At 28.0% G+C, this 144179-nt stretch overlaps 15 protein-coding genes and 1 non-coding gene across 56 annotated transcripts in view; 11 read left to right on the top strand and 5 right to left on the bottom strand.

Moving 5' to 3' along the window:
• Positions 1-12065: 12065 nt before the first annotated feature.
• Positions 12066-18132, top strand: LOC122715056 (circadian locomoter output cycles protein kaput). 3 transcript variants are annotated; one of them, XM_043936975.1, is made up of 13 exons: positions 12066-12145; positions 12217-12488; positions 13833-13877; positions 13951-14099; positions 14347-14438; positions 14897-15101; positions 15164-15259; positions 15331-15406; positions 15699-15937; positions 16005-16246; positions 16359-16766; positions 16922-17083; positions 17376-18132. In XM_043936975.1, exons 2-13 carry the CDS (start codon positions 12448-12450, stop codon positions 17793-17795), a joined length of 2175 nt encoding a protein of 724 aa, XP_043792910.1. In that variant the 5' UTR covers positions 12066-12145; positions 12217-12447; the 3' UTR covers positions 17796-18132. The 3 variants fall into 3 exon arrangements, with proteins under 3 accessions (XP_043792910.1, XP_043792919.1, XP_043792902.1); XM_043936984.1 differs by lacking the exon at positions 12066-12145 and having other exon boundaries at positions 12164-12488; positions 17376-17589; positions 17718-18132; XM_043936967.1 differs by lacking the exon at positions 12066-12145 and having other exon boundaries at positions 12164-12488.
• Positions 18133-20450: 2318 nt separating this feature from the next.
• LOC122715246 (protein henna) lies at positions 20451-27350 on the bottom strand. 2 transcript variants are annotated; one of them, XM_043937284.1, is made up of 8 exons: positions 27197-27350; positions 23952-24080; positions 23428-23582; positions 23157-23339; positions 22812-23008; positions 22399-22661; positions 21822-22051; positions 20451-20852 (listed from the first exon to the last, which is right to left on the bottom strand). In XM_043937284.1, exons 1-8 carry the CDS (start codon positions 27266-27268, stop codon positions 20690-20692), a joined length of 1392 nt encoding a protein of 463 aa, XP_043793219.1. In that variant the 5' UTR covers positions 27269-27350; the 3' UTR covers positions 20451-20689. The 2 variants fall into 2 exon arrangements, with proteins under 2 accessions (XP_043793219.1, XP_043793228.1); XM_043937293.1 differs by lacking the exon at positions 27197-27350 and adding an exon at positions 25030-25158.
• Positions 27351-28764: 1414 nt separating this feature from the next.
• Positions 28765-32492, top strand: LOC122712103 (mitochondrial basic amino acids transporter-like). Of its 5 annotated transcripts, none has more exons than XR_006346264.1 (5): positions 28765-28982; positions 29477-29692; positions 30324-30451; positions 30952-32131; positions 32215-32492. XR_006346264.1 is itself a non-coding variant. In XM_043931484.1 (5 exons), exons 2-5 carry the CDS (start codon positions 29659-29661, stop codon positions 32265-32267), a joined length of 903 nt encoding a protein of 300 aa, XP_043787419.1. In that variant the 5' UTR covers positions 28765-28982; positions 29477-29658; the 3' UTR covers positions 32268-32492. The 5 variants fall into 5 exon arrangements, 4 of the variants coding, with proteins under 4 accessions (XP_043787419.1, XP_043787410.1, XP_043787428.1 ...); XM_043931484.1 differs by having other exon boundaries at positions 30952-31639; XM_043931475.1 differs by having other exon boundaries at positions 30952-31810.
• Positions 32493-33832: 1340 nt separating this feature from the next.
• LOC122712131 (kelch-like protein 10) lies at positions 33833-39271 on the top strand. The gene is made up of 8 exons (XM_043931530.1): positions 33833-34228; positions 34751-35066; positions 35663-36115; positions 36579-36748; positions 37001-37170; positions 37281-37439; positions 37527-37731; positions 38101-39271. Exons 1-8 carry the CDS (start codon positions 34002-34004, stop codon positions 38384-38386), a joined length of 1986 nt encoding a protein of 661 aa, XP_043787465.1. The 5' UTR covers positions 33833-34001; the 3' UTR covers positions 38387-39271.
• An 878-nt stretch (positions 39272-40149) lies between these two features.
• LOC122712366 (vacuolar protein sorting-associated protein 54) lies at positions 40150-44448 on the top strand. Its single transcript, XM_043931946.1, has 13 exons — positions 40150-40355; positions 40614-40992; positions 41095-41197; positions 41270-41433; positions 41511-41710; positions 41798-41983; positions 42062-42188; positions 42295-42549; positions 42675-43100; positions 43206-43486; positions 43570-43787; positions 43904-44117; positions 44187-44448. The coding sequence occupies exons 1-13, from the start codon at positions 40258-40260 to the stop codon at positions 44446-44448; spliced, it is 2913 nt and encodes a 970-aa protein (XP_043787881.1). The 5' UTR covers positions 40150-40257.
• LOC122712371 (cytoplasmic dynein 2 light intermediate chain 1) lies at positions 44368-49035 on the top strand. 9 transcript variants are annotated; one of them, XM_043931979.1, is made up of 8 exons: positions 44368-44504; positions 46682-46758; positions 46841-46937; positions 47533-47859; positions 47962-48119; positions 48241-48484; positions 48743-48852; positions 48981-49035. In XM_043931979.1, the coding sequence occupies exons 2-7, from the start codon at positions 46712-46714 to the stop codon at positions 48812-48814; spliced, it is 945 nt and encodes a 314-aa protein (XP_043787914.1). In that variant the 5' UTR covers positions 44368-44504; positions 46682-46711; the 3' UTR covers positions 48815-48852; positions 48981-49035. The 9 variants fall into 9 exon arrangements, 8 of the variants coding, with proteins under 8 accessions (XP_043787914.1, XP_043787924.1, XP_043787893.1 ...); XM_043931989.1 differs by having other exon boundaries at positions 44391-44504; positions 46641-46758; XM_043931958.1 differs by having other exon boundaries at positions 44391-44504; positions 46641-46758; positions 46841-46942.
• A 224-nt stretch (positions 49036-49259) lies between these two features.
• LOC122714645 (protein numb) lies at positions 49260-109582 on the top strand. Of its 8 annotated transcripts, XM_043936165.1 has the most exons (11): positions 81879-82112; positions 82164-82603; positions 83285-83584; positions 101332-101496; positions 102238-102309; positions 102499-102717; positions 103010-103196; positions 103626-103883; positions 105326-105511; positions 105738-106258; positions 106659-109582. In XM_043936165.1, the coding sequence occupies exons 3-11, from the start codon at positions 83510-83512 to the stop codon at positions 106965-106967; spliced, it is 1992 nt and encodes a 663-aa protein (XP_043792100.1). In that variant the 5' UTR covers positions 81879-82112; positions 82164-82603; positions 83285-83509; the 3' UTR covers positions 106968-109582. The 8 variants fall into 8 exon arrangements, with proteins under 8 accessions (XP_043792144.1, XP_043792134.1, XP_043792153.1 ...); XM_043936199.1 differs by lacking the exons at positions 81879-82112; positions 82164-82603; positions 83285-83584 and adding exons at positions 49261-50156; positions 73746-73786; XM_043936182.1 differs by having other exon boundaries at positions 81879-82551.
• Positions 62398-62561, top strand: LOC122715752. The gene has a single exon (XR_006346900.1). It is a non-coding gene; the product is annotated as a U1 spliceosomal RNA (small nuclear RNA).
• LOC122714627 (flocculation protein FLO11) lies at positions 64008-69671 on the bottom strand. 3 transcript variants are annotated; one of them, XM_043936134.1, is made up of 5 exons: positions 69518-69671; positions 68673-68891; positions 67965-68237; positions 65429-67160; positions 64008-65380 (listed from the first exon to the last, which is right to left on the bottom strand). In XM_043936134.1, exons 1-5 carry the CDS (start codon positions 69563-69565, stop codon positions 65292-65294), a joined length of 2361 nt encoding a protein of 786 aa, XP_043792069.1. In that variant the 5' UTR covers positions 69566-69671; the 3' UTR covers positions 64008-65291. The 3 variants fall into 3 exon arrangements, with proteins under 3 accessions (XP_043792069.1, XP_043792077.1, XP_043792060.1); XM_043936142.1 differs by having other exon boundaries at positions 64008-66417; positions 66706-67160; XM_043936125.1 differs by having other exon boundaries at positions 64008-67160.
• A 4706-nt stretch (positions 109583-114288) lies between the features above and the next one.
• On the top strand, positions 114289-114784 carry LOC122714619 (small proline-rich protein 2D-like). The gene is made up of 2 exons (XM_043936112.1): positions 114289-114444; positions 114572-114784. Exons 1-2 carry the CDS (start codon positions 114289-114291, stop codon positions 114782-114784), a joined length of 369 nt encoding a protein of 122 aa, XP_043792047.1.
• A 368-nt stretch (positions 114785-115152) lies between these two features.
• LOC122714027 (radial spoke head 1 homolog) lies at positions 115153-118261 on the top strand. The gene is made up of 6 exons (XM_043935014.1): positions 115153-115212; positions 115467-115696; positions 116403-116643; positions 116729-116833; positions 116983-117198; positions 118033-118261. Exons 1-6 carry the CDS (start codon positions 115153-115155, stop codon positions 118177-118179), a joined length of 999 nt encoding a protein of 332 aa, XP_043790949.1. The 3' UTR covers positions 118180-118261.
• Positions 118262-118550: 289 nt separating this feature from the next.
• Positions 118551-122104, bottom strand: LOC122712280. Its single transcript, XM_043931804.1, has 4 exons — positions 121272-122104; positions 121052-121162; positions 120716-120979; positions 118551-120635 (listed from the first exon to the last, which is right to left on the bottom strand). The coding sequence occupies exons 1-4, from the start codon at positions 121501-121503 to the stop codon at positions 120439-120441; spliced, it is 804 nt and encodes a 267-aa protein (XP_043787739.1). The 5' UTR covers positions 121504-122104; the 3' UTR covers positions 118551-120438.
• A 911-nt stretch (positions 122105-123015) lies between these two features.
• Positions 123016-125147, top strand: LOC122713963. Its single transcript, XM_043934840.1, has 4 exons — positions 123016-123162; positions 123630-123770; positions 124070-124213; positions 124481-125147. Exons 1-4 carry the CDS (start codon positions 123016-123018, stop codon positions 124622-124624), a joined length of 576 nt encoding a protein of 191 aa, XP_043790775.1. The 3' UTR covers positions 124625-125147.
• Positions 125148-127190: 2043 nt separating this feature from the next.
• LOC122712619 (etoposide-induced protein 2.4) lies at positions 127191-129670 on the top strand. 2 transcript variants are annotated; one of them, XM_043932421.1, is made up of 7 exons: positions 127191-127554; positions 127697-127772; positions 128010-128188; positions 128291-128546; positions 128636-128979; positions 129049-129123; positions 129188-129670. In XM_043932421.1, the coding sequence occupies exons 2-7, from the start codon at positions 127758-127760 to the stop codon at positions 129273-129275; spliced, it is 957 nt and encodes a 318-aa protein (XP_043788356.1). In that variant the 5' UTR covers positions 127191-127554; positions 127697-127757; the 3' UTR covers positions 129276-129670. The 2 variants fall into 2 exon arrangements, with proteins under 2 accessions (XP_043788356.1, XP_043788347.1); XM_043932412.1 differs by lacking the exon at positions 127191-127554 and having other exon boundaries at positions 127564-127772; positions 129188-129668.
• Positions 129671-130438: 768 nt separating this feature from the next.
• On the bottom strand, positions 130439-132141 carry LOC122713873 (transforming growth factor beta regulator 1). The gene is made up of 5 exons (XM_043934685.1): positions 131986-132141; positions 131607-131835; positions 131252-131528; positions 130954-131173; positions 130439-130862 (listed from the first exon to the last, which is right to left on the bottom strand). The coding sequence occupies exons 1-5, from the start codon at positions 132103-132105 to the stop codon at positions 130689-130691; spliced, it is 1020 nt and encodes a 339-aa protein (XP_043790620.1). The 5' UTR covers positions 132106-132141; the 3' UTR covers positions 130439-130688.
• Positions 132142-142603: 10462 nt separating this feature from the next.
• Positions 142604-144179, bottom strand: part of LOC122714451 (CUGBP Elav-like family member 2) — a 506303-nt gene continuing 504727 nt past the window's right edge. For all 16 annotated transcript variants that reach the window (XM_043935847.1, XM_043935864.1, XM_043935839.1 and 13 more), the window contains one exon: positions 142604-144179. This exon is cut by the window's right edge. The gene's annotated coding sequence lies outside the window, so the exon portion shown is untranslated.

Here is a 144179-nt window from a genome sequence, read left to right as displayed (position 1 = left end):
AGAGAGAGAGAGAGAGAAACAGACAGAGAGAAAGAGATGTATGGATTGGGTCGATAGAGCGTGTGCACATGTCGGATATATCGAATGAACAGAGAGAGAGAGAAAGAGAAAGAAAAGGTATAAAATCAGATAAGTAAAGAGAGAGAGAGAAAGAGAGTAAACAAACGATATACATACCGAAAATATAATACATACTACAGACCGTCCACATCAAGGACAAGCTTGTCCGTTAATAGACGAGAGTGAAGGAAGGATGGCGCAACACTCGAGAGGAATTTTGTTCTAACCGTTAATACACGAATATAAGGTGACATCGCATGACAGGCTTTAGTTCTACGTGGATTCGAACGTGCATATAGAAGGTGCGCGTTCAATCCATGATTGATACGAGAGAGGAATAAAAATGGCGTCGCGCGTACACGCTTCTCGAGTACATTAGAGTAAATTAAATATAGATGGTAGATTACAGAACGAAGAATATATATATATATACATATATATACATATAATGATGATATATTTTTGACTTTTATTCTATACGGTAAGCGGGCTAATTACGAAATACGTAAATTAACTTATCCCTAGGGAGACATAACCGGAAGGACAGGTGAAAAAGTCTCTGGATGAAAAAGTCGCAGTTTTTTTTTTTTTTTTTAGCAAAGTTTCGATCCATGATATTTGATGACCGTTGACGCGAAAAGGGAAAGGGAGGAAAGAGAAACGTTGAGTTGCAAAAAAAAAAAGAAAAAAGAAAAGAAAACGACTGTTGTTGGAAAAGGAGGAGGGAAAAATAGTGGAGAGAGGAAATGAAGTACTTATGCTCGACATAAATGGGTGTTTGTTTTACTCGACGGGGAATGGAAAACGATGAAATCCATATTTCTCTGCAGAGGTGAAAGATGTTGTTTCTTCAATGTGTAACGTTGTCGTTTGCGCGGATTGTTTCCCGGGAGGATAGATGGAAAGATCCAGACGAATGGAATGGAAGAGAAGAAGAGAACGTACGGTGTTGAACGCGATTCAAGAAACGTACCTAGGATGGAAATAAACCTGGATTTTTACAAATTATACACTTGTAAAATATACATATTACAAATATACAAACACGTGCATACACATTCGAACAGTCACATCTCGTGTCTACACGCGATAAAAATATATGTCAATGCAAGATTCTTCGACTTCGAATTCAAGTTGTTTTTTTGTTTAGAATATCTGTTTATCCTGCGAAAAAAAAATGAACGACTTTCCTCTCAGATTGTTTAAAAAAAGAAAAAGAAAAAAATGAAAAAGATGAGATTGCTTACTGAAAAGATACCTGTTTGATTTTTAATAATGTAGCAGAGAGAAGATTGTTCAAAACATATATACATATACACACACACATACACATATGCCGTGTTTTCAAACCTGGAACTTTTAGATAAACGAGCAACTAGCAGAACAAAACGGAATAATAGGAATAATAAAAAAAAAAAAAAGAATAAAACGATAAAACGCGTTCGACATTGATAGCCTCGACGTTTAAACAAACAGATAGAATGAGAGTGGATGAGAAGAAGATGAAGAAAAAGAAAAAGAAGAAGAATACGAAGAAAAAAAGTGAAAAAAAAACACGTAACGACGAAATAATTAACTAACTTTTTCTCGAGAACTAAGCTAACGAATGAATTAAATAGTATTTTTCGAGTTTAGAATTATATTAAACGGGAAACGATTAAATAATTAAATAAATAAAATCGTAGTGGTTAAAAAACATCGTAGATTACACAGATTCTTAGCTGGTAGTGGACGAAGCGAAAAAAAAAAAAAAGAAACTTTTACCGGTTCGACTAATTGCATGTTAGTTGTATTCCAGCCTAAACGCCCTAGTAATGCTTCTCATTAGTGTGTCGATTTTAGAAAATGAAAGACTTTTTGAAATCCGTCGCGGCCGCCCGCCGTTTCTCCTTTACGAACACGGACGACGAGCAAAACATAAGATAAACATAAGAGGAAATGAGATTAATTAGGGAAATACGTCGTGTAGAAATTCGTCTATCCTTTTGATTGACCGACAATTCTGTCCATTTTTTCTATTGTACAACGAAACGGGAAATCCTTCAATCGCATACAAACAATCTCCGCCAAGGTAGACGACGAACCCTCTTACGTCCGCTTTCGTTCTTTCACTTCTTTCCGCCATTTTCTTCTTTCCTCCGAATCTTCTCTCCCCCCCTCTCTCTTTGCTTCCTCCTTAACCAAACCCCCCTACCTCCTCGCTCACACTACTTCGGTTACACCACTCCTTCACGTCCTTCAATTTTCTTTGAATGAAAAAAACCGCGACGAGAGCGGAGACGATATTCGATCTCGCGCCCAAGTAACCGCTTAGTGTCTAAATATAAAAAGTAAAAAAACTATTAACAAGAAAAAAACGTTACTCTCTAAATAACGAGCGAGCAAACAAAATAAAAAAAAAGAAGTAAATAAATAAATAAATAAATAAATAAACGCTAAATAATTACATTTACTTAAAGGTAAAACACGATTTTAGATGACGTAGACGTATTTAAAAGAGGAATAAATGAAATAAATCGAAGGAAAAAAAAAATAAAATAAAATGAAATAAACGATGGAAAAACGAGATTAGAAGAAGAAGAAGAAAAAAAGAAGAACGCTTCCTTTAACATAGTTTCCTCGTCAACAGACCAGAGGGCCAGAGGCACGCGCGCGCGCGCACCGCGAGAATACAGCCATCTTCCATCCTTTGCTCTCCGGTGCAGGATCTTCTACAGACGAATATACATACGTATATATATATATATATATATAGTTTGCCTTGAACGAGAAAAAGTGAAAAAAAAAAAACAACAAGAAACAAAGAGAGAAGAAACAGTAAAAAAAAACACACACACACAATTGTGCCGTTTTTTCAACAAAAAGATTGCAAAAAGAGACGTCCATTTGAGGAATATTTCGAAGAGCGATACAAAGAAAATAAAAATAAAAAAATACGGATATCCTCTCGTACATCTGGTCCCCATCACACCCCACCCCTTGCCCAGAAACACACATTCTTGATCTTCGTTACGACTAAAAGGAAAAAAAAGGAAAAAGGAAAAGAAGCAAAAAAAAAGAAAAAGAAAAGAAGAATATCGAACCCTCGTTCGTCGAAGTGAATGCAAACTATTAAAGTTCTAACCCCCCGCTTCTTCTGTGCTAGCGACTTAGACAAAGAGGACGTTGAATAATTATCATTTAATAATTAATCACCCGTGAATCTTATTCGAGGGAAATGAGGAAAAAACGAGAAAGAGAAACTGGTATTCAAGTTATTCAAGTGGAAATCTTGTAAACCTTATTACATCGAGCCTTGTACATCGTCCATTTGAAACGCCGTGTCGAAAGGAGGCTTGGAATCGCTCGCTCCACTCTTTCGGCGGGAAATTTTAAAAACGATCACGACGCGCTGCTCTTCTTCGAGTTCGCAGTTCCTTCGACTCGGTGAAAGCGTTTCAAGCGATTACGTGTTTTCATGTTTGACGCGACGCTTCGTGGATATAGGATGGCCAACTCTAGGATAGATAGATAGAACACGTGTCATCGCAACAATACAGATCGTCTAATCGATTATAATCCTGAACGAATTATGTGAACGAACGCGCACAACGATTTATTCGAAGAAAACGTCAAAACGAGTGCTCGTGTTTTCCCTTGCTTCACGTGTGAGCTTCTGCGCCTATTGCGAAAACGCTTTACTAGACCCTTTTCTGATCCGAATACATAGAGGGACACACACATATATATATATAAATATATACACACACACATACACACAATAATACACGGTATTACACATACACATATGTATTATTACACGTTTAAATACACAGATACGCGAGTTATTATATCGTGGTAGAAATGTGTTAGTTAGGTGTTCTTGGTCATTTATACGTATGCAAACGCGCACGCCTGAGCTACGCTACAATTAGAGGATGGTCATTATTAATATATCTATATCTATATGTAGTGTGTAATATTAATCGCCCAGAATGTTTATATACTATTAGAGATAGATAGCCGCTTAGGAAGTTGCACGGTGTCACTTTTTGCTGATCGCTAGTTTCGAATGCCCTCCCCCCCCCGTTCCGCGTCGAGGCCCCACTTTATCGTTGCTGTCTTAAAAAACACGTTCTTCTATGATATCGATATCTCCCCAAATTAATCGAAATTCGCTTTAGAAAGTTCGAAATATCGGCTAGTACTTCGTCGTAGGGATTTTTAACACGTTGACTCGAGATTATTCGCGAGGTTATTCGGTGTTTGTGATAATTACAGTGATAATTAGATGATTCGGTGGATCGTTCAACGTTAGAACTATCAAACTTATCGAAATTGGCGGATGATCTATAAAGATGTGTAGATACTTTTAACAAAATTAATTTTAATTTTTTTAATTTACTTCTCGAAAAAGATATCGAAAAATTTTTTTCTCACGAACCTTTCAATTATATTTAAGCCGTGGATTCTAAATTAGTTCTAAAAAATTTAATAAATAAATAAGTAAAGCGAGAGGAAATATTTTCACGCTATCGCGAAGAAAATATTAAATCGTCCTAGTGGCTTTGATTTGACTACAGAGTCAACAGAGTTAAAAAAATTATTAATACGATCAGTAAAAGTTTTTCTTTTATCCTTGATAGACAATGATAGATCGCATCGATAGTTCCAGATACACAGTTCTAGTTATTAAGCGTTGTCCTTTTAAAATAAAACTAAAAACACACGACTACGCAGACGCTCGCAGCGCAATCTGACGAATAGGTTCCTAGTTGGTAAAGTGTTCCTCGTGCGAAAAATTCAAAAATTCAAATTCAATTCAATAGGCCACAGCTTTTCTTTTTTCTTTATAAACAGATCGATTTTATTTAGATTCCGATTCGAAGATATTTCGATTTCAGTTCAATTCCGGTCATCGATCAGGCGATGGAAAAATACGGTGGAATCAGAAAAAGATTACGCCGATATATTCTGAACGTTTTTAACTCGACAACGATGCTCGATGGGTGCTCGACTCGCATCACTTAATAAAAATAAAAAAAAAAAGGACTTTCGTTCGAACACTTTTTCTCCGAGTGTTCCAGTGTCGGCCATATTGAACGTGTTAGTGTTCCATTCATTTTTCGCGATGTCTACGGCAAAAAAAGAAAAAAAAAGAAAAACTATAAAACGATAACAAAATGCCTGTATAGCCTCGAATGAAACAGAATTAATCCGGTGTTACTTATACCTCTACTTGTTGTAATATCTCGAGACAATTGCTTGATTTCCTCTCTGTCCTTTCCCCCCCCTCCCCCCCGAAACCTCTGTCACGTCCTTCCGATGTAATTAAGAAACACGGTCGCCCCCCTTGACTACAAGTTTTCTAAAAAAAAAAAAGTAAGAAAAAAATACGAATAAAAAAATAAGAAAATGGAAAATAGAAAAGAGTGAAAGGATAGAAAAAAAAAGTTTTTCGATAGTGGAAGGATGAATAAATAGAAGGTGGAAAATTGATGAACGTAAAAAAAAAAAAATTCAAAATTTCGAAATCGATTCTATTAGGCATCCGCGACGATTCTATCGATAAAAAAGAGAAGAAGAAAAAAACGAGCAATGCGAAAGGAAGAAAATGAAAAACAAAACGAAACGAAGATTATTACGTAATATAATATATATAAATATATATACTTTTAAGGTAATGAATTTATAAAGGTATTTACAGTTTACGAGTAAACGAAAACGAAAAAAAAAAAATAAAAGGAGAATCTTCTGTGGCAGCATAATAAAACGGAAAATAAAAAAAATTTACTAGTTCGACAACTTAAAACTAACCGTACGTTGGAGACGAGACCGAAGGATTCTTCGTCGAACGGTTCCATGATATTTCGTGGAGAATCCTTCGGAGCTGCGCGTCTATTGACAGTGATGTAACTATTAACATGTAATCCCTTAACGTTATATTTTTCCGGTGGTAGCTTAAGAATTCGTGTCAAAAAACGTTTATTCGAGAGAAAACAAAAAAATATATAATCAAAACTTCCAAAAAAAGTATTCGTTCCATCCTTAAAAAAAAAAAAAATCGATTTCATTCATTTAACGAAATAACGAAACAAAAAAACACAAATGATACGAATGTTTGCTTCGTATTCGACGGTCATTTTTGACCTAATTAATTTCGTGATCGCTAATAATACTGATTAGATAAACGAAAATTAGATAAAATTTGGATCTACTGGCGTAGGTCACTTTTGACCCAATCATCGTGTATCGTGGTCCATATACCAAGAATTAACGAAAAAAGCAAAATAAACGGTTTTGACACGAGCTCGATAGCTGCACTAACCACCGGCAGTTTGTGATATATTTAGTAAAACAAATTTAAAAAAAAAAATGGTTGTTATTCAAATTAAAAATGAAAAAAGAAAAAAAAAGCGAGGAGAAATGAGAGAAAAGAGAAAAGCGCCTAGCGGTTTTACATCCACACAACACACACCAAATGGATTTAGTAACGTGACACGCGCGTACTGCTGAGAGAAGCAAGACACAAATGGTTCCACGGTGAAGATGAATCTTCTAGGGCATTCCGTGATAGCGAACGGCCAGAACGATCGAGATTCGATAACTCGACGGCCGTGTTGGGGGACCGTATTGGCTCGAATCGATCGTTCCCGTCCTGTTCCACTGTGATTCGTTGATTCACGCGAAACGAATTTTTCTAAACGAAAAATATTCAAGCGCCGTTTGTATCGTATCGAGACTTAGCCATGAAAAATAATAATAATAATAATTTTATACGACCGTATACATGCATATATACACATACAGAGAACACACATGTACACACGTCACCGGAGACACGTTAAATATGCAACTCTGGGGAAACGAATAAGCGAGATTTCTCTCTATTTTGCCCTCTCAGCAGCATCGTCGTCGTCTTCGGATTATGATCTAATTGTAAATTTTAGGTATTACCGCGCATAATAATAGAAGAAAGAGAGAAAAAAAAGAGAGAAAACGAAAATGATTTGCGCGAAAGCGAACGAGCGTGAGAGAGAGAGAAAGAGAGAACGAGAGAACGAGAGAAAGAGCGAACGAGAGAAAGCGAGCGAGAGAGACAGAGCGCAAGCGAGAGAGCGAGAGAGAGATAAAAATGCGATAGGTAAGAAAAAAGCGAGGCGTTACTATCGTGGAGGAGAGGAGGAATAAGAAGAGTAACAAAACAACAAAAAAAAATATTAATATGATAATACACATAACAACATACACTATATATTGTAATATTATTTTTCGAACATAGTAATGTAATGTAGAATATAATATATATATTATATTATATATTATATATATTATATATATAATATGATATTGTAACTGATCATTTCGTATAGCGCCAACGGCCGAACGAAGTGTTTGGAGTTTAAGACAGGTGAAACAAAAAACCTTAAAAAAAAAACGAAAAAAAAAAGAAATTAATTAAGGTGGGCCAGAAGCGTCGGCGAGCCGAGTGGCGCGGGGTCACGGCACATATTTTTACCAAGGTTTTTCGAATATATTCAGTCCCCCTTCGATTCCTAATATAAACGAGAACTTTAAAAATAAAAAAAATAATAAAAAAAGAATGGTCACGTACCCGTGCGCCACTATCGCTTCCGTGCCGATTTTCTTAGCTTGCAGCCGTCGATCGGTCGTCGAACAGTTTATATTCGCGTCACGATCTCGTTGTGTTCAAGAATGTATAATGTCTTCAGGAAAAAAGATGATAAATGAAAGAGATGGAAACAAGAGAGTGAAACGAAGGCATCGCAAAAAGATAACAAGTGAATTAATGAATTGTAAAATTAGTAACGCGACGAATATAAAAGTAATCGCGTGGTGAACGATATTTCGGAAGTTCGATCCTCGCGCGTTATTTCATGTCGCTGAGATTTTGAATGTTGTTAATCGCCTAAATAGAGAAAGAAAAAGAGAGAAAATATTTGTAAGTAGAACGGTTAAAAGAGAGAAAAAGAGACAGAGAAAGAGAGAGAGAGAGAGAGAGAAAGAAAAAGAATGAGAAAGAGTGATGAGAGAAGGACAATCCTCGTTGTTCCAAATCGCGAACGTTCGGCGACCGAGCTACGACATATTTTCAATTGGTCGAATCGGAGAATAAAACGAAGGAGTGACGTAGATGATGCTGTAATGATATTAATGTCGACTATCGTCGATCGGTAATGAAGGAATCTAAGATATTCCATATACGGCTATCGTCCCCTTCGAATTTCATTCTTCGACCTCGACACTTGCGTATCCTAATTTTTCAATGTCCACGAGAGGACGAAGAGTCGAGCAGAAGCGTGTACAGTGGGGGTGGTTGGTTACTATAATATGAATAAAAAAAGAAAGAGAAAAGGAAAGTCAGTTTCCTGATCCCAAACTTCCTTACCGCTCTCCTTGAGAGAAAAAAAAAGAGTGAGACAGTAAAAAATCCTTCGATTCTAATATCCTCTCCTTCCTATTTTTAATGCTCACTCACTCACATACTTTTAAAATATCGACATAAAATGGGAACAGTCGACAAAAAGAAAAAGAAATAAAGAGAATACAAAAGAAGAATAAAGTAAAAGAGTTTTAAAAAAAGTGAGAGAGAAAGAGATAGAGAGTGAAAGTGAACGAAAGAGAGAAAGAGAGAGAGAGAAGATAAAAAATAATACCAAAAAAAAAACGATGCGTTTTTTTCTAATCTTCGCATCAAATTGTTTCATATTCAACGATAACTTTTGTAATACATGAAATTATTAATGCTAAATTGTATTTTAATCAAATGCACTTATGTTTCAAATATACAATATATATGTATATATATGTATATATATATACATATATATATATATATATATATATATATTATATTATTATTGGCCATCAAACACAAATCGAACGAGCGAACGAGCGAGCGAGAGAGATAGATAGAATGATTAGAAAGAAAGAGTAAGAAAGAGAGAGAGAGCGAGAGAAAATTCCATCTCGTCGAATAAAGTTTTTTTGCGATAAAATATAAATTACTAATACAAAATAATAGATCATTTTTAATATTATGTGTTTCTTTTTCATTTTTTTTTCTTTTTTCGTTTTGTTTTTTCTATACAATTGTTACATATATATGTATATATGTTTTGTTATACGAATATACTAGCATGTTGAACTTGTGGTTGAAGAATCAAGAACTAGATTAATTATCTATTTTTTGCGAGGCACAATCTGCTCGTGACGGATTTGTAGCGAGATATCTTTCATTCTCGAGTTAATTTCTTACGTGATAATCTATTATTGTTTTATTGTTTTAAAAATGAATGATAAATAAGATAAATTGACACAATGGAAGAATGAAACGAAAGAAAGAAGAGAAATTTATTATTCATTTTGTTTCATTAATTTTTAATATTGTATTCAACGAGAATAAAAATAAAATTGAAAGAAGAAAAGAAGAGTAAAAAAGAAACAAAGAAGAAAATGAAATGTTCTGCATGTGGCGCTACTGAAATCAATAAAAATGTTAGGTCTCAGCGTTACAATTCTCATGAAGAGACAAAACGGATACGAGTTTGCGCGTTACTTTTAATAGAAAAAGAAGAAAATTAAGAAAGAAAAAATGAAAGAGAAAACTGTACGGACTAGAGGAAAAAAAATTAACATTGTGATGTTTATTAATCAAATATGTCAAAAGAGAAAAAAATGAAAAAAGAAAAAAAAAGAGAGAAGGCCCACTGGTTGAGGCCCGACATTTCTGAGTACACTACATAAATAATAAACATTATGTAAAATTTATAAGATGCTCTTTCTTTTTCCTTATATATAATAATTATCTAGCAGATTATTAAATAATATTGAAAAATAAAATTCTGAAAAAATAAAATTTTTTTCTATTTTTAATTTATTTTCTAAATATATATATTATATTTATGTAAGTTGTCATCTTAGAAATATATTTTGAAACCGAGAATATAATATTTAAATTTTTTAGATTAAGAATTAGTACATAATGAGGAAAAAAAATGATGAAAGTAGATACAATTCATCCACATCTATGATTAAGCTAAGAGAAAGGATAGACAAGAAGAATAAATATTGGAAAAGGATAGAGATAGGATAAAAATTCGGGAATCAGCACCATCTTTAGAGTGCCACAAATGAAACACAGTGAACAAGGATAGCAAATAATAGAAAAAGGATAGATATAGAGTAAGAATTGATAGTCAGTGCCATCTCTTGAATATTTACTTTATTTTGTTTTTGAAAAAATATATTTAGTACTCAAGAGATGGCGCTAGCAATTAATTCTTACTATATCTATCCTTTCTTTGCTCTCTTTATCTATATTTATGTTTTATTTGCGGCACTCTAGAGATGGTGCTGATTGTACAATTTTTACTCTATCTCTGTCCTTTTTCCATTATTTACTCTTCTTGTTTATCTTTGCTCTGCAAACTTTATGCATTTAAAAGATGCATAAATTTTCAATATTTAATTATTTTATCATCTTTTTTACCAAATCTATTGATTAAAAATCTTAATAGAACTTATTTATTTTATATTTCTATATATAACATAGGATATAAAATTTTAATTAAATTTTATTTCTATTTTGTCTACTTCGTCTAGTTAATATGTCTGATCAATAGAACTATTCTACTTATTATTAGAATTGTCGTAATATTACTTTCAAATATCTTATTAAAGAATATATAAATCAATTGATTTCATTAATTTCAAGTTTCATATATTTTTACTTATTTTTTATTTATTGAAATACTAAAAAAAAATTTAATATAAAAATAAATATTTTTTATTTAATAATTAAAATTATTTTAAAATTAATTTATTTTAATTAATAATCTATTAAGTATATTGAAATTTAATTAGAAATATTAAAACTTTTTCTTATTTAATTAAGATTATTATTTATTATTTTAAAATAACAATTAACATTAACAACAAATAATTTTTATATACTTTTCTCGATTATTGCATTTTAATTAAACGAAAAAAAATATTATTTATTTATAGAAATATTTTATTTTTCTAGTATTTGTTTTAACTTCAAATTTTTCTCACCTTTGATTTTAAGTTTCCCGAAATTTGCATTTTCAACAATGAGAACATATTATTGTTGATAAGATAGATATATTAATCGCATTTCCCAGCAAATTCTAGCGCACTGCATCTATGAACTATGTATGCAACAGTCACGATTGGTGCAACAATCGAAGTGCACATGCTTTGACCAATCGGATATGATTTTGCTCGTGGATGAGACTACGATCCGTTCCAATGCTGTTCACCTCATGCACGCGATTTCATGGCGGTAATGCATTGATAAGATGCGATTGCGCATTGCCGGAAGCTATTTGGCATCCATCATGTTTCCATGGGTATTTCGCATGAAGTTAGCCTCAGTTTTGACCGCCTATCAAAGTTAGTAATTCATTTAACTTAAATTACTAAGAAAAATTTTTGAATAAGATTAAAAATATTTCAAATATTTTATGTATATTACATATAATGTAAATAATAAATATTATTTAATATATTAGTTTATCTTTAAATAATAAATATCTTTAAATAAAATTTATTTATGAAAATATTTAAGATTTATGATATATTTATTTCAAATTTTTGTTAGTTCTGCATGAAATTAAAGCTGAAAAAAATGAGATAGATAAAAATAAAATGGAAATTTAATAAAATCTAAATCATAAGATTCATATATTCATCATTAGAATATTTTTATCGATAATGACTTCTTAATTGATTTATACTATTAAATATTTTCTATAAAGTTGATTATAAGTGCATTTTTTAAAGTTCATTTAAATGTTTAATAAAAACAATTTAATAAAAAAAGAATAGTAAATAATTTTTAAAAATTTCAAAGATAATTGAAAAATCTGAACAAATTGTACTATCTAGTAAATAACTAGATAGTACTTCATATATATGTTTCCATTTTCGAATTTGGATATGCGTTCTTAAATTCGTAACCGTGTTCTCGCAACTATAGTAATATAGGCGTACTGCGAATTAATCCGCGTGCAACTTCAAGCCTATGCAGCCTGCGAGATCTTCCATAATGAAGATATACGTAAGCAATATACATACGTATGTGCATTGTAAGCCGTGTTAACTATTAGAAGATACATCGACGAATTTCAGCTGGCGCGCGAACTGATCTGGACCTGTCTCTGGATCTGTGTAGTGCAAAAAAAAATGTGTCGTTGCTCGCCGCGCAAGTGGCATTCGAATTCAGTGTATTCGACGTGGTCGACGATCACTTGTCATCAGGGAAAACCTCGAAAGGACGAAGTCGGCAAGATTTGAGGCCGCTGATCGAAGTATCTGATACGTATACACAACGATCGTGACAGCATACATAGACGAGGTTACATGGCGAGTTATTCACGAGGGCGATCCTCTCGACAATCCGAGTGAGTGATACAATTATTCCTTTGGTAGAATAAATCTTCCTCTGATAGAATGATTCAATTTGACATACCTTTTTTGTCATCCATTCTTGATTTTAAATTTTTTTTATTTTTACAAATTGATTTAAAATTTACATATTTTTCTTCTTTTCTTGAATTTGATTATAATTTGTCACTATATAATTTTGTTGTTGTATAAATTTAATATATATAGATAGTTTGATTTTTTCGGTTGTTACGTGAAAATTGATCATTCGATCGAGGCTATCACAATCCACTGTGATGATAGAAAGTTACGTCAATCGATATTTACAATCGTTGATGCATCTCCGTGTCACGATCAACAATCGCTTTCAATCGATGCTTTTACTAGTTGATTATCGAAGATTATGATTCATATAATCGATGAGATTGCAATCGTTTGTGCTGTATGATCGGAACATTGGTAGACATTAAATCGATAAGCGCGTAAATGTGCAATCGAAACAAAATTTATACAATTTTTATTTATTTGATATTTAATTTTTATTTGTTAGATAATTTTTTTCAAATTATTTTATACGAAATATTATTTTTAATTTGTTATGTTGATTAGAATAATTTTTTTTTCTTATAATAATTGATTTATTATATATATTATATTATATATAATAATATATATATTATTATATATATTATATATATAGATTAAGTTTATATTAATTTTAATTTTTTTTAATAATGTTTAAGTCATATTATAATTATTTCAATTGATTATATTAATATTTTGTTATTGAGATTAATTGAGTCTTTTTTTAACATCTGTTGAAAACATATTTTGTTTTTAATTTAATTATATTAAATGTAGAACTTAAATATAGGAAATATTTTATGAAGTAGTAGTTTTAAAATATTAATCAAATAATTTAAAATAAAAAAAATGAATATTTCGAAATATTTCTGATAACATTCTTTAACCAATATTGATTTCCAAACCTGTTACACAATAGGCGGTCTCTGATATTGATCTGATTGTATCGCACGTGTTTTCCTGTGTAATCGAGAAAATCATGAGCAGATATATTTCTAATTATCATTAATAATTTCATAATATACATTAAAATATATCTAATAAAACATTATATATTTTGGTAAGAAAAAAAAATAAAAAAAAATTTTTTTAATTTAATGAACGTTAAATAAATATTTGAAAAATAATATTTCCTTCTCTTACGACTATAATCTGTATAAAATTAATTAAATTTATTCCTTAAATATTTAAATAATTAAATATATTATTTAATAGTTTAAATTTTAGAATATTATCTTCCCTTTTCTTATCTTTCCTTTTTTTTATTTTATGTATAGTGACACAATGGACGATGATATTGATGACAAAGATGATTCCAAACGGTAAGCATTCAATTATCAAAAATCAAAATATTAAATTAAATGTGAAATATCTTTTTCCTTTTTTTTTTTTCAGCAAATCACGTAATCTGAGCGAGAAGAAACGAAGAGATCAATTTAACATGCTCGTAAATGAGCTTGGTAGTATGGTCAGTTCGAATACGAGAAAAATGGACAAATCGACGGTGTTAAAGTCGACAATATTGTTTTTAAAAAATCATAATGGTATGTTTTAATTAATTTTATTTTACCGAAATTTTTAACTATAAGTGAAAGAGATTATATTCAATATTAATCCGATTGATCACGATTATATCTAATTAATTTTGAAAAAAAGATTTCTGGAAAGAAATTTCAATTTCAATTTTGAAAATTTGTTTTTCTTATAATTTATTATAGTATATTATATTATTATAATTATATTAATTTTTTTGATTAATTATTATTAATTCTGAAGTTTAAAATGATACAGAGATAGCTGTTAGATCAAGAGTACATGAAATTCAAGAAGATTGGAAACCATCTTTTCTATCAAATGAAGAATTTACACATTTAATACTAGAGGTATGTTTATCACATTAATTAATTATTAAATTAATTATATTAAATTCGATTATTATATGCAAAATTGCATTCAATTTAAAATGTTATGTTTATTATAAACTTGAAATTGTATTTTTAATTATTGTGGTTTAGAAACATTACAAGTAACACATCATTAAAATTTTAACAATTAATAATATGTTGATAAATAATTTATCAATTGATTGATTTAAACATTTATTTTTTTGAAAGTGACTGTTAATAAATATTATATTAATCAAAATAATATATTAATGAAATAAATAGAAATTCATGTTTTGATTTGATTCAAAATGATCTCAAGCTTAAATAAAAATTTCTAGAATTAATATCACTGATCAGTATCACAGTATCATTGATCAATATGGAACGAATCTCAATGTTACATTGATTCAAGGTTTTTTATTATTAAAAACATAAATAACATTTCTTGAATGTAGGCTCTGGACGGTTTTATAATGGTATTTTCTTCAAGCGGGCGCATTTATTATGTGTCTGAAAGCGTCACATCTCTTCTTGGATATCTTCCAAACGAGTTGGAAAATACGACCGTTTACGATATCACGTATCAAGAAGACCAATCTCCTCTTTATAATGTACTATTAAATCCTGCCATTACAAAAGATCGACGGAATATCAGAGAAGGTAAATCTTTGAAAATAGAAAAATAATTATGTTATAAATATTATTTATATTTATATTTATAGAGGACAAAATATCTTTTTCGTGTCACATTAAAAGAGGAGGTCAAAATATTGAAGAAAATCCAATATACGAGCTTGTGCAATTTGTCGGATATTTTCGTATGTAATTGACAATTGTTTATGCAATTTTTCCATTAATATTGATATTATTATCTAATATTTAATTATAGGTTCTGATGTCGATACAGAAGTGGATAATCTGCTTCCTAATACAAAATTCGGAAATACTACTGGAAAAGATACAAAGTAATTTGTTTATATTATATTATATAATAAAATATATGACAAAATTATATCAAAAATTATGATGTAAGATAAAAAGAAATAATTCATTTTTTTATATCACAATTTCGATTTGTATTACAATTTTTAAATCTAATCTGTATTTATGAAGGAATAAGTACTACTAATTATATTTAAAAATTTAATAATTAGTTTATTTTAATAATCATTATTTTTAATATTACTAACGATTTATCAATAAAACTTATGTTATTAATCGAATCGTGTTGCAATAAATTCATTTGTGTTTTCTTAGATTGGTTTTCGTGGGTACAGGACGCCTCCAGACGCCTCAATTGATTCGCGAATTATCTGTGATGGACAATACGAAATCGGAATTCACTTCACGTCATAGCCTCGAATGGAAATTCTTGTTTCTGGATCATCGAGCACCACCCATTATCGGTTACCTACCATTTGAGGTATTGGGTACCTCTGGATATGATTATTATCACGTAGACGATTTGGACAAAGTAGTTACATGTCATGAATCACGTATGTATTAAGACAAAAGTAAAAAAAAAATTGCTGATGCATCGAAATAACAAAAAATTATTTATAGTAATGCAAAAGGGTGAGGGAACTTCCTGTTACTACAGATTCCTTACGAAGGGACAACAATGGATATGGTTACAGACTAGATTTTATATTACGTATAATCAGTGGAACTCAAAGCCTGAATTTATCGTATGCACGCATTATGTCATCAGTTATATCGATGTGATCAAAGAATTGCGCAAGGAATCGCAAAGTTTTAATAAAGAACAGACTCAAGACGTTATGATGTCAGTAAAACAAGAACAGGTAAATCTAGAAATGAAAAATTAATTATACAAATTAAAACAAGCATCAGTCATTAATTGCATATTATCGAATTTTATATAACATTCATTAATTCAAATACGTTAATGTTCAGGTAACGACATCATGTCCAGTTCCTCCAACACAGTGGTCAACAAAATCATCCAAGACATCGAAATCGATACCTTCGAATACTCGACCGAGACATCATGTCGAAAGCTCTGACAGTTCGTCAATATCAGCCTCTATGCAAAGTTCACCTCATTCGCAGATAACGCATATTTCACGTTCAAAAGGTACATCTGCAAACAATTCCGTTGCATCGAAGACTCAAATGCTTCAAATAGATACTAGGCATCAGCAGCAACAACAACAGCAATCTCAACAATCTTTGTTGGAAGTGGATCAAAGTTGTATTAATTTCATGGAACATTCACAGTATGCTGGAGTTAATTTGCAATCCGTCAATACAGATTTTGAGACTCCTTCCGTGCCGATTATATCTTCATTACCAACGCAAGAGGTAATAGCATATTTTATGATATTTCTGGAATAGAATTTTTTTTTTCTATAAATGTTTTTAATTTTAAATTTTTTATTGGAGTATATAATTGGATCTTAGAAATAATACGTTACATTTTTCTCTTTTGTTTCAAGAGTACGTACGTGTAATTTCAGATGTTACATCAGCAAAATATCGTAATGACACCAGCGCAGAATCAAATTCAAGACGAACTGCAACGAAAACATGAAGAACTGCAACAATTAATAATGCATCAGCAAGAAGAACTGAGAAAAGTATCGGAACAGTTGCTTAAATATGGAATTTTATCACTTAATGTGAGTTTAATTAATTTATTCATCAATTTATTCAATAATTACAAACTTAACAAATTTCAATTAATAATTTCATAATTCTAATTCTATATAAAATATATAATAATATAAATATATAATAATTCTATTATAAAAACCTAATTCTCATCCTAACTTATTACTTTATTACATAATTATTACATAATTTTATTACAAAAATTTTTCAGATTTATTATCCAATTCACATGATGTTTCTTACATTATACTTCCATTATAAAAGTACAATCCATTTGATAAATCAACAAAATTTTTTTAGACGGGAATGCCATACAATGCCACCAACACGTGTCAACAGATGAACAGATGCAATACAACCAATTCGAACGTTCAATTACCAACATCAAGTAGTGTACATGGAGTGAACGTTCTTCCTCTTCCCATCACCGTTCCAATGCCTATAGTGCCTATAGAATTCTTTTCGCATTCGTTAGCAGTGAGTCCAGTGCCAACAATGTCTGGTTCAGCTCAAGGTAACGTAGACGCGATGATTCAGCCTCAACAACAGTCACATCAACAACTGCAGCATCAGCAGCAACAATCCCAACAACAAGGACCAACTCAACAAAATGGTAACCAGCCTGATCTCGTGCCTTTTCAGATGTGTCCGCATCAAGCGGACATGTTGTATAACGAGATGGAATCAGCCTCGAATCAACAGAGATCATCACAGAATTAAATAAATTGAATATATATTCGTGTTGAAATTTATTTATCATGGAAGTTGGACTTTGAAGAGATATTCGGTAGAAGAAAAGGATATCAAGGGACCTAAATATTTAATAATCGTTGTGAAAACGATATAATTTTGTAATTTCGCTTGTAATTGCAATGGACACGAAGGATTTCATATTTTTATACAAGTGAGTTGTACAAAAAATATTCCGTCTAGGGAGCAGTGTTATAGTTAGAACGCGAATTGGACGGATTTTGTAAGTAATCTTTCTTTTTTTATTTGATATTATTTTATGATGATTTATTTTATTTTATAAAAAGATTAAAACTTTTAAAATTTATTTTTCAAATTTATATTATTTTTTTTCCTTCCATTGTAAATGAATCTAGATTTGATAATTGAATTAAACATTTTCATTACAATATATCAAATTTATATAATTTTAAACTTTTATCATTGAAAATTTTTTTAAATAATTAATTTTTTTAATTAAATATATTAGAAAAATATAAATGTAATTAACTATTAATTTAATAACATAATTATAAGTTTGTTTAAAAAAATATCATTTATATTTGAGACAAGAAAAAATTCAATTCTTCTGTAATATTCATTTTGCAATATTATTTTATATTATAATAATATAAAAATTTTCTTATGTTGTATTTTCATAACATATCCGTCCAGTTTATATCGAAAATATCATAATAACGAATCACTACTTCCGTTATTTATTTGTAATCAATATTTTTATTTTCTACTCTTCGAAATATTGATATTTATATCTTGCAAAGGGCCATTTTATGTCTCCCATATCATATATACATATGTAAAAATTTTGTATAAAGTCTATCCACTCATCGTTTAAATTTGAAATGGACGTGATAAGAGACGATAGCTGTTTAATATGATTTACAAAAGTACAAAACATATTTGTAATTGACTAGTTTAATAGAAAAAGTGCTATATCGCAATATAAATAAATTTATAATAATTTATACTTTTCAAGTTCTGGAAGAAAAATTCAAAAAATTCAAAAAATTTGAAATATTAAAAAAATTCATAATGAATAACATGAATCCAAGAATACAAACAATTAATTAATTAATAGAAGAGAATCAATATTTAATAAAGTGTTTTAAATGTTAGTTTATTTGATAATGATATAAAAATTCAGAAATTAATGCAAATATATTTTTTTGATATATATTTTTTTTTCCTTTGAGTTTTTCAATTAAAATTTTTGATTAAATGCATTTTATATTCCAAATATATGCCTCAAATGATCAAGAATCAACAAAGGAAGTTACAGATAATAAATTAATTTCAAATGAATAAATTATATTTTCATTTACGTTTATTTAAATCTTAGAATCTCAGTCAACTTAAAATAAATAAGTGCTAAAAATCATAAAAATTATAAAAATCTAGAAATAACAACAATGACTTCCTAAAAATATTTTACATTACTGAAATAAATTATATTATAATTTTTAAAATCGTTACTCTTTAAAACTATTTATCATCAATGTAACTTTCATTATCAGAATTATTTTTTAATCCCAGCATTTTTATGGAGAATAGAAATTTTTTAAAAACAGGGTATATTTACATACGTATATATATGTATGTATAGTTAACGAAATGAAAAAGTAATATATTTTGTTGTAAATGTATCATGAATATTTGTATGTGTCTATAGAGGAAAGATGTGTGTTATATCCGTGAATGTCGCATCAAAATCAATATATTTTATGATCGTTGTTAAATGGATATACATTAAGATAGAATGAAAATTATATGCTTATTTTCTAATAGTGAAAAAAAACTTTTAATTTTCCAAATTTCATATATATATAGTTTAAAATTAATTTTTGAAATGTCATAAGAATTTTGAAATTTTTTTTCAATTATTTTACTATAATATATTTACCAATTATAATATTTTTTTCTTAATTTTAGATTATAAATTATGAAAATTTTTATTCACTATTAGAAATGAATAGCAAAAAAGAATTTTATTTCATTCTATCTTATTATACATATACAATAGAACAATATACAATATAGTATATTGAGGAATTCATATACGTTTCTATTAACTGGACATGTCATAATGAATGTGTCTGGCTATGACTATTACATATTAAGACAATAAATTTTTCCCCAAAAATGATTGTATATGATAATATAAAAATTTTAAAAATATATACATATCTAAAAATATATACATATAACGTGCAAATAAAAATTATGAAAAATAAGTGAAATTATTACAGTAAAATTCATCTTGAAATTATTATTTATTCTCATTCATTTTATAATTTTTTTTTTACATTAAATATTTTTTTTACATTAAATATTTCATTAAATATAAGTATTGCTTATATAATCTTAAAAAAGAAATGAAAGTAATGTAAGCACAAAGAATTTTTTAAAAATCAAGATAAAATTTTTATACTATATTATTTTTCATTTTTATCATTTATTTGTAAGGAAATCTTTATTTTATTTTATTTTATCGAATTTCGTATATTTTTATATTTTTCTTCATCTTTATTTCCACTTCAATTTGCTATAAAATTTGCTATTAAATTTTATCAATCGGTTAAATCAATTTTATATAATTTTTTATAATTAATTTCTATTAATCTTAAGAATTAATCAATTATATAAATCACAAATATAATATAGAAATTAATCATGAAAACTAATTTATTATTTATTATTTAACATATAAAAACATTTCTTTTCTTATTGTTTCTTTTAAAAATTGTTAAGTACTTATTATACTCATTAAACAACTTCTAACTCAACTTCTTCTAAGTTATGTTATAATAATATCCTACGTAATACATTAATATGACGTGAATAATCGATAAAATAACATATAAAAATTATTGCTTAAATTTTCTCAAAGCATCCATCAAAATTTGTACTTCTTGATTCACGTTGTACACGAGGCTCTCAATTTGATTTTTGCTATCGATTATATTAATGCTTTGAGTGTACGAGTCATATCTTACCGCAAATGATTTTGGTATAGTCTCAGTGAATTTTCTGGAATCAAAAATAAAAATTGTAAATCAAAAGAAAAGTATTATTTTTCATTTAATAAGTTTGAAAAAAGAATGTTATTTAATAAGTTGTAATAAAATTTCTAAAACAGACCAATCTTTATAAAAAATAAATCTCAACCAATGTTTCAGTTGATTATATAATAATATTCTAATTAAGAAGAAAAGAAATACATAAACATTTTCTAAAAAAAAAATTATAATTATAAATAAAAAAAATTTTTATTTCGTTTAATATTCCATGAAGGATGGATAAAATATTGTTTTATCATTATTAACAAAATTATCGATTGAATTGAAATATTACAATTTAACATAATATTTATATTTGTGATGAAATACGTAGAATAATTATATGTAAAAATTATATTGAATTAAGAAAGTATATAAGCAATTGAATCTTATTTGAATGTATTTTAAGACTGATTAAAATTTTTATTATAGTTTGATCAATAAAACACATTGTCTATAATATAATATATTTGAATGAAAATTATATAACTCATATAGTATTGCATTATTGCATAATTAGTCATCAGTATCAAAAAATTGATATATCTGATAAAATAAAAATAAAAATTTAAATTTTTCTTAAATGATGTTGCAAATTTCTTTCGTTATCAAAATGCAAATAATAATAAATTAATGTTTTTACTTAATACTTGAACATTTATTAATTATTTATTTATATTATTTATTTATCATAATTCTTATCTATTTATGTTATGATACATTACACATGATTATATTCTATGAAACTTATTTGAAATAATTAAAATTATACGATTAGAATAATATAATAATCTGACATATTAATTTGCAATTACAAATTTAAGTACAGAATTTATTAATAGTAACATCGTTTTATCGTATCACTTAACACAAACACTCATAAACGATAAAATAATCATTATAGCTGAAAAATTAGATCGTTTTAATTTTATGTACTTACATCATTTTCTGTTTAGCATCTTCGAAATTTTCAGCGACGAAATAGACAGGTTGATATTCGGTTATTGGATATTTTTGCAAAGCTGTGTTCGCCGGCTCGAATGGTCGTAATTCTGGTTTACCGCTCAAACAATACTCGAGTTCACCAAAAGACGAAAGTAATCCAGCACCATATGCTTTCAATTCACCATTTTGCCGGCATAGACCGTATTCCACCGTGAACCAGAAGCACTGAAAATAAATTTTTTCTTCCTATAATTCCTATGATGTGCTATTGTAAAATACAAAATATTGAGGAAAATTAAAGATAGAAGTGTAAATTTAACGAAGACAAATATATGTCTAACTTTGAAAAATATTTAAATATAAAAATAACGTGAGATAAATACTAAAGAAACTTTTTTTAATGTCAAATTTTTCAACAAGAAAATCTGAATCCCGACCAATACTTTCTTTAATAAGTTTGACGAATAAAATATAATTAATAAATAGGGTGCAATTAAAAAGAAAAATTAATCAGTATCAATTAATATACAAAATTTATCCAAATTTCAAAATGAATTAATTGTCATTATCACCGTGGCTAATTTTTCGATGTATTCATCAGGAGCACCGAGAGAAGCCAATCCAACCACTTGACAAAATTGCGCAAACGATGGATCGGCAAAGAGAGGCACGTGACCTAATACTTCGTGGCATATATCTGGTTCAGGTGTGTATAATGGCTTACTGCTGTGCCTAATGTATTGCGTGGAATGAAATACTCGAAAAGCCAGACCAGCAAGAAAATCTCGCGAAGAAAGGAGACCAGCAACTGGTCTGAGAGTGAAGCCGGTACAGTCTAAGCAAAAATATAAGAATATCATAAAATGGAAAGAATATGATGTAATATATAGTAAAATGCTAGAAATTATTATTTTTGCCTTATATTAAATACTAGCATTAAATACTATCGAAATATTATTTTTCATTTTATAAAATAATTATATACCTTTCAAAAAGTTTGATATGTCTTCTAATTGAGGAATATTGTCCTCTCTATAGCCACAATTCTCAATCAGAAGAGGGAACACGTGATTATGCTCTTTGCAGGCATACTTGGGATAAAGCTTTGTTAAGTTTCTAAACACCGTACCCCACGTCTCGATCTCTTCTTTCGTGTATTCTACTCTTGGTATTGGTTGGCCACTAATAATATAATATTATTTGTAACCTTTGTTTGTAAGTGTTTGTTAATATTTTTTGAGACAAGAATATATATATATTTTTTAATAATTCTTCATTACGAGAATTTTATATTGAACAATCTTCGATTATTTCAAAAAACGAAACTTACTGTTTATAATTGTAAGCAATGTCGGCAAAGTATTTACGCCGTTGTCGATAAACCGGATCCGTGAATCCAGGATGATCGCTGTCCAATTCCGCTCCATAGGAGAGAATTTGATTCGCAAATTTGTCCAAATCCCTTATCCTTCGTGGAAACCATGGTACAGTTCCCATATTATCGTTATGATTTCTATAGATACAAGCAGCAACGTTGTAACATAAGATATAGAAGACTTCCTGTTTCTAAGTATCCAAGAATCATCATTTCTTTAAAATACCTTGAAATGATCGAGAAGTAACTACATTGCTCTCGAAGCTTCTCGATCACCGATCCAAGGTCTCCATCTGGCGCACACTCTACCATAAACTCGTACACATTAGGCTGGCGAAGGGAACTTCTAGATTCGATATGCAACAGATTAACTTCATATTCCTGCAAATATGATGGCCAGGTAAGATTATTATTAAAGAAGACGAGTTAATTTCAGATATCTACAAGCGTGATCGTTTAGTTGAAATTATTGCGAAAAGAATGGAGCGATCGAAACTTTTAAACATGATATTGTCACCTTTATTAAATAATTTTAATTTTGAGTGGCATTGATTATTTTCGATTATTATTTTCGAAGAACGAAATATGATTATTTTAATTTTTATGTATTTTATTTTATTTTGACCATCTGTTCATTTTTAAATAAAATGATAAAATGATTTAATATTAGTTGCTGTGTTTTAAATTTTTGCAGTTGAAAAGAAAATCTCATTTGTTTATAGCGGTTGTACGTGTACTTGATACACTTACTGTAAAAAGTTTGAGATATTTGGCCAATGCTCCAACTGAATCCTCTTCTTTAGGTGAGAATATCAGGCAAGTACTTTTTGCAGAATCCCGACCTTCCTTGATGTAATTTCCTCCATGCACCAATTTAGGCTTTTAAAAATAGTTATATAATATTAATAAAATATTTTTGTATTATTTTTATAACGTTATTACTTCAATTAAGCTATTTCAATTACTTTCAATTTTGTGAGATAATTATATTTATTTTAAAAAGTACAAAAATAATGAAATCTTAAAGATATTTATATGTTTCTCTTTGTCTATAATCATCATTAATAATGTAATTTCGAAAGAATTTTATCTTTATGAATAAATCTTATTAAATCTTATTAAGCAATGAAATTTAAAAAAAAAAAGCAATTATATACTATATTTATCTCTAATTATCTCATTTTGAATAAATGAAATGAGAAAAGATTGATATCAAATTTATCATTAAAAGTAATTTATTGTAACTTTATCTTCGTGATATAATAAAAAACTTCCCTATATTATGTAACATAAAAAATTATTATTAAAATATAAATAAGACAAAGAGAATCAAAATATTTTTTAAAAATTGTTTAATTGGTTAAATATTAAATATTAAATATTAAATATTAAATATAAAATTATATATAATTATTATTTAATTTTATTAAAAATTGAAATTTCTATTTAATTTTTATAATTAAATACATGTATAATGAACGATTACGCAAATATGTATAAGTAATAAAAATTTTTTTTTTTCGTTTAATTAAAAATATTTAATAGATTTTATTTTACGTAATTTATTATTATTAATATAAAAATTTAATAGATCACATCACATTCAATTTTCAAAAATCGGATTCAATAAATTTGCATCACAAAAAATATATACACATATTATATATACACAAATATATACACCTTTTGAACTTGAATAACAAGATAATGCACTATATTTTAAAAATAAAAAATAAGAAATTATATTAGAATTATTATATTATATATATAATAATAACAAAAAAATGAGAAAAATGGAATAACTATGAAAAAAACTCTTTATCCTTACTTCGCACATTATGATCAAATATGATTCAATATCACTTGAATAAACAAAAATGAAATTCTTCCTTCACGAAACACTTTATTCGTTTATCCGAAGATAAGTTTAGAGAAACTATGCTTCGTTAATCTGTTACCCGTCTACTATATATGTCCATGGACTCCCCCTCCCTCCCTCACCACTTTCCTTCGCTATTCTACATAATATTATCCGACATTTTATGGGAGAATTAACGGAATATGTGATTATCCTCCGAATTATCAACTTAAACGCATTGAATCATTTGGGAAAATTATATCGATACGTTATCGATAAAATTTCCCGAAAATAAAAATAAAAATAAGGAAAAATCACAAAATATTTCAGAGTCATGCGTAATTTTTTGCTTGTTTTGCATCATAATTATTTTTGAAGATGTCAAGGTCGATTTTATTAATTGAAACGTTTCTTCGAACTCGAATGTAAAGAGATACGCGTGCTTGATGTGGATTGTAAAAAAGATACAATATGCTTTCTCTTATTGTGCCAATTGACGAGTGATATGGGATAAAGAAAATTATTTGCGGTATATTGAGATACAAGTGAAAGTATATACATAGTTTGCAATAAATTGAAACGAAAAAAATCAGAATGAATATTTTTAATATTTATTTATCGTTGTTTTTAATATTTTGAAAAAATTTTTCCCAATTTAATGCGTAAGAAATAGTTTCTTTTATCAAATTAATTTTTAAATTTTCAATCAAAAATCTATTTAACAATTTTTTCCATTTAAAAATTAATATTAAATAAGATGATTCAGTCATTGGAATTTTATGATCATTATGTTTTTAATAATCGATCAAGATCAAGATTAACTTGATTTGATCTTAGATAATCTTGTTTATGCTTTTCGATTTTTCAAGGTAGACTGGTTTCTGATACGACACTAGGACCACGTGATTTCATTAACTACCAGTATCCTAACATTTCTGTATTTTTCCTTAATTATTTATTATTTCTATTTTTCAAATATTCGAATTATCATATTTTTCTACGTGATAAAAATATATTTTGTTAATCTTTAACGTAATATTTATACATAACAAACTTGGTAATGAATTTATTACTCATTAAGCTTATTAAGAATATCATTAAGCGAAACTATTATGAAACTAATAGAATATCTTTATCGGGAATAAGAAATTAATTCAAAAATTTAATTTACATTGAGATTGTGCATTTTCCTGAAGACATATAGATAAGTTAATTCATTAATTATTTTTATATAAATATAAAAAAAATATAAATCTTCAAAAAAATTTGATGTTATTCAACAATACATTTTTTAAAAATCTTCTTATCAATCTTCTTATCTTATGCGCGAATTCAATTACACATATATTAGGGAAATACAGAAAAATAATTAAATGATTATATAATGTTATATAAATAATTATGTAATATATATGCGTTGCAAATTATGTTATTTATATTATGTTTACATTTTATATTATATTACATTATATTTTATTTATGTTATGTATTATAATTACTGATTTTTATAAATTCATTAATATTCTTATGGAACCTAATTATCAACATTTATACGAACTTTTGAATTATAATTATAATTTTTGTTATATTTATACTATATTTTAGATATTATATCATATTATTTATTTATTATATTTTATATAATTTTCTTCGATATTAAATTCTGTTACTATACATTTTAAATATACTGTATGTTATTTATATTTATAGACAATAAATTAAAAAGTTCTATTCTATTCGCTAATAAATAAATAAATAATAATTTATTATAACTCCATATTAATTGTCTTAAAATTTTTTAATTTTATAACATTATATTTCTGGAATATTATTATTATTCTAGAATTTTCATTTTGTAATTATAATATAAAAAATAATAACACAGTAATGTAAATTAAGCTTATAAATATTGAAGCTTAAAAATAAATACATATCAACAGTTCCTCTATATTATTCCAGATTACGTTCGTATAACATGTGTAATATGACGAAACAAATTTCAATCATAATAAAAAAAATATTTCTTTTATAATAAAAAATAAACAACATAACTCTATATAACAGTATAACTCTATAGTACGTTATTATTTAATTAATTTTCCAAACAAATGATAAATAAATAAATTTTTTTCCTTACCTTATCAGGAAATGAAAAAAATTCTTCATCTGAAATGGTCGATTGATCTTTTGGTATAGATTTCGCATACATTTCGATGAAAATTAAATTTTGTCAAAGGTTTTTAAAATCGAATCGTGGTGATCACGATTTTCACAATGCAAATGTCCTAATGCAACTGGTTCTTGTTGCGACGTGCTTAACAGTTTTAATAAGATGCCGCCACAAATGTTCTCGATTGAATTGAGATTTAAATATTTTAACGCCAATATTGCAAAAATATGTATGACTACTTCATAAAACGATATGGAATGATTGAAACGTATAATTTTTTTTTTTTAAATTATTATCAATAACGTCAATGATTGATTTCATTATTTGTATTTATTATTATTAACTATAATATTTGATTTAGAATTATTACTATTTATGTAAAGACAAAGATTTCAGATCTTTCATTTATTAGATAGAAATTGAAACTGCGCAGATATTCTTGAAAATTTTTCCAACGATATGAAGTCAAATAAATATTAATTAAGAATGAATTGAAAGAATATTTTTTATATCTGTGAAAACATTTGAAAAAATAGTAATAAAAGGTAATTTAAAACAAAAAGAAATACAATTACAATGTTGAATGTAATTCCAAATAATAAAGTTTAAATGACAATTATGAGAATTCCTCATTACAAGTCTATTTATGAAAATATAAATAATAATATTTATTTATATTTAAACATTTATTATATGTATAAAATTGATTTGAATTTTTTTCGAATTCTCGAATTATGAAAGTTTTTGCTATTTTTGTAATTCGAAACTCTCGAAATTAGAAGATAACTTGCATAAGAAATCAAAATTTGTTCAAATTTTAATTCTTAATAAAAAAATAAAACATTTTGAGTTTCGAGAATTTCGAGAATTTTGATAAAAATTCACACAAAATTTCTAAAAAAATATACTTCAACCGATTATCACTTTAAAATGCATCAAACAATAAAAATCATCAACTATTCAACCATTTTTTCCCCTCTCATCAATTCAAATATCAATTATATCTAATCAAGTCACAATTCCTTAGCAACAAAACGATCAAACACGATCTTGATATTTATTTCAATATAACAAACTTTGTGTCATTGAAAAAGTTGACAATTTTTAACCTGCAAAATTAATTAATTATATCATTACGAGTCATAAAATACGCGTTTATAAATCAATTTAATTTACTTAAGAAAATCGTTAAACGATTATTATCGGGAAATACAAAGAAAAAATCTTGAAAGAACGAAGTGAAAAGCAGAAAATTGTCCATAAAGTTTTTCCAACTGCTTTTAACTTCGTCTCATTTCTCAATTCGTAATAAAATTAATAATATGTAATCAAATCAATGTAATCGAGCAAATATTTACCAAATATAAACAAGAATGAATATTCGAATAATTTTTGATCGGGCATCGTAAAAGGCCGCCCTATTATCAATGTTTGACCCTCAAGTCGCTTCTTTGCGATAGGTTAACATTGCTGCAATATAATACGAAGATGCTTGTATCGGTACCGCAATAAAGTGGCGATAATTCATGAATGATCTTTGCACCAAGAAGAGAAAGAAACTCGTGGAGCATGGCTAGTGGAAAATTGTGTTCGAGTTGAGTAGTATGGGAGAAACTTATTTTTCGAGAATAATATTGAATCGGGGCGAGTAAATTGAGAGAATTGAAATATTCGAGGGAAATAAATAAATAAAAGAGGATTAGAACGTATATTCGATAGGATTTCTGGAGATGTAGCGATGCCTTACTATTCGGTAAGTAGCACTTTTATCGATGAATATTTTTCTTTTTGATTTTCTGAAAATTATTTTTTTATAATTATTATTATTATTATTACTTTATTAATTTCGTGTTTTTTTTTCTTCTTAAATTTCAATCAAATCAAACTTCTTTCTGATTAAAATTTATTTTTATTATTTTATTTCTAATTGCTATGAAAATTAATGTCTTTTATCATCTTAAAGCGATTTAACGCCAAATATTACTACATCTCTAAGAGTATTATCTTTCATTCTTCTTAGAAGACGTAATATTAAAAAATTATCTTCCATCCGTATCTTTTATCTTAACGAGACTCAATATTAAATTAGAATATCGCTAAAATTGTTTCATGTTTTATTGAGAAGATTCAATGTTATCAAAATAATTGTAAATTATTCTCCAATGAGATTAATATTTTTCATCTTCTTGAGCTTTCTTTTTAAATTATAAAATTATAAATATTTTTGAATTAAAATTTTCTTTCTAGGCACGAATACGACAGAACCGTGGTCGATCTTTCATGGATTGTCCTATCTTAAAAACAAATCGATTTGCGACTCGCGTCGTTGCACCATTGACAAACGCTACAGAAAGATTCTACGAAAGTAATAACGTGCAAGATTCACGGTCACCTTACGGGTGGAAGAAACGAGTAGGAATAAAACGAAGATGGCCCTCGACTTTTTCGCTGGATGCCTTGGAGGTAGATAATTCATTTATAATTGGTTTAATGTTTCGTAAAAGATAAGATAATTATATACATTACGTATATTATATTAGAGACCTTGCTACAAAGTTAATAATTTTTTTAATATTATCGACAAGAAGATACCGAGATATAAAATTCAAAGAAAGATGCCATTATGAAAATTAAACTCAATCTATTTTTTCTTCGACTTTTTCTATTGCATCCATCTATCATAATATTGTTAAAAGATAAAATGTTAAAAGATTTATTTTCATCTCGAAAAAATGAAAAAATTTATACTTATTCGCGTTTATTGTCTATTATTATATTTATTGTCTATATTTTCTCCAATCAATAACGATAACGATGTTTATCGCGAAGAAAGTGACCATAATTGATTGACAACTTTCTACTTGGATTGGATCGAATATTATCTGAATAAAAAGAAATATATTGCCTTGTTTCCGTAAAACTTTTATCAACAGATAACGCAGATGATTGAAAACACGAATCAAAATGGAATATATCTATTTTTAATTTTTTTTTTTTCTATAATTGACGCGATCCAAAAATATTATTGTTTATTTTTGCGAAATATATAAAATCTTCGTATGTAGACAATACAATATTCGGGTAATTTTTTCAGGATGCGCTGGTACTTTGGTGGGACATCCTTTCGATACCATCAAAGTTCACTTGCAAACGCAAGACCATCGGAACCCGAAGTACAAAGGCAATTGGGATTGTTTGCGAAAGATAATCGCAAATGAATCGGTATTTGATAAATAAAAATCAAGGAAATTAATAATCAGAGATGCATGTTAATTTGAAGCGAAACAAAAGTTGTTGATCATAAACATTATTAACTTCAAGAATCGTTTAAAATTATAATTGGTATTAGTTTTGATTATCAAATGAAAGGAGAAGAGGAAGTACAGAAATATAGAAGAATTTCTTTTTTCCAATATATTTTTTCACATATTTTTTCTGAATTAGTAATTCGAAAAAATATTTTATTCATAAATGCAAAAGACTTAATCATCACTTTTCTATACAAAATTTATTTCTTTTTTTATTAAAAATCCTATCCAATCAAAAATCTTATTAATTTCAAATTATTATTTCTCTTCTATCACGATAAATACTATTCATTCACAAATATCACATTCACAATTCTAAACTAAAAATCTCACTAACTTCAAAAATATTTCTCTTTCATCGTTAAATATCAAAAATTAAAATCAAATCTCAATTAATATGTTTAATTGTCTCAGATAGCAGGTGTCTACCGGGGCATGTCATCCCCAATAATCGGCGTGTCATTGATAAATGCCGTGATCTTCGGCGTGTATGGTGAAACCCAGAGGCACATACCGAATCCAAACTCTCTAACATCCTGTTTTATATCTGGTGCCATAGCTGGCTTCGCTCAAAGCCCGATCTGCAGTCTCATCGAGTTAGCGAAAACTCGTATGCAGCTTAGTTCTTCGACTGGTCGACCTTTCAGAGGACCGTTGCAGTTTTACATGTACACGTACAAACACGAGGGATTGCGAGGTCTGTTCAAGGGACTTAATTGCACATTTATGAGAGAGATTCCAAGCTTTGGTCTATATTTTCTCACATACGAAACTCTAATGAGAAACCTCGATAACAAACCTGTTCCGACAATTTATATCCTGTTGGCTGGAGGATTAGCCGGCACCTGTTCTTGGGTCACAACTTATCCCATTGACGTGATTAAATCGCGAATACAAGCTAATGGAAATCGTTATGCAGGAATATACGACTGCTTCAGACAATCCGTGAGGAAGGAAGGTTACTCGGTCTTGTATAAAGGTATCAGCTCGACAGTGTTACGTGCGTTTCCTATGAATGCTGTCACGTTCACTGTGGTCAACTGGACATTCAAATTGTTTGGCGAAGATGAGAAGAAGAAGTCGAAAACCACAGAGTCTATCGGTGAGATTTCAGAACCGTGCGAAATACTTTTGGAAAAATGGAACAATTTCCTAACGAGCGCATCCCGAAGTATGGTTATTCATAGGTTATCGTATTCCACGCTGTCGTTGACATCGATGAACGAACCGAAGCTCGAGTGGGGCGTGCGCAACAGGCGAATAAAGGAAGGTGGTAAGAGCGGGGAATGGGGGGATAGAGGTAATAGAGAGGAGAAAAATGAGAAGACAAAGATGTCCAAAGAAAGATATCCAGAGAAGTATGACGAGAAGAGAAAAAGTTAAAAGTTTAAAGTTATATACTCGTCTCGATATACCTTCCATATGCTGATCGATATGCTTATTATCGATATAATCGAGTTATCGAGAAAAGTGTGGTAAAACAGGGTTTCGATGGCTCTTATGAGGAATTTTGAAATTTGTATATTTCTCGAAAAATAGTTCTTTCAAAAAGAAAGAAAGGAGAAGGAAAATGGAATTGTAGTGGTAGTACATTGTTAGTTTTTAAGGGATCGAACAGTGATGTGCGATTGGATTGAAAGTGACTTGATATAAGATTTATATAGTGTTTTATTACAGGAGATTATGATGGTTCCATGGTTGTCATCTTTTCTATTAATATTACTTGCTGAAACTATTTATGGACTCTACTGGATCGAAATATTATATAAGAATTTAATTTTAATATATATTTTTAATATATTTATATAATATTTTTATAATATATTTAACTTTTATATTTTTATCGTCAAATAAGTATTGACGAATATAAGATTTGTAGAATTTTATAGAAGATTGATAATCTGTGAATTATTACTATAGATGAATAAAATTTAGTTAATTATATATTACATAATGAGTTTTATTTAATTTATTTCCAAATTGTGTTACAACCAAATAACTCAGAGGCTTTAGTACAATAATTCATCAACTAATGGTAACTTACGAATTATAGGTTATAGAACATTTTTTATAATTCTTATATTATAATTTTAAAAATTTTACTGTTATATAAGAAATTTTATCAATAATAATAATTTGTTGTCTTATCGTATAACTACTCATGACAGATATATAATCATTTAAACGATTAATAATTACGAATGACTTTCTTCACGCTTACATCTGAATATATAACTTTCAGAATATTCCTAATTAAATAATTAACGTATGATTAAAATTTCTAATATTACTCATTTTCGTTCAAATTTAATTTCTAATAATCATAAAATTATTCTCTCTTTGCTTAACAATATAATGTTCGATCGATTGTATAAAAGCCAATTCACAATTCCAACCCTCGTCACAATAAAAACTGTCATGAATCTTGCTATCGAAGTGCTCATTTGTCAGAAGACAGTCCTAGACTGAACGGCGGACATGTAAGACCTATGTCACAGCCAGAGGCGACATTTACTCTCTTTTAAAATCACACAAAATAGTTTGTATCTGACTGCCACCCATCTACTCCTCTCCACTCCGCATCGTTTTCCTTCTTTTTAAATCTCCATCGTACAATTTCCGGTCTTCAAGTCCGTCCGTCCACGTGTCATAATCATTTTTGACACATACGAAATTGAAACGCGTATAAGTATCAATCAAACTACCTTCCCCCACATCGATCGTGCGTATCATACTCGACTCGTCGTGTGGTATCAATAATATTCGGGGTACGTAATATCGTCAAGATAAAAATTTCGTAAAAATTACGGCGTCCAATTGATCAAAAGCATTGACAAACGCGGGAAACTCTAACCTCTTGGACGATTTGAAAATTAACGAAGTCGCAAGTATTCTTTGTTCCACAGGTATGATTGTAATTTATTAATTAATCAGGATTAAATAATACAAACAATATTCAATAATATCAACAATGAAAACGATGAAAAAATAACTTTTAAAAAAGAAAGAATTAACTATTTTGTTAGGTAATTTCTATATTACATATTAGTGATAATAATTAATTACTAACTACTTACGTAAAAATGATAAAATTAAAAAATAGTATTTTGTATTTTTTTCTTATTATGATTACCTTCTTTTTATTTTTTTTTATAAGTTATAAAAATATATAAATATATAGAATTTATAAGTTATAAAATTAATACAATTTAGTCAAATTCTCAAAAATGATCGCTATTCTTAAAGTTATATTATTTGAAATAATTTGATGGAATTAATTATAATATTATAATATTCAATGGAATAATGACAACTAAATGATGGAAACTGTTAATTGTTAAAATAAAAGATGTGTTTAGAAAATTTTCAAGCATCGTATAAACGGAATCGAGTAACGTGTATCCCCACCTTTGTCGTCGCGGATCCTCGACAAGATTCGTACCCGAATTTGGAGAAAATTTGATATGGATGTAGACTCAAACGAAAACAGCAGGGATATCGATCTATGCGAAACGAACACTCAACGATTGATTGCCGAAAGTGGTGGCCGATGTATGAGCACACAAGCTATGCAATCGCTTTATGATTTCCGACAGAACAATCTTCTTTGCGACGCCGTCTTGAGACTCGAGGATGGAGGCGTATTTCCAATTCACCGGGCCATTTTGTCAGCTTGCAGTCCATATTTTAGGTCTTGTCTAGTATGAGTTCAATCTATGCCTTAAATGACATTTTCTCTTTATAAAAACTTTAACTCTTTATTAAACACTTAAACAAAAGTCTGGAAATGTGAAAAATATAAAATTATAAAATATAAAAAATATAAAATTTATATATTTTTTTTTTTACTTACTTTATATTTTATATCCTTATATCCTTATATCCTTTATCTTTTATGTCTTTATATCTTTTAAAATTTATTTTATATTCTTAAAAATCTAGAGTAAAGTTTCATCATTTAATAAATTTTAAAGATTAATAACTGAGAATTTGTATACGAAAAATTTATTTGCTCCTTTTTTTTGTTTTTTGTTTTTTTTTTTTTTTTTTTGCTATTCTTCAATTATAAAAGATTAAAGAAATTTTAGTTTCAACTAAAAGTATAATTATCGAGCAATAATATGATTGCATTTTCATGACATATTTTTCCTTCAATAATTCTATTATTTCTGTTATTATTATTTTTTACAACTCGAATATCAATCGTTTATAGAACTTTATTCACAACCACATTACACTCGCGTGAGAAAACGGATGTCCTTTTGCCTGGTGTCAGCAGCAACATGATGAATTTACTCCTCGAATACGCTTACTTGAGATCGATCAATGTGAACAATGAGAACGTGTGCCAGTTGCTGGTCACTGCCGATTACTTGAATATCCTAGGTGTTCTCGATTTCTGCTGCGAGTATTTGAAACAAAATCTGGCGCCTGAAAATTGTATCAGTATCATGAGATTCGCCCGGGAACACTTTTGCAAAGGATTGGAAAATAGCGCCTATCGCTATGTCATGAGACATTTTGTGCAGGTTATTTTTTCTCGACATTTACTTTTTAACATCTTTAAATTAACACTTATATTACTTTTTTTGAGATTAGATTAGATCGTATGATGTTCATTACATTTCTTTATAAAAATATTAAATAATAAACAATATTACATAGAATTTATCTAATTAATATTTTCTTTACCACTAAAAGTAATTCAATTCCTCTGTGAATTTCTTCATAAGAAGAATATGTGACGTCACAATATCCCCACTGCTAGATTAAGCAAAGTACATCACGTGACACGATACGACATATTGGCTTTAGTAGAAACCTCATCACGTGATATATCTCTAAAATATTAGCGAAAATAATATAACATAATTAAAAATAATATAATTAAATATATAATATAATTCTACTCATATTGCTGTCATTTTTCGTATTCGAGGAAAGTGAATTAAACGACTAACTTTTGTGATAGCCATGGTATCTTCTATCTATATAAAAGAATCATCAATATGAAATTATACATTCTTCGAAATCAAATAACTTCTTTTCTGTTAAAACTTCTTTTCTGATAAAAAATAGTCACAGAATAATTATAATGCAAAATACATTGATACAATTGATATAGGTAGCTCAACGGAGCGAGGAAATCCTCGATTTGCCGATTGAAGAGCTAACGACTTTAATCGGAGCCGACGAGCTGAACGTGAAAAGCGAAGACACCGTTTGGGACCTGGTATTGAAATGGATTGATTACGATCCTCAATCGCGGAAGGATTATATCGTAGATCTGATGAAGAATATTAGACTTGGCTTGTTGGATACGCAGTTCTTTCTTGAGAATGTGAAGGATCATCCGTACGTTACCGGGAACGAGGCTTGCCGGCCGATCATAATCGAAACCTTGAAATTCTTGTACGATTTGGAAATTATCACGCAAAAAGACGGAGAGGTACCGACGCCGAAAATAGCACGTCCGAGGGTACCCCATGAAATACTGTTCGCTATAGGTGGATGGAGTGGCAGAAGTCCTACAAATTTCATAGAAACCTACGACACCAGGGCGGATCGATGGGTCAAGGTGAGTGTAAAATGGAATAATATTAATATTAATATAATTTATCTGTTAAATTTTTCTTTTTTTAAGTAATTTTGAAAGTAATTGGAACTGGAGTCTTATTTCTCGTTAATTTCGATACTTTTAAAATCTTGATGCTGTTGAACAATTGAACAATTGTTTGTCTTATTAATATTTAATCTAACCTTAAATTTATTTTAAATCTAAATTTAACTTAAATCTATTTAATCTATTTTAATTTAAACATAATCAAACATAATCCTAATATGTATTTTTGCGTATATTTTGGAAATAATGATTTTAATAATATAACCTTAAAATCAATCAGGTAATCTCTATTCTGAATAATTATCATTTGTTTAAATAGATGTTATTGCGTTTCATTAAAAGTTTAAATGAAAGATGTTGTTATTAATGTTATTAATCGAAAGATCTATATATTAATATAAGTGATTGAAAATCAAAGGTGGAAGAAGTAGATCCGATCGGACCTCGCGCGTATCACGGAACTGCGGTAGTCGGTTTTAACATTTACGTGATCGGTGGCTTCGACGGTGCTGATTATTTTAATAGTTGTCGTTGCTTCAACGCTGTTACTAAAGTGTGGAGAGAAGTTGCTCCAATGAACGCCAGAAGGTTAAAAAAAATACAATAGATAATCCCTATCTCTTATTTCTTTTCATTTAAATATCCATCTTCTTATTTGAATATTTATCGTAAATATTAAAATTGAATAGTAAATTTTCTTACAATTTGTTAATATTTTATAAAACATCAAATATTTTCAAAATGTTCGTTTTCAAAATTCAAATTATTAATATAACATTTCGGTTTACAAAAAACCTATTTGTACACAATAAATATTTTTCCGATTATTTGAAATTGTAGGTGTTATGTTAGTGTTGCCGTACTCAACGATTTGATTTATGCAATGGGAGGATACGACGGATATTATCGGCAAAACACTGCAGAACGTTATAATTACAAGACGAACCAGTGGTCTTTGATAGCACCTATGAATTGTCAAAGATCTGACGCCAGTGCGACTACTTTGAATGGTAATTCTGATAAAATATATTTTGTTATATTATAAATTATATATTATGAATTTTCTTTTATTCAATTCTTAATGTTTTGCAAAAATTATAATTATTTTTTTATAATATAGATAAAATTTATATCACGGGTGGATTCAATGGACATGAATGTTTAAATTCAGCAGAGGTGTACGATCCAGAAACCAATCAATGGACTATTATAGCTCCAATGAGATCACGTAGAAGTGGAGTATCCTGTATAGCTTATCACAATCACGTATATGTTATTGGTAATTATTCAAAAATTAATTATTATTTAACTAATACATTTTGAAATTAAAAATCTCATTCTGTAAAATAATTTTTATCTTATGAAGGAGGCTTCAATGGTATATCAAGAATGTGTAGTGGTGAAAAATACAACCCTGCAACGGATGTTTGGACACCAATTCCGGATATGTACAATTCACGCAGTAATTTCGCAATCGAGGTGATCGACGACATGATTTTTGCCATTGGTGGATTCAACGGTGTTACCACGATATATCACGTCGAATGTTACGATGAGAAAACGAATGAATGGTAAATTTTTTAAATTCTTCTAATTTTATTTTTATATATATATATTTTCACAAACGAAATAATAATAAATTTTTTTTTATTTATCATATATCGTATAAATTTTTATTAACAAATAAAATTTTTTTCCATAATAATATTTGAATTATTAAATTATATCTATTAAATTTATAATATAAGAAAAAAAGAATTCAAACTCTGAAGTCTTTGCTGTATCTCAAAAATTAATTTCACAACAACTATCTTTTATATACATCATCTGAAAAATCTAAAACAAATTTTTTTTTTTATTATTAGAAACTTATACAATTTTGATTTTTGCTCTACTTTAATACATATATCCAAATCTATTCAATTTCACGTTTTCTACAGGTACGAAGCAACGGATATGAACGTATATCGTTCCGCGCTCTCAGCGTGCGTAATCATGGGTTTGCCAAATGTAAATGATTATATTCACAAGCACCGCGAACGTCTCATGGAGGAGAAGCGGCAGAAACTGTTAGCACTAGAGGTGCACCGCAGTCAACATCAACCTCAACAAGATCAAATGCAACAAAATAGTGAAAATTCGCAATTAAGCAACGAATTACCTATACCACCACCACCTCAGATGCCTCAGAATATGAACACTAATAATGAGAATCGACAAAATTGAAAAAAATATGTATTTTGAAAATATTATGTCGAGACTATAGGTTTTAGGGTCAGACGGACGGACGGTAATTAGGAGCAATAGAACGATGAATGTTCAGATATTAATTACCCTACGGTTATGTTGAAAGAAAATAGCGAAAAAAGTTAATGGCAAGTATATTTTCATATGTTTTATATTTTCGATTCATTAATGATTGCTTAAGATGTAACAATAACTCAACAAGTGATAGTAAGATTATCTCTAAATTTATAAAATTTATAATACTTTTTGAAAACAATGATAAAGAATAAGTAAGAGTAAAAGTTAAAAGTATAATTCTAAATTATTTGTAAATTTTATTTTATAATAGATTTATAAAATTAGGAAGAGAAAAATTAGAAATTTTTTCATTGTTAGTTCATAAATAATTTTTTTTTATTGTAAAATATTTTTCTTTCAATATAACCGTAGTTTATTTTCAAGTTTCGAATCATAAAATAAATCGTCAGAGATAAGAAAATGTAATGATAAAGAGATTCATGCAGAGTTAAATATCCTGTTCTCAACAATAATGGAGGATGATTTTTGAAACGAAATTTTAGGATCATTGTACTGGAATAAGAATGTGATTTGTTGAAACAGGATGATATTTTCGGATTCGTGTTTACCGGAATTTTATTAATCGGGACACGTTTTATTTTTATACAAGACATGTTTCTATTGGCTGTTTTTGTGATACAATTTTGTACGAAGTTTATTGGAAGATTTTATACATATAAATGAATTTTGAGAGCCGATTATAATAAAGAAGAGAATGAAAGAACGATTTTTGACATAAACTTGTTATTGACACTAATGTTGACAAAAACTGCTGAAATGGAACTTTACAACAATCAATAAAAAAAGTATTGGTAAATTACATAGTTTTGGTTTTCTGTCAATATGTCTTAATATAATATCTAATTATATATAAATGCGAATAACTTTAATACATTTAAACAGTATAACCATCAAAACGAAATTAATCTATGATCTCAATAAAAAAATATAGATAAAGAGAGCAAATAGTAAGAGAAGAATAAAAATAGAATAAAAATTTCGAAATCAGCGCCATCTTCAGTCGCAAATGAAATACAAAACAAAAGAACAAATAATAAAAAAAAGGTAAAGATAGAATAAGAATTAACTATCAGCGCCATCTTTTGAATATTTTATTTTGCTTTTAAAAAGATATATATTTTTGACATTCAGAAGATGGCGCTGATACCTCAATTTTTGTCCTATATCTATTCTTTTTTCATTATTGCTCTTTTTACTTTTTTCCACGTTTGGCTTACTCTTAGTGCTTAACCACATATGAAACATGATATCAATTCAATTCACATTATTTTAATATATAATAATTATAGATTTTTTTATATTATTTTATAAATTTCTAGTCTATATTTTTATTATTATGTTTTATAATTTATAAATTTTCATAATTTTAAACATATGTCATTAAATGATACATTTATCTTGTATAATCTTGTATTTTATCTGTAAATTCTTATATATATATATAATGTCTGTATGATTCGTATAATAATTTTATTTATTATTATAACGAAAAATTTTATAAAGCCTAGAACATATTCATTAGATATATTTCAAATTAAATAAACTAAAATAATTAAAAGTATATCTAGGAATTTTTATTTCTTTATTGGTCAACATGAATTGTAATACGTATATTTGTTAAAAGGTGAGAATAAGTTGGACACTGACTGATAACGGATAAGTATAATCGCGAAGTAGCCGTCAAATGTATAATTATTGTTGGTGATAAATTCAATGTTTTGTAAATTATACAAAACAGTGACAGAATGGTGAAGTAAAATTATAAATAGAAAATGGCGAAAATCGTGAAAGGATTGGAATCGTTATCTACAATTTTAATATGTGAATATTGCGCTAACCTTTCGTTCAAGCAAATAGAAGATTTTATAAGGTGAGTCCATCTATCTATTTGCAATAAAAAAAAGTTGTAAAAATATCTTAGATAATTTTTTACTACTTTGCATAGATCATTTTAAACCTTCAATATATCTTATTCGTTAAAATTCGTTCATGTTTTAATTGTATGGTTATTGAATGTAATAAATTAATTATTTAAACAAATATTTTTTTGTGAATTAAATTATTATTAGAAAAGATATTATAATGAATGACGTCATTAATAAATAATATATATGTAATTTTATTTCAGACATTTAAGAGATCTTCATTGCTCTAGAGAAGGAGGTTCATTTGTGTGCCTTTATGGTTATAATGGAGTATGCACTAGTCTTCCTGTGGAGGGTGTTTCTGATAAAGATTATGTAGCACATGCCACTAAACACGCAATAATGCAACAACAACGTAAAAGCAATGGTCAATTATCAGAGCCCTCTTCCTCATGGACTGTGTATTCTGCAGCACAGAATTTACCAGCTGTTTTAAATGATCCTTTCAAAGGAAAACAAAGTAACTTTTTAACTCGTACTTGGGGAGATGGATTTGTAGAAAAAGTTGATATACCTAAAAGTCCTTATCTTCCTGAGATAACAATGCAACATTTTGAATCATATTTAAAGAAAATTGCAAGGGTAATTAATATTAGTAAATTTATTTTAAAAATTGAAAGTATATTAAAATATATATATATTTTAAAAAAATTGATTTTAAATCAAAAAAACTTTTATTTACAGAGATATCGAAAACATTCTCGTATGAATTTAAATGCCAATAGACCAATTACACCTAATGAATTGTTACAAAATTTTCCAAATTTAAGAAAAGTTAAACCATTAGGTAAAAATAATATTTATATTATTGATAAAATGATATTATTTTATATAAAATTCTTAAATTAAAATTTTACAGATCGAATGCAATTTGATTTATCCAATATTCCAAAAATTTTTTTAACACCTAATTTAGATCTTTCTCAAAAAGATAATTTTTATGCAGTATTTCCATTTACAAAAAATGGATTATTAAATGAAGATTCTAGTATTGTTATAAATGTAAAGCAAATGCAAGAAAAGGTAATATTCTCATATTACTAATATTTTCATAAAGTTCAAACATTAACATAAATATATTTAATTTTTACTTGTAATAGCTAAGTCATTATTTAGATATTGTGGAAGTTAGAATAGCAGAACAAGTTGCTTCTAAGTCTCAAGCATTTTTTCATGCTATGACTTCTCATGATGCCTTAATGGAGCAACTTACTCAAACTATTACAGTTTTAAAAGCCCTTAGAAAAAATATACACCAAGTTGATAAGTATCTAGTCAATGATTCTTTAGAAATTTTAAGGTAAATTATAAATTATTTTATATTTTTTTCGAATATTATATATACATTAATTTGAATGTATATATTTTCGAATAAATATATTTTCAGGTTGGAACGAGCGAGATCCAATCGATTGTTAGTTCAAGAAAAACTAAAACTTATGGCTACAGTACACCAAAGTCAACCAATGATACAATTGTTGTTATCTACACCAGATTATGTTGCAGCATTAGATCTCATTGCTACAACGCAAGAAATACTTTTACAGGAATTGAATGGAATACATAGTTTTAGGTATTATCTATATAAATAATATAAAGCTGATATATAATAAGATATAAAAATTAGATGTATTTAATTTTATTTTCTTAGGCATTTAAGTTCTCAATTAACAGAAATGGAAAAACTTGTTGATAAAATGTTATCTACGGAATTTCAAAGATATGCAACTGCAGATTTAAATAGACCATTAGGAGGAGAAAATACAGTTTTGGATGGTGTAAGTATATGTAAAATTTTTAAAAATTTTGTATACTTAGTTCGTAGCAAACAAACCGTCGTGCATCTCTTCCCAGTGAGATCATTTGTACATCCTCAACGAACAGGATAAACTTATTTCCATCATTTCTGGTCTTCTGCGGCAAAAACATTTTCAATTTGTGGATACTTACAAAGAAGAAGCTGTGACGACAGTCCGAGCTGTAACAAAGCAAAGAGTTATAGAAGCTTTAGCAGAGAGTGATTGTTGTAGTGATCAACAAGCTGCAGCTTTAGAAGTTGGTGGACTTTCTCTTGCGGAAAGATTAACTTTACTTCATAATGCTATACAATCTTTAACATTTCTTCTAATGCGAGTTAAGGTATTATGTTACATTATATTATAACTATGTATTATAAAAATATAAAATTATTATTTTATATAAATTATAATTAAAATTAATTTAATTTTCTAAATATAATTGTTTGACATTACATGTATTTTTAGGCTGTTCATGATGTAATGCGAGATACAGTAGATCTTGCAGCTGGCCGAGTGTGTGATGGATCATTCGATGATACGATACCTGATCGTTTATTAACTCAAGCAGAACATTCGCGAGTAACACTTAAACTCAATGATATGATAACTTCTGTTTGTGATTATTGTCATGAGCGAATGGGAAATCTGCTTTCTGCAGGTACAAATGATAAAGATAAATTACAAAATGAAAAAGAAAAATTTAACAATGAAAATTCAAATAACAAACAAGAAGAAAAAGAATGCCAAAATTGGAATGATAAATCATCCTGGTTGAGTAAAAGGGCAACAACAGCTCAAGTATGTCAACTAGCAAATTTAGTTGAAAAGTTCACAGAAACTTGTGAAAAACTTTGTGGTAAACAATGTACTGGATTACGTTCTGCATTTAAGGTATGCATTATTCTTAAATCTATTTAATTGAAAAAATTTTATATTTATATTTTGTAAATAATATATTTATATATAAATATATTTTCATACTTCATACTAATATAGGCACAAGCTAGTAAATTTATTCAAAGATTTCATACTGAACTCAAAACAAAGCTTACTCTTTTATTGGAATCTGAAAGATGGAAACAAGCTGATGTACCACCGGAATTTCAGTCATTAGTAACATATATATATGAAAATAAAGCTTTTCCACCAAATTTATTTAAAATTGATGATAAAGTTAAAAAAAGTAGTATTCAAAATTTTATTATGGTGGGAAATGAAAAATATGCCGTTGTTGGAACAGCTTTAATGCTTACACAAATGATTCATGAGTATTGCAGGTAATTTTTAAAATATTAAATGTATACGAATATTTTAATTTTATAAATATTTCAATAAATGCTCAATAAAATTTTATTTCTAGAACTGGCAGTGAATTAATTGCTTTATCAGGAACAATTGGAAGATATTTAGCCGAATTACTGCGACATTATAATTCACGTTGTTGTCAACTTGTTCTTGGAGCCGGCGCTATGCAAGTTGCTGGTTTAAAAACAATTACCAGTACAATACTTGTATTAGCGGCACGAAGTTTGAAATTAATTTTGTGGTTTATGCCTTTTGTTAAATTACATTTTCAAGGTAAATTTAAATATATTTATTAAATATTAACTTATTATATTAACTTATATTAAATATAATTATTTAATATTAACTTATATTACAATTATAATATTAATGATAAAACTTATTTATAGCATTTGCGGAACAAAATTCTAATCGTGGACTTGGTGGATCTAATATAAGTGGTGGCGTTGCTTTATTGGATAGTGTTGAAAGAGATATTCGTGCGCATGTGAAAGAAATTGAAAGCAAAATTCTAACTATTGTCGACAATCTATTGGGGGGTCAAATATCGAAATGGACTGCAAGACCGCCAGTACCATCGAAATCATTTAGAAATATTTCTAGGTACAGTATTATATAATTTAATTTTTTTATTTATTATAATCATTAAATATTCAAAATCGTTAATTACAGTTATTTAATGAAATTACATGAAGCAGTTTCGGGAATTCTCCCAGAAGTTGAAGTACAAACTTTATATCGTACAGTAAATACATCTTTCAAAGAAAAACTTAGAGAGCAATTAGTCAAAATGAATATAGTGAATAATGGTGGTCCACAACATGGTGTAGTTACATCTGAATTAACATTTTATGTTGAGGCATTACGAAAATTAAAAGTATTACCAACTAATGAGTTAGATGATAATTGGATGAGTGATATATGGACCAGATAACATGCAGAGCGTGTAATATATTGCATAATAGAAGCAATGAAACATTGTAGAAAAAGGTGACTAATCTTTATTACAGTCTTCCTTCACATGCGTTGCATCTTAATGACTATTAATGTTTTGATGAATTTTTAATGATGTGGCTTGTATTAAAATTAACCACATATTAATGTTTATAATTATTTTATTTATAAGATTGTATGGAATGCAATGGTTTGGTAATATTAATATAAGGAATTTCTTAACAGCATTTTTATAAAATGCTCTATATTCGATATTTTTGAAAATATGATTTTGAAAATATGTGTAAATAGTAAACAATTTTCTTTAAGAAATATGATGTTACTTGTATTGTTTATTGATATTTTAATACAAATTACAAGTTAACTTAAATTACACATATTTTACGTCTCCCAAATCTTGTACGCCATAGTGTTCAAATGTAAAATTTCATACATAGGTCTGAATAACTATACAAAGAAATCTATATGAATAGTAGAAAGTTATTTTTTCTTCCATACCTTTAAGATTAAATATATAAAATTTATTTGCAATTGAATACAATAGTAAACATACTAAACATTTGTTATTGTTATTTATAAAATAATTCAAATCAATTCATTTTTCTATGATTGTTTTTGCATTATTTATATTTATATTTGTTTTTTCAAAATTGGAATCTTTTTGAATATATAATACATAATAAGAAATTAAAAATATATACATTTTGTTAATAAATGTATGAAGACCTAACATAAGATATGAAAGATGCAATATGACTGCTTTTATTGTTGTGTTCATTGCTTAAACTAACTGAATGAAGAGTATTGTCAGATAAATTCTGGCAATAACTATTTAACATTTTTATATATTGTGTACTATTTGCACTAATCTGTTTTTATTGACAGATTATTAAACTAGTTTCTTAATAGTAAGCATATCTTACTATTATTTAATAGAATACATTAATATGAGGGTTTTTATCAAAGTTTTTAAAATACCCTATTTCTCATACTTTTGTGCATATAAATATATACATATATGTACAATATTGTAATCTACTATTACAAAAAAACTGGTTAATAATTCACAAAAAAGATAAAAAAATAATCTAGTTTAATAATATTAAATTTTTCATTACATGTGTTTATTATTATTTAAAAGAAAATTAAAAGAATTACATAATTTAAAATTGCAATTTTTGTAATATATTGTAAATATTTATTTTATCCTCATAATCAAGATAAAACTATTAATTATTCCTATTACATTCCATTAATATTAAATTATACAATTATGATTTGATAATTATGCAATTATGGCATATTGATTTAAAATTATATTTATTTATCATAGTTTTAATTTATTATAAATCTTTAAGTATATATGGTGCATTTCAATTTTGTCTAGTCCATCTTGTACATAAATAAAAATGCAACATTAATTATTTGTATTTTAATTTATAAATAATTTATTCAAAAAAGGTTTTTCTATATGAATTTTAAATTGACTTTAAATTTCATTGACAAAACTAATATTTTATTATTGAATATGTATATAAAAAAAAAAAATAGAAAAATTTAAATATAATATTTATTATTTTATCATATAATAGATAATTTATTAATAATATTACAAAAAATTAGTAACAGCAACATATAAAAAAATTTTATAATGTTTTATATTTTTATATATTTTTACTACATTAATCGTACAAAAAATCAAAATTATTTCAATCAAACGAATATATTTATTTCTTAATTTTTATTCTTATTTTTTTATTTTAATAATCAATATTGACGTGATATATTAAAAAATAATAGTTAAATAATAAGTTTGTTAAAATTTTTGAATCTTTACAATTTACATACGAATTTTTAAATTGAGCTTTCTGCGTAGCTATAACAACGAATATCAAAACATGTTCATAACCTATACCCAAAAAGAAGATATAAAATAAATATAAACTACTGTGCATTTATTATAGCAACAATAATTGTGAATAAATTTTGGATTAAAAACAAATGGCAGATCAAAATTCGTATGTATCTGCTAACCTTATATTTACATTATCAAACTTATAATAATACTTATATCTACCGTAAAACACAGTTATATATTAATAATAATTATTATCTTATTGAATTGTTTATATTTATAAAAATCAAAACATATATTACGTGATTATGTTTTAGCGAAGAAAATGTTAGAGATATTGCTTTACGTTTTTGTTTAGAAGAAGAGCAACGACGTAAAACTAATCCTAATGAAACACACGAACGCTCAATTATCATTGTTGGTAGCAAGAGAGTCGTATGTAGTATATTAAAAATATTAAATAATATTAATACAGATTATATATCTATATTTATGAGAAAGAAATATGTATTCTTAGGGTAAAACTACAATCATACATCGATTTCTTGAAAAAGACGAAGCACCAAAACCAACTATCGCAATGGATTATTCTTTTGGACGTAAGGCTGGAAAAAGTTTAGTAAGTTTTTTAGAATACATAAAATATCATTTACAAAATAAATAAATATAATATGCAAATTTTTATCAATGAAAGTAAATAATATTCAGATAATATTAATTCATTAAAAAATAAATAAAAAAACATCATTATTTTATGCAAGGCATATATTATAATTCAAAAAATATAAATATATAATAAATAATTGAGAACATCTATTTCTTAAAATTACCATAATATATCGATAATAATATATTGATACATACATTTCAAATATTTAAATTTGAAAAGTTTTATTTTAGAATAAATATTATACAAATAAATAATATGACTTTTAAATAAATTTGATTTTACATTAAAAATAACATTAATCACTTAGTTTTAAATTCTATTTCATTCTCATTCTCCTTTATTTTTATTTTTTTATTTTAATTAAAAATATTATAATTTATATGATATAACAATATAATGTTAATAATTTTGAAAAATGATTACAAAATACTAATGAAAAAGAAAAAAATTAAATATAAAGTATTACGTAATGTACATTCGTATATTATGAATATTTAACTGTGACTTTAATAATTATTTATTTTTTGTTATCGATGTAGATAAAAAATATCGTACATGTTTGGGAAGTAGGACATTTAACTTCTTCGTTAGTATCAGCAGCAATGACAGGTTCGTCTTTGACTCATTCTCCTCATCATGTTACGATATTGGTTATGCTGGATTTATCGCAACCAGAGATTTTATGGACCACGTTTGAAGAAGCTCTCTCAGTAGTGCGTAATGCAATGAAAATGAGTTATGACGATAAAATAATTCAGGAACTTAAAAAACAGCGTATTAAAGAACGGAAAAAAATTGTGGAGAGAGAAATTGATCCATTTCCAATGAGACTTTGTTTTATAGGTGGAAAATATGATCAATTTAAGGTATTTTAAGCATTTTTGACAATATAAAATATATTATGCATTATATTATCATTATTATATTTTTTTAATAATAGAAATTATTATGAAAAAAATTTGAAATAGGATTTAGATTTGGATAAAACAGAGTTAATCAGTAAAACCTTAAGAGCTGTAGCACATATTTTAGGAGCAAGTCTCTATTATCATTCTGCAAAAGATAAGTCTTTATTACGAAAAACTAAAGATTTGTTATCTTATTATGGATTTGGTATACAATTTTCGTAAGTTTTTATGCTATGAATTAAACTAATATATTTAATAAACTAATAATATACTTCAAATTTGATATTGAATATTGGAATTGATATTTTTTTTGCATTTCGAAAATTATAAATCTTATAGTGATATCAAGTGTACTGATTTCGAAAAGCCATTAGCAATATTTGCCGGTACAGACTCCTTCTCGTCGATCGATTTGCAATTTCCTCAAACCAGACCGTCGGCTATCTTAGATACTATCAAACAGATTTATGTTACTCATATACCACAAGAGTCAAGAAGCAACGAAATTATCTTGGAGGATCCAAGTAACGATCCCAACTTTAATGAACCGATCATCGACAGATTACGAACCCAGAGAGAAGAGGTACATCGTTAAATAATTTAATTTGTATATTAGGAAAAGAAAAAAAATTAGAGATTTTATTTTTTTCATTTTTTTTTTATAATTTTTTTTTTACATATCAAATATTTATCAATTAAATTTTTTTTTTAATTTTATTTTCTTTTATTTCTAAGATAAATATTTCAAATTAAAAACTATAATAAATATGTCTTCTATATGTATTATAATATAATGATTTTTTAATCTGAAATGAAAGAGTAAAAAATAATCTATTTACAGGAAATAAATATTCTTCTTCAGGATATGTTAGAAGGTCGAATAGCTCAAATTCCTATTCCGGATCCATCATAGGATTAGATAATAATTGTTCGTTGCATGGATTTAATATTGTACGTAAAAAAAATTTTTTAAACAAAAAAAAAAATTTAAAATGCATTTGTTATATTTGATTTTATTAAGATTTTTATCAAGATTCAAAAAAACTTCCAAATAATTCCTGATTTTATTTATATTTCAGATATTTCCATTTAAAAATGAGTAACAATAAGATTATAACAATTTATACATAGATACAAAGTTAAACCATTTTATAATTATTTAGTTTAACCATTTTATAAATTATTTTTTTTTTTAAATTAATTTATAAATTATTTTTTTTTTAAATTAATATTGATAAAATACATAAGATAATTCAAAATAGATTAAACTTAGAATAACTACTTGAAATAATATAATATAAATATGTATAGCAAATACAATAAAATAATTCTTACTATTATATTCAAAAGACGTAGCGAATATTGCGAATTTTATCTTAATGTTACATTTTCAGATTTATTTCATTGAAACTCGCATTCATCGAAGTAAAACGAATAATCTCGGAATCAATCATTTAAATACGATGTCCATCCTCCGTAGAGATGAAATTACGTGTTTTCGTGTCATCGCGCACGCGTCTATTCATTCGCCCTTTCCCAACAGTGGCTCACCGTGAAATCGAAGGGTGTACAGGGAGAGCGGGAGTAAAGTGGAAGGGTGGGGAAAGTGTCGTCGCACGTCTCCTGATTCCTAACGGCAGTAGAATAGTGCGCTGATAAGAGCAGCGGCAGCGAACGGTGACGCGTGCGCGTTACGGTGCGATGCGCATGCGCGTTGAGGTACACGGGTCGCTCCCGATACGCGGATAGTCGGAGTCGAGCGTTTACGAAAACGGGATCCGACTGGGGGGGTTTTCGCTTCGTCGCGGGCCTCTCGCTTTCTGGCCTCGGTTTTCTCAGTGAAAATGCCGCTGTGATAGAGGCGCGCGTGCCGTGTGCTCTGTCCGGGCTTGTCGCGCCCCTGCAAAGAGCCAACAGTCAACTGTCCACACGAATTTTTACTGCGTTACTGATTCTACTGATTCACGGCTGTTATCTTTTCGGCGCTCTTGTCATCTCCCTCCCTCAGTATCTTCTCTGTCTTTCTTCTTTGTTTATTCTCTTCTTCTTTCCATACCGTATCCTCTATCCTCCGCGTAATTCGCGCGTTTTTTTTTTCTATCTTGTCACCATAGATCAGTTGTTCTATACTTATCCCCTCTGCCGCAAACGACACCGTATACCGCAAAATTTAACAGTGGGAAATTGTGTCGTTGTAGAAGTGCCGCGAGTTTCGTAATCGTCTATCAACGAAGTTGCACCGGCGATTCGAACAGGTGAGTCGAAAAACAAGATTCATACCGTGTCAGTGATTGTTTTCCTTAGATTCCTGTCATTAATCAGTACAGCGATTACAACGAATTAGGTCTTGTAAGTCGATAAAACTGAGAATTGATTCGTCGACTGACACGATATTCGAAATGTATATCGTGATGATCATAGACCGCCCCCTCCCGCGACTGTTTCTCGCGGTTATCGATTCCGGTGTGAACGCGCCCTGTCTGGATAGTTATCTGGTTGTCTTTCTTACGCGCATCTTTCTTCCACAGGATCAAGTTTTTTGAATGATCAATATCGAGCCGCGTAAATATCGTTTACGCGGCCTTTTCGTTCTTTCACCGTTTCGCATACGTGTGGATAAAACTTAAAGGCTTCCTCGAGTGCGTTCGTGAACGCGTGTCAGCAATTCGAGCGTGATTTCGGTACCGTAGCTTGCAAGCAAAAGGTAACGAGCCAATAATGCGAATTAATTACACGCATCGTGACGGCTGACAGTTAACGCGAGTATGAACATTGTAGTTGTATTAATACAAACATTGTGTTAATACGAATGAATTGTGAACATGCATACTTACGTATATGCGTTCTATTTTTCGAAGAATTTATTTGTTTAATTTTGAATTTGTACACTCGAAATGTATTCGTCTCGAATTCAGTTAATTCTTGGTGTGTCAGTTTACTTTGTTGTCTGATTCGGAAGTAGACCGAATAGTCTAACATATACATGCATATATATGCATATTTTACATTTTTAATTCGATTTAATTATACGATTATATGAAATATATTATATGTATAATTATATTTGTCAGAAGAATGAAATTGTATATATGTAAAAATGTCAATATTTTTATTAAAAATTTTAAATAATATATATCATAAAAAGTTTTTGAAATATCGAAATATATGATTGAAAGATAGAATCTTTTCATTAATCTTTTATATTTTTTATCATTTTAATAGTACTGCATTTAAATATGAATAATAAATTGTATATATAAAATATTGGAAGTTTTTTAAAAATTTATATACATATTCATTGCATCCAAAATCATATATCATAGTGATGAAATTTCATCTGTGATATAATAATATTTTTATTGACCACATAAGTTATATAAAATTTCATTTGTTATATAAAATAATAAATACTTCCGAATTATCGATTTTATGATTATTTTAAAGTATTTTATTATTAATTTCTTTATGTAAAACATAATTAAAATTCCAATATTATTATAAAATCTTTACAATTTTTTTTGTCCAACAAAGATTCAAAGATAAATTTGACAGTTTATAAATATAATAATTTTATATTATGTCAGTTAAATTTATATATTTATATAAATTTCAGTTGTTAATGATAAGATGATATATTTATGACTTTCGATATATCGTAGGAATCATGCGTATAAAGCATATCATATAAAATATAGAAAAAGAAAATACGAAGATTTTAAAATAAAATGAATATCGTCAATGATTAAAAACAGATTTTTTTTTAAAACAAATTGAGATAAATCTTTTTATTTATTGATGAATAAATTTGCATTTACAAATCTTATCAGTGTTATAAAAATAAATATTTTTTTATAGCTATTTTTTTAGAAATATTATCTTTCGTATAAAAATTTCAGATATTTATTAAATGGTTCACGGAGAAAAAATTATACTTGTGATATATTCTTAAAACTTCAGTTTACAATAATATATGTGTTATTTGATTCAATGTTTTTTAAAAGAACAAAAAATTCAATTATACATTCAATTATGTTACATTTTGTTTTTGAAAAGTTCTTAAAAATCAGCCACTATTAATCTCATAGTAAAGATTAAATCTCTTATTTTCAGTTGGATGTCTTGCTACGTTATGATCTTGTTGACCTTGATCTTTAAAACGGGATTTGCTTGACATCAAACAATTTTGTTTCTTTGTTACACAGTATTCTATGAAAATTATATATTCATATAATTATACAATTCTATTTCACATATTCTATTTCAGCTTATAATTTTATATTAGAGTTTTAAATATATAATATTCATTTAAAAAATATTAGTTTAATATTTTTTGCTTATCTTAAAATAAATTTTATTATTGAAATAGTTAAAATTTGATTTCTCTTAAACTCATAATTTTAAAAAAATGATGTTTATAAATAGTATTTTAAAACATTTTCTTGTTCTTCAAGTTGTTAAATATTGTTTCATCAAATGTAATATTTAAAAATTTTCTATTCCTTATCAATGTATTTTTTCAAAAATTTTATTTACATAAAATATATAGATATTTATCTATTTTATTCTGCAAATTTATTCTGAAATTTTATAAGTATCTGTAATATGTATATCTGTACTAATATATTTTAATCTTTAGACATAAATATATATTTATTCAAATTTAATCTTATTTCTTATCTTTTTAGAAAATACAATTTTTAAGTTAATTTTTATACTCTTTCAATATATATATATTTATTCACAAATTTATTCAATTTTTTATTCATTTTCTACTAATTCATATTATCACTCGAATGACTCTGATTTTCTAAGTTTTAGTTTCGTAGAAAAGATTATTCCACGACAGGTTATCTATACAGATATCAGATAGGAATCATTTCGATTTCATTGGGATTTATCGATTGCGCAAGTAAAAACGATGTTATATCTGTGTACGTGTATATACGAAAAATTTGTGATGGTTCATGGGCCCGACTCATGCAAGCCGTTGATAATGCATAATAGGTACGTACCTGGTAGAACTAAATCGTCGGAACAGCAGTGCAGTACTCGATCAAACTTTATAAAGATTCTTAATATTTTAGACTTATAAAACTTATTTACAAGTAGAGAATCTCGATTTGATCATTTTAAAAATAATAATTAATTTTATTTTATTCCTTCGTTTATTTGTAGATATAGATTCTTTTATTTAGGATAATAAAATGAATAGAATAAAAACTAATAAAATATTGATTATGTGATAGATTATTAAATTAATGATAGTTATTAAATTATCATGAAAATCATGATTATTATAATTTTTTTTCTCCTTGCTACTTTTATTAATTTGTTTTTTTTTTCTTTAAGATATTTTAGATATAAAATTTTGTAATTGTATTTTTTAAGAAATTATAACATAATCAAAACATCATATAAAAAATATATTTATACATGCTTGCATAAGAAATAGTACTATACAAGATTAGAAATTGTTCATTATATTTTTAGTAGGACAAATATAATGCATCAATGTCGAATGTCGGTCGATGTTAAGTATAGATTTACTATTTTACAGTCAACTTTTTTATTAGTTTTCATATTCTTCAATTATAACTTTTTATTGATTACACGAACTATATTAGTTAATAGTAAGATATTACTTACTCGCAACAGAAAGCAATCATAGATGTATGAGTTCATTCATATATGAAATGTCCAAGATATTTTTATTGAGTTTATATTTGTATTTCTTAAATATTTTAAAATATTTTAAAAGAATAGTTGATGAATATTCAAAATTCTAATGATGAAATATTCATATTCATATTCATAATTTTATAAGTCCATTCAGCTTAAAAATTATTTATTTGTATTTTATTTTTTTTGTATTTTAAATGTTATTTTATCTACAATGCAATATTGAATTTTGTTATTATATTATTGAATTTATATTAGAAATTTAATAATTTCTACAGTAAGTTTCTAGTTTTCAAGTATCCAATGTACAGTTTCTAACTTTGAGAAAAGCAAATATGAGACTTAATGGATATTCTAAATAATAGAAGCAAAGTTTCTATTTACAATTAAATGATATTACATAAGTACTTACTGTATGTTTATTATATATAATTTAGTTTCTTGTAATTTTATATAAATTAGAATTAAATGTTAAAGTATCTATATTTTTTAAATATTATTTTATATATTTATTTTATACATAATTTTTTATATCAAATATGTTAGAAACAAACACATGTTTGACTATAGAAAATTCCTCATTTAAAAAATAAAATATTTAGAAAGAAGCAAAAATTAAGCACTATTTTTTCTTATTCGTATTTATTTTATTTAAAGGAATTTAAGACGATATTATTTTCAAGATAATTTTATATCATACAACTTAGAATATATCAGAGCACGAAATCAAAATGAAGATCACAATTAGACGAAGATTTCGCAATCATTTGTTCCCTTTATTGAGCAAATTTAAACGGTATATTATAACGACTGGATAAGATCTTATCAGTGCTAGAAGATAAATGTACATATTATACTTAAGGGATTTTTACAGATTGCTCTATTTGAGTGCATTAACATCTTTGGAATCAAGGATACAAAATATCTAAATATTACAATATCTTACATAATCAAAAGTTGCTAAATTAAAAAATAAAAATAAAAAAATAACTTAAAAATCTTATTTTATTATAAAAAGAATCATTTACAAAGGAATACAAATAAAAATTTGAAGAATTAAATGTCATTAATTGATATGATAATTATATATAATGATAATAATAAGAATCAGATTTAAAAAAAAAATGATAAAGATAGATGTTAAAAAATTCATTTGTAACGAGAACTTTTCTAAGCGATGTTTATTCCTACGCAAAAATGAAAGGTGTATATTAATTTGTAAGTGGTCGTGGTAAGGGAGGGGAGTTGACAGTAGAATTACGAAAGAAAAGTTCTCTGAACCTGACCGAAGATGGTAGTGAGGAAGGGGCGGTGTAATCATTGTTGCTTGTTCAAAGATGTTCGATCAACTGTATCATTTTTATTTTTATACTTTGTATTAATTGCTATTTTTTTCTGATTTGTAATCTATAGAATCATTCGATGATAAATTTTTTAAAAATTAAATAGAGATGAGAATTTCTCTATATTTTTTCAATAAAAATTCAGTCATTCCTTAATTCTACGCTCGAAATCGCAAAGAACCTCATGCAAATTCTTTCTTGTAATCGAGGGGAATTTTTTTCACGAATCGTGCGTTGATGAAGACTCAATGAATGGGCCGATAACGATCTTAGTGTGTAAGTGCGAACAAATTGAACAAATACTTTCAACAAGCTGTAAGGCACGTACATGCATGTGCCACGTGGCAATCGGGTCAATTGTATTCCATAACGAGGCAAATGCTCGTTATCCTCCAAACAATTCAGATCATTGTCCTAGGAAACGCTTTTAAAGCGTGGGACGTGCATTTGACACTTTAGGGATGAAATTTTTGAAGAATATTAGCTGTATTATACGTATGTTTAAGACTTGGTTCAATTCAATGAATCTTTCCATGTTCAAATTTAAATAAATTTATTTCTCTGAACCGAGACCCGATTATTGATCTTAAAATTATAAAAATTTAACAGATTTTTTTCTTTTTTCCTTTGAAATCATTTTTTTAGTTATATAACTTTAATGAAACAATTTCCAATAATCCGTTTATTCATTTACGTATGAACTATTTCTATAATTAATATAATAATAATTAATATATGAGATAAATGTATTTATATATTCAAGAAATAAGCAATGTGAAATATCACACATAATAATATGTCAAATTTATGAATCGGATCTAAATATGCAAATTTAATTTAACGAATTTCAACAATTTTAATAGATCTAATTAATATTATTTATTTTTTTACAATCAAGATTTTCAGACAGAATTTATGATAGAAATAATATATGCGTAGAAATAATCACCGTTCATTCGCAGAATTTAAACAAAGATTTTCGCGCAATAGGTGGACATCTCTATATTTTAAGTCAGCTTTTGTCTCAACGCTCTTCTCCCTATACAATCCAAGTTACAGCTCATCTCATTGTCCTCCCAGAATATTTATTAATCCCACATCCAATTGTACCAAGTTCATTAATTCGAACCTAGAATCTTCGAGCATCGTTTTAAATAAATATGCAGACAATCCATTTATATATGGAATAAAATACATACCATTTATTGCACTCGTTGAATTTATACTTAAGCGAAAACTGCGCTCGCGTCACTTCAATTTCGCACAGTCGAGATATTTCATTCGCGACGATTGTTCTTTTCATCGTCGAAAAAATTTCATAAACCGAAATAATTCATAGCCATTTCAACGTGTTCGAAAAAAAAAAAAAGAAAAAAAAAAGAAGAAAAATCGTTCCCCGGTAAAGGCGTTCTTTAATAACCGCTGCTCAAAGCACCGATGTCGGCCGTGTCTTCGCATATTTGCCATAGCCCCGTGTAAAGTAGTTTCAATATTACGGTGTTGGCACGCATTCGAGTGTGTTCCATGCGATAATTTCAACGGCACACGTTACTCACGACACTGTCTTTATCCCGTAACATGTGACATTTATTATGCCACATCGTGGATTCCTTCGTCAGTGTGGCAAACAGGTATTCGCGTGGCGGACTGCAATGCAGACTGTTACGGTATCATCGTATCCTTTCAATGCAAAACTTTACGAATCGGGCCGTTGGATGGAAAACGTTGCAATTAACGTGGATTCGCCGTGATCGTTCGAGGTTTCGAAATAGAAGAGTGACACGACACGGCCGAGTTTACGCGATCGATCATTTCGGGAATGAAATTTACTTATTCATAGAATTTCAAGTTTCGTGGATATGTATTAAGAGTTTGAACGAAATTTTGGGAAAATGAAAGGATATTTTTTTCTCGTCTAAAATTCTTTGCAATTTTTGAAAATTTTTCGTTAATGGAATAAAATAATAACATAATTCATATTTTTAATATACTTTTTAAATAGAGATTCTTCGTTGGATTGTATTTCATTATAATTATTTGAATGAGATTTCATATGAAAGAATCAATTCTAACAAAAATTATTGCTATCTTTGCTTATTTATAATTAATTAATATAAAATTAATATAATAAATTAATTAATATAATAAATTAATTAATATAATAAATTAATATAAAGTTTATATCAAAGCAAAATTATAAAATTATTTTTTATAGTATTTGATTGAATTTTATAATAAATCTCAATAATAGAAGAAATATAAATTTCCAAAGTTAACAAATTATACATTCGTGCTTCTAGTACAAAGAAGAAGATATTGTACATATCTTAGAAATTTCTTAACCAAAATTTATGCATTACATCTAAGATATACTCGCTCTCTGAACCGGAATTTCTAAAAAAAGATTCAGTGAGAATAATCTTATTCAGCGGACGAAGACATTTCTAATAAGCAAATCACATTACTGTATTATATCAATCTATCTCAAAATCAATTATTCTAAACTCATTTTCGGTTTCTTTTCTGTACGCGTCATGTCTAACCTAAAATCTTCATCGAATTATTTTTCAAAACTTTAAAGGATATAACAGAAATGCAATACTTCCGAGAATGGTTCCGATCGGTTGTCACGTCGCAAGTTAAACGGCTTCCTTCTCTTCCGTTTAACCATCATCCTTTTAGGATAGCGATCAAATTCGACGAAGTAACGGGCTTCTCCAAGGAGCATCGTTCCCTACACGTATACTAATGTATATTACACACTGTACAGTGTACAGTTGTCCGGATACGTGTTTACGTTACGAAACGCGTTCTCGCATTGCCGCGCAACCGTAAGAGCGTGACGAAAACCGAGCTACGTGGGTGACGGTCTGTCGTCCTCTCGCTCCTAAACAATCTCCATCGGCGACGGTTCTGCCTTTCACGCAAGATCGATATGTACGTGCAATCGTGTCCTTTGAAACATTCGTAGAAAAATTGAATAGGAAGCCATAAGACGTATTGAAAATATAATGAAAATATGAAATGTGAAGATAACCTTAACCTTAACCAGATCCGTGCTTTATATATGTAAAAGAAAAGTGCTGCTAGCGCCTCTTATGGATTTTTTTCAAGATATAACTAAAAATATAATTAAATAATTAAATATTCAAAATATAATACTTCATAATCATGAGAAAGACCTATTAGAATTGATATATAGAAAAAGGAAAAATTACTTGCCAAATAAAATGTGCACTTAACTTCTTTCCACTAACCATTCTTAATTTTCTTTCCTTCTCCGAAAGTCTCCGATTATCCGATGGATCTCGATTCATCTTGGTCTTAATGGAACTTGGTTTGAAATTGAAATCTCGCTATATATCAAAGATGCGGTAAAAAATGCTAAAAATAAAAAAAGATGTCCATTTAACGAGGTTATACAAAGTAATATCGAAGTAGTTCAAGGCAACATATATAATAGAGAGAATAGAATTATCTTTCAAAGATGGAGGCAAAGTTTGTCGATTTGTCTATAAAAAAATAATTTAGTGGGTTGTAAGTTAAGTTTGAAGACTCTAATAGTTATCAAATCGATTCTGTATATAAATAACTTTAATATACGTGACTTTGAATATTATAATATTCAATTCGTTTCTTTCATCTGTTTATTCTTCTTCTAAATATATTTAAGAATTTATAAAATTTTTAAGCTGAAATCAGTATATAATTTTCCTATGAATCAAATGTAATTTTTTTAGAAATATATTAAAAGAATTAATATTTATTAATTTATTAATATTATTAATATTTATTAATATTTATTAAATTTATTGAGAAGTTTTATTTATTTTGAATAAAAATTTTATTAATTATATTTTTTATTATGACTTAAAATTAGAATATCATTCTTGATAAACATCTTAAATTATCTCTATATAATAAACGCAGAGGATCGATATCGTTTTTATTTATAAATAATCTTCGTTTAACGAGAAATTTTACATTAAAATGTTTTTATTGAAAATCTTTCTATTCGACTTAAATTTACTATATTTTACTCAAATATACGAATTCGAAAATCTTTTTACAATTTTTAAAAAATATGATTTCGATAAAGTAATAAAATAAACAGAACTCTTCTCAAACAGAATATTTAAAATGTCACTTCTATATTTATTATAAATACTTTTGACATTTACATAATTATATTTAGAACACACAAGTAATTTTCCGTAATAAATAAACGATTCAAAAATCGGGTCACATAAATTTCTTTACAAAAGCAAATATATCATAGCACTTGAATCTCGATTATATATCATAGACGTTGTAAATTTCATAAGAAGAAAAAAAAATGAGAAAAAGAGGTCGCGGTGTTTTGTGTTCTTTGAAAAAAAAATGGGTGAATCGCATAAAAATACACGATGAAGTAGCGACCTCCTTGGCTCCAAATGTGCTATTACGCAAATTCTCTCTCAACAAGTTCTATAACCCTGATGTTCACGATATGTACACACATTGCTTTATTTGTGTTCGAAATGGACGACAATTCAACGATATTCAAGGTTTATGATTTTTTTTTTTTTCAATAGAAACTCGAAGATCGGTGGGAATACGAAGGATTCCTCATTGTCGAAAATGACTTTACCGATGGTTGTGATTCAATCTTTGGCGCTCGAGAAATGAGTAATGTTTCATAAACAAGACTTAAATATTGGCGATAAATTAAATTGTATGTAGGCGGTTTTGAAATAGCGAGAATATAGTAAAATGTCGATTATCCGACCACATAAAGGAGATAAAACGATTCTGGTAACAGGATTTTCGGGTCATTGATGCGGAAGACCAAACATGGGGAAATTGGATCATATGAAAGTTTGTTTTGGAAATTTAATAGAAGAAAAAAAAAGATATATATAAAATTTACAATTATATGGTTATTTTATATTAATAATTTTTTTTTTTTATTAGAAATATTTGCTTAAAATTTACTTTCTATCGTATGTTTCTGGTAATTTAATAGTATTTTTTTAGTAGTAATTTTTTTTTGCCAACTTATGGCAATATAGATTCCTAACTTTTTTAACTATGTCATTAAAATCAATTAGAAAATCTTTAGATATTTCAAATATATATTAAAAATTATGTTTTATACATGTATAATAAATAAATAAAATAAATAATATATTATATATACATATATAAAGCAATTTTGTTCCGAATGATTGTTCATAAACTATTATTTTATTTTTTTTATAATAATATTAAAGAAAGAAAAATTGACGAAACAAAAAAATTGAATTAAATGAATGTGAAAAAAATAAAAATGCAAATGACATTTGCACATTATTATAAAGAATATAATTCGAGAGACATGAAAAAAGATAGGACAGAATGCACAAGATGCAGTGCATCGTTACTATTCTTATTTAGATCATGGACTAAATATATGTATTTAGATCAGGGACGATATAATATTATACAATTTTGTCCGCATTATGAAATAGAAAAAAATATTTAGATTTTTTATTTTTCTTATTTTATATCAATCGTAAAATCATTATTAATTATAATTTTGAATTTGAAGAATTTGCTTTAATTATATCAATTAACTTAAAATTGAATACTATTCTTTTTATTTCCATTTATCTTAAAATGCTATCGAATAAAATCTCAAATCTCTTAAAAAATTTCTATCAAAAATGATACTTGAGATATTATTCTGCTTTTAAGAACGAAACATTGCCATTTTATCGTTCATTGTGAAAAATATATAAGAACAAAAAGAGAAAAGATACGAAAATTAACTTTATAACTTTAAATAAAGCTATCTTGTCTTGTACTTCTTAATGATTAAACACACATGAGAACACTCCGTCAAGGTAACCACATTGATCGAATCTCGACATCTATTTTAATAGAGTTGAAACCTTGCGCATTATCAATATCTTAATAATAAAGAAAATTCTATTTAATCAATAAGAATCAGAAGAATCTATTTAATCAAAACGAAAATATTTTAATATTCAGAAAAAATTCCCAAAATATATTAATAAAACTTCAATCTCGTGACTCACAAAAGTTCGACTAGATATTTTGATATTCTCAATTCGAGATCCTGAAATAATCTCGATCCGATTATTACCGAATTTATCCGAATTTCTAATACCGCTACATACGAACGAGAGATATTCTCGAGAATTACTTCTCATTAGTCGAAAATAAGTTTTACTTTCAACACAGTTTCACAACTAGCAAAAAATGCTCTGTTGAGAGCAACTTTCGAAAATTTCACTCTCAAATATCACCTTCCACAACATTCTAATTCGAAAAAAACTTTCACGATCCCAAACAGTACGAGAGTGTTACGATCTCGCCCGATTTTGTCCGATCTCGCCCGAATCCTTCAAACTCTATTCGAACACATGATTATTTCAAAATGATTTTCAAAATGTTCACGTTGGTCGATATTGACCCATTTTTTGGTAAGTTTTTGAGATACAAATAGAAATTTTCGATTCTATATAAAAAATGGACCCATAAATATTTATCGTGCACCGATATTTTTCTCTTTCGTCGTTGGTCTACCCCGATCCATCATTACTTTTACACGAAACTGTTCGCCGTAGGAGATCATCTGTTTATTTATCGTTGGCAATTAAAACGTGTACGAGATCTGGTACGTGTCAATTATGTTGGAAGATGTTTTCTTTCATATCGATGGTAATAAATTTAAATCAAATATACACAAAAAAAAAAAGAGAGAAATTACTAATTTACTAGTGTCGTGAACTATCTTACTATTGAGTTTCGTTAAAAATTATTTAGTTCGTTATCTGATAACGATAGGGAACAAGAGTTATTTAAGTTTTTATCACGTTTTATATCATGTTTTCATTTGCTTTTTGCACAATTCATCGTGTTAACGGTAATTGCTACATATCGTATGATATTTTATGCTTCAGAAAATTAACACGTTATTTCATTATACGCTTATGAGAAATTGTTTTATACGTAATGAATTTTTTTTTTTTTTTTAAGAAGGATAAAAAGTACGTACAAATTTTATCGATAAAAATTGAACGAAATAATTTCTTTAAACTTTCGGTTTATTTACTAATAAACCAGGATTAAGGAGATAACAATACTCGTTTTCGCCCATTTTATCAAATTTACCCAACTTCAGAATCCGAAAGATCGTTGAAAAACAAAACGATTTTCCGCGCGATCGGTATTTCAGTTCTCGTAATTGCGCGGGGCCACGGATCTATATCCCTGTCCCCTATCGCAAACACGGTCGATATATATCCATTCGAAGCAAAAATCAATGGGCATAACGAACAGAGATTAGCGAGCGTGTCGGTCGTTTCTGCAAACGATCCGATCACGATCGGCCGTTGTCCACTAGATGACATTCGTTTTCTATGAAATTTCTCGCGAGAAATAAATGATAGGGGAGCAAATAAAGTTTATCGGGAATGGTATTGAATTATAACTTACTTGGCGCGGAGGATACCGTGATCACGAAGGCGGTTCCTTCTGGGCGAGGCTCTTCCATTGCACTTAGGTAGAGCTGAACCTTGCGAATACTCCTAATGTGGGTATGTCGAGCGCACAATTTTTGGTAGTCGGGACCTGCGTTCGCGCTGTCCCGGATTCACGAAATCGAAATATAAACGTGTTATCCAATTGTTTTTCAACCACGGTTGTCGTTGGACGGTGTGATGAGAATGCGCTCTATCATAAATTTTCTTAACCTTTTTTTCAGTTGTCAATTTTCAACATATATATATATGTTATCATTGAATTGAAATAAATAATTCTTTGTATTCTATTCATTGAAAAGCACTTGTAAAAAAGAATAAAAGAGACAGCTTTCGCTTGCTTTAATAAAAAAAATAATTGTCAATATCGTGTAAAATACGTTACGTTATATTTTTTTATTATCATACATTTTTATTTATATATAATAACGATGAAATTACGTTAAAATATATTAAATGGAATAGTATAATAACATAATTATCGATAAATAAAACATCCTTGTATTTAATCGTCTTCCATTTTTCTTTCGTTCTTCCGTGGAAATTATTATATATTATTCACGTGGCTCGTTTAACTCGCGAAAATGAACATATATAAATTATTATCTTGGAAGGAATATTTTATGTTTCTATTTAAAACGGCAAATTCTATGTAACAGAGGGGGTTGTATCGATCGCCGGATATGACTCTGGCGGATGTTGAAATATTGTCAGAAAAAGGGGAAAAAAAGTAAATAAAGAAATCTCTTCGCGAGATCATATTTTAATCTCACTGTGGAATAAAAATTCATACTATTTGAACTTTTAGAACGTACGGTCTCGACCATGATCTCGAGTAGTACGCGTAATAAATTAAAAAAGTGCGAAAAATAAAGGAAAATGATACTTTTACGAATAATTCCTTATTTTAAAATAGATTATTAATGATCAATAATAAGTCGATCAATAATTTATCGATAATTTTATTCAACTTTTTTACTCTAATTATTCTTATCTTTGTATGAAAACGTTTTATTGTTGCAAATACAAAAAAAATTTTTTTAATGAAATAATTTAATTTTCTTTGAACACTGTTTCAATATATATATATATCATATTCGTGATTACATATCATTATATCATTTTGATGATTATATCGTATTATTTCGTATTCAAAAAAAAAAAAAAAAAAGAAGTCTCAAACGAAACATTGGGAAGATAATTTTCTAACATTTTTTTTTATCCTACTGTCTCGTTCTTAAGAACATTTAAATTTGAAACGTGAAGTAATATTGTCCTCGAGAAAAGAGCAATTCTTCATTTTTATTTATGCTCAGACTATAGCGTGTCTCGCATATCTTGCGGTTTTAGCTTTGTGCGTGTAAGTGACATTTCCTGATATTACCAAGAAAAGAACCACAGTCATTTGAAACGGATAATAAATAAACCGCGATCCTTTATTCACTTTATAATTTATTTTTCGAATAAAAATTTTAAAAATCAAGTAAATAATATCTCACAGTACAAGACGTAATTTGAAAAGACGTTTCAAGGTTAATTTCTTTGTTAAAAAAAAATATTATTATTAATTTAATTTATTTTACATTTCTTTAATTTATTCCATTTTTAATTACGTATTTGTTGCAAATAAAATATTGTACACAATTTTCTACTAAACTTGATTGAATTTCGTTATCTTTCATCAAGCTTAATTTCATTCAAGGAAGAAACATCGTTTGCATCGAAATCATCCGATTGTCTTGTCAATCTCCTTATTTACATTAATCACTTAATTTTATTAGAAACCAAAGCCATTTCAGAATGGTGTAATAATTTGTCTTGAAATAAAAAATCAAGGAAATATTTATAACGTAATTTAAGAGATACATATGTACACTTATATGAAATATTGTAAAGAATGACAAAAAAATTATGATAATAAATTCGAACGAAATTATTTTTATCGAATATCTCTCCTTATCTCTTACTCGCCTTTCTTTTTTGCGATTAATGAAGAAACACTATATGGTGATAGTTTCGCATCTCTTGTTAGAGAAAACGCAATGATGCCGGGAAAAACCTTGAAGGACGTGGCACGTCGTCTCGCGTGCCACTTATTTCTTTTTTTTTTTGGTATGAAGTACTTTCCTCTTGAGGATCGTGGCTTATCCTCGAGGAAAAGGGTCTAACACAACGATCAGATGAACATAAGCAGACAAAACGACTCAGACTTCGTTAACGAATAAGTTAGTATCTCATTTTAGAGTTAAATTATTTTTCATATGAGATTCTTGAGAAGGTGGAAACTACTCATGACACGAATAATTGAAATTAGATTGATAAATATTAGAAAACATTTGATTCAAAGTTTTATCTTTAATATTCTGACTTTAAGGTTCTTCAAGTATTTATTATATAATTGTTATTCATGATAAATAATATTGAGATGTTTCAAAATTTCAACATTTAGAAATTTATTTAAATACTTTTTTTTTTCCAATAATACATGTGAACATATGCATCATTCCCCAAGAATAACATATTGTTAGTTATTTTGCAAAGTGAGAAATAAAATTAATATCATTTTCAAAAAGAATGACCATATTAGACATCATTCATTTTTTTACACACAATGATATCAATCTTCAACATAAAGATCAAAATTTATCTAGTAAAATTCAAAATAATAATATTTCCAGTAGACAGTATTGAAAACATTATATTTCAATAATATAAATTTATTACGAACAATGACATATAGTTCAATTATTAATTAATAAATTCATCCAATATATAAATAAATATAACTATATGTATCTTTCAAACAAAAAAAAATATTTTTCATATGTTATAATGGAATAAATTAAGAACCATAATTAAAACATATACAAGGAGGCAAAGTAATATTTGAGATTGGTGTGGTACTAATAACTGTGTTTGAAGAGGATCCTCCTGTGCTGCTTGAGGATGGCACTCCTGTACTAGAGCTAGATGATCCACCTGTGCTGCTTGAGGATGGCAGTCCTGTACTAGAGCTAGACGATCCTCCTGTGCTGCTTGATTGAGCTGTACTCGAACTACCTGGTCGTTCTGTGCTACTTGAACCGGATTGTTCTGTACTAGAGCTAGATGATCCTCCTGTGCTGCTTGAGGATGGCACTACTGTACTAGAGCTAGACGATCCTCCTGTGCTACTTGAGGATGGCAGTCCTGTACTAGAGCTAGACGATCCTCCTGTGCTGCTTGAGGATGGCAATCCTGTACTAGAGCTAGATGGTCTTTCTGTGCTACGTGAACTTGGTTGTTCTGTACTAGAACTAAATGATCCTCCTGTGCTACCTGAACTTGATTGTTCTGTACTAGAGCTAGACGATTCTCCTGTGCTGCTTGAGGATGGCAATCCTGTACTAGAGCTAGATGGTCTGTCTGTGCTACCTGAACTTGATTGTTCTGTACTAGAGCTAGATGATCCTCCTGTGCTGCTTGAGGATGGCAATCCTGTACTAGAGCTAGATGATCCTCCTGTACTGCTTGAGGATGGCAATCCTGTACTAGAACTAGATGGTCTTTCTGTGCTATGTGAACTTGGTTGTTCTGTACTAGAGCTAGACGATCCTCCTGTGCTGCTTGAGGATGGCAATCCTGTACTAGAGCTAGATGATCCTCCTGTACTGCTTGAGGATGGCAATCCTGTACTAGAACTAGATGGTCTTTCTGTGCTACCTGAACTTGGTTGTTCTGTACTAGAGCTAGACGATCCTCCTGTGCTGCTTGAGGATGGCAATCCTGTACTAGAGCTAGATGGTCTTTCTGTGCTACTTGAACCAGATTGTTGTGTACTAGAGCTAGACGATCCTCCTGTGCTGCTTGAGGATGGCAATCCTGTACTAGAGCTAGATGATCCTCCTGTACTGCTTGAGGATGGCAATCCTGTACTAGAGCTAGATGGTCTTTCTGTGCTACCTGAACTTGGTTGTTCTGTACTAGAACTAGATGATCTTCCTGTGCTATCTGAACTTGATTGTTCTGTACTAGAACTAGACGATCCTCCTGTGCTACCTGAACTTGGTTGTTCTGTACTAGAAGTAAATGATCCTCCTGTGCTACCTGAACTTGGTTGTTCTGTACTAGAACTAGATGATCCTCCTGTGCTACTTGAACTTGGTTGTTCTGTACTAGAACTAGACGATCCTCCTGTGCTGCTTGATTGCGCTGTACTCGAACTGTTTGGTTGTTCTGTGCTACTTGAATCAGATTGTTGTGTACTAGAGCTAGACGATCCTCCTGTGCTGCTTGAGGATGGCTGTCCTGTACTAGAGCTAGATGATTCTCCTGTGCTATCTGAAGTGAACTGTGTATTAGAGCTAGACGATCCTTCCGTGCTACTCGAAATTGATTGCTCTGTACTTGAAGTAGCTGTAGTAGAACTAGTTGGTCCTTCTGTGCTGCTAAATTGTTCTGTGCTTGAGGTCGATGTAATCACAGGTTTTGTGATAGTCGTTGGTTGCAATGTACTTGTGGAAGAACTCGGGGTACTTGTGTATAGATTTTTATAACATTCTTTAATTTGGTTTCTTAATGCAGTAATTTGTTTTGAAATATTTTTTACTTCGTCTATGTTGCAATTATTTAATGATATTTTCAGCTTTATAATAAGAGTGATAATATAATCATTTTCTTTCGTAGCTTCTAAAATATCCACAAGTGAATATTGTACTGCCTTATTCAGTGCCTATAATTATCGTATAAAATAGAAATAATATTTATATTAATATTGATTTTCATATTTGATCTTATATTACTACTATTTTAAATATTTATTGCTTTTTACAATTATATCATTTTAAATTTATATTATAATAATATAATTTATATTATATTTATTTCATTAATAATAATATATTTTATTTTTATTGATCGTTAATTTATGATTTTTATAATATCAATATATTATTGACAATATTCAATGTGTTTGTGTATTTTATGTAATTTATGTATTTTCCGCCACATTGAGGAAACGTTTGTATAGATTAATGAAAACAACAAAAAAAATTTATACAAATATATCCTCTATTTAACCTTGTTTTATTAAACGTATTTCTTATTTAATGTATTCTTTCTGCTTATGTTATTTAAAAGATTTTCAAAATGACTCTCTTTCGAACAAATTTGAAAATGTTTTATCAATTGTCAATGAATATTTTATATATAAATATTTAATATTGGATTACAAATGAAATTAGTTAAACTATTTTTATTTTTCAATTAGAATAATAATTCAATTAAAAATTATCCTAATATATAATGTTCACTATAATTCGAAAACAAGATTAAATGGAACTTGTATTTATATGAACTTTTTTTATTATTTTCACGTATAGCTTCATTCCTCGAAGTAGATGCGATAGGATATCTTATATACATATTATATATAATTGTTTTGCTTTTCATGGGAATTTATATATATAGAATTTTTCTTAAACTATTCTTTATTATATATTTTATAAATATCAATTATATGATTTGATGTACTTACGTCATTTAAGCAATTCATGATTTCAAGTGGAAATTCGTTTATTTTTGTACACTTTGCTGCGTTCATACTAATATTATTGAGATCATTCAATAAGTTTCCAGATTTCACGTCTATTTCAGCCGAAAGATGTATCGCTTCATTCAACTTCTTTGAAGTACAATTATTAGTCAAATCTACGAATTCATCGAATAAATGATCCAATTCTTTTTCTTGTGCATCGCAGTCATTACTGCCTTTTATTAGTTTCTTTATATTATTTAATTCAAAACCCATCTATTAAATAATAAATAAGAAATCATTTCAAAAAAACATATCGACACGTTCATTATATTAATTTATACATAAATTTTTTGCAAATTGATTTAGAGCACAATTCTTCTTTTCTTTTAATTAATTTAACAAAATTTTTTTAATTTATTCTTTCACTATCATATAAATATATATTAGGTATTCGAATAATTTATAAATAAATGCAAATTATTCACGAATCATTTGCTATATAAAAAATTATTTAAATAAGAATTGTGATTTTTTTATAATTAAATAAACTTTAAAATGGCTATATTGTAAAGATATTTACTATCATTTTTCACAAAAATATCAGATAATATATATATATAATTAACTGTGCAAATTACTTTTATTTTCAAATTATTATACGAAATATTTAATAAACGATTTAATCATATCAATACATCGCATACTCACATTTTTTAATATGTTATTGACAAAATTTCTTGCTTCTTTGTTTATTTTCTCGCTCTTTTTTTTCATCTCTTCTACAAGCTGCTTAGCTCGTTCCTTAGGCTGAACAAAGATCGTGTTCGCATTATTAATGATATGGTTGATCTTTTCGATAACATGTTTTTCAAATTGTTGCACTTTCCTCGTCGGATTGAAGAACGAAGGGATGATTTGGGAGCTGCCCTGATATAGAACGAAAAAAAAAAAAGAAAAATACTAAAAATATCATGATTAAATATCGATATAATATCGATCCACTTTTCGAACGATTTATAACATTAGCGAATCGATAGAAGTTTATTTACGTAGAATTATATCTATCCTTATATCATCGAACATATTACTATTATGCAAGAGAATCGATTAATAATTCGTTAAATGCAACAACAGATCCACGATGATAATCTTATACGAGTAGTAATGTAATCGTGAAATCATGTTTGGATAGATAGACTTTCCAAGGCAAAACAAACGAAATAAAATTCGATGTACAAAAGTTTAGGCAATTAATTCGTAAGTTTTAAACAAGTTGGATGAGATGTTTCTATTCTCTCTCTAACGAATTACTCGATACCTCGATATAAATGAATGAGTCTCGAGATATTTTTATATATCGAATCTCAGTGTTTTGACGAAAAAATCGTTCCTCGTCGAAACGATATCTCTTCAAATATATCGATGTAACCGTTATTATTATAACAATAAGCTCTCTTCCTTATATCTCACGGCTCTACCCTTCGCAACTACCCTCATTTCAACTCGGATTATTATCAAGCAGATTAATTGATAACGCCGTTGATATCACTTACATAGGCAGAGAAAATAAGGAGACAAAATAGAAGAGCGAATTTCGCCATCCTTCCGCGCTTTAATTCGACACAGTTTCACGCGGAACCGAATTACCCCATTTATATAAGCCGTGAAATTCATGAAATATACGCAAAGTATCTTACGACACTTGTGTCAATATATAATCGTAGTTAATTAATATAACACTTTAAGCTGACACCTTAATTAGAATATTATCTATCCTTTACGTTAATTACTCGGTATGAAACTGAATTAATGGAGTATTTTGTACGATATTTATATATATATATATATATATATATATATTTTTTGAGAAAAAAATACACTTTTTTATCCATGTAGTTATCGTTGATAACGTGTTTTATTATCGCGTATGGACAAGATAAGATTATATTTTTTTGTATTGTATTATGCGTTATCTATATATATATATATATATATAAATATTAATATTAAACGAAACAATTAATAAATTTTTATTTCATATTATATCTTCTTTATCGTTTTCCGCAAAGATTTTACAAATCTTTATTAACGCCGATTTATCATTCTCCTTCGAACGTAAAATATTTTCATTGAGTGTAAAAAATTATTTGTAATTATCTTTTTCCCTTATTTTACATTTACGTAGTTATCTGTCAACTAGAAATATTAATAACAACGAGATAACTTAGTTTGCAGATATTTTTAACGTAATGATTTATTTACCCAAGGATTTTTTTGTTTTTTAATTCGTTGTTAATCTTATTTTATCATTCTCTTTTCTTCTTTTTTTTTTTTTTTTTTTTAAATATTATCTGTTACTTCGATGTAGCGTATATCTAAAATTAATTTACGTTCGTTAGTCGTTTTTTTCATTTATTATCCAATATTATTAGCATAATCCTTTTGCATAGTTGAACCGGTAATTATGTGTTTCATAAAGCTATTACGTATATGATAGAGGATATTCACAGTTAATATCTGTGAACACAATAAAATCTCTATTAAACCGAGTCTTCTTATCTGGTAATGCTTTATTATTCAAACATTCTGTTATACGGCTATTTTTCGATCCCATCGAGAATTTATATATTATCTTCTCTATTGATAGAGAACCGTGTTACGCCAGTTTGATTATGGTATAATACACTGTAATGTCCTCGTACGTAATTAGTGAATAATTACGGCCACAATGACAAACAATAATGTAACGTTATTGACGCGGAAACGCATAGAGTTAACGGTACAGAAATTAGATAAGAGGTAATTAATAATCTTGATCATGGTAAAAGCGTATAAATTTTCGTATACATTTACTAATTGTTTACTAATGCAGGACAACTTACCATCGATGTCGTCTAAAAGCAGAAATTGCGTGTGTATTTTCAATTTTCAATATATACCACGAAGTACTAGTTGGTATTATCGAGTTTTAACATGGATAGTGTAAGTCATTAATATAATCAAAAAATATCGAAAAAAGTAATCGAAAATATTATATGAAATAATAATATATTATACAACTGATAACTGAAAAAAAAAAAAAAATACTATTCAATTTTTAATTAATTAATAAATTAATTAAAAAAATTATTAAATTAATTATTAAAATAATTATTGAAAAATTATATTAAAGATAAGATTAATACAATTTATTTTTTTCTTTTTTTTTTTTTTTTTTTTTTTTTTTTAATTTATCCACATTACGCTCTGAATATTTCATGCCTTTTCATATCGTGTAAATAAAATTCAAATTTTTCATAAATGTTTTTAAATCTGTCCGATGAGTTATGGATGGAAATGTATTGGCAATTGATATTTGATCAAATTGAACGCGAAGCCAAAAGCGACCTCTTCAATTAACCTTTCGTTAGATGTTCAAATGCGGCTTTTTTTTTTTATTCAAAGCAGCATCAACACGACGGTCGAATTCAACGTTTCGCCGTTACAATCGACGACTACACGCACGAGGCACAACGTACGTACGTTCGGCTCGTGTAAGTGAGCGAACGTGTAACGTGTGCAGACACGTACAATTTCACCCCGATAAAACGTTCCCATAGAGAGCCGGCGCACGGGGTGTCGTGGGAACCGTTTCACTCGATATAAAGCATAACGTACGCATTTTTATGGGGCGCGTAGACGTAGCCAAGTAGCTTGGGGATTTCTTTGTAATGAATCGACGATTCTTCTCCACCGACTTTCCCCCAATTTTCCCCTCCTTGCCTTGCCTTCGTCGATCGTGTAATGGAGTATTATGTTTCGAAAAGGAAGTGAGAAATTTGACTATTAGGTATTTGGAAATTTTTAGAAAGAGTTTGAAAGTAAAGAAATTTACTTATTTTCAAATTTTTATTGGCAAGTGGATAAGTTGATTGTGCAATGATGTATTTATGTTTGAAAAAGAAAATGAGAAATTTGATTATTCAGGTATTTCTAAATTTTAGAAACAGTTTGAAATCTATTTTTTTTTTTTTTTTTTGATTATATATTTTCATTATAAATTTTCATTATAAGTAAATATGTTGATTATGTTTGAAAAGAAAGTTGATTGTTTCTAAATTTTAGAAAGAGTTTGAAATTTATTTTCAAATTTTTATTAGAAGTAAATAAATTGATTACGTTTGAAAAGATAATAAGAAATTTGACTTGATTAGGTATTTGGAAATTTTTAAAAAGAGTTTGAATAAGTAAAAAAATTTACTTATTTTCAAACTTTTGTTATAAGTAAATAAATTGTGTAATACTGTATTAGAGATATTTCTAAATTTTAGAAGGAAAGCCAGAAATTTAGTTATTTTAAATATATTTATTTCCAAATATTGAAAGGAATAAAAAAAAATGCATGTATTTTTACATTTTAGTTTGAAAAGTTTGAAATTCAAAAAGTTTCAAATTTTAAAACGTGAAAGTGATAGCAAAACAAATTTTTAAATAACAAGCTTGTTTGTTGAGCAAATGAATCAATATTTGGGAAGTATAAATCTGGTGATTAACGTTTGTATTGATTCAAACGGATATTGGTGAACGGTTTTCTCATAACGATATATCGTAACACAATGTCTTGTACAAATTCGACGAAAATGTTAGTGCATCGATCGTCCTGTTCCCATTTCTTCGGTTCCGATGCGGATACCTGCAATCTGAGAAATCGATCCAACCGACTGTAAATTTAATTGATTCAATTATTATTAGTAACTTTAATATGATATGATATCATCAATTTAATGGATTTAAATTTTAAAAGAAAAAAATTGAATATTAAATTTAAAATATTTATTAAAATATATTTTAATTAAAATGTCTTGTTTTTAAAAGATAAAGTTTTGAAGCACCACTTCTTTTTAACTTAATTTTTTTTTTTTTTTTTTGTATCTTTATCGATAATACGTACTCGATGAATAGAGATACGATTTTGAATCTAGGAAATTCATTCAAGGATTATCGAATTCAAAGGATTATTCAATTTAATCGATTTATTATCTATTTATCGAATATTATGAAAAAAGTAATATTACTGATTTAAATTATCGATCGATTAAATTATCTATCTATTATTTATTAATCTATTATCTATAAATTATCTATATTTTATCTCATTAAAAGATAAAAGATACATGGAACTTCGAATTTTTCTATGTATCTTTAGAAACAAAAAAAATCCTTAAAGTATACTTCAACTAAGAGGAGAAGAATTGACATTATAATTTTCGAATATTCGATATTAAATTATCATCAATTTTCTTTTAACTTCTGTTTCTAGGGAAAAATTAATCGTTAAGAATATTTAATTTCTTAAATTTGCATATAAAAAGGACTATGCAAGAATGTATTTATCATCTTTTAAAATGACGTTTAATGAACCATTTTGAAAGTGTTATCAGTTGAAATAATATTTACCATTTTAAAAGTTAAAATGTTAAAATAAGTATAAAGATAATCTTTTTTAAGTTTGAGTATTTTTTTTTTATTTCATTTATTTATTGTTAAAATATTATTAAAAAATCGACAATACAAATATTTTGTTAATTTACAATGTATCAATTATCGTATATATTTATAAAAATACTATTTTTATTCAAATTAATAATTTCGAAAAATAAAAAAAAATAACAAAAATAACAAGAATATATATATATATTTTTTAAACAAAAAATATGCAATGTTTGTTTTTATGATTGCAAAAGAATAATAAAATAATGGGATATAACAAATTCGTAACAAGTTTTTTTTTTTATATTTCAGATAAACCTCCTTCAGTTTACATTGGAAATAAATACTTATCGGTAAGTGTTTGAACGCATTTTTTTTTTCAATAATGGCTTATTCAAATATTTACAAATAACTTATTTAGAACTTATTTTAAATTTAAAAATTTAAATTAATTTAATTTAAAAATTTAAAAATAAAAAATCTCCTAAAGAGATTTAGAAATATCGATCGTTTATCTTTAAAATCAAAAGTCACTGATTTTAATTTTTCAAACTTTATCAATATGCAAAAATTTTTATCAAAAAATTAATGTGATATTTCGAGATCTTGTCTTGTTCAATTAACGTAACGGGTTGAACGGCGAATAATCGCGGGCAACGTTCGGGTAATATCGCGCAAAATCGGGTAAAATCGGATGATATCGGGCAACATCGATAAACCTCGGATAACAGACAATATACTTACAAGATTTAAAATCTTAAACCCCTGCTCTTAATATTGCCGCCCATAGATATGTCCTAAAACCGGACCTGTGGAGGACTTACTCGCGCAACAAACAGAACCGTATTACGTGAACTATATTTTCATCCCTCATAAGCATAGGATCTAAGCATGTGTCACGTTCTTAAAATCGTTTTTGTTTTTTAGAGGAAATGTTCACTTCGGGGAACTAGGGTTTTAACATCTGTTCACTTATTCATTTCCTGGGCATTGGAATATCGATACCACGTGTTTCCTATCTGTAGCATCTATTTCTTATATGGATGATGGCGGATTAAAAAAATGGATCAAAAATAAGCTCTTTGTAAATGGGATGGGAATACGATATATTAATTATCAATTTAGAATCTATTAGATATTGAAGTATACGTAATCTTAGATCTTAAAGTCTATATCGAATTATCTAAAATTTTTTTATTTTTAATATTTTTTATTATGATGTGATTTATATAAAACATATCTAACATAATAATATCACATATCTAAAATAATACATAAGTTTAAGTGTTCAAAAATCAAAAAGCTTTAACCAAAAAGCATTATTTAGATACGTACAAAACTATGAATAAATCTGTATAAGGATGTACATTGTGATATGCGAAATAATATAGTATATTTACAATAAAATTGTTAAAGCTCGGTCCGCGTCATAGCACATGTTAGCCTTTGTACCTGTCGACTCGATGTTCATGGGAATACACTGGCATGTGGTTTATCTATAACCATATGGCGTATTGGTAAATACATGCGAAAAGAATAGAGACGAGTTCCATATAAAACGTTACTTTTTTATTACCATCATGATTTTAATACTATATCCATTATTCAAATCATCGGATGATTTGTCATATCTGACGCCTTTTTTAATTTTTTTTTTAATTTCATTTGGCCATCTTATATATGAATTGTAGAATTAAATCCAACAATTTTTACGCTATTGAAATTTGTACATGGAATTATTTCATTGACTTCACAATTTTTATCCTACACCTCCGTCTTTTTTTCACATTTTAAATTTTCGCGCGCGAAACGAATACCTTATTACACTAGATTTTAAAAGAAATCTCTATCAAAAAATAATTATCACGAATGTTGTTAATTTATTTATTCGTTTGTTGCATGATATTCATCTTTTATCTTTGAATAACTTATAACTTAATCATTCTTTAAAATGTCTAAAAATTTAAAATTATCGAATTAAAATGTAAAAATATAAAAAAATTATAAATATAAAGTTATACAGAATATTCCTTCGCGCCACGTTCGATATTCTTGATGTTGGCAAAAATGTAAATCCGAAATCGCGGAGAGTTGGAAATGGCGCCGTTTATCGTTCTTAGTAAGTGTTTCCACCCCTCGATGTTTTCTCCCGTTGTCGCGTTTAAAGGCATCGTTGAGCCGCAAAGAGTGCCGTAAAGAGCAGAGAGTAAATGACGCATGCGAGAGATCTCCTCCGTGCAAGTTGATTCACCGTGACTCGTTCAATCGGAAAATGAAAATCAACTCCCGTCGTGGATCACTGCACGCGTAATGTCGTGATCGTTGTTAGATGGTACTTTCAAGTGTTTCGGATAATTTGTTAATCTCGATAATGGGAAATTACAATAATAGGAAATTGATTTTCCTTTTCCTTTTATTTTATGCATGTTATGTGGTCTTTTGATCGTATATATCGTATATATCGTATATTGGTCGGATCATGAATTATTATAATATTACGATAATAATTGGAATAATTAATTATATATATAGATATTTAATTTTATCTCTGTAGATATATTTTAATCGAGATATAAATTAATCGCATTTGTCGCGCAAAATATAGAATGCAAATTGAAATTATTAAATCAATATGTGAAATGTCATTTTTTTCAAACGAAATAGTAAACATGATCATTTTTTTTTTCGAAACGTAAATATTCTAAATTTATTTCAATTTTTATTACGATTCGTTCTTAAATTTCATGGAAATATTATAAATTATTGTTCTTACTCGAATTGCTGTAATCCTTAGCTGTTTCTTAATTTCAATATTTCAGAATAATTGATATTTTCTTAACATACGCAGAAAAGATTTAAATTGTATTTTATCGTGATTCTTCTCTTGGTGATATTAATCATATTGAACATTTTATTATTTTCCTTCTCAACTTTATTATATTATTATTCTTTTATCGTTTCTTTCTTGAATTGAATTATCGATACATTTCACATGAATAAATTAAAATTGATATGAAATGTATAAAATTGATCAATGTTTTGGGTTGAAATTCATTTCATTTAAATTTAAAATCAACATGAAAATAATAATCTTAATAAATTTTTTAAAGTATCGTATTTTTTAAAGTATTAATTCGTTCGTTATTTTTATCATAAATAAGTTTTCAACATACTTTTTTATATCTATCCAAGCTATAAATTTACCATGTAAAATTTGTCCATTTACAGTTGTCAGTGAAATTTAATTTTCATGAATAATAAAATTTCTATTCATCCACTTTCTTTCAATACTACTTTCCTCGTTATATTTTATTATGAAAATGTTTCTTTTCACTTTCAACGAGCGTAAATTACATTATACATCAAAAGTCCTTCTTGGCAAAATTAGTCTTTCTAGAAATTATCTCTTAAACTACTATCCAACCACCGTAGAATTTAGTCATATCTCATTATTTTTTATCATCATTCTTCTCTCTATCTTTACTATTCCGACTAATAGTATAAAAACTTTCCAATTGAAACTCTCTCTCCCATTCTAATTAAAATTACAACTAAAATTACATTTTCGTCTCCGTTATTCACCAAAAAATAAAATATCTGTTTTAAGAGTTAATTTGAAAAAAGGAAAACCTCGTTATTTCTTCTTTTGAAAAGAAGATCCTTCAAAAAAAAAAAGGAAACCAACATTTTCTCCCATTTCTTCCATACTACCTAAAACCACTCAACTTGATAAAATGTTTTAACACTTATCATTCCACACTCCATTCTCGCATACCGAGAATATTTCTTCTTATTGCATACCATCAGGTGGCTGATTACACTTATACACCTCGTCATCTCTTTTCTGCTCGTCCACGCGCCTTGCCTTCCCTGCTCGCTTCCTCCTCTCCTCCCCCCTCTTCTATCTCTAATCTACTCGAGCTTGCCACGAGCGCAAAGCGACTAGAAAAAGCAAACGTGGAAGGTTGCGGCGGTAGCTGAAAGTCACCCTTCCTCGAATCCACCATCCACCATCCACCAAGTGCTCTTTTCCTCCTTCCTTTCTTCCTTCCACATCTCTTCCGAGGTCCCCCTTCGCCTTCCTTGCGCTGTTCCTTTCTCGGTGCATGCACCTGTGCATATCGCCCTCGACACATAGCCCTGTAATCGTGGAACGAGCGTGTACGCACGTGAAAAGGTCGACGAAAATAGTCGCTCTAGCCAGCAGCCATTCGTAGCTGGATCAAGGCTGTTCGAACGTTATTTTCGTCGACGGGGCGTTTTCACACTGCACCCCGTGCAAATAAACGGGGCGAATTCGATTTGATCCCTCCTCTTTTGTTTCGTCGTCCCGGCTAAATTCTTCACCGGATTATTTATAATTCGGTCGGTTTAATCGTAAACGTAAGGGAGGAAGCGAGGTGACTAAGGGTTACCCCTATTCGAATTTTTCTGAAATTTAAATTCGTATAAATATTCCATTCTTGGAATTCTTGATGGACTCTGAATGTAAATGGAGAACTAAGCGGAAGTTTTACTAAATTACTTTCTCCCCGTTTTCAATAAATTTCTTCTGAAATTTAGATTGATATTTTTCATTTCGAATATCCTTCTGACATATAATTTTGAATATTTAATCCATAATAAACAAAAGCAAAGGTCTCAAGATTCCTCTACGAATTTCAATAAATTTTAGCACGTATTTTGAATATTAATTTTAAACGATGTATTTTGAATATTAATTTTAAGTTTTTCGTGAACTTTTAACTGAAGTTTCGCAAAAATGAATAGTAGAACGCCTTTTTTAGAAAGAAAAAAAAAGCAAATTTTTTTTTTTAAAATTGCATCAACTTTAATAGTTATTTTATTACCAAGGCTCATCGCGGGAAGATTGCAAATATCACGCGTAATTTACAACCGTAATGAACCGGAAAGCCATCACTTCCTATTCGCCATTTGTTATTCAGATAATGAAAAATTTACAAATATTCGATTATGTATGTGTGATTTTGCATTTTCCAATCATTTGGCCGGTTTTTAGTCATTTTTGTGCAAATTTATCTTATACTTTATCGATTTATATCGCACGATATAGGTAAGTAAAGTAAGTCCCTAGCTTCCTGTGTTTAGATATGAGAAAATAGCAAAGAGGAACGAAACCGAAGACAGCTGCCAACTTTCTTTCTTCCTCTGTGATCGTGGAGCTTACTTTACTTTAAAACTAAATCAAGGCAATGCAGCTGCTTGAAAAAATACGGTCATTCAGATATTTTTCACTCCCCTATTTCCCATCTTTGCTCGTAATTAAAACACAAGTAGAGTTAAAACACAAGTAGTATTCAACGAACCATTGGTAATTTGACCGACATCGTTATATGTAAAATCTTCGTAACGCAATTTTAATATTATTTATGGAAAATTTGAGAATAATTAAATTTCTATCAATTAAATCAATTTACGTGAACTTTTTTATAATAATAAATAAATAACTTTTAACTTATAAAAATTTGGAGAACCAATGAACTTCTGTTACATGAAGTATCAAGTAAATGGAATATCACATTTTCTTTGACAGGAGAAATGTAAAATTGATTTGTAAAAAAACAATCATTTGTAGTACAAAATTCACTCGTTTATTTCAAGAGACTGTTTTTCTCTGTTATTTGCGAATTAATTCATAATTAAAAAATAAAAAAAAGATATATGTGATTCGATTTACGAATCGAAAATGGAATAGTTAACATAAATCGTTTCTATCAAATCTAAAACAATATCAAACAGATCGACAGTTGCGCTTAATCAGGCAATTACGTCTTCTTAATTCATTCTACCCCTCCCCCCCCTTCCATCGATGTTGCCTCGAGACGAAGGTTCTACGCGGAATCTCGGTCGAAAGATCTGAAAACGAAAGAAACCTTGGCTGGGTTTCGCGGTGAGCCTCTCTCATTCTCGCGTCTCAGCAGATGTACGACCATTTGCCGTGGCAGCTGCACTACTCACCACCGTAAACTTCGAGCACCAGACCCGGACCTAGATTCGAGCTGACCCCTACGATTCCAACCTTCTCGATCGTCTCGAGGCGTTATCTTCGTCTTCACCGCGCTCGATATAGTCAGATTCGATAAATCAAAACTCCGTACGTCTCGCACGGCGTTAATTCATCGAAGGTTCGCCCGATGGTAGCCGGTATCTCCAGTTCGAGTCGCATAATTGCGCGACAAACCGGTTTCTCGCGGTGCAAACTTGAGGTTGCCGGATGGAAAGATGCACACAGGCGCTCAGGGAACTCGGCATGGCCCTGGATCGCGATGGTGGAGTAGGGAAAAGGTATACCGGGCCCGAGTGGAGGAGCATTTACGGTTTCACGATGAAGGAGAGGGGGAGGGGGGTGGGTTGACTCGTGCTTCGTGCCTAAATGGATGAAAAACAGGGACGACGATCTCATATGGAACCACGATCTCGTATGGAACCACTGGAGAAAAGTTTGTTCCTGTGGATGGACAGATTTGTTGATTATTAAGTACTTTTGACGAAGGAATTATCGTGATGATCAGTTTAATAAAATTTGAAAATGTAAAAAGAAACTGTAAGAGGATAAAAATCGTGTATATTTTATTTCTTGAATTTAAAATTGATTTGTTACGACGAGTTATCCTTTGAATATAATCTTTTGAATATATTATCGTATAAATGTATACGATCGTGGTAAAATCGAAAAATATAAATATTTAAGAAAGTATAGGGCATCGATTAATATAGCAACACCCCTGGCGCACCGTAGGACCCGGGTAGAGAGACATGGGCCCGTTTGAACTACGGCATTCGCGTCCCGAGTGTTTCAGGGGGGGGTTCTTGCACGTCTCTAGTACGGTGGATCGTAAATACGTGTGTACCTTCGTCTCGTCGAACTTTTCCGTTACTTTGTGTTATTATAGTGAAAGTGAAATAAAATTCGTTCCCGTGTCTATTTTCTACGATAATAAACAAAGTGACGTTTAAATATTGATAATACACCATCGTGTTCTCTTTTTTTTTTTTCCCCTTAACTGATAAATGGTGTTCTAACTGTCGAAAGCTATACGTAAATCGTGATATCTCCACCAGGTGGCATGGAAGTTCTTTAAACGGAAAACAGTCGTTTTATTTAAACATTTTCGACAAGTTCTTTTGTTTTATGTATTCTAATATTTTCGTGTTCGTTATCGAATTATTGCAAAGTTTTATTCGTCACGATAAAAGATATTTCAAATAACAAACTTCGAAGTTAATCGATATTCAAGAAATATTTTTTGATAAATATAATGAAATTAATGTGAAAGTTAATGTGAAAGTGATTGAGATGATGCTCGATTCACCGATGCGACAGATCAAACGTATATTGCAGTTCCGGTGGGGTCACCGGAAGTAGCTAAGCGTGACGGCGGCAGTTCTAACGGAAAAACGTGGGAATTTCGTATCGTACCTCTTCACCTCATTGTCAGTCGCATTGTCATTAATTGGCATATTTTAAACGAGCTGCGCAATAATCGCATTAAAAATTCGCGTAACGGATAAATCTTTCTTCTCGTACTTCAAATTATATAAATGAAACGTAACTATAAATGTATAAATGATAATTCATCTTTGATAAAAAAAAAAACAGTAGATGATGGCAGAATATTTATCGAAACCTTAATCAATACGTGAAAGGAGGTCGAGGATAATCGAGTTAAATAATTCACGAACGATTCTCTCCTTTTATTCTTTTCAAATCACATTTTTCAATGACAAATCAATTTGCAATCGAAAATAAAAATACGTCACGGGAGCATCCGTTTCCTTGATTCCGAACATTCGTCAAATTAATCAACGTCGATCGATCAAACTCGTACATATTCGATTGGGAAGAAATGAAATTGCATTCGAGTAACGGTTTCCTGGCGACGCGATTGAAATTTTTCGTTCACAGAACGGTTACTTAATTCGTCAAATCTGATTGTATGCGACTCATTAACTATTTGATGATCGAATGAAATTTGCACATTATCATCTTTCAAAAGCTACTCAAGAACATCTTTCTCATAAGAAACTCGACCGGCTTTAATTAAAACGAGTATATACACGGAAACAAACGAAACAGCTCGTTTTTATTACAAAGAGAAGTGTTGATTCAGTGGAATGCTCCTGAGGCGATTCAAGATTCGTTTTTGTCCTCTCAACCACTTCTTGAAACGTTGTAAAGGATTAACACGCGACACGATCGAAACTCACGAGTGAATAATCGAGAAAAAATTCGTCATCGATTAAAAATAACGAGAGAGATATTCGTCGTGTACCGGATGATTATTGGAAAGCAAAAGCGACGAGTATATCGCGCGAATAGCAAACGAGCAACAGGATACAGTTGCTCCCTCCACTGGACGTAAGGTAGGCCAGAGAACAGAGACGGATAGTATGAAATGGAGAGAGAGTAACCGAGGGATCCCACTCTAGGTAGAGTTCATGACGTCAATCTTCGGGGCCAAGTCGCACGACCAGTTTGAACTGCTAGCTCGCTGTAAGAAGGGAAGAAGAAGAGGAAGAAGAGGCGACACTGGTCTCTCGAACTGTTCCTCGATCGGTTCTGATATGTGTACATTTTTACCGGCCGGCACTCGTACCGCCGCCATGTGTATCCAAACTGTTCTCTCGTCTGATCGTGTGTCATACATCGGTGGACAGGTTTGTCTATATATATAAAGATTGAGGTTAATTAAATTTGTGATCAAACAGTGTGTCAAATAAGAAAAGGTGAACGGGTTCGCTTGTTGAGATTGATGAATTGATAAAAATGATTGAATACGACAAAGAATAGAAAAAAGAGCTTAGAGTGTCGTGAAGACCAGTCAATATAATCGCACACCTGGTGCCAGTGATAAGTAGTGTGCATGGAAGCGAATGCAAGTCGTGCAGTGGAGACTCGCGATGGAACTCGGTTGTTCGGTGACAATACCTTGGTCGATCGGGAAGCCCCCACAGTTATCCGCCTTCTCAGTGCTGAACCTTAGCTTGGACATTATATCTTAGATATCTTATCCAATCGCGCGAATTTGTGGTAGTTCGATTGAATAGAGGCCAAAAAAGATACGTGCACGAATATAATTAGGAGATCGATAAACAGGTTGTGACAATGGTGCATGTTCTGTGAAAATCTAACGAAAAAAATATTAAAGGTATAAATTAATTTTTGGCCTTTTTAAAATAAATTTCACGTTTATTTATAAGTAGTTCAATCTTGAAAATGATTGTCATCAGTTTCTGTCACTTCTCAGATAACTGACGAATCTCTTCTCGAGAAAAATATGGCGGTTTCGAGTCAATAAAATTGAAATAAAATAATATACCTTCTTTTAGTTATTGATTGTTGTTATTTAAAAGAATTTAACAACTTATCTTTATAATCATTCTTCATTTATTCAATTAAATATTTTTCTTTAAATGTTAGAATAAATTTTGACTAAATTTGACAAAAATTTCTTTGAAGCAGTGTTTTATTTTTATCTTTTTTCGATATTCTGAGATATTCTATATGGAAAAAATTAAAACTATTTCGGAATTTTTGAAATTATATTTTACAAGTGTTTAAGATATTTTTTTCTAAAGTCGAGTAAATCATTTTCTTGATCTCGACAATATTTTTTTTAATTACAAAAGTTATATTGTTATTTTTTATATACTGTTTATCGAATATTATCATGTTTATTATGTAATATTATGTTAAATTAGATTTTATTATCTTATTATTTTAATCTTATGTAATAAGAAATAATTTTAAAAAAAGTGATTTAATTCTATCACTTATTTAAACTAAATTTAATGGCCGAAAATTAATTTCTGTATATCTAATAAAATAGTGACAATAAGGCAGATAAGTGTTATGAACTGGAAAGTTATATTCTGAGGATTAAAAGGGATCGAAGGAAAGAACATTTGAACGAAGAGGAATAGCAAAGTGCACGGACGTTCGATGATATCGTGTATAGTGCAACGAGGAAAACAACGAACGACGAAGCCGTTGTGTTTGGATACTTGACGCGGTCGCTACTGCGCGTCGTGAAAACATCGACGCCAGAAGAGAAATGGGAAACCACCCGTCCGCCCACCAACCGCTCGAGAGAGCTACCAACCATGCTGGAAATGGTCTTCGCCTCTCGGTATGTCCCGATCTTGTTTTACGTCAACGATAACTATCTGAGAGGCAGATGCCCACGTGTGACGCACGCCTCTTGATGAAATATCGTTAAATAGAGCATACATGCGTTGTTTCGTGTTATTGTATGTGCCACGAGTGAGGCCTTTGAAGCTTACCGCTGACTCTGTTTTCGGCCTTTTGTTTATTGGTTAATTGTCGAAGGTTGACATCGGTCACCTTGATAAAAATTTTAGAAACTTTCGTGGTGGGGATTAAACAAATTTCATTTGGGATGGGAGATGGTTTTATATAATGTTATGGCTCCGTCGAGGGAATGAGTTGTTGTTCGAAATTTTTTAAATTAACTAAAAATCTACTTGTGATCGATTGAATGATTTGGGGTTATGGAGAATGAGGATTTTTAATAATAGATAATTATTATAGATTTAAGATTATTATAGATTATTATTATTATAGATTATTTCATTGATTTATTTTTATTTATTATCGTAGATTTTTTTCATAAAAATAGAGAAATAGAAATTTTTAGTTTTTATCTTATATTAGATATGAAACGCTTTTATTAATGCTTAATATTTTATCGAGATCATAAATACGTATCTCGAGTTAAAAATAATAAACGATTCCTAAAAATAATGAACAGATGCCTTCTTCAAATGATTTTATCACTCGCAATCAATAACATAATCAATATTTTGAAAGTTCCAACATCTTCGATAAATTACGTATTCTGTAGAAATATTATGACAGTCAACATCGCATTCCTCTCGTCTTTGAAGTTTGAATCGTTTTCTTGAGTTATCCATATGAAAAGAAGTCTAATTATTTTCAGTAGCAAGTATATATTTATAACTTAATAAGAGGCGAGATTAAGGGACAAGAGAAGAAAAATTATTCCATAGTAATGGATCAAATTGTTTTATGATTACGTTGTACTTCAAGATTATAAAATAAATTATGATTTTTTAACGAGAACTAGTATATGAAGCATGAATTATTTCATACTTTTGTGCCAAGAAAAATAAGAAAAAAAGTAGAGATTTTAAAACAAGATTCGAGTAATCTAAATAATTGTTGTTGTAAATAAAAAGTAAAAAAAATTATGCAAAATAATTGACATGTTATAAAATTAAAATAAATTATCTCGTTATCAACTGAGTAATTGAATAAAATATTTTTTTTATTATTTCTAATATGAAAAAAATTTCCAATCTAAATAAATTATGATATAATATAGAAAACAAAATATTTCGATAATAATAAACATCGAAAGCTCCCAAAACTTTATTTATAAAACTGTTGATGTGGAAAATCTGAGCTTTGTTATCTTTGTTAAAGTAAAACAATTTCTACATTAAAATATTACTTTCGATATTCTCCAATTTCATACCTCTTTGATTTGACCATGTATTAATTCGGTCTCCTCTTCGTCGTGGGCGGATAGATATTTTTGTGGATTGGATCACAAAACTGGTCCTGTAGAGGTCACGATGAAGGTCGCATACTTTCCACTTTATCCTCGAGATTTGCTTGAGTTTTTTATTCGATTGATTTCTTCTTATTATTTTTCACAATAAAAAAACACGATAAAAATAAATGAATTTTTTGACTCGAATCAATCAATTATTTTCGTAAAATTTATATTATATATTACTTGTGATATATAATTATCACATATTTTACATCTTTATAACTTTTTTGTAAAATTTGTAACTTATTATAATTTGTTTGAAAGTAATTATATTTTCATTGAATTATTACGTAATTATTACATAATGTTTATATCAAAGACAATAATAAACGTGATAAACATTTTTTAAAAGATAATCAACGATCAAATAGCTTTTTGTTTTCTGTTTCTATTTGCATTATTTCTGTTGTATCTATCATATGTCATATTGTATCATACATGACTAACAATGACTTTTATTTCAAAGTATACATGTACATAATTCATAGAAAATTAATTCTTTCAAATTCAAATTTTTTAGAGGTATAAAAATTTTGTTTTCAATATTAAGAACATAATATAAATGATTCTTATTTTAATAATTTCTTTTTCTTAACAGCAATAAACTATAATTTTATAGAGATTAATAACACGTATACTAAATCGTATACTAAAACTTCGTGAATTAAACATACTTAGCTCTTTTATTCATATATCCATGAACAATAAAACAAGGAATAAAAAAAGAAGTAAAAATTTTAAAACACTTTTAAAAGCCACAACATCAAACAATGAAAAAAAAAAAAAAGAAAAAAAGAAAAAATCAAATACTGCTAAATTCTTTTTTGATCAATATAATGTTCGGTATTGTTTCGATAATGTTCCATCACTAGGCTAATGCTGACGTAAGGCACATTTTAAATTACCATTACGTAGTTTCATGAATATCTATGAGCAATCTTCGCCTGCAATCGGGACAACTCCGGTTCGAGAATTCTTATCGACGCATACCGTTTTTCCGATTAATTCTCTACTCGAGGACTTTTCAACCTGGTTGCACAAAAGACTTTTACGTAAGCGTTTGCTCGGTCGTTTCGAAGGCGAAACTCGAACAGCGCCGACTGTGAAATTTCATCATGAAAGGATAAAGGAGAAAAGTGCGAACTTTTGATGTTTTCATCGTTGATGAAAGTCGCTTTGGAGATCGTATATTGCGTAAATGCAATTAATAAAACGCTATATAATTAATTTCAATGAACGATCATTTTAGGATTTCAAGATTTCAAATGAAGCGATTAAGCGTCAATAAATGTGATAATCATCGTAATAAGCGCGTAATAATGATTTCTTATTTCTTTCTTCGAAAGGAAAGTAATTTTGTGCGAAAGATATTCAGAAATATATCGCACAATTCAAAACTTTTTTATCGTTAGAAACTTTGTACTTCGCAAAATATGTACCAATTCAAAACTTGTTTCATTTAAATTTTTCTCGATTCTTTCGTAACAAATATTTCAAAGCGGAAACAACAGATCGATATCATTTCATCTCCCGCAATTTTTATTCAACTTAATTCTCTCTATCTTATTAAAGCAAAGTTAATTTCGTTCAGTTGATTCCTCGATTAATTAAAACCTTTAAGAAACCGAGAAAACACGAGGCCAATTTACGAAGACACGAAAGAATCATGTTTCTCTGTCGCAAGTAAATCTACTTAATTATCTCTTTCTTGTTCTCTCTCTCTCTCTCTCTCTCTCTCTCTCTCTCTCTCTCTCTCTCTCTCTCTCTCGCTGATTGATTCATTATTCTGTAGAAGTGAGAAAAGATATGAGTGTAGCTTGAAGTGTACCCATTCGGGGTCCATTCTTTTTCATTTTATTTTTATATCTTCGCAATTTCTAATTGTTCTAGACAGGTACCAGATAGAGATACACAGATGTCTGGTTTCTTTCCAACTTTTTATCTCTTTTATTTCTTTTTATTAGAGAGTCGAACTATTTTCCTTTCCTCTTCTCATCTCGTTAGAATTTAATTCCGTTAAAAATGAAAAGTGATACGAACCATTAGTCCAAGAAATTACTCCCGCGTTGCCGGCAAATTACCAAACGAACGATCCCTGGATCTTAGAATGGACAGAAGAAATTTATCCGCCGTCTCACCTAGATGCTTTTGGGGCAATCTTTATCTCGAGACTCGTGAAAAGTGAAATGGGAAGTTAGCCTCGATAATTGAAGAAATTGTTCTTCAAGAGAAAGAACGAAGAAGAATAAAAAAGAAAAAGAAGAAGAAGAAGAAAATTAAATTAAACTAAACTTTCTCATATTTTTATTCTATTTTTCATTCTACTAATTGGCAAATATCAAAAATGCAAAACGAGAGAAACGCAATAAACACTTGACGCAATTATTTCACATTTCACGACAATATCGACGTTAAGAAATACTCTCTGAAGCATATATATCGAAACAATCGTCCTCAAACTTTTAATCGCGAAAACTTTTCGGGACGAGTAAAGTATTCATCGAGAGGGTGGTATTCGAAATAAATGGCAAACTTCTCGAACAGCCGAAAGAAATTCCGCCACCGTACTCGACAAGAACCCGAGGGTTATATACTCCGTTATATCGTCGCGACCTTTCTGCTCGTGGCGCAACCCCACCAACTTCCGGCCGCGCATCCAAGTGCCCCGACACTTGCCTCTCCCCCTCCCTCCTCTCGAGTCGCATCTCGAGAGTACGGCAGTCGCCGCTTTCTCTCGATCGCCGCGACCAAGCTTTCTATCGCGGCGCAACAGCGCGTCTAATCATTGCGTCTAATCATTGGACGCGATTCGAATGCTACCAGTGGCGTGAACTCGAGGTAACCGTGATTGACCTCCGTGGAATGTGATACTGTTTAGAAGTGTAACGAATAGCTTCTAAACGGTTTCCATTTTTCAGAGAGATAAATTAAATTGTCTTGTCTTCGCGAAATACGAGAATATTATCATCATCGGTTGTATGCGATATACGCGAAATTTGATTATCTCGTATCTAGGTTAAAGTAGCGTTGACATTGTTCAAAGATGTTTGACATAGTTATTTAATTTGTGTCTGATATGAAACATATTTTAATAGGAATTTAAAATTTATATATATATATTGCTATTAATATTGTTAAATATTAATATTAACGTTTGAAATAAGTTCAATTTGGGTTTTGAGAGCAATGATTGGGAATTTTGTTAATATAGGAATTTTGAGTGGATGTGTATTACTTCAGCAAAAAAGAAAATATATTTAATAATATAACTATTAATTAATTAGTTCTGTAATTATATTACAAATTATTAAAAATACTATAATAGAAAAATTAATAAAACAAACTAGTTTTTTTTAGACTTTTTATTTAATATTTCTTTAATTAAATTAAGTGCAGATGATGGACAATGATGCCTAATAATAATAGTTAAAATTATTTATTTTTCTAAAAATAATTGTTAGATCATGAAAGTATGATATGTATTTCCGCTTTGGTTTCTTTCTTATTCTCTTCAATTATCGTTTTATTATCAAACACACATATATACGAAGAAAAAACAATTTAATATAATTCATCTAAAACTAGTTTCGTGAATATGCATTTAATTTGTATTAATTTTTTAATACTTTTTGAATTATAATTACAAATCAATGGGATTGAAACGAATAATAAGAGTGCAATGCCGTGAGTAAATTACAATCACACGACACTGTGAGTACATTGATCCAATTCACACTTTCTTTCATTGTGTTTATTACGATCAATTATCACGCGTAAAACTTGAGTCAGATACAAAACGATCGTAATGAAGTTCATCCTCAACTGAAACAAGTCGAACCAAATTAATAAAGTGAGTTTAATATGATCATGATAGATCGTACTCGTATAAATGCGATTTAATATACTTATATACTGCGAATAAATATATATATTGCCATTCTTTAATAGGGGATTGACCTATAAAAATATGTACAGATAAAATATGTATCAATATGCAGAGATAAAATTCGAATATATTATTTTTATTTTAAGTAAACAGAACATTTTATTATTTCTATTTCGTTATGTGAATAATTTGTAATTCAATTTTTTATTTTCTTTCATTCATATTATATGAGATATGACGCGTAGAAAAAAATTATAATTCGAGGAAAAAACATGAACCGCTCTTTCCTTATCTTGCAAGCATCTTGTCCCTTTTTAAAATTATTAAAAAAAATCTTCGAATTATATATATATATATATATATATATATATATATTTGTAAGTTATATTTTATAACGTTTTAAGTATATTTGAAATTAGTGAAAAATTTTTTACGATCCGTAATTTCCTCTTAACGAAGGATATTACGAACAAGGGAAGTAGCGCGATACTTTCGAACAAGTTTGAAATTTCGCGAATCTTGTTTTACAAGAATACAAACAGGTTCTTCGTGACAGGAGAAACTTCCTCCACATTGTCGATACCTTCTGTTTCGTGATCTCATACCGCTGAATTTAACCAACGCAAAATTTATATTTTCAATATGTTTAAATATTAGAAATTATGGATAATTATTTTTTAATTTTCATTCTAGTTAATTTTTACAGTATATCTAAATTTTTAAAAATCTCGAAGGATCTGTTGAATTTATACACATGTCATTTCAAATATGTATTTTATTATTAATATAGACAGAAGTGGATCAAGTTTAATCGCATTATGATATATTGTATGGTTTTATTGGATACTAGATGCTTGAAAGAGAGAGGGAACAAGAAGAATTAAAGATTAGTGATATATCTGTCGAAATTTATTTTACATTTTTTTCAACACTAGATTCATCTTATCTCAAGCATTGAAAGACAAATATAAACTTCACCAGTTAAGAAAACATTCTTGATGTTCTCCAGATAGCGACTGTTCTATTTGAAATTCTAATGTATTTCTTGAAATTTTATATAATTAAAGTTAATTCTATCTTGAATTTGTATCTCTATAACATCTGCAAAATTGTTCTATAGTATCTTATATTCATTCAAATTTAATTTTATATACACAATAATACTTGATCTATAATTCTTTAAAATTATTATATTCTTCTCACAAAAAAAGTATCTGGAAAAATCATTCACCGAACTCGATTATCTGCATATTTCACAAATTTTCCATTTTTTCTCGTATCAAAATTTATTAATTTTATTCCTGTCAGAATAGAATTCCCTTTCCGTCATTCTGATCAATTACAAAATTAAAATTGCAAATTCCACTCCAATGAAACACGTATCACTTTCCAAATCAAAATGTATCATATCTCTGTAGAAAAATTTGAATTCTTGTTATCGTGCCTCGATAAAAAAATCTCTAAAACACCATTCGACATTGCTATTTTCCTATGCAATTATGGTAGCTATTCGCGAGACGTGACGTTAAAGAGCCGGAAACGATTTCCTCCAACGTTCGAACGCGTTCCTCGAAGCGATGCAGAGAGCCGATAGCTGTAAGGAGAGATTACGCAAACCGCGAATTCATCGGGGCGTTTGTGATTACGTACGAATCGTATTACGCGAGTGACACGCATAAATTTATATATCGGATCGGCCACGCACACGAGTGGAAGCATGCGTGTGCGCGAGTGTACGACGAACGAGGGGATCGAACTCAAGGATAACTAGTGCCGCACGTCGATGTCCGTATGCTTGATAGCGGGTATAGATAGAAGGAGATCTGGAATTCTATAGGGTGTCTTGGAATTCTATAGAGGTGAAAAGAAGACACCGTTTGCTTTAATACAAAATTTTGCAATAAGGGATGTTGCAATTTAATATTGAATCGATAATTTTATTTCGATTTTGGGCTTATTTCGATTATCGCTGATTAAAGTAGAAAAGAATGATTATTTTTTATCGTAAATAATAAATGATAGAAATAATTTATCGATTTATTTCTAAATTTTGAAATTATTTGATACGATACAATTACGTGGAATAATTATTTTATATTTATACAAAAATGAAAAAACAAGTCATCTTATATTCTTTAATCAAAAGAGGGACAAGTGCAAACATTTATTCTTACAGGAATAAAAGAAATTCAAATGATAATTTACTTGTTACTTGTCAATATTTACATCTATCTTATCTTACGCAATATTTACGAATAATAAAAATCCTCATCAACTTGACAAACATCTATAAAAGAAAGACATTATTTGAAAGTATTTCTACGCCCATTAAAAGTAGAGTAACGGCCATCCAGCTTCACAATAAAAAGCGAATACTCTTTAAGCGCGGTTTGCGGCTCGACAGAGTACCATTCGTAAAATTTATTGTCGCGCTGGTGTAAACTCTGTTGCAGGTTTCCACCGCAGGCGTACATAGATGAATCGCATTCGCAACGATGTATTCTCGTTATTGTCCTGCAAATAGCACCGCTCATCGCTGTAACGCGTATACGCGTCTCTGCCTATGTTTGCAACACCTGTCTCGGTGAAAGGATCGAGCACTCATAGAGGCATTGGCAGATATTCGTTGTTACTACCAGACTTGTTGCCATTTCAAACTCTCAATGTCTTTCCCATTTCTCTACACGATTCATGTAACGATCGGTGATCGTTTGTATTGTAACGTGACTTTCTTTCAACGATCTCTAAATTTGATCTTGGACAAATTTTATTTGACAGCAATTGATAACAATTGTTTGAAATAATAGTAATTTTGAGCGAGAAATTGATTGTTTTGTTACTTCATTGTTTGAAATTTGGAAAAAGAAATGGTTGTCAAGATAATTTCAAAATAGAAATTTATCTATTCATCTTTTTAAAATTATAAGAAAAGATATTTTCATATAATTTTCTGAAAAATAATTCATTTTATATTTTCTTTATCTCGATATTTAGAACTAATGGAAAAAAATTTTTTAAAAATAAGATGACGTTTAAATATTAAATATTTGATATTTAAATTGAAACTTTGAATCACATCACTAGCAGTTTATATGTATATACATATAATCACAAGAACAAAATAGATAACATTTAATGTCTCGTCCATAAACTGGAAAATAATTGTACTAATTACACTATTGAATGTATCCTTTAAGCGAAGATGAACAATGGTTGATTATAAGGAAACCTTCTTATCCCGACGTTAACGTAATTAGTATAATTAACGTTATGGGAAAATGGTATTTTGCTTGGAAAGTCTGGGAAATGAAACCATTGTCCATACCATATTTAACTTTCATATTTGTGCCATATAATTTTCATCTAATTTTTAAAATAATTTAAAGGTCAAAAAAGGTTAAAAAAAAAAATTCTGTTTTACAAAAGATGATCATTTATCGTTCGCTTATACAAAGGGGGTAAAAAAATAGATTGAAAAAAATATGCAAAACTTTTTCAGCCCTAAAATTTCAACTCTATTCTTCCGGTCATCGCAATTCACAATATCGATTTCATCTTCTACCAGTAATGGTGCTCGAGGCATAGTTCAAAAAAAAAAAAAAAAAAAAAAACATGCATATGCTCGACGATCCCTTGTTTCGTTGGCAGAATCCAGTGTCTTGCGTTTCAGGTCGACGAACCGATAGGGTTTGCATGAATGTGTGGTGTATTATACCGGCTTTCACCGTCGCCTTTCTAGGTCACGACACCTCGTCAGGGGCCAGAAGATCCGTGGCTTCGATTGGCACGTAGCCCTAAAGTAAGAAATAGCCAGGCCACGGGAGAAGAGGTCTGCCAATCCGGCCATTCAGATTCTTTTCAGAACTAAGCTGTAGTAAAAACTGAGTGTTCCGCTTATAGTGTCAGGGACAGCTGTGGTCGTGCCATTATAGGTCGTTTCAAACCCTACTTTCAATGAAAATAGCACGATACTTTAGGGATCCTCCTTACGATAATATCCTCTATTTTATTTAATACGTGAACGGAACGTCTCTTTTTCACTCGTGTTAGATAATAGAATATGCTAGTTGAGTAAATAGAAATTGAATCATTAATCGAATCGTTCTATATTTATCTTGTTAAATATAAAAGAAAAATAAAGTGTGCATTATTTAACGATATAATATTTTTACGAAAAGTCATGTTTTTTACTTTTTTCGGTAAATTTATTTTTCTTCTCTTTTCAAATTGATTGTAAAAATCTTTTTTTTTTTTTTTTAATTTCATTTAAATTATAGCAAAATCATCTCAATTGAAAATAATTCGTCCAGAATTTTTCTTTCGATATATTTGAGAAATTTTACAAAGATCTCTAACAACAACCGAATATAATTAAAATGGATAGAAATTATGAAAGAATATCTCAATTTAAGAACAATCATGAAACGATATCGTGATATTTCAGATTTTTTTTTTTAATTAGAATTTTTACATGAGAACGAGAAATATTCCGAGCCCCTTAACAATATCTAACATTTAACAATGATGTTCACAGAAAGATCTCGTTGCAAAACACGTCGATAGATCCCGTTAAAAGATTCATCAGTTTGCCAATAATTATACACGAGGTCATGGTGTCTATCTGTTCTCTCTTCTATTTACGATATTTTACCTACCAACTTGGTATACATGGTAAACGCTAGACCCGACCTTGAGGCGTGAAAGGAAATATGGCGCTGGAGAATGCATCTGTGGTTATTATGTGTGCATGCTGACGGGCTATGCATGTCAAAACGTAGGCAGATCGATCTAACGCCGCAATTTCCTGCTGTTAGCGAGCCATGGATTTTACGGCACTCCCATCTCGAATGGCCGATATTAAAAAACGCCCTTAGAAAGAAGCTTCGTTACTGGTTGGAATGTCGTTCGAGAAATTGAATATGGTTACTCGATTCTTCGTTTATTCCTTAAGCTGCAAGAAACCGCTTTGAAAAGAAGAATGTAACGATCGATTTTAATGCTGGATTACTGGAAAATGAAGTTTTCATTTTTGCAATTATTAAAGATATGCAAAAATATATATATGTACAGTTATGTACAGGATGTTTCATTTAAAACATTGAAAAACAAATTGTTTAAAGTTTCAACGTTCTTCTTAAGAGAATCTCTTTTCAGTTTTTTTATTTAATTTTTTAATTTTTAAGTTAAGAGTATAGAGAGAAGATGTGTGAGAAATAAATTTGTTATATATTTTCTTAATTACTGCTGTATATTTTTCATCAAATTATTTTATTTTAATTGAATATAGTATTAGTAAAAGAAGAACTGTTGTTAATCGATTGGTTCTTTCTCATCATGGTAAGAAATCTATTTTATCAACGGAGAAAGCCAAGGAAATGAGAAACATAAGATATATTGTGAAGTAAGAATTTTCAAACGAAGTTAATTTATTCTTTTTTTAAACGAAAATATTTTAAAGAAAAAAAAATTTTTTTTTCTTAATTTACTTTGGAATTTCAATGAAATGAAAACTGATAAATAGTACATGATAGAATGGTTATTTAAAAGATGGTTAGCATATTTTTTTTTCCTTTGTTAAGACATTATTAAAATTCTAATTAATTCGTTGGAACAAAGAAAAATGAATAAATATAAAGGTTGCATAAATTTTAAATTAATTTATTTTTCACGAAAAAGAAATAATAAATAATTTATATTTCATTTTTAAACAGATTTTTCATTTCTGATAAAATTAAAAAAAAAAAAAAGTGATGGGATGACTATACAGAACAAGTAACTACTGACAATGAATCATCAGATGTGTAATAAGAACAGAATAATACTTATGTGTATCGTAATAATTTAATTTGAGATGACTAATCGTTTCTATACGTATAATATAATATCATATTAAATCATATAAAAGTCATAGCAATATACAGCATTAAAATTACACTAATGCATAAATTACACTAATTAAATTGCTGATTAAGAAGCATTCATATTCAAGTTAATCTGTATTTTCCAAAATTTATTTTTTAAATCAATATACATATATAATGTTATTATAATGTTATTATTTAATTATATATTTCTATTTCTTTCAATGTTACGTAATATCATTAGAATAATAACAGAACAAAATGTAAAATAACGGGTTTCCTTATAATTTTTTCATAACATTCTGTGAATTGAAAAAAAACTATTAATTAATATTGATCGATAAATTAATTATCTATTACTCATTCAATATTATCTTTCACAGAGTCACGAGATATGTATGTCTGATAAATTCAATTAATTCATTAATTATTATCATTAAAAATTTTCAGTTTTTTAAATTATTTTTTTTACATATAGAAAGAACTATTTTTGCCTATATTTTTTACTGGCAAAGTTTTTAAAACAAATCTTCAAATTATTGAATTTCTAGTTTGGAATTTTAATATGAGAATATTAAATTTTTTAAATTCAATGTTATTCTTATTTTCTATTCTGAAGTAATAAAAATATGACATATTTTTCGAATTGTATTTCTTTCGTGAGAATGTTATAACAATGAAGTTTCATTGAAAAATAAGAACGTGCAATTAAATTGCACGATAAACATGGATATGCATCTTAATCGAGGAATGATTTTAAAGAAAATGTGACTTCAAGGATTCATTTTAGACGTAATTTTATTCAAGTATCGAGCCATTAGAGGTTCAGGGACTCTATTTTTTTTTTTTTTGTATCTTATGAATAAGAAGAGATGATTATTTAAATTTCGTCCTTATTATCGTCATTATTACTATCGTCATATCTTGAAATAGACATTTTGCTTTCAAATAGAGAAAAAAATTCAACTTACAGTTTATTGCATTTCATGACTATGAAAATTTCTTAATTTTATGAAACGTAAGTATTCAATTTTGATTTATTTCTATAAAAATAGAAATAAATACAACGATTCTTACGATATAGAAATCGAATTTTAATTATAAAAGTAATAAAAAAATATTATAATTTGTTTTTGCTCAAAATTTAATTTTAAAATCTAATTATTTTCTTTTTTTTTCAAAATTAGAAAAAAAAAATAATATTTTAAATTTTTTCCATGTGGTGTTACAATGAAGAATCTTACAATTTTCGTTTCAAAGCTCTTGTCTTACGAGAAATTTTTTTATAACATGCTGAGAACTTCCGGATGGCCGAGACATTACTCACTATCCGACTCATGGGTAAAGTTCGAAAAAAAAGAAAGTTGTAAGTATCGTTGAAGACGAAGTCGAATAAAGTATGCCAGACAATCCAGTTCAATGATTCATTTAACCCTTCGTATTATACATTTTTTATTTATTTCCTTTTTAATATGCATTTTAATCCATAGTAATTTATCATTTTTAATTTCTTATATCTATTTATATTAGTAATAAAGAGGATTAATTAGTAATATTTTCAAATATAAAACTGAGACAGATTACAACGAAACACCCTGTAGATTAGATACACAGAGAGTTCATGATTGCTTTCACGCATATTACTTAACCTAGGGTTCGTTGATGACCAAATAACATCCTTGATAGGTTTCCATCAGTGAATCAGTGGGCGAGAGTAATTCAATTGACTGTATCTAATCACTGCAGACGCAGAACAGTTACATTCTAGACGAAATAACTTTTAGACACGCACATCCTTTTATTTTTATTTCAATTTTACTTCTAATTTACCGTATTAAAAATAATTATAACTCTAAATCTTTTTGATAACTAGTTATATATTTCCATTCATACTAAATTCCAAAATTAAAAATTTATCTCTGAAATATACACATATTTACACACAAAAAAAAAATAAATCTTTTTACGTTCAAAAAAATTACACACAATATAATTATATTGCTCAATAATTAAAAGAAACCAAAATCTACGCGTACAAAGATATCATCGGGTCACGTGGCCATCGTGATTCAACGTCGAGCCACTTACGGACCAACCACTTATCGATCCTCCTCGAAACGATTATCTGTTTCGGCACGGGGACCAACACGTGGACACGATAGTGTATGAATCGAATCGCATCGCGACGATCCACTTCTCTCATTTCAGTTCTAACACTCTCATAAGCCTATTACCGGGCTAAGCAAACAGGCCGGGTAATCCGATTGCATCGAGAGTGCTTGCTTTCGCACGTTTTAACTATTAGCCGGTCCTCGTGCGCGATCGGCTATCTCCGGCTCGGCTCGCGGAAAAAAAAGCGTCCTCGGGTTTGGCGGGCGGTTCGATTATTTTCTCATCGTCGGTGCGGCGAACTGGTTCACGAGAGAGATGGGTTATAGTGGTTACAGCTGCGAGAATTCATTGTTGTTCCACGAACGAGGACTTATCCTCGGGAACGAGGATCGTTACGCGTACGTGACAATATTTGCTTGGTCTTGGAACGCGTTTCTGCGAACCACGCGCGTGAGATGCGATCAAATATCGCGCGGTGGACGGTTTGCGCACGGATAAATGTTGTTCCAACGGGGATTATAGGCAACTAGTTGACTATATATCGCATCGTTGTTTTTAATAATAATTTTTTCTGATTCGTTATCCAAAGATCCAATCGATTACGCTCGAATTGATTCATATGAATATTATATATTTTTGAGGTTATGTAGTGATATTGCGATGACAAATGAAGATTTGTTGATTCAATTTAAGCTTTTATATAATGAATGTACGTTTATACATCTTAAATTTGAATTTATTCCAAGAATTAAATCACTATAATAATATTGCTGGCCGTATTTCTTAGATCCTCTTTCTATCTATCTATTATAATATAGTCTGTTGCTTACTATTTTTAATTTTTTCTACAAAAAAAAAAAAATACATCTTTAATCAATAGAAAACTCTTTATTAAAATTCTTGGGAATCCAGAATCCCGTATGCGCGAGATTTAAAACCTTTATAACCTCTTGGCAAGAATTTCTTGGCTAATGTAACTTTCTTGGCGTATGTATAATATACTTTGATCAATAAAACTCTAGTGTGTACATCTGTTTTGTATCCAAAAAGCAAAATGTTTTGTACAATGACAATCCAATAGTTGTTATTATAGTTATTATAACACAATTTAGTTTAGTGAAAAAAGACATACTATTGATAATTACATTATAATATTAAACGTTAATATATAATGATTTTTTTTTTAAATGAAATAACTGACAACTTTTCTTTTTATATCGATTCACAATTCAAATCAATCCATCCAAGAGGAATAATTTCGTATCAGGCTAATATTTTCCTCGTTCACTGGGTCAGATAAACTGGCGACACGATGAAAAGCTGGGATTAAAAAAAGAAATCGTTCCCTTGGGAATACCCCGCACCCCATGTCATGTTCGCACTCGAGCACGAGATATATATTTTACGATGTCTATGCCGTGATGGGGTGGCGCTCTGATGATCACGATGCCGCGATATCTGATATTACGAGGATCGTATATGCATGAATTAACGTGTTTTCATATTTTTGAGATGAGATAACACGGTAACGTGATTTTATCTATACAACTAATGATTATCTATGATAAATGTAAACGATCCATGTAAGTACTTGCTCAGGTGGATATCCTGTAATATTATATATTTTGAAATATGAAGCAAGATGGTGCAAAAAAGTATATTTTTATTTCTGAATACTATTCAGAAAGAAGAAAGTTTGTAAAAATTAAAAATCTAATAATAAATTATATAACTATAGGTTAAAAGAATAACGAAATACTGTTTCGTTGCTAAAAGCATATATATATATATATATATATANAAGCATATATATATATATATATATTGTATTAAAAGTGTAATAAATTTATATAGAAATATCAAGAGTTCCATTAAAATGCTTTTACCCGATGGAAATTAAGTTTAATGAAATAATAAAGTTGGATAAGTATACTTTACATGCAACATACTTTTCCTCTCAAAGTTATTGATTTATCGATAAGATTGATGTGTATACTGCTTATCAAAAGTTTCTTAAATTGATGGAAAAATATATCTCGAAATAATATGATTTAACTTGTAAAATAGATACTTTTGCATATCGAGGCGCGCATGCTAATGTTATTATTCCGTTCATTATTGCTCAAAAATTCCACTCTGATTGTTTAACAAAAAAATAAATATTATTGAACAGAATTCGTTAAAAACTTCGGACAGAAACTTTAAATCACAAATAAACTTTATACAAGTTCTATGTTTCCAACAATATTGTTAGTGTACCATTACGTCGATCAAAATTTCACCTTCTAGGCATCGTAAATTTAATTCGAAAACAGAAGAGAGAAAGAGAGAGGGAGAGAGAACTTTCTCAACCTACCTCGATCCTTGATCCGTTGGCCGGTTCTTAGGCATGCCGATTTAGGAGGGTAGATTCGTGCTAGGGGAGAGGTCGTGGAGGGTTCAGATATAAAAGATTCGTTGGGAACCGAGGCCAAGATTCGATCACAGGCCATTGTAAGACCTTCGACTCGGTCCACGGCCGTTGCCAGACACTGGTTGCCTTCTATTTTCTCAAGGCCGACTGTTAACGACTCATCGGGGATACCTCGAAACCCTCCTCCTCTGGGAATGCTCGCGGATCTCGAGAAAATGCCACATGTCGTGTCAGGTCTCATTCGAGATTTACGCTTCGAACAGCTATGATTCAGATAATACCGCGTACAAGTTCACTGCAGGGATTCGACTTTCGGGTCCGCGGAATATGCTACATATAAATGTATTCTTCTTCAAGTTGACAATGATGCGAAAAATGTGGCGTGACTGGTAACACGTTTGAAAGGAGGATGAATTTGCAGGAATAAATTTTGAAGAAGAAAATGATAATGATTGTTCAAAATGATACGATGAATTATATTTTAATTTATATTGCTTTCTGAAATATTTTTTAGCGATAGATATAAATAAATATAAAATATTAGCGTATAGAAATAAAATGTAGATAGTATTCGTGACTTGTAAAAATTTTTTCGTTAATATTGTAATTAAAAAATTGAAATAACTTGCTTCCGGTGATAATGAAGCAATTTGATCGATAAAACGAAAAGGAAACAAAAATACTCATAAAAACATTATATATCGATCGAATGGCACATTATAAGTTTAAGGTCATCTAAAATTCTAAAGTCAAATTAAGTTGCGCACACGTGAAGTGATCGTTAGCAAGAGGCAGAGGCAACGAGTAATATATTACGTTATACGAAATTACTTTATTACACTTTCTTTAACAGTGAAAGATACATTTCATATAATTCACATCATATTATATTTATAATAATAAAATTTAATTATTTCGATCTATAAATCGAAATTTTTAATTGATCAATTTTAAGAAAATAACGCTTCCGATATATGCTTCTATCGTGTTGATTTTTCAAATTTTTCTTATTTTGTACTGGGATGGGATTGAATAATCATGAAAACAGTTAATAAATTAAGAAAAAAGATTGCAAAATTAATGATTTAACGTGTCTTACCATTCATCGATTTACATTACAATTTACAGTTTCGTTCGAATCGCTTGCGGATTATCCAATTTTCCGCTACCGTTTAACACGGCTCGTTAATCGAGGATCGTTTGACGTTGCCGCTGGCATTCAGCGACGTGAATAGACGTGTTTACTTGTGCGAGAAAACGAGGAATCGGGCCACACGAAAAACGTGCGAACACGTGGGAAACGCGTATATATAGTGATCGATGCATCCAAAACGTTTTCTCAAACGAGTATCGTGTGTGTTTGACCCCTCCAAGTGATTTCCAAGCGATTCTGTACACACTTGTTTTCAAATTAATAAACAGAATTCGCGAGAAATTCGAAAAATTGTTGTGCAAATCTCATAAATGCAAATCTCTATTTCAAATTTTAACGAAACGAAATTCACCTAATCTAATAAAATATTGTTATAAAAAGGAATGGATGAACAAGAAAAATAGAAAAATATCAATTGAACGTGCATAGTACTTGTCTACACTTGTGATCGTTAGATAGAAAAAGGTTGCGCACATTACGGTCTTGGAAACTTTTTCGCAATCTTTCTTTACCTCTACACCATGTCTATACTTCTCTTGTGTCACATTTCCAATGCTTTTGCTTTTTTTCTCTTCTCTTTTATTCTTTGCGACGCGAGCAAAGATTGTTATCGATGCGTCCATTTTTCTCACTCTCTTTTCAAATGTCGACGAGCGAAGTGGAAGAGACGTCGAGAGATATCGATTGGCCCGTTTCAATTATTTAATATTAAAATTAAATAAGCGATTTTATAAAATGATTCCACGTTCGTTGGAATAATTTTAACAAGGAAAAAAAAGAAAGTTATAATACAAACGATTAAATTGAAAAATATCGTAACGAAGGAAATATCTTTGTTATATTTTTTTGCAGAAGCGAGAGAGGTCACCGGGAAAAAGAATGGACCGACTTCGACGAAGTTTTCGTGATAGCTTTCGACGGCGGAAAGATCCTCATGTGCCGGAATCAAGTAAACCGCATCAATGGCAGGCGGACGAAACGGCTGTCCGCTCGGCCACGTGTGCTTTCCATGTTAAGGTACAATTCTAATTTTATTGTTACACGTTAAATTTACGAAAGTGAAGTTACGATTTATTTAGAAAAAAAAAAAAAAAAAAATGAATCATCTTATTAAAATATGCAAATAACAAAATAATTAGAAGGGGTTAAACTGGAATCTTAAAAATATTAAAAATAATTTTATATTAAAAATATTAATTTATTAACGGAATATTAAAAATAAAATTTTTATTAATTTTTAGATCGATAAAAGTAAAAAAGAAATTAATATCGAAGATCAGTAAAAGTAATAAATATAAATTCGTAATTAAAGATTAAAAATTTGGTCATTCGAAACAAAATACGTTTAAACATGAAGAATTCGTGTGTAATCGAAAATCGAACAGCTATCGGCCGTAAAATTGGCACATATCCAAATAATCGATATTCGAGAGTAACGAGCGTACCATTACGGTTACCCCTTACTAAAATACGTATGTGTAGCCCTATTCTATTTTGATAGACTACCCCTATACTTCTAAAATGTTCTTTTCTAATGAATTGAAACTTTTATATTATATCCAACGTAATTTAAATATATATATATATATATTTTTAATAATTAAAGAAGAAATTTCTGAAACGATAATTTCATTCTACATTTCACTAGGAGTCTACAGCTTCTATTATTCTTTTTTTGTCAAATCAATCTCGAGTATCAATCAAACTCGACCCTGTTCGCGCTTATTGATTAATCCAATCAATTTCAATTGCTTCCAGTACCTGGGATGTGTTGAGGTGTTCGAATCAAGGGGTATGCAAGTGTGCGAGGAAGCTCTAAAAGTACTTAGGGTAAGCGAAAAAAAAAAATTCTTTTGAAAATTGTCAATTTGATGTTTTCAACTTCAGCACGAGTTATAAATTTTCTTATTTAACATTCTCGTCGTATATTCTTTCTATCTTTGAGAAAAAAATTTTTAGAAAAAGAAATTTAAAATCCAATCGATCATTTTTTTTTTTTTCAAAATGAAATTCTTGTAGAACTCGAGGCGGCGGCCGGTACGCGCGGTGCTGCACGTATCAGGAGACGGTTTGCGGGTGGTTGAAGATGAGACAAAAGGGCTGATCGTCGATCAGACGATAGAGAAAGTTTCCTTTTGTGCTCCGGATCGAAATCACGAGAAAGGGTTCAGTTACATCTGTAGAGACGGCACGACCAGACGATGGATGTGCCATGGATTTTTGGCATTGAAAGAATCGGTTCGTGTTGTTGATAAAATTTCTTTGATAGAAAAATTCGTTGATTATTGAACATTATTTTTTTTTTTTTTTTGTAATTGATGTTTCAATAATGATTGTGATGATTGTACACTACGATCTGTAAGTACAAATCTGTACACCATAATTTTTTTTTTTTTTATAGAATTATATGTAATCTATAATTTTCAAATTAATTTTTCTCTTTTAATATGGAACAATATAATTCTTTAAATCGCATTCTTTCTTTGCATCTATATAATTTTTACGCTTAATATTCATCGTGTTCATTTAGGGAGAACGCTTGAGTCATGCAGTTGGATGTGCTTTTGCTGCGTGTCTGGAAAGAAAGCAACGAAGGGACAAGGAATGCGGTGTCACGATGACGTTCGATTCGAAAACTTCAACCTTCACGAGGAGCGGCAGTTTCAGGCAGCCATCTTTAACCGAGCGATTGCAGGATTCGCGCGAACGCGCCGTAGGTCAGTGACTTTTCTCCCTTAATGTACCTGTGAAGCAAATTATTAACATTCCAACGAATCTATAATCTATCCTTAAAATATAATGAAAATAAATCAATACAAAGAAATGTAAATATATATTTTTTAAAATATCAGACTTGAAATTTTTGAAATATAAATTATTTTTTTTAATCTTTAACTAGCTTGCTTTTCTATGATTTTATTTTTATAAAAATCTCATATATAGAAAAAATTAAATGGCATCTGAAAATTGTATTAAAAGTTAATAATAAAAATAATTAAAGTGACCATTAATTCATTCAATTAATTCATTTGTACTTTGTGAAAAATTTTTCAAAGTTTGGTTTCAACACATAGAAAAAGATTTTTTAGACGTATTATAGAAGTATATTTCTTACAACCAAATGTTTTTTTTTTTTTTTTTTACAGATGTACCACCTATAAAGCAAGTCTACAATCCTTTTGCGATAGAGAGACCACACGCTACCCCGTCGATGCTCGAAAGACAAGGTTCCTTCCGGGGTTTCACTCAATTGAACCAAGCATCACCGTTCAAAAGGCAGCTTAGTTTACGGATTAACGATCTTCCTAGCAATCTTGAACGCACACGTAGCCATAGCCTTGAACCGACGGATTTGTCACGGATGCCATCTGCTATGTCTCACATCGTACCTCTGAAGCCACCAGGTAAAAATCCTTATTGCGATATCTTCGAATCTAGAAATATAATCATGCAGATATATTATAATTTTATTCTATAAAATCGTATATTGATGTTAAACGTATATTATATACAATTACATACAATGTATGGATACAAATATAAACCTGCTTAAGATGAAATTCAAAACTTTGATAAAATTATGATAAGTTAAACTGAAGGCTTCAATATATTCTCAAGAGAAGGATTAATTTTTAATATCATGTTGCTATATAAAATATTGTAGCTATTATTTTATTGTTACTATGCGCAGTTGGCATGAATTATATCTTTTATATTGTTAGCAACATTACAAAATAGATTGGTAAATGATTGATTTCATAATATCTATTTTTGTAAAATTCTTTTTTCAAATGCAATGATGGACAAAGGAAATGCGATTATTTTCTTAAATAGAATTTATATGAATAGAATTTTTTTAAATTTTTCGAATATAAATATATTAAATCAAATTTACGAGGAATAAATTATTAATATTGACAATATTTATCGATATTACATATTTATACATTTAATTATTGAATATATATTTGTATTCTGAATATTGTAATATCAATTATTTTTTCATAATTGCAATTATATTTTGAAGTCTTCAGTAGTAATCCTATAAAAATATTCCGACAAATTGCTTTCTTCCATGTGCTGCGTATAACTAAAATATTGAAACATCGAATAATATAATTCTTCATTTTTGCAATAGAATTCGAAGGATATGACGAAGGTCATTATTCCCTATTCTGTTAATTGTCCATATTGCCTGACCCTTCTTTGATGTTTTTGGATGGTGCTCGTTTTCCTCCGTTGTGTTTAAATATACCATTGTATACGATATGTTGTTCGTTTAAATATAGTTCAACGAAGTTGAACGAGTAGAGGAAGTGGAAAAAAAAAAAAATATAACGTTCTACACGACCCTGTAGTACTCTTAAATGTTCTCGTTTTATGAAATATTTTTCTCGCTTCAAATTTTATTTTCTAAAATTGTAGTTTTGTTGAATACATAAAAGAAACTGAATTTTTTAAATTTACAGACTTATATTATTTTACGAAATAGCTAAGTCATTTTTTTTTTTCTAAACCTTTTTCTTTCCGAATTTTTATTAACAAATTATTATCGAAATATAATAACAATTATCATATCGTCAAAAAATTATTTATTCTTCCTAAAATATTCTCTTCCTCTTAATATTTAAATTCTTAACTAATTTTGTGAAATAATATAAGTCTATTATTTTCGGAAATATTTGTTTTTTAACATCTTGTATCCCGCTGTTAAACACTTAACACGTATTCACGTGTTTGCAGCATGCGTTCTGTAGTTCCAAGCACTGGTTCGAAGCACCAAATTATAGTGTTAGAAATGTTTAATATCTAGAATAAATGTTAAAATTCTGTTCTTTTTTTACAGTTAGTCCAATACCAGAAATATCACCCGGGGGTCAAGATAGCGTTTCAGCGATGTGTCAGCAGCTTTCACAAGGGCTTTCTCTTCTTTCGAGGACCGACGACTTCGGACCAATCTCTACGCAAAGCAGTACAAGCTCTGTGGCTAAACAGCTCTTCACCAGTACCACCGCTAATAATACTCCACCAGGTACATCATGAACCTGAAGTGGATAGAATTTTTTTAATTCTAACTACTGGATACTACAGGATCAATTAACAAAATAATATTCTTACATTCTTAATACATTCTCTAATAGATTTCAATTTTCTTTAATAACAAAAATATACCTTATATATTGTGATAAAATATTTTTATAAATGTTATAATTTGTAATTATTTTGATTAAATGCTAATGATTGACATTCCGTTACAGTGACGAGTAGCAACTCGTTGGACGAATTAAAACTGCAAAATGGTCCAAGTTTGAACAACAATAACAACAACAACAATAACGAAAAGAACGACGATCTCAGTAATCTGAATCACGTTGGACCCAGTTGGCAGGAAGCTCCGTCACCTGTTCTGGCTTCGAATCACAGGCTTACACCAATCTTGAATAAAACCAGCAATCTCAGTCCCATCCTTCCAAGAACGAACGCGCCTACACCGATAGTTATGAGTACCCCCGCACCCAACACCACTGTCAGCGTGTTTGGAACATCAGCCTCGGCCAGTCCAGCCTTCAGCACAGCGTCCACGTCCTCCTTAGGAAATGCACCCACACCGGCTATGAATAGGTCACCGATACCAGTGACTTCAGTGATGACTCCCAAGACCAGCTCACCGACTGCTACTAGTATGGCATCCGTCTCACCGGCTCTATCTGGAAAGATTTCTAATAATGTTAGTCAAATTAATCAAACCTCAGTGGCGAATACTATTACTACATCAGCGGTAAGCAGAAATGCTTATTCGTTTAAACTTAATACAATATTATTCGCACCGATTGATGTTATTAATTACATAATATTTATATACTGTTTATATTGTCTATACTGTATTTTGCTTTTCTATATTTCATTTAAAGAAGTCTGTTAATCTTCGATCGATTATTCTCCAAGTTTTTTTATAAATTCAAAATTAATGTTACTTTCAATTAGAATTTTTTCATTTTTGCCTTGAATCGTTACAAAGGTAAAAACATCAGAGGAAGAAAGAGAGCAGTATATCTTCTTGTATTAGATCTATCAAAGCAAATATAATCTGTCCTTTTACTTCTCAATTTTGCAAAGTATAAACAATCACGCAAAATGATGTAAGAACAAATATTACAATATTTTAATTCTCATTTCAGGTTCAATCAGTTTCAACAACAACCGCATTGCCAAAACCGGAGCAATGGTTGGGCAGTATAACCAGCTCGGTACCACCTTCAGTGCAATCTCCTTCGCAAGGACAAATAAGTCCTCGACGGGCACCACCTCTTCACGCGAGGGCGCTCTCCCTCGGTTCAGCCGCCATGAATCAGGCGACCAGAACCGGTCCTTCGGATCCATTCGACGCGGAATGGGCGGAAATAGCGGCGAGGAATCTGCGACAATCGAGCACCACAAACCCGTTCATAATGCCAAACGCGACCCAAGCATTCCAGGTGCAATTGTAGCGCCAGGAGTTTGTCAACAGCGTGGCCAAGTACTTCCGTTCGAACACATAGTGACGACTCCACGTCCGTTCGCGTTTCGACCTCTCGAATAACCGGAAGTATTACACGTGAACCGTTTAGTTAATCTTGATGGAATCGCGTGGTTTCAAATGAGTAATTCTCCAATGGAGATTCCGGATGATTGGTCACGGTAAAGAGCCGTGTGATGAAGAGGGACCTCCATGAAAAGCGAGGGATGGAGATATCGATCTCGAAGAGATGTGTTTAGTAGCAATGATTGATATAGAAGCAAATCAGCACAAAACACGTACCCGTTGTTTCTAGATATTAGTAGATTACGCACACACAGCCTCAATAACCTCGAATGAATACGAGAAGAGTGAGAGGAAATATGAATTTGAAATAAAGAAAAAAAAAAAAAAAAATGCTTTCTGGGACCACGCGTTCGATCGCGTTGGTGAACGTGGATTATTTAATTAAGAGATCCATACGGTCGATCGATCGGCCGAGTCGCACGATTTACTTTAGATGTCGTCGCACTTTATCTGCGGAAAAAACTAGATAACGTCGTTAATATCGATAACATATTTAAATGTCTATCGTGAGATTATTACTTAATTAAACGAGATGTACAATAATCTTGAATAGTTTAGGCTAAAAACGATTATCGTTCATTCTGCATGATGAAACAAAATTTCCACGCACCCAAGATTATGATGCACGAATCAGATGTTTCGTCGAAGATAAAAAACGTAAAAAAAAAAAGGAGAAAAAATACAAAAAAATAAATAAGATACGAGAAATAATATGAAAATAACAATGCTAGTAGCTTAGTTCGAATGCAAATCCACGCGATAAACGTGGCTCGATAAAAACAATTATTATCAGATAGTTATTTTTCTTTTCAAACGGCCAACAACCGAAAGGTGCGTAAATGAAAAATTCTGTCGTATTTACCCGGCTCGAAATATCAAGAATTGTCAAGTTTTATTAACGATGAGCAAAAAAAAAACTTAGATAACAAAATAAACAAAAAAACAAATTAAAAAAAAGAAAAAAAGTTATGACCGAGTACTTATAAATTCATTGATACTTATAAATTGGATTGATACTGGCGCAATTGAACACCAAAATAGCGGACTGTGATACATGTAGCCAAAATGGCCAGTACTTAAACGCAAACAATCAGATTGTCATAAATTTTGCTCAAAAGTTTCTCCGCCTGAAACGACAGAGAAAAAACGGTTACGAGCTTGGGTAGCGCAGAATCTATTGTTCCCTGGCCAACAGAATTAATCACACAAATCCTAAACACACGCATATACAACTTAGAATATTTAAGAGCAAAAATTAGATGTTAAAAAAGTTTCTAGAATCAGTACGTTCCACGCTATTGTTGTCTAATATCGTACATACAAGCGGGTTAAGCATTCATTGTAAAAGATTGTTTTGAAATTTGAGAGGATGTATTGAGGTGTGTAGATGAACGATACGACATTGTGGTTTTGCAGCAGTGGTGTTGTGTTGTTCGATAGCTTTATATATTTAAATAGCGTCGTATAATCGTATACATTGCGCTATTTAGATTTGATGTGATTCGATACTTTTATATGTCCAATGTCAGAATCCTATTATTGTAATTTTATTGAATTATTGGAATATGTAAATCTGTCGAATTGCATAATGATATTAGTGCAACATTATAAAGATATTGAATCGTATATTGTCACCGCTGAAAAATCGTAAAACGTATTATACATTTACATCAAGTATTACAAATATTGTCTGCAGATTTGCCTGCACATAGATTTTTAAATACCTACAGAAAAATATAGCACGAAATTATAGTATACGATATATGATGTAACAATTTATGTAATACTAGTGGAAGAGATATATGTAGATTCAATCATACAGTCAAGTTATACAGTCATATCTCTTTTTGTTTCAAAATATATAAATTATGAATTTGATGAATTTTACTGATCTCATAATATCTTTTCTACCAGCGATAATTATTTGTAAATAATTTATGCGAACTATTTGCAGACAATGTTTGTAAACTATGCCTTTAGATGAAAAATGGCTCGCGCACACGTAATAGGGTACATAAAAGGTGCTTCCGCTTGAAACAAGACCAAAAAAAGCACACACAAGAAAAATATAAAAGAATAAGAGAATAAAACGAAGATTGTTTCACGAGCCAACAGGAGAGCAACGATATGGTGTCGCGTTCCGACGTGAACCTATAGCACTATAGATTGTTATTCGAATTATGTCAATTGTTGAACGATTACGGAGATTTGTGAATGTTCTCCATATCCTATATATTGATAAACATGGAGTTAATGTTGCATCTTAAAGCTTCTTTCACTTTTAGTCAATGAATAAGCTTTTAATTTCTTGAATTGATGATGATTTTATAGCAACCCCTTGCTATAATATATATATATATATAATCAAAAGTATCTTTTCTACTTCAAAAGATACTTTTGATTAATAATAATATACTCTTACAGAGAAAAATTAAAGAAAAGATTTTCTTTCTTATATTACAAGACAAATTGTTTTAAATCTATAATTTACTTTTCTATATGCCAATATCTATATATATATATATATATATATATATATATATATATTTCAAAAATTATTCATATAAATGCCAAATATAATAAATTCTTTTCAACCAGAAAGATCTAAAAACATGATATGAAAAAAAACTGTACATTATGTCACATTATATGGCAAGGGGTTGCCATCGAACAGGGGTAAAAAGAGGTGGAGGCAATAGATAGAATGACTTCGTCGTCATTAATGGAGAAGAGGGTACGTGTTCGATCGTCGTTTCGACGACGAATCGTATATGTGCATTGTACATAAATAGTAGTTATTTAAAAAAAAAAGATGTTACGAAAGGAATAGAAAGTAAAATTGGATTGGTGAAGAGAGAGAAAGAAAAAGAGAGTGAATGAGAGAATGAGTGTACGAATGAGAAAAGAAAGTTCATCGAGTCGATGATAATCCTAATTCAAACAGAAACAATATTCTTCGTTGTCGAGATTCGTTCAGTTTAAATTATAAGTTATTCTTGTAAATATAGTTCGGTAACGTTTTTCAGCACAAATCGTGTTGCTTATACAATTTTAGGACTTCTATATCCGGTGACAATAGTATAATCTGTTTAAAATTAATTATCCATTGAATATAATTGAGTACTATTTTTCTTTTTTATAATCTTTAGCTTCTATTTGATTCTCTGATAGATTGAAAAAATCTTTTGTAAGTGGGTCCAACTCGGTGCTGTTCTTAATTAATTTTCTTAGTTAATTTTTTTTTTCATTTTCACTTTATCATCGGAAATATGTAAATATATCACGTTTCTCAAATATAAGAGACAATTCTTTTCGTTAATCTCGAGAGATCGATTGATTCTGAACAGACTATACAGCGCCATTTAAAGATGGAAATGACGTAAATGATACTCGTTATATAGGAGAATCCTAAGCCCGATATCGTTCTCGTTTGGCATGATTGAGTTGATCTTTCGAATCATCTTCTGTCCGTCCGGTAAATCAAAAACAACAAAAGCGAAAGAAACGAACATCGACATACCGAAGAGAAAATAATGGATAGAACCAGAGAAAACGAAACAAAATAAATAAATAAACAAAATAATTGTCGAGATAGCACAAGCGCGATCACGAGGTACATATCACGGAATTTGTATAGAAGAAAAACGTGTGATAGAGAAAACGAACATTGGTTGATCGATGTACTTAAATGTGTATTAATAGGAACGCAGCTTATTTCTTCGTTTCAATTTTCTTTTTTCTCTCTTTCTATTTAGAAACGAACGTAAAAAATCGATGTCGTGGACATCATAAATTTTCGTTTTCGTCATTGAAATAATTTGATTTTTTAGGTTAATTCGGAGAATTGTATATACTACGATGATTATATATAGTATATATATAATATTGCCTTAAGTACTTATTATTTTCTTCTTTTATTTTTTTTTTTATTTTTTACATTTTTTTTCTTTCGTATCGTACTTACATATAACTTACACATGTAAGTTAATTATTCGTTTAAATTTATTTGGCTAGGATCAAAAGGATCTAAATTAAAATAGAAATCATCTTGACTGGTTTCTGTTTCTAACCTTAAACATTTGTTGCAAAACTGATATATTTATTCTCTTGGTAGTTTATCGAATAATATTTAGAAAAATTTATTACAAAAAATGGAAAGAACAGGCATCAGTTGAGATATGTTCCAGTATCTTGACTCACTGAAAGAGATTATAGTGCATTTAAGATTGTTTAATTTGTTACGTGAGTACACAGACATTGGAATAAGGGAAAAGGGATAAAAATACAAATGGAAATAATATACGAATAATATACGAGCAGATGCACCGCGTGCCAAATTTGAGAAAAGTGCAACCGCATTATCTGCAAATTATTTCGACATCGTGCACGCTTCCGTGGTTGTGTTGTACATAATATCGCTGATCGATTCCTGAATCAATGTACGACTGCGTGTATATTTCGTGAAAGTATCCTTGTTCGTTTTACAATGTATCTGCCTCTGTAAAGATACGATTTATTATAATATCTGTTGTGATTACCAAATTGGCTTCTATTATTGACTTCTATTTTTACCTATTACACACATATAAATTGGATGACATAAATGTAAAAAATATTTATCTTTTTTTTATCTTTTTAAAAGAATCAAAAAAATTAATTTTATTAAAAAAAAATCAATTCTATATAGTTCTATCAATTTTATTTAAATCTATTCTGTAATTAAATAATGAACAAAATACATGTATATATATACGTATATATATATATATATATATTATAATATTTTTCAGTGCGTTCATATTTTAGTCATTTTTGAGTTGCATTAATTATAATCAATGTTCCTATAATAATTATAATCAATGTAATAAATTGTTATAAAAAAAGTTATATATATATAAAATATTATTAGTTAAAAATTTTGTATATGATCAAATCACTTTAATATAAATATAAATATTTAAATATTTTCTTTATTTTAAAATTTTAGAATAAATCATCTGATAATAATCTCATATTTTATAATAACATACTTTTCCATACTTTAATTTATTATATATATATTATATACAATTTGAATGAGCCTTTCAATTATTATGAAAATTAATTGCATATCGATTTTTTGATATGTGAAAAAGTTCATATACCAAAAATATTATTCAATTTGAAATTAAATTAACCTCAAAATTTTTAGTTTCAATTTCAATTTCAATTCAATTTTTTAAATTTACCATTTTAATATTCTTAAGATATTGACATTTATTATTTGAATCTAATAGAAAAGTCGAATTTTATATAAAATGACAACTCTAAAAGAAGCATTAGAAAGATATCCACCCAGTTCACCTACGACTTGTACACTGAAAAAAAATAGCGTTTTAACACAACCGCTATGTCCAAATATTCAACCACCTATTACTGGCACTTCTGCAGTTCATTTTCAAATTGCATATACTTGTTACGGGTATGTTAATGTTTATAGACATAATATTTAAATATTATTTAAATATATTTAAATAATAATATTTTGAAAAATACATAAAAAAATTTTATTTAAATATATCGAAAAAATTTGTATTTAAATATAAAAAATATAAGATAATTTTATAAATATTTTTTAGTGTTAAATATTTACCCTGTTATTATCCACGGCCAATATGTTGTCCAGTACCAGTGATACCACCACCGAAAGTAAAATGTTATGGAAGATTAGTCGATCGTTGTGGAAGACCTATTTGTCTATATTTCTGATATTATCCTGAATTGTTTTTCTATATATTCGCATGATTCTAATGTATAGTTAACAAAGAATATTTATTAACATGTATATAATTTATATCGTTAATTTTTTTTTATTTATTATATGATGTAATATATAAGATTTTCCATCTAAATTAAAAAATTAAAAGGATATTTTATTTGAAAAATAATTATATATACAGAAATTTTAATTGCATTTTTAATATCTATCATTTCTAATATCTATATTTATATAAATTAAATATAGAATCAATTTTATAATATATTTTTTATATTTTTTTATAATAGATTTTTATGCATATAGTATCCTGTTTTTTAATTAAATATTACATAGATGAAATACAGGAAAAACTTAATATAATAATTTAATGGAAGTTTTTATCTCGTTTTAAAATAGACATAAATATAAAAAAAATAAAAATTAAATTTAATTCTGTTAAAATTTTTAATCAATATATTAAACAATAATATTAATCAAATATCAGCGCCGAGATTTTCTTAAATGTATAAATTTTTTAATTTATAAAGTAAATATAAACAAGGAAAGCTAATAATGAAGAAAGATAAAGATAAAGTAAAAATTCAGGAATCAGCGCCATCTTCAGAATGGAGCAAATGAAATTAAATAAACAAGGATAACAAATATTAAGAAAAAGATAGAGATAGAGTAAGAATTGATTATTAGCGCTATCTCTCGAATGCTAAAAATATTTCTTTAAAAACACGATAAGATAGAATAAGAATTGAAGATTAGCGCCATTTTTTGAATTTAACTTTTAAAGAATTACCTTTGATACTTGTAAGATGACGCTAATGATCAATTCTTATATTTCTCTTTTTTTTTCTAATATTTGCTATCTTTATCAATATATGTGTTTCATTTACGCCACTCTAGAGATGGCGCTCATTTCACAATTTTTATTCTATCTCTATCCTTTATAAATTATTATTTGCTTTCTTTGTCTATACTTGACACGTACTATAAATAAGATACAAATTAAATACACTTTATTTCTTTTTCAAAATTATAATATATTTTAATTTTTTGAATTTAAAATTTTTAATTTAATTAATATTTAAATATGTACAGATTTTTAAATATTTTTATAAAAAGTAATACAATATTCTAATAATTCAATATATAATGAATATCAAATATCAAAATATCAAAGAATTGTATGAATATATTATGTGAATATATTTACTTTAAATAAAAAAAAAAAAAAGAAGAAATCGATTCAAAGCGAATTTATTTACAAAATTAATACAAATATGAAATATCTTTAGATCAAATTCTTTCAAAATTCTTAATAATACGAAGAATTATATACCTGAAATATAAATCTGAAATATTTTAAATTGCACAAAATTTCTACTTTTGATTAAACTAATTGTATGATATTTAAAAATATCTATATAATATATATTCTTGGGATTAATTCTGTTAGAAATAAATTCATTAAATAAAAATGTCTTCTTACGAAAACACGAAACGTAAGAGCACTCTACCTCCACGATGTTACCATTGCAAACCTTCACCATTTTATTGCCCTAAATATGGCTGTCCACCCCCGCAACAATATCCACCTTCAAAATATTGTTGTTCTTCTCCATGTCCACCTTTCGTATGTTATATATATAGTATTAAAATTATATAAATATAATATAAATTAAAATTATATTTTATATTATATTATTTTCAAAAATATATTTCACAATAAAATCTTATCTTTTTAATTTTTTTATTTCTAGATATGTAGGCCACGACCAGAACCTCCACCAAAACCACCAACCCTGTACATTGTAAATTGTTTACCACCTCCTGATCCACCAATTCCTAAATGTACACCACCAAAATTAGTTCCACCACCATCATGCGTACGTTATTGTATCACTGATATATGTGGAAAATCGTGCTATTGTCCTCGCTACTTTACTGATCCTCAGTGTATGAAATGTTGTTGACTATTGAGAAGACTAAAAATTATATTGTATTTCGTATTTTTAATTATTTTACTGTATATAAATTATAAAAAAAATGTGAGACTTTGATATTGTAATAACATATTGTATAACATGCAATGGGATTGAAAACGATTAACAAAGATAATTATTTATAAAAATTTATTTATTTGTTAAATTACATTCTTTCTTATAAATTTTCAAATAATTAATATGTAATAATAATAATAACTAAAAATGATTTAATATTTTATAACCAAACTTATGTCAAATGTCAGTCAACAAAAAGTAACAAAACAAGAATCAATTTTAAAGAAATTCGTTTATATGTAACTTAAAGGGATAGAAGACATACATATATACAGAATAAAATGTTAGAAAATCCGGAAATAATCGGTGAAAGAGGAGAAGAGGAGGCAAATCCTTTAGGGGTAAGTACTTCTTATTCTAAATAATAATAGATTATTATATTAATCTCCATAATATCCTTTTTAAAATTACGTATTTATTCGTTTATTAATCTTATCTTCCAAATCTTTCTGCAGATCTAATTATATCCTATAAATTTTAATCATTCAAATGAAATTGTCATTTTAATGTAAAATTTGGTGAACTAAGGCTAAAAATTTTTTTTATTTTGAGAAAAATGGAATGAATAATAAAATAAAGTATAATATAATTATAGTTATATGAAGGTGAACGAAATGAAAAAGGGGACAGACACGGCCGTGGCAAAGCTTTGCTTCCAAATGGTGATATGTACGTCGGTCAATATTGCAAAGGATTGAGACACGCTCGAGGCTTGTACGTGTTTAAAAACGGCGCTCGATACGATGGCGAATGGCGGCAAGGTGTAAAATACGGCCAAGGAACATTTTGGTATCCTGATGGAACACGATACGAGGGTAAAAAAATGTTAATCGAACCATATGTTTACTTTTATCATTACATTACATTATTTTTTGGAATTTTCTAATTTAATATATTTTTAAACTGTAAAAAATAAATATCAGAAAAATTTCATTTCCATATCATTTTTATACTTATCTGTTTCAAGTATCATTTTTTAAGAATTTTTCGATACTTTTTTTAATTTTAGATTCAAAAATATACCGGATGTCTTATACAATTTTATGTTTTTCATAATATCAAGAAATATTTTAAATAAAAGTTGAATGGTTTCTGCATTCTGATATACCTGCATTATTAATTTTTTTTGTAAGTAAACACATAGAGAACTTGTGAAGATCAACTTTGTTCTTTTAAAATAAAATCATTTGTTTTTTAATACATAAATCAATATATCTCTAAAAAAAAATATTACACTATATAAATCATTATTAGTTCAGAAAAATTATTAGTTCAGAAAATAATAACAAATATCTCTCAAGATTTTTTTTATTTATAAAACATTGTATTATTATAATATGCATTAAAAAATGTATGATTTCATTTTGAGAAGCTTATTATAATTTCCTTTTTTCACTTGTATCATAGAGTTAAAACTTAAAACTCTATAATATAAATCTTTTTGAAAATAAACATTACAAATTATAATAATTATATAAACAACTATACAAAAAGAAAAAAGGAAATGTTTGATACACTGTGTGCAGATTAGCTCGTGTTCCGTAGGCGAATGGAAACGCGACACAAAATATGGTTTTGGCGTGTATTACTACATAAATGGGGACGTTTACGAGGGATCTTGGAAGAAAAATCTTCGACACGGTATGGGATCTTACCTTTACGCCAATACGAATACAAAATTTATGGGTACGTGGATTAAGGATCGCATGCAAGGACCTGGACAGTTAATTCATCCCCGACATCGATTCCACGGATTTTGGGAACTCAATTTGGTAAGAAATTTTTGCGAAATTATGATCTTATGATTATTAAAACATTATTGTTTAAAGAAATTATTGAGAAAATATATAATCATAGCCTTATGGTCGAGGATGCTTTACTTTCGAAAATGCTTGCATGCAACATGGACACTATGTGCACATGAAAGATCCTGATTATGATGAGACAAAGGAACCTACCGAGGTGATAAAATTAATTTCTCAAAATTTGATAGAATAATTTTACAATTTATTACATGATTAAGAAAATCAAATTTAATTTTTTTTTTTGATTTAATTAAAATATCAATAGTTCTCTTTATATTTGTGCATGACATAATAATTTCGATACAGGAAGTAGCAGAACCACCATCACCAGAACCTACTGCGATAGAAACTGAAGCAGAAACGGATGTTACAGGGACCGAGATTACAAAACCGGAAGTTAAACCTGAACCTTTTGAACCACCTCGTTTGAAGAAAGGTATTATTGCGTTGTGGCGTGCGCGTTGTATCACACCGTACAATCCTGATTTATTACCACCTGAACCAGTACCATTGCAAGAGGAGGTAAGAACATATATAATTAATCTTTTAGCACTGCAAATTTATATAAAATGATCTGAGAGAAAAAATCGGATCTTTCAAGAGATCAAGATCAAATTTTTCTAAAAATTTTTTAGAAAAAGAATATTCAAAATTAATTTAATTTTAAATAATATTAAAATAATTTTAATACAGAAAAGATAAATTTTCTAAAAAAAAAGTAATTGCGAAATATTCAATTGTAAGAGATCTAAATTATTCCATTTTTGTAGTTTTAAGGGTTAATAAGAATTATATAGAACTTGTATCTTATAATTCATTTTATTTATTTACGATATTATTAACACGATATATTTTTAAATCGTTTAATTAATTATTTAAAAGGGAAATTGTGATATCTTACATTATTTAAGATTATTAGAAAATTATCGAATTTAAATTTTGAAAGTGTACAAAAAATTTATAATTGTATTATCTATGCATACAACATGGATAATACATAGATTTTGGAAATCTATGTATATATCTAAACATGTATTAAAAATTTTTAAGATACATTTAACTATATCTATTATGTATCTTTAGCTATGATTTATTTTAAAAAATGGCAGATTATTTCTTCTTATTTATTTTCTTTTTAAATAATTGTTATTTGTTATGTATATAATCATATTATAAATATTACTTTTAAGAGAATTTCGAAGAATTAATTTAACATATCTAAAATATACGAGTATATTATCTAAAACATAATACATAATTATTATTGCATTATTAATTTTACATTATTTTGGAAATATTGAATTCAAGATGAATTAAAAAAGATTTTAAATTAATCTCTTAATTTATAATTTTTAGATATCTATAGATTCACTAATAGATAAGTGTTCAGAGGATTTATCAATAGTACCAGAACAATTCTTGAAATATGAAGATGAATATGAAGGTGAAGGGGAAATCTATTATGAAGAAGATTATCCTATACCATCTCCTAAAATAACTTAATTAGAAGAATCAAATATGAACATAATTTCTTTCCTAATACGTTAATTCGAAGAATTAAGAAGAAAAATTAAATATTTATATGATTCGATTTTAATTTAAAAAGTATTTAAAAAGTTTATGTAATTCAATATTAATTATATGTGTCTTTCAATAAAGAAAAAAAATTGTAATAAATCTTAAAAATGTAAAAATTCATTATTCGCGAAAATAAAATTTATCTTATTTTATATATAATATAATCATGTTAAATAATATCACTATAACATTTATATATTGTAACAGGAAAAATGTTACAGAGATTCATTCAAATATTCCTCACAATTAAAATAAAAATATATAAAAAAATAATTATGATAAAATATAAAATTATATTTATATGTTTACACGCATGCGCGCATGCAATTACATCATTCATATGGTTAGGCAAAAACGCAACATGTTTTTAAGCAGTTTATTTAGGAAATTATAATAACAAATGTGCGTATGTGCCCATAATACGAGACAATGTAAAGAACATATTTTACAGGCACGCATAGGTCTTTGTTCGAAAGTTTCATTTGCAAAGTATTTAATGTGTAAGTGTATGTATATGTAAGTATGTACGTACGTGTAATACATTAAATATCAGCAACAAATAGAACGAGGGTATGTGTTCATAATATTAGCTAAGCGTACGCTTAAAATAATTGCAGTCTATTCAGTTTTAATCGAAAGATCAATTTTATTATAATAATCATGTACTTAAATACGCAAGAGATTTTCATGTCCTCTATATCCTCGAAAGCGCAAGCTCGCTCGTATCATTCGTTAAGGTTTCTTTTTTTTTCTNTTTTTTTTTTTTTTTTTCTTTTTTTTTTTTTCTTTTTGCTTTTTACGGCATACAAGCGTGTATATTTCAAAAGTACGTTCGTCAATAGTAACACGTAAACAGATAACTATATATATATATATATAGAAAGAGAGAAAGAGATATGATTTCGAAGTATATTTACAATATCTTGATTGAACCGGACTTAAATAGGAAGACGAAAACGTTGTCTTGAAAAATACAGATAAAGAAGTTATATTAAAGTGGAAGAAACTTTTTTTTTTTTTTTTTTTTTTACATTAATAAAACGTCGAGAAATACATTTTGTTTTTCAATCGAAAGTTCTCCATCCTCACTACATTAACCTAAATACCAATCAAATACGACGATTTCTTAAAAATTGTTTTCTTCTAACGATACTAATAAATACTGGCATTCAAATGTTTCGAAATACTAAAAGGAGCGTGAGTTTAATATACATATGTATATTTATATATATATTTATATATAGTTTACCCCTTAATTTTCAAACGAGTCTTTATAAAACGGTTATTCGACTACATTGACATAAAGGCTCAATGGAGATCGAAAGGTTTTAAAAGGACGGAGGAGAGGGCAAAGGAATAAAAAACGTGTTTTGCGAAGTATCGCAGTCTTTTAACAATAAGCTATTTATACAAGTGAATATGACTATCTTCACTTGTAGAAGAACTGTTAAACAGCTGCCGTTTAATTAAACGCCATAAAGTAGTATGTATCATGTTTTAGCGCGTTGACGACGGTAAAATTTCTCTTATATGTTATCACAGTGTTCGATGACACTTTCGTGTTAGAATATTTTTTTTTTTTTTTTATGACACGTCCTGAGATTCTACTCAAGTTAAGAATATTCATACGAATTGAATATCGATATGGGTGATCGATGTTGATAGCAAAATACTTCGCTCTACAGCTTTGCGATTTCTTGGCACAATATCAAAAGAATTCGCGATTATTGCGAAATATCCACAGCCCTGAATTGGTTAAAGCATCAACTATTTTTTCTTTCTTATTTTTTTTTTTTTCTTCCCTCCACGTGTATACCAATTTTAAGAAATCAATCAATTTTGCTATGTCCGTTTGACATGATTCATAGCAAAAGTCGCCTTAATTGAGATATTGAATCAAGTACGCTACGAAAAATCAAGAAATGTTATCATGAATGATTACAAAATAAAATTTTGATATTCGAGCGCATTTTATGTGCATTTAGATGTGCAAACGATCCGTTTGTAGATTGTTGTTTTAAGCATCTCAGGTACGTAAAGCGTGGACGAAATTTTGTGCCCTGTTATGATGTGATTTTTATATCCACAAAAAATTTTTGTTCTTCATTTCGCAAAATTTGTCGTTTTGTTCCCAAAATAATAGATTTTTTAACGACTATTTTTTTTTTAAAGTGAGATGTTACTTTACATTAGATCAGGAGGTGGTCTTTGAAATGCAATGCTTGCTACCGAAATGCTGCAAAAACCGGCAGTTATCACTCCCAGAAATATGTAAACAGCCGTAATTAACCAAAAGGCAAATAAATATAATGTTTTGTTACAATATTTGCCAAGAGCTGGATCATAATTTGGCTCATATTCCTTATATACCCACATTGAGCCTGTGAACAGACAAAGATAAAAAATATAAAAATAAGAATTATAAACATTTAATATAAATGTAAGTTTTTATATTACTGACCTATAATAAACCAGCCAAGCATAAAACAATTAATTAATGTTTGTGTTGGAGATTGTCGTATTCTTTCTTCATCTCTTTCTTCTTGACGTTGCCGTACTCTTGCAGATAAATGTAATAACTGTTTAAAAACACCAAAACCACCACCCACTAATAAATAAACAGGAATATATTCTCCTTGTGGACAATCATAAAGATAAAGTCCTCCAATGACCATCATACATATTGGAACTACTATTGTTACTCCTAAGATAATAGTACATCCAACTGAAATTACCAAAATATTAAATTAATAACTCTTTATATTTAAATAAAGCATTAATTTATGTTTTTACTTACTAGTGCCTAAAAGTAAGACGATAATATTTTTCAAAAAATCAAATACTCCTTTTGAAACTTTATGTGCTTCCCTCATACGACCAAATAATGAATCATAGGATGGAGGAGGAGCTAAACAGAAAAGAACAATAATATTATATATAGCTAATATTTTCATTTGATTAATGAATTGATAATTTCTAATAAAATTAAGACTTTTTTTATTAAAAATATTATTTACCATTTGGATCTATGGCTTCTTCATAAGAAGGAGGTGCACCACAATCATTACTCAAAGTAGATGGGTGTCCCAGAGGTAAATTAATATTATGGTATGAAGGTGGAGGAGTATAACAAGTTGATGCTATTTCAGTGCCAGGATTTATACTTTCGTTCGTACTAACGAAATTACTTTGATTTAATTGGCTTAAAGGCATTTCTTCGCGTATATTTGTTGCTTGAAGCCAATGCATGGAGTTTGCATTAAATATTACTTGATGATTCGCCGTTGCCGCTATTGACAACAGCACACATATAATTTTATAACCTATAAATAGCTTTCGTAACTTTGGTATTTTTATGTCGTTTAATAACGCATCACATCAAGATATGGCACAAATTTTTAAAAAACGTATAAGTTGTGTAATTAAATTCAATGTTATACACTTTCGATTGAATCCGAATTGTTGACACATGTAAAGGAAAATAAACACTCTCAAGTACAATGTACGCTTTTTGAAATTTAGCGTGGTGGTAATTCGTTGGGGTTCACCGAACGATCAGAAGGTAAAACTTATATAACATTCAGTTTCATTTTGAAAGAAAAAAAAATATACCATATTCTAGGAATGCACAAACTGTCACACCCCCGTTTCAAGAAACACAAAACAATCTTATCGCACAAACCGGCATCTACAATTGATTATGCCCACTTTTCTATAAGCAAATCACTATAAAGTTGTTGCACTGCTAAAACATGCAACATTTCTTATTGGTTTTATAACATAACAGTATTATCTTTAAAGACACTACTAATTCGGGAAACTTATATACATTTGCGCCACAATAAACCATGTGCGGCATACATACAAATTAGACTCCGTATCGAATACTGGCCGATCGATGATATTCGATACTAGTCGATTTTGTCGAGGTTTCAATTTCAAATGCGGGAAATCCATAATTTCAAAATATTTTCAATTTTATATAATAATGTTTTTTATTACTTTATTTCTTTATAGTAATATTTGTATTAAGCAAAAATATTTATTTTATAATAAATTTCTTTATCTTTATTCTATTTTTAATTTATTAACATAAATTATTACATAAATTATACAATATATTAATAAAGAAAAAATGCAAAACAATTTGTATTTAATATATTTATTAAACAAAGTAAATAAATGTTCTATTGTTGTCTTTTAATATCAACTTATTTTTTTTTAAAAGATTATAAAGAAAAAAAACACGAAAAAAAAGAATAAAATAAATTCACATATTTTATATACTATTTATAATATTATAAATTATATTTTAGTTTAAATTACTATATATTTCTGGTCATATGATGTAATTAAAACTTGTAATTGTTGAATTCTGTTATATAATAATATATCTATTTTATTGTTATTTAATCTTAAATTACAAAAAATGAAATACTAACATACTAATTTATTATGTAATTTTCTAGAGATTGCTTTTGATAATCTCGTTAAATAACAACCATGAAAATAGATGATATCTTGTTTATATTTCTCATTTTCCTATATTATAGACAATTCTTCTTGCATGTTAAATTTTATTTCCCACAATTTCGTGCTCGATAAATGATTAAATGTTACGCAATCATATATTATTTCATTTTAGTTATAATAACAAAAGGATAGAATTGTTAATTGATTATTATTTCAAAACAACTAATTATAATGATGATATACAGGAAGCATATTGTAGTATACAGGAAGTCTTTTATAGCTTTAAATATGATCCGTGCATCAGTTGAAGAGCAAAGTTGTTTTTATAACAATTGTTTAATGTTTTCTGTTACAATTATGAAGTCACCAATTGAAAAACTATTATTAATATTTGTTTTATGTATCATTTCATCTTCATATATACTGAACGTTAAGGTAAGATATAGGGTGACTTATATATAGAGTATTATACACTTTTGCAACTATTTTATTTCTCTTTGAAACTATTGCATATATTTATTATATTATATAAAAAAATCATATATATTTCTTATCAACTTTAAAGTTATATTTATTAACTGATTTTAATTATTTTTAATTCTTTTTTCTTATTTAAGTAAAATTTTATGCAATTATAAAATTAAATAATATTTGAAATAATTTCATTTAAAAAATATATCTTTTAAAAATAGATCATAAAAATAGATCTTTGTTATAATTAATTTACTTGAAACATTTTTTGCATAAAGTTATAATGACAATTATTAAAAATAATTTCAAAAATTTTTATTTTTAAATTTTTTTAATTATAAAAATTCAATATATAAAAAAATTTTAATATAATAAACAAATAGTATTAAAAATACAATATTTTAATTCAATTATCATTTTTTATTTTTTAGGCAGAGAACAAAGTTACAGTAAATAGTATTAAAATCGATGTCTCAAATGAAGATGTACTCGAATCTTGGGATGCTGGTATTTCAAATAATCTCATTAATACAACGCCTAAGATAAAAAAGGATTGTCCGAGTATATTAGAAGTACATTTTGATTAATTAAATATATTATTTATATTAATAATATATTAATATTAAATATATATATATATAAATATATATTAATAATATATTAATATTAAATATATTATTTAAATATTATCTAAATATATTTTATAATATTTATATATTTATATATTTTATAATATTTTAAAATATTATTTTCAAATATTTCAACATGCCAAAAATAAATAATTTTGCATAAAAAATTAGATATTTTCTAATCTTTTTACAGAATTTATTGATTGAACTAGAATAAAATAATATTTTTCTGCTTTTTTCAGATGGATATCAAAATATATCAAGATGATCAATTGGTAAGCCAAATGACAAAGCAGTCAGAAAAACCATTCAAGGATTTGGAAAATGCTAATTTTTGCGCATCAGTTGAATATATAGATGAAGATGATGGATGTTCTGCTGCACCGGTAATAAAACATATACAATATAAAATATTTCTTTTTTTTTTTAATCGAAATATTAAAACACAGAAAAAGAAAATAGATAATTCTTTCGGTAAATTATTATTACTATTATTGTTAATTAATTAATTATAATTAATCCTATTAATCCCTATTAACAATATATTATTTTCGATCAAAAATAATTAATATTGATATATATTGTTTATTATATTTGAATTTTCTTCCATTAATATTAATACATTATTATTAAAATAATGAATTATCGAATAGGGTGAACAAAATGCTTCAGATTGCGATATAAGCTCGATGTTCAACAGTATGAATCCTGGAAATTACAAAACTGTATGCGAAATGAAGGAAAATGACACTGAATTCGCTACTGTGACATTGGAGGTAACAGTAGAAGCTGAATAAAAGTAATATAATTAATGTCTGATATCACTGAGGATTATTATTACATTTATTTTGATATTTACAACATTTAACATTACTAAATATATGTATGATTACTTATTATTTGTTTAATATTGCAACAGTAAGTGATTTTATCTTTCAAATTAAATAAAAATATTAGCATGGTTATTATATAACTCTTCAGTTTTATGTAAACTTCCTCTTCCAAAGATAAAGATATTTTATAAATTTTAAGAAACAATATTTTAACAATTTTCAACATTTTATTTTTAATTATAAATACATATATATTTAATTTTCATTATCTTTAACTGGACACATTTCAAAAAGTTCAATAAATTGACTTGTCTTTGAAAAAGAAAGATAATAACAAAGCAAGAAATGAAGATACAAAAGAAGAATGCTAACTCTACTTATATTCTCAAATTTTTTTTTATCAAATATATTCTTTTTTTCTGGCAAAATATTTTTGATATTTGATTGAAATGTTTTCTTCTTTGAATCATCAAGTATTTTCTACTGTGCGATAATAATAAATAATATTATTTCAATATGATAACATTTTTTATAATTATTATTTCTTAATACAATAATAAAGTATATAATAATAATATTCTTAATATACAGTAATATATAATATTTATTTATTTTTAAATAAAAATAAAAATGCTTACTTCAAAATTAGTATTTCTTTTCACATTTAATATCTTTGATGAATCAGTTTTTTTTTCAATATTTTCTATAGCAAAAAGGATTTGTGATAAATCCTATTTTATCCTTTTAAACATATGTTAAACATATGACTAAAAAACAATTAATAATTGTCTAAAATTATTAATTGATATATTATAAAATCAAAACTTACGTATAAAATAACAATTTGATTTTGCATTATTTCTTGAAAACATTAATTTTTGAAATTTTATTGGTAGATATTTTATTTTTTTTTTATTATTATTAACTTCCATTGGTTTATATGAATCATGCTGTTATTTCAAATAAATAGATTTAATAATTAAATGATTTAAATAATATTCAATATTATTTAAAAAATATATTGTTAAAAAATATATTATATAAATATAAATATAATATATATATATATATATATATAAATATATATAATAATATAATATAATATATATATAAATATAATATAGTATATTTTATTATTAAGCTTACTTTATTATTTTCTAATTTTCTTTTTTCCTGTAAATTTTCAATAAAATCTGAAATAATAAATGAATGCAAAATATTTGTATATAGATTTAAAAATAAACTTATTTTATTTGAAACCTTCTCTTGAAAAAAAACATCTTTTAGTGGATAAAACACTTTTTTTGGAAATTTTCCATTGAAAGAAGCTACATTCGTTGTACTTGAATCCTTTAAAATATAATTTATCGTATGAAACAAAGAAATTAGTAAATCAGAATTTAATTTTTCTTTTACAATGACAAATTAAAAAAATGAAAAATTTTTTAAATGAAAAATTTACCATATGTAAAGGCATCCAAATATGATCTCTGCCACCACGTAATCTTATCATAGAATTTGCTTGGACGAAATAATGAAAAAAATTAATTAATTAATTCTTTTATGATAAATATATAAAAAAAATAAATACAACATATTTAATACAATAATATAATTAATTACATATAAATATGAAATAAAAATAATATAAATATTTGTTTAATTGTAATAATTAATGTTATGTTAATATATAGTAATATTTGATTTAATAGATAAATTGTAAATAAATAAATAAATTAATGCAGTTAGAGGTTAAGTCATACTTTGAGTTAGATAGGTTACTCCAAAATTATCGCGCGATTTACAAATTCCACTTTTTGAACGAATTTTCATATTTTATTATATATGTTATATCTTTTAAATTACAAATTATTGTTAATCAATAGTAATAATTAATAATAATAATTAATATGAAAGAATGATTGACATCAATTATAAGTAGTAGCAGCGATCATTTAATTCAAGTTCCAATATATTTAACATTTTATTTTTTTTTATTTGTATTAATTAACTATAATTATATATAATGATCGGCATATTTTTATTTGTTATCTTTCTTGTGCAAAAAATTAACATAAACTTCACATCATATATAAAATAAAATTAAAATTATTTAAATTTATTTAATTATAAAAATCAAGAATCAAACATTTTTATATAAATATGTAAATAATAATGTTATATTTATAAATTATGTAAATATATTTATATTTTTATAATTATTTTTTAAATTTAATTAAATTTAGTTTTATTTATTATATTCGATACAAAACGATATAATATAAAATGTATACGTACGTTTTATAATATTATTTTATTTATAATAATAAATAAAAATTATTAAAGATAAATATCTTTTTTAATAAGAATAATAATAACGCTTGTAAATAAATTATATAAATTTCAGGTTCAGCAAAACTTGGCTTCATCTATTTTCTGCCAGTATTATATCTATCTTCTTACAAATTATATGTGTGAATTAAGTAAAGAACTTTATACATGTATAGTATATACATGTGTATGTTTTAAAATTGTATTGTTTAAAAATAATTATACAATTACAAATAATTATTAATTTTTATATATAAATATAAATAAATTTATTTCAATTCTTCGAATGCTTTATATTTTTATATGTTTGAATTATTAGTGGATTTATTAAAGATCAAAGATTCATTGCTTAGTGACCTTTATATCTATTAACATAATGTTAACCTTTGCCTGCAATGAAAAGCAATCAGTTGATACATATTTGTAAAGTCATTTTTTAATTTAATTTTACGAAAAGTTGCAATAATAATTTCGTTAATTTATTTGGCAGCGCATATTTTTGCGCTTTGAAAGAAAAATTTCTAATTCGATCAGATATTTTTATTAATATTGAATGACAATATGTACGTGTTTGAGATATTAAAAAATTTATTTCTAAACTTATTTATTTCCATATCATAAATATTTTGTTCATATTCACTTTTAATGTGTTTTTGTATTACTGCCATTGACAATTATGTTATTCCGAAAATGTTTTTTTGGCAGATTATTCAACATATTCAGATTATAGATTAATTATATTCTATTGTGATTATTATCGTAAAATATGGATAACGTGACAGTGAGTATTAAATTTCATTTTAAATACAAAAATATGATTTTCCTAACCTATAATAATATCTAATATATAATAATCTGATATAATAATAGATTTTTATTATAATTTTTTTTTTTAATTATTTTTTTTTAATTTTATAATTAAATATATTCTCTATTATATATTTTTATAATATAAATTTTTTACGAAATAAAAGTAGAATTAAAATTAATTTTAAAAAGAAATTATTTTTTCTTTTAGGGAATAATACATGCCATGTATCGAGGATTTGTGGATAGTTTGAGAGGAGCTATTGTCTTATTTTATATGGACAAACGAATTAATGAAAAATTATCTAAACCACCCTTAAATAAAACAGAAAGTCATGGAAAAGACATAGCAGTCATACCTCATCCTCCAAAGCATTTTAATCATTTAAGGTATATAGTTAAATTATATAATAAAATTATATATCAAAATTTTAATATTTTATATCTTATATATATATATATCTTTAAGAGTATATTATAATGCATTTTCAGAGAATCAAAAGTGTTAAAAAGAACAATTCAATGTTGTGCTTTAAATGGTGGTGTATTTTGGGTCAGCATATTAATTTTTGAATGTGGTTTACTTCCATTTCTCAAGTACTTATTGACCATTATATTTGGTCATTCACCGGGTATGGGTATGACTGTGTGGTCTTGGATGAAACCATTTCTGTCATTAACTTTTGGCACTGTATGGGTACTACCACTATTTGTGCTCAGTAGGATAGTCAACAGTTTATGGTTTCAGGTATGAGTTATTTGATCTCAGAACGAGAAGCTTTGGCCAGTAACCATTGAAGGGGTTAATATCACATGCTATATTTGTAAACCATGTAGGACATAGCGGACAGTGCTTATAGGTATAGGCAAGGAAGGCCATTACTTTTATCTAGTGTGAGCAAGCTCGTAGCAGACACGCTTTTCAGTATATTGGTTCAAGCATTATTTTTGGGTCAAGGAATGTTGGTATCCAGGATTCCATTACCTCTTGTAGGTGACATTCTTGCTCTTATACATATGTGCCTTTTATATGCTCTCTATGCTTTTGAATACAAATGGTTCAATATGGGTTGGGAGCTACATAGACGATTAAGTTTTATTGAAAGTAATTGGCCATATTTTGTGGGTTTTGGTCTGCCATTAGCAGTACTTACCCAACTGCCCAGTTCGTATGTAATAAGGTAATTGATTTCTTTAAATATTATGTTTCCTATGCAGGAATATTACTAATTAATCTATTGTTATTTTAGTGGCTGTGTTTTTTCTATATTGTTCCCATTATTTATTGTAAGTGGAAATGAAGCAGTACCTGTGACTGGAGTATGGTATGTACCTTTGAAAATTATATATTCTATTAAACTATATATGAATATTTATTTTTTGTTTCAGTGATTGTCCATTAAAATTATTTTCACCGGTAATTGCTATTGCAAATACTCTTTTCAATAAAACAATTGGACCAACGAATAGACGGTGACATGAAACATCATAACAAACTTCTTTAAAATATTAAATATATAGCAATAAACCGACTTTTCAGGTTTTCATATAAATTTTATTAATTTTGATGAAGTATATGCTTAATTAATTTTCTTGTGTTAATTTTTATATAATCAAATTGAAAAGGAAATTTTCATTTTCTATAATAATATAATTGAAATTTAAGACATAACTTATGTTTTAATAGTAGTATTTATAAAATAGATAAATTCATAAATATGCAAAAATGAATTAAAATAAAGAAAAGTATTTGTAAATGCATTATATTTAAATAAAAGTTATTGAAGATACACACAGTAAAAAATTTATAAATTTGGTAACATTTGAAAAATTAGTTATAGATGTTTCTTATTGTATTGCAAGAAATTAAAATAACTTGAAGTTTTATACATTTTTATTATTACTATTAAAACATAATAAAAATAATATGCTTTAATAGAATAATTGCGCATATAAAAAAAATTCCTAATATCTTTTATAAATTATACAACTAAAAAAAATCAAATAGCGTTGCCTAAAAATTTGCACAACTAAAAATAATTTTTGGATTAAGTTAATATATATATATACATATATACATATGTGTACATATATATATGTATATGTACATATGTTTATGTATTCAATTTTTAATTCTTATCCAAATTTGTCAAAGTATATATTACTTTATACAATATAATAAACTTATCATTAATGATAGATATTTTAGTAATTTGTATATTGCTACTTCTAAGAAAATAAATGTAAACGTAAGGAACAAAAAAAAAAAATAAAAAAAAATAGAAACAAATATTATTTCAATATATATTTTGTAATCAATTCAATAATTATATTTGATATTTTATTATTTTATATCACTATGATATTGTAACTAGTCAACTTTAAAAGTCATAAGTACTATGTGATAATATTTATTGCAAAATATTTACAACTAAAACATTTAATTATATACATGAAATAGTAGAAGAGAGATATTTTTATGATACATGTGCATATTAATTGTATATTACTGTTGACATTTAAGTAAAATTTATTTAAAATATATTTTGCAGTGATATAGTATAGTTAAAATTATAATATGTATATCAAGAAAATATTTACAAAGTATTTGTTTCGTAAATAATTTTTATGTTACTTATCGCAATTTTATTTATACATTATTTCAATAAAATAGAAAAATATTTATAAAGAATAAATTGCTTTATATATTGTAGTTTAATAAATAATATAAAGTGATTTTTAGAATGAATGTTGCTAGTTTTAAAGATTTTTCAATTTTTTGTAAATATATAATTTAGATTAATGTTTGATAATAATGAAATGTGCGTATTGTATCAATACATAAAGCAAAATATCTTTTTTTGAAAAATTTTTTATCGACATATAAAGATCACGAGAGAAGTTCTTGAAGAGCTAAAAGATCATTATCAGATGGTTCTTCTTTAATTCTGTATGAATTTGCTAATGCATAATGCCTATGCAAAGCAGCAAATCCAAGTCCAGGATCTGTTTCTTCTTCCATTACTGGACTTGTACCTCTTTCTATTGGTTGATTTTTGCTTACCTATATTTGTTAAAGTTATTATTTTATCAATTTATTATTTTAATTATAAATGAAATTATGATATTAATGAATAATATAAATAATTATTTACTTCGAAACGTTGTTGTTTGTACATAGCTAATTTACGAGTTCCAGGTGTGCTTTGAATAAGATTTTGTATAGTAGGATGTGAAATTCCAAAAAAATCAGCTCCTTTTGGTGTTATTGAACGAAGTGCAGGAGAAATTGCCATTAATAATTTAGAATGACATTCATCAGGAGTAGATCCAACCAATGGTTGATCTAGATCATTATCAGATACAATTTCAAATCTACAATACAAAATATTTTATATATATATTACAGTTATAATTAATTATAATTATAACTAATTATTAATGCAATTATACCTTGGTTTTGATCCACCATCTAATATTTTACATGTATATAAACTTTTTGTTCTTACATCTCTTAAATTAGCATATACTCTAGTGCTGCAATAACCTACTGGATAAATGAGATCTTCTGTATGATAAGCAATTCTGTCTGATACTACTTCTCCAAGCGAGTATACAGTGAGATCACCCAAAGAAATAGGAAATATAGGTCTTCCATGGACATCTAATGGTATTAATTGAACTACTTTCCTTGCAGTTTTATTATAACGCTTAGCTTTATTTTTTGGTTCTAAAAATGTTAAAGTAGTTTAAAAAGTTATAATTTTCAAAATAATAAAATATAATTTAAATTAGAATATTTTAATACCTGAGCCATCAGTCGACACTCTTTTTTTTGTAGTTTTTTTAGGTGTGGAACATTCTGGATTAAATGTATTAGTATTAATACTGTTTGATTGAGATCGAGCTATCATAGTAGAAGGATCTATATCTCCTTGTTGTTGACATAATTTACGTAAAAGAAACAACCTTTCTTCTTTTACAAGCATAAGATTTTCTTGCATTTGTGCAACCTGATCACATAATGCTGCATTTTCCTATAATTATAAAGTTTTTTACAATTTTTATAGTAATTTAATTTGTTATCATGTGTCCTCTTTTATTTGCATTTACTTTTATTTAAAATGATAATTTATTTTTATAAAAAAAGGAAAAAAATATAGAAAGAAATATATTAAGAATCTTACGAATACTGTATCTTTTATGATCCTTTTTAATCTTCGATATTTTTTTTTATATTTTAAATTTTGCTGCAACTCAGCATTTTTCTGAAATTCACTGTAATAGTTATCATAAGCTTGAGTCATTTTAAATTCATTATATTAAACACAAAATATAAAGACAAGGTTATGATCTAATGATATTTGTAATTATTTTTATCAGATATGTTAGGTTATGTTACAATCTAGGATTATGCAATGCATAAGATAGTGAATAACTAAACAAATTTATCATATATGATTTTACATTTATATATATTTTGATCATTATTTAATATTCAAAGATGATAGCAGTAATGTGTTTATTTATTAGATGCATATATAAAAATAATTTTTATATTTTTCTATTTATATATTAAAATTTGTTCATTAAAACTTATTCATATAGTAATCATTATCTTTAAATATTTCAGATTTATAAAATAAAATTATTCATAATTTTTTATATTTTGAATTTTTTCAATTATATTTATTATTACATAAAGACTTATATAATATATTAAAAGTATTTATTTTTTTTCTCTGTAGTATTTTTAATTATTTTCTAATTCTTCAAAATTCTTTTCAATTTATTTTTCAATACTATATCATAAAAATTAAAATAAAATAAATTTAAGATTATTGATAAAATAGAAATTTTATTTTAAATAAGTTATTGAATTTGTTGAATCTATCAAGTTATAATTTAAATTAATTAAAAAAAATGTATATACATATATTTGCATGTATTCTGTACATTTCATTCATTTATTACACAAAGAAGGAAGATTTTGGGGCATAAAAGAAAAAAAATGATTGATTTTATTTCGAAAATACGATTTATTAACCTGTCGAACGTAAATTCTGTAACGCGCGTTCGCACGCACAATGTCTTCTCTGTCATGCTCGTTTTCTACATTTTCACGCACGCGATATACAAAATCTATATTGTAAACATCGTGACGCGTAGCTTATCCGTTAGACGTAGATTATCCTACAAATCGGGTTTTTATGTTCTATATCGATTCCAGTATTTTCAAATCATCGAAAAATTCTCTTTATGCAATTTAATACGCAAGTTGCGAAGGGACACGTGTTTAGGTACATCCAAATTATCTCCCTCTCTCTCGATTTTCTATTTATTATATCCTTTTTAATTTAATAATTCATAATAATTCAATATTTCAAATGTTTATCAGAGATCATAATTTAAAAAAAAAATTTATTATATATATATGTATTTGCAGTTCATTTACGATGAGAAAAAAAGGAATCATCAGTTTGAATCAAAAAACTGATTTTAAAACTTTCGAATTTAGCGACTGGAATGGTCAATGAGTTATATCATATATATATCATTTAATTTTCATAATATGCATATAAAAAAAAGTTTTTTTTTATCAAAATTGTATTTTATTACATTCATCAAATGAAAAAAAATTAATTCTAAATTGTGGTTGTAAATAAATATATTAAAATTCATTTTGCATTAATTTTTTATTTAAGAAATAATTTTTAGAATTAATTTTTAAAATTCTGATTGATTTTTCGTTATTTAAAATTTTTTTTATATCAATTTTGTATATTTATCAATGCATTCAAATTCTTCAATTTCTAATTTCAAATATCTTCGAAGTATTTTTACTTTAATTATTTTTTATTTTACATTAAATTATTAAAAAATTAAAATTTTTTTTCACGAAATGTAAGATAAAATTCAATTTCGATGATTCCCAAATAAGGAGGCAATGAATTAATTTTTAATCACACCTATAATCTCGTTTATTAACAGCATCAAATCATTATTGACACACTATTTTTTACTAATGCATAAATTACAGGTGTGATTAGCAACTTGTTATTTTTTTTTAAAAAATCTTTCTAAAAAAATATACGTATCTTACGATAAGAGAGAGAGAGAAAGAGAGAGAGAGAGAGAGAGAGAGAGAGGCAGAAAAAAGTATGTATACTCCATTCAGAACATGTAAATAAATTCATACGTAATTGATTAATATTCTAATTTCATTCAATTGTAAAATAAACATGTCCAGACGATATGATTTTAAATTTCATTCAAGAATTTTTTCTAATTTTTGATGACGTTCAAAATTATGTCCAAAAAAAAAAAAAGAAAGAAAAAATAAAACAATCGATTTTGTAAGTAAATTTCTCCACTTTGTCAGCACAGATCATGTACGATTACTTTGGTACTTACAATGGAGATCATTGTATGGAACGAATTATAGTCAGATATACATATACATACATATATATATATATATATATATATATATATATATGGTAGAGAGCAGTTTTTTTTTCATTTTCGAGATTTAGCTACGTACAAAAAATATCCTTATCAATTACATACGCTTTATATACACGGTGTACCTACATACGTGTTTTCTCCGATGATTGTAAGAATTAAGTGCGTGTGCGTACTGTACAACCTGTAGCGTATTTATAACATTCAAACGAGAAAGATCACAATTTGCGTTTTACCATTTTCTTTTTGTTTTTTTTTTTTTTCTTTTTTATACAGTCGTGATGTCGAGTATAAGATGACACACGGCTCTCTTACACTTGTGTCGCGAAAATTTTCGATTGCGATGATTTTTAATTAAAAAGAAGGAGAGTGTATAATACAGATAATAGAGTTTCATTGTAAAGTTTTTCAAAATTTTTTTGTGGATATAGTAATCATAATTAGTAAGATAATATATACAATAATACTGATACATATTAAAAAAGATATGAAAATGATGGGAGAAATATCTTGGAACAATTTTAATCATTTATAAATTCATGATTTGATTAGATACAGTTTTTGTATAATATTTATAATTATAAGTAATTGAAGATATCAATAGAAATCGTGTGATGTAATAAATATTTTATTAAAAGAAATATTAATGTATTGGAAAAGTTAAAGTTGATAGAATATTTTTCTTGATGAAAATATAAGTTTTTTTCAAAGACCAATTTGATTATTTATAAAGCATGTATATTTGTATAAATAATTTAAATTAATAAAAAATTTTTTTAACATTTTTTTATATCTTGACAATTTTGTGATAAATTATGATTATTTTTAGATTTTTTAATTTTTTTTTTTATAAATCTAAACTATAAAAACATCGTTTTTATTGTTTTAAATATTAATCAAAAATTACATGAAAAATTTGTAAGTATTATAAAAAGATCTATATTTATTCATTATAGTAATAATATTCTTTTTCGTAATTGACTCGATAATTGAACATTGGATAGAAAAGGTTCGATTATTAATTTATAATAAAAAGTTTATATCTTTAAGTTTTTTAGACTTTTTAAATATTTTTCTTTTACAAATTAATATAATTTTAAATTATTCAAATAAAAAATAAATATAATAATATTTTGATATATTTTATCAATAAATAATATTTTAATATTCAAAAAATTATTTTTCCAAAAATCTTAGTTTCATTTATACCTGAAGTCCAATTCTTTTATAATTTCTGTACAATTCTATATTGATTTTTAGAAATATGAAGTTTTCTCTTTGAAACAAAAATTTCCATTGTAAATTTTCACAACATTAAAATATTCGTATATTAAAATAATCGTTTTCTATTTTCAATAATCAGTAATATATTATTATACCCACAAAATATATATTTTATTAAACTTTCTAACTTATTAACCACATTAATTAAATCAATTAATTCAAATACAATCATAAATTTTCGCGACACATCATACGCATAGATTTTTTTTTTTAATCTCATTTTACAGATTACACTTTCCTCCTTCCTTGTTACCTGAATTAACAAACGGTTAGATCATTCCGCCATTTTTATGATCCACCTTTGAACGATATGACAAAAACGTATATCTTCGACTCTTTTTTATCCCGTAAACGGCCCTTTAATCATTCTATTGGCGTGCTTTGTTCGAAAATATTGCATCTTTCTTTCGATTCCTTTGTACATTTTTTTTTTTTTTTTTTTTTTTTTAAGTCTTTTTATTCTCTGTACCTATATATATTATATATATATATATTTTTTTTTTCTTCTTCTTCTTCTATGTGTTTTTCGCATTTTCGATGATAATTTATTTTGAAATTATGCGAGTTATTTATGCGAGCAATTTCTCTCTCACTTTCTCTATTTCAGTTTCAACTAAAGGGTTCAAAAGGGCGGATATACATTCTCGTCTTAGCGAAGAGCGAATTAATTAGGCCGAACACAATGAACATTCATGAAGATAGTTATCAAAGTTACAGCTGGATTATGCTCGACTATGTACAAAATTTATACAATGTATAAAAATCATTCGTGGCTCGGTGGCTGAGAAATAACCACATCATCTTTTCTTCTTCGTTTCGTATTTTTTTCGCATTTTCTCCCTTGCGATTCACGTTTTATTATATTAACTGTTCCAGCACGATAGATATTTATTAATTTAAGATGATAAAAATTAATCAATTAATTTCTTCTAATTTTTTAACTTTGATTAAAAATATTTTTATTAAAAAATATAATAACGAGGCATTTTTTTTTTATAAAAATTGTTTGAATTTTAAGAAAATTTATTATCTTGTTCAATTAATTGTTTAATTAATTTATCCTGTCGTTTGATAATTTTTTATTATATTAATTTTTTAATTATCTTTAGTGATATGACTTTTAAATATGACTGTTGATTGAATTATTATTTAATTTTTATAAAATATGTTTAATTTTTTACAACTTCACCTCAATATTCAACGTTTTATTAATTTGTTATTAAATAATGTAAAATATATTAGTTATACAAATCTAAAATTACGGAATTAAATTTCAAAAATATATTATCGAAAAAGGAAACATCATGCTGGATTAGTTAATTGAACGATGATCATTTTCTCTTATTTTGTATATTTAACAAATTTTTTAATTTTCCTACCTCCATTATTTGGACCGTCTTTTCCTTAACGATCCGTATTTTAGTATAGAATTTACGCATTTGCCTAATCAATCATTTGCATTTTTACATTCATTTACATACAAATAGGGAATAATGACAACGATCAGTGTAAAATTTTGCAGGAAAGGCGTTCAGCCGAAGAAGTTGTCGAACCTCGTTCATTATATTAAAAAAAAAAAAAAAAAAAAAAAAAAAAAATAAACAATTTATTGATTGTGTGATTGATATTGTTGCTTAGTGCTAAATTCTATTCGAAAGTCTACTCGAATAAAAAAACTTTTAAATTATTATTCCTTACATCTTTGTTGTAATGAAAATAATTCTTTATTTTTCCATATCTATGTATAATTTTATTAAATAAAAAAATATCATCTGTAATTGCATAAAAATTAAAGAATAACTTTCCTTCAACTCAATTTCTTTTTAGATCCAATTTCTTCTTAACTTTTAGTTAATTAAGAATTGATTAAAGTACAATATTATGTTACAATATTGAGCATGAGAAAATTCTAAAAAAATAATAAAATTCCATCAAAATTCTCAAATAATAATAATAATAATAATAATAATAATAATAATAATAATAATAATAATATTCTCAAAAATTATTTAAAATAATTCATATTTTCTCGAATCACACGTAGACTTTCGCACGACAACAACGATCACGTGTAACTTCAGAAAAAATCCATTTCCAATCGCTCGACAATTGAATTGATAATTTTTCTAAAATCTAAATACACGTATTAAAAAAAAAATATATATATATATTGCAGCAACGAAATTGCTTCGTTTCAGAACCGACAAATATTTCGTAAAAAAAAAGATCGATCGACGAGATCGATCGAAGAAAACAAGATGGGAGTTGGAGGAGGCGGTAAAGATGGCGGATAGCGGTGAAAGCAAAGAATAAATTAAACCAACAAAATAAATACAATGTATTGTTACTTTCAACATACGCCACATGCTGATCTCCGGTATATGACAAGAGGATATAAACGGGGGAGGGGAAGGGGAGGGGGGAAAAAAAAAAAAATAAAGAACGCATTCGAGATCGACGATAACTTATTCTTTTCCTTAATTCGTCGATTGATAACGATACTCGGAAAAAATATTATGATGCACTAACAATAAAAAGATACAGCAAAAGAAAAAGAAAACAGAAAGAACAAAAAATATGTATATGTATATGTATATATATATATATACATATATATACATATATATACATACATGTATATATGTATATAGATATAGAAACAAAAATTGAACAGAAAACAAAAAAAAAAAAATATGTCGAATTTTTTCTTTTAAAACGCGAGCATTTTCAAACACAACGATAAATGACGCGGATGACACGTTCAACAAGAACGATTATAGCGCACGTAAAATATACATTGATTATTTTGTACATGTACATTCTCTATACGCACATACACAAAAGAAACACACGTAATGCCCAGATGTGATATACGTGTGCATAGATATACATATATATATATATATTTATATACATATATATACATACATATATATATATATATATATATATAAATTATTTGCAATACACGCACACACACACACACACGTACACATGATACACGCGCGTATAGATTTTCTATAGTGCGCAGGGGATAGAAAGAAGGGGGTTTGCTATTGTTCGCGGTTTTGGCGGTGAAATTTGGTACCTCTTTGATTTCATTCACGATCGTTTTCTCCGTGGTATATATTTTTTTCTTTTTTCTTTCTTTTTTTTTTTTTTCTTTTTTTTTTTTTTCGAGTGGTCGATCAAATTCTATTCGATTTCGAATGAAATCGTACTACTCGGTTCTATCGTGATCGAGATATCGAACGACGATCGTTCATTTTGTTTTACAACGATTGAAGAATAGTTTTGGCACGAGAGAATTCGTCGTATTTATTTTATTTTATTCTTTTTTTTTTTTTTTTTAAGAAAATTATAAATCAAACGAATTCTTACAATTTTTATATCAAAAATTTTTCAAAGAAAAATTTCTTTCAATTATTCAATTTTCATTTAAATTGAAAATCATCAAATTCTTCAAATTGCAAAATCGATAAATATTTAAATTATTTAATTTTCAATAAAAATCACCCTCTTATACATAAGAACCGTGTAAATTTTGAACGATCGTTTTTTGAATCTGTTCGCAACAACATACTAGCGTATTGCATTTTCCAAAAATCGCACATATAAGAGCACCAAGGAAAACGAACGCGGTAAAACGCACAATTCTAAAATTATATAAAATAAAAATAATAATAATAATAATTAATAGCAATAATACAGAAAAAAAAAAAATTGAAAACAAAACAAGTTCTACGTGGAAGAAAAACGGCAAAATAAAGTACTATAATCTGTTAACATTGCAGGGATGACATATATATGCTTTAAACGTGATAGTCGTTTACACGGATCATGTATATCTATAACGTTTAAAACGGAAAAAAAAAAAAAAAAAAAAAAAGTAAAGAACGAAAATATAATATAATCTAGCGTTAAATGACCAATTGCAATGGTATTCACAGCAATTATTGATGATGGAAAAAAAAAAAAAACGAATAGGATCACTCATTCTTTTTAAACTCACACACACATATATACATATATGTATATAAGATTTATATATTCACAATATTTCACTTTTGAACAACATTGAAAAATTCATTTAAAAAAAGAAAATGAATTAAAATAAAATATACGAGTATAGTGAAAAAAAATTGCTATTATCGATTAAAATAAATTCTGTTATAATAATAGTTGACATGATGAATATTGATTAAGTACGTTGCATCGAGTGATCCCTATTCGTTCGTTTAGTTTCGGGAAGCTTTTGTAAAAATTATACAAAAGTATATATTGCACCGCAATCAAAAAAAAATGATTTGCTTAGCGTCACAATGATCGTCTAACAAACAAATATTTTACGAATAATAATAATCGTAAACACCATTCCTACAAAGTGCGAATAATAATAATAATAATAGTAATAATAATAATAATAATAATATATAAAAGTAATAATAATGATAAGAATAAAGTTTTACAATAACGATACCACCAATAATCATAGCGATAATAATTACGTCATAATATAACATTAATAATCTATCAACAGAGCGATAGCGACAAATATTAATAATAGTTCTAATAATAATTATGATAATAAAGGTAACGATAATGTTGGTAAATTGGGATATAGCGATAATAATGATAATAAATGTATTAATGATGGTGATCAACGTAGACAGCACTAATTTTTCCCTTATATTTTTCTTTCCCGATTTGATTAACAACGAAATAAACGTTACGTGCTGAAGAGAATTTGGTGAAAGAGATGAGAACGTAAAAATGATGATATATTAATTCGTAATATTACTTTTGACTAGGCTCCATTTGTATTCACGTGTACAAAAAAAAANAAAAAAAAAAAAAAAAAAAAAAAAAAAAAAAAAAAAAAAAAAAAAAAAGAAAAAAAGGACTTAAGAGAACGGTGTAACCTCACGCAATATTAATAATTGTTATATGATATTTATATATCGGCTGAACGTGCGTATGTTTGAGAGAGAGAAAAGAGTTAGTTGTTAACAGTGCGTAAGTACATCGATTAATTAAAGAGATGTCTTTGGTAATTGACACGGAGCATGATGCAACGACCACCTATTTTGCGATCGATATTAGTATGATCCATCAGAAACTATATATACGTGTACTTATGTTGGTTAATTTGGCGTTAAGACCTTGATTATTAATGGGAAATCGATACTAACTGAATTCAATATCAGGATTTGGTGAATCTTTATGGTATCGGCTTTGGCATTCCAATGCAATTCGTCAAATGATAGAGATGGCTATATATATGGAAACATGTATACTGTGATCCACATGAGGCCCTGAGAAAGTGTATTGAATTCACAGTATGTTAGATACGTATCAAAATTTAGAACGAATGTTTATTATGGTGTTACCTTTGGTGATTTAATAATATTCGATTAAAAAGTAAAATGTATCTATTGGAGAACAAGAAGATACTTGAAATAAAATTCTCAAATATTGATATATTTTCACGATAATTCTTTTATAAAAATAACAATTATTAGATAGAATTCAATTATTTTGAGTTAGATAAAAAAATTGATATAAATAATTCTAATAAAAAATTGAAGCAATAAAAATTAAAAAAAAAAAATTCGCAATTCGAATGTTTTCTTAAAAAATTTAATATTCAGTCATTATTAGAAGCATACGAATATTATTATCAAAAAATATTAAGATTTAAATCGATTAGGTATACTGATTACATAATTCTTTCCAAAGAGAAAGAAGAATTATTTCTATATTCATAATTCCTAAAAAAAATTATTTCTCTAGTCCCCATTCTGATGGATCATCTAATATAGTGTAATAATTTATTCCTTCCTAGAAATTTAAGAAATAAGTGTTCGTTGCTCCGTTCATTTGGTTTGACGCGTGCGTGTAAATTGTGTATTAGCATCATCAAAAAGGACATGTCCCATTCGAACGGCGCTCAAATTACTATATTTATAAAAGAGAATTTTTTTTTTTTTTTTTTAAAAAACTCAATTTCTCTAATTCATTACAACTATTAATTCAAAATTTTAACCAACCTTTTAAAAAGGACGGGAAAATGGGGAAAATGACGAAAGAGACGATTCGTGGAAATGAGTGATTAGAAAGAGAGCCAGTCATGATCACCCATACACTCCAGCTGTTTTTTCTTATTCAATGGCGAGTAGATATATTTTTTTTTTTTTCTTTTTTTTTAATCATATTTACAAGACAAATTCATGCGATTATTTTATTTATTATTCTCTACAATTCTACTATTGATCTACTATCTCTAATTACTTTTTCGATTCTTAAAAATCTTCCAATTATTAACTTCTTTCGTTGTGCAGAAGTTAATAAGTAATTCGATATAAAAAAATAATTTAATTATATTTTGCAATGAAATTTGTCTTGTCGATACGATTCAACTATGAAATTCATGATCATTTCGCGTGAAATAAGATTTAACTCTAAATTCAAAATTGAAACACTTTGGATACTTCTCTTTTCAAGTTGAAGACGAAGTTTTTACTACATCGTTCTTCTTCTCCTTATGATTTTCGATTTTTTGTTCTGAGGGAGAGCTTGCAATGTTCCATTATCTTGCTATAATATTATATAACAATTTTTTTTCTCTTATTTTTTTTTCATTTCTTGGATTTTTAAATAATAGAGCGACTCCATATAAAATATAAAAATCTTTCATAAATTGGCGATAAAAAAAAAATGTAAGGAACACGCAGATTGATTTAACTTTATACGAAAATTATCCAACTATCATTTCTGGACTCTCCAATATCTTATTTGTCTTTTTTTTTTTTTTTTCTTACTTTTTCATGAAATCGTATACCTTTTCAAGAATACAGTGAAATTAAGTACTTTACAATGACATCGATGAGTTAATCTTGCATCAGTAACGACCTAAATGTCCTTATATTGAAGTTCTAAACCTCAAAAGATCAATTAAAACTTATAATTCTTAATAGAAGATCCTGATCACTTCTACATCGTTTCGAAAAACTTAAATACTACGTAGATAAAAACAAAGTTAACAAAATACAAATATTTTCTCTTAGATGTTTCGTAAAATCATTTATATTTGTCATATAATGTAACAAAAATGGTTACTGACTCAAGATTAATTCGTATAATCATGTGATCGGCCACGTGACTGTCGTATAATAATAATTGTAAAGATTTCTCAAATTTTCTCAAATGTTTCCAATTTTCTTCTTTTTTCTTCTCATAATGTACTGAAACGTACAAATTTCGTTTACCCGTGGACACGTATAATTTATCTACAGGTTCGAACACAACAGAAAACAATTAAAAATCATGAATCATAAGTACCTACTCGGTACGAGCGAAAGAAAGGGGGAGAGAAAGAAAAAAAGAAAGAAAATAAGAATGATGGCGTGCACGCTAGTGAAGTGTCACCTGATGAAAAATTTTGTTTGCTTTTTCCTTTCTTTCCTGTAATTTAGTTTAATTCGAAATTTTCCATCATTTTAAGTTCCTCATGCCACGCTTATTTCTATCATACACACGTTAAAAAGCGATCCTAGTCCAATCCTATGTACGGTACAACGTTATCACAAAGTCATTAAAAAATGCTACTTATGTATCGTTTTTCCCTACACTTCGTTTTGTCTCCTTGTTCCAGTTTTGTCTTTTTTTTGTTTTTGGTTCTTTTTTTTGGTAATCTTTACACCATTATATTATTTTAATTTACAACAGTTAATCGGACTCTGACCATTTCGCTCGGTCCACATATTCTTTTATTTTCGTTCTAGCGTTTAGTTTGCATTCACTTCGTTTTATTATTTTTTTTTTTCAATGATTTTGTTTCAATGGTTTTCCATTTTCTACACACACTTTTTTTCCTATTATTTATTCGATTAGAGCCGGCACTATAATAATTAGTGCGTATCTTTTTTTTTTTATCTACATATGAACAGGCGATTCGCGACGCTGACAGCGATCCCGAAAGTGAGCCGATATAATCGATTCTCAGTCGATAAGTGAACGCATGCGCGATAGTATTCTCGTATAATACATACAAGGTACTTATACAAGTTTCGTCTTATGGAACGAGCATACTTTTGTTCCTTATTATTTTTTCTTTCCTTTTAACGGCTAGTTAGTGATTGTACGCAAATATTTCTTACACTAAAGGTCCACAAATAATTTATTGCGATCTAAAATTGATTCGTTTCTATATTTCTTTTTCGTTCGTTTATTTCGAATCGCTTGTAAATTAAGCGACTGAAAGATCGCGGTAACTATATTCTATTGTAACGAACTCTTTTCTTTTTATAGTGTTTCAATCAGCTTTAGACCGCACAGCTCGCGCATACGCACATTTTCGTACATACACATGCACAGATATATGGGTATGCATCGTTCGAATATGCTATATAATATATATATACACACATACAGAGAAACAGAGAGATAAGGTAGCGTGTGTTACAGTTCAGCCCAAGGAACATAAAAACATAGTGCTCGATCGGTGGTGCTCCGGTTTCCGCTTCGCTACTCTTTACACACTGAACGATGATATCGCCGTTTTCCTGGTCTCTCTCGAATTTTTAAATGCGAGATCGAGCGTTTATTTTTCCCACGACGATTCCTCGTTCCG

Source organism: Apis laboriosa, unplaced genomic scaffold (genome assembly GCF_014066325.1).
Source record: "Apis laboriosa isolate Shangri-la unplaced genomic scaffold, ASM1406632v1 scaffold112_cov148, whole genome shotgun sequence".
Lineage (NCBI taxonomy): Eukaryota > Metazoa > Arthropoda > Insecta > Hymenoptera > Apidae > Apis > Apis laboriosa.
This window is presented reverse-complemented; position numbering and strand designations above follow the sequence as displayed.

Coding starts and splice junctions, on each gene's coding strand:
- LOC122715246 (XM_043937284.1), bottom strand. CDS start 27,268: ATGTATGCGAAATCTATACCAAAAGATCAATCGACCATTTCAGATGAA. Junction 22,662..22,811: donor CATATCAAACTTTTTGAAAG/GTATATAATTAT, acceptor ATTTTTGCTTAG/ACTGTACCGGCTTCACTCTC. Junction 22,052..22,398: donor ACATCGAAAAATTAGCCACG/GTGATAATGACA, acceptor ATTTATTTTCAG/TGCTTCTGGTTCACGGTGGA.
- LOC122714619 (XM_043936112.1), top strand. CDS start 114,289: ATGTCTTCTTACGAAAACACGAAACGTAAGAGCACTCTACCTCCACGA. Junction 114,445..114,571: donor CTTCTCCATGTCCACCTTTC/GTATGTTATATA, acceptor TTTTATTTCTAG/ATATGTAGGCCACGACCAGA.
- LOC122714027 (XM_043935014.1), top strand. CDS start 115,153: ATGTTAGAAAATCCGGAAATAATCGGTGAAAGAGGAGAAGAGGAGGCA. Junction 115,213..115,466: donor AGGAGGCAAATCCTTTAGGG/GTAAGTACTTCT, acceptor ATATAATTATAG/TTATATGAAGGTGAACGAAA. Junction 115,697..116,402: donor CGATACGAGGGTAAAAAAAT/GTTAATCGAACC, acceptor TGTGCAGATTAG/CTCGTGTTCCGTAGGCGAAT.
- LOC122713873 (XM_043934685.1), bottom strand. CDS start 132,105: ATGACTCAAGCTTATGATAACTATTACAGTGAATTTCAGAAAAATGCT. Junction 131,174..131,251: donor GATGGTGGATCAAAACCAAG/GTATAATTGCAT, acceptor TTTGTATTGTAG/ATTTGAAATTGTATCTGATA. Junction 130,863..130,953: donor ACAAACAACAACGTTTCGAA/GTAAATAATTAT, acceptor TAACAAATATAG/GTAAGCAAAAATCAACCAAT.
- LOC122712366 (XM_043931946.1), top strand. CDS start 40,258: ATGGCGAAAATCGTGAAAGGATTGGAATCGTTATCTACAATTTTAATA. Junction 40,356..40,613: donor CAAATAGAAGATTTTATAAG/GTGAGTCCATCT, acceptor ATTTTATTTCAG/ACATTTAAGAGATCTTCATT. Junction 43,788..43,903: donor TGTTAAATTACATTTTCAAG/GTAAATTTAAAT, acceptor ACTTATTTATAG/CATTTGCGGAACAAAATTCT.
- LOC122715056 (XM_043936975.1), top strand. CDS start 12,448: ATGGCGAGTTATTCACGAGGGCGATCCTCTCGACAATCCGA. Junction 15,407..15,698: donor ACTACTGGAAAAGATACAAA/GTAATTTGTTTA, acceptor GTGTTTTCTTAG/ATTGGTTTTCGTGGGTACAG. Junction 17,084..17,375: donor ATGGAATTTTATCACTTAAT/GTGAGTTTAATT, acceptor AAATTTTTTTAG/ACGGGAATGCCATACAATGC.
- LOC122714627 (XM_043936125.1), bottom strand. CDS start 69,565: ATGGCGAAATTCGCTCTTCTATTTTGTCTCCTTATTTTCTCTGCCTAT. Junction 68,238..68,672: donor TCAATAACATATTAAAAAAT/GTGAGTATGCGA, acceptor ATTATTTAATAG/ATGGGTTTTGAATTAAATAA. Junction 67,161..67,964: donor TCATGAATTGCTTAAATGAC/GTAAGTACATCA, acceptor CGATAATTATAG/GCACTGAATAAGGCAGTACA.
- LOC122712619 (XM_043932421.1), top strand. Junction 128,189..128,290: donor AAGCATTTTAATCATTTAAG/GTATATAGTTAA, acceptor ATGCATTTTCAG/AGAATCAAAAGTGTTAAAAA. Junction 128,547..128,635: donor TCAACAGTTTATGGTTTCAG/GTATGAGTTATT, acceptor TAAACCATGTAG/GACATAGCGGACAGTGCTTA.
- LOC122712131 (XM_043931530.1), top strand. CDS start 34,002: ATGGATGTAGACTCAAACGAAAACAGCAGGGATATCGATCTATGCGAA. Junction 37,171..37,280: donor CAGTGCGACTACTTTGAATG/GTAATTCTGATA, acceptor TTTATAATATAG/ATAAAATTTATATCACGGGT. Junction 37,732..38,100: donor GATGAGAAAACGAATGAATG/GTAAATTTTTTA, acceptor CGTTTTCTACAG/GTACGAAGCAACGGATATGA.
- LOC122712371 (XM_043931958.1), top strand. CDS start 44,485: ATGAAACATTGTAGAAAAAG. Junction 44,505..46,640: donor ATGAAACATTGTAGAAAAAG/GTGACTAATCTT, acceptor ATTATGTTTTAG/CGAAGAAAATGTTAGAGATA. Junction 46,759..46,840: donor TTGTTGGTAGCAAGAGAGTC/GTATGTAGTATA, acceptor ATGTATTCTTAG/GGTAAAACTACAATCATACA.
- LOC122712280 (XM_043931804.1), bottom strand. CDS start 121,503: ATGCATTGGCTTCAAGCAACAAATATACGCGAAGAAATGCCTTTAAGC. Junction 121,163..121,271: donor AGAAGCCATAGATCCAAATG/GTAAATAATATT, acceptor TTTTCTGTTTAG/CTCCTCCTCCATCCTATGAT. Junction 120,980..121,051: donor CGTCTTACTTTTAGGCACTA/GTAAGTAAAAAC, acceptor TGGTAATTTCAG/TTGGATGTACTATTATCTTA.
- LOC122714645 (XM_043936165.1), top strand. CDS start 83,510: ATGGGAAACCACCCGTCCGCCCACCAACCGCTCGAGAGAGCTACCAAC. Junction 101,497..102,237: donor CGTGTGCTTTCCATGTTAAG/GTACAATTCTAA, acceptor AATTGCTTCCAG/TACCTGGGATGTGTTGAGGT. Junction 103,884..105,325: donor CGTACCTCTGAAGCCACCAG/GTAAAAATCCTT, acceptor CTTTTTTTACAG/TTAGTCCAATACCAGAAATA.
- LOC122712103 (XM_043931463.1), top strand. CDS start 29,659: ATGGCCCTCGACTTTTTCGCTGGATGCCTTGGAG. Junction 29,693..30,323: donor TTTCGCTGGATGCCTTGGAG/GTAGATAATTCA, acceptor TAATTTTTTCAG/GATGCGCTGGTACTTTGGTG. Junction 30,452..30,951: donor AGATAATCGCAAATGAATCG/GTATTTGATAAA, acceptor TAATTGTCTCAG/ATAGCAGGTGTCTACCGGGG.
- LOC122713963 (XM_043934840.1), top strand. CDS start 123,016: ATGATCCGTGCATCAGTTGAAGAGCAAAGTTGTTTTTATAACAATTGT. Junction 123,771..124,069: donor ATTGTCCGAGTATATTAGAA/GTACATTTTGAT, acceptor TGCTTTTTTCAG/ATGGATATCAAAATATATCA. Junction 124,214..124,480: donor ATGGATGTTCTGCTGCACCG/GTAATAAAACAT, acceptor ATTATCGAATAG/GGTGAACAAAATGCTTCAGA.